This window comes from Salvia splendens, chromosome 17 (assembly GCF_004379255.2).
Source record: "Salvia splendens isolate huo1 chromosome 17, SspV2, whole genome shotgun sequence".
In the NCBI taxonomy this organism is placed as follows: domain Eukaryota; kingdom Viridiplantae; phylum Streptophyta; class Magnoliopsida; order Lamiales; family Lamiaceae; genus Salvia; species Salvia splendens.
The window spans coordinates 26,907,046-27,045,153 of NC_056048.1; the positions used below are offsets into that span (position 1 = coordinate 26,907,046).

Sequence of the window (138,108 nt, forward strand, 5' to 3'; positions counted from 1 at the left end):
TTCTTATCGGACTCTAAGTCCTTATTATCGGCCTCCAGCTTCACTAAACGAGCCAGAAGCTCGTCATTCTTCGTCTGATCGGCTATAGCTCTTTTCTCAGCTTCGTCTAAAGCCGAAGAGTACAGCCGTTTCCAGTGAAGTATCTCCAGCTCCTTGAGAGTTAAGAATACAAAGCAGCTACGTCAGTTCGGCATTTCAGCTTACCGAGCAGGTAGTAAACCACAACAGGAGTAAGAGAGTACGAAAGGCTATACGAAGACACAAGAGCAGAAAGAAGAATTTTTTCATTCATAAGAAAAAATTTTTCTATACAAGGAGGGCTTCAAGGCCATTTTACATAAAGGAAGAAACTAAACTAAGAGAAGGGAGACGAAATCATACTTCGCTAGCTTCGTCTCCGCCTTCTCGGTGAGGTTCAGCTTCCTTCTCCTTATCTGCTTCAGCTTCAGCCTCTGCCTCCTTGCTCTCCCCAGCCTGCTCGGCGCCACCGTAGCCGATCTGCTGCGCCTCCTGATCGGCTTCCTTCTCCGGATGCCCGGCTCGCTCGACTTCGGCCTCCCGCTCCAGCGGCTCGGCCTCACCCTCTCCGTTGTAAGTCGAAGCGGGTGAAACGGGTCCCACGGAGGCAAAGATAGCCTCCAGGTTCTCGTCCCGATCAGCTCGACAACTCCGGACTCGGTCTGCAGAAAGCAGGACCGAAGATGAAGCGAGCTCCTCAAGGAGCGGCAGATTCTGAAGCCGAGCTGCTATCTCTCGGCTGTACAGAGGCAGTACGACATCGGCCCCCTGCTCGCCCTTATCGGCAATTAGCCTTACCAGACTACCGACAAAAGCCGAGAACTGGCTACTCAAAAAGAGTTTCTCCGTGTAAACACGGAGAGCCTCCCCCTGGGCAACCACGGCGGCAGCATCACTCCGTTTCGTCTGCTCTCGCTGGATGACGAGCTGGTTTTTGGCAAACTGAGCTTCATCCTGGGCCGAAATCCTAGCGGCTCTGGCTTTCTCAAAGTTTGCCTCGGCCTGCTCGGCCCGGTGACAAGCAGCCGCCAATTTCCTCTGCATCTCAGCATAGTCGTTGGACGCTTTGGAGAGTTCGACGGCGACGAGCTTGGAGAGCATATCGTTCCTCTGAAAATGGACAAGGAAAAAAGTCAACAGAGGGCACCAAAAATACAGGACAGAAGCCAAGCCAAAGAATCAAGAAGACAATTCACCTCGGCGAAGTCCGTGGGCCATAAAAATGGCTCACAGATATGCTCCGAAGGAGGCGCCAAGACCACATCTTTCTCTGGCGCTCTCGGGGGCTTCTGGGTCCTCCCCTTCCTACTTGTCGAAGTCGACTCCGGCTTCTTTGGACCCGAAGAGGTCTTTTGCCTCTTCGGATTCTTCTCGGCATCAGGCGCCGAGCTGGTAGCCTTCTCTTTCTCCGGCTCCTCAAGCTCGGAGGACTTTCGGATAGCCTTATTCAGCATGAACACTGCCAAAAGGCAAGAAAACAAGGTTAGTTTTCTTCGTTAAAGCAGTAGAGCATAAAGATAAAGAGAAATCCTCACCCTCGGCCTCTTCGTCCGAAGACGAGATATTGAACACGAGGTCGCCCTTGACGAGCTCAGTTTCCGAATACTGTTTCCTAATCATAGGAATCTTATTGAGCTCGCCCTCGAGCTCGGCCAACGGTTCTAACCGAGGATGGGGAATCACGGACTTCGGCCTTCTCCAAGGAAAGCCCGGAGCCGAAGTCCTATTATAAAAAAAGAAACGGTTTTGCCATTTCGGCCACTTGGTTCGGCAGAAGGCCCTAAAAGGCTGTAAGGGGATCAAGTAGAACCAAGATCCCTTCCTTTTAAACTGGAAAAAATTAAGGATTGCCCTCAGAGACAGATCCTTATCTAGCCTACGCAGTTCGGCAGCAAAAGCCGATAAGTGCCTCCAAGAGTTCGGAGTCACCTGACCTAAAGGGAGTTGAAAAAAATCAAGAAGCTCTACAAAAGGTGGGGGAAGAGGAAAACGAAGCCCGCATTCTAAGCAGGCTTCGTAAACGGTGGCATAACCCTCCGGCGGGTCGTTAGCCCTATGATCATCGTCGGGAACCACCGCCTTCCCCCCAGGTAAAAAATATTTCTCGTGAAGGGATATCACAGTATCCTTACTCAAGATACTGTGAAAATACTCTACGGTCTTCTCCCCGGATTCTTTCCGGCTAGAAGACCCCTTATCCCCTTTCCTACCGCTACCCGACACCGAAGAAGAAGAAGACATTTTTCTTACTTTTTGAAAGTGAAGAAAGTCTGAAGAAGCTCTTGAAAGCGGAAGAAAATTTCTCGAGAAAGAGAGAGTATAGAAGACGCAACAGCAAAGGTGTTCAAATGAGGAAGAAAGAGCATATTTATCAGATTCGGCGAAGATTTCAAAATCGTTGCACCGTTTCGAATCCCACCTTTTCAGGATTCAACGGCCGGATTTTACTGTCGCATTTAATGCAGTCACATGCAAGGCACGTCCCCTGACGTCAGCCTCCCCCGTACCTTTATCCAGAATGCCGAAGTGACTCGCTTCGCCGAAGTGATTCACTTCGTCTTTCGGGGGGGGGTAGTGATGGGGTACGAACTAAACAAGCCCAAGGAAGAGTATGAGTTCGGCATTACCAAAGAGTTCGGAGGAGTTCGGCATTACCAAAGAGTTCGGCCTCAGCCTACAGCTCGGTAAAAGCCAACCAATCAAGCTCTGCTCTCAGGTCGGCATCAAGCTCTACTCTCAGATCGGCAACCAAAGCAGTTCGGTCTCAGTATTCGACCGAACAAGGAGTTAGTGGACCCATGCAGGATTTCCACAACTTCCAACACACCCACTACCACGTGGCGTCAACTCAGGCCACGATCTTAGGCCATGACCTACACGACATCCACGACCTAGGGTGATGATGTAAGCCACGATCTTAGTCCAATGTATAAATAGAACTTAGATCTGGTAGAAAAGGGTTAGAATCTCTCTAGAGAAATAATCATATAGCAAGTCTGTGTTGTAAGCTGTAATTGGCAGATCAAGCAATACAAACCTGCCCCCATTTCTCCCCGTGGACGTAGATTTACCTCAGTAAATCGAACCACGTAAAATTCTCTGTGTCGTAATTTATTTTTACGAGCATTTATCATCATCAAAAATTCGCGGAATCATCACTATGTCAATAATAATACAAAAGCCAGCTACGATACATAAACAGTGTGAAAATGAGAGGAGTGGTCATTTTTCTTTTTCTTCTTTTATACAGTTATACATACATATATGGGACCCTGATGTGCATGCATTAGTAGTTGTCATCTTGCGACGACTTGGACTTTATAATACTCTAATAAATTATGGGATTAAATTATTTTAAAACTATTTTAGAAAGAATGATTATAAATATAGTGGTGTATAAAATAATTACTATACGTCCGTCTGCCATTACTTGTCTCTAATTTCCTTTTTAGTCCGTCCGCCAATACTTATCACACTTATTTTTAATAACTTTTAGTAATTGATCTTACATTTCACTGACCTATTCTCGTTCATATTTTATTATTAAACTAATATATAAAAGTATGACTAATATTCAATTAATTTTTTCAATTCACTTTTCATTACATTTTCATTACATTTATTAAGCTTTTGATCAACTTGTGGTAGGTATGGGCGAAAGGAGGCAGTAAATGACGAGCAAAGATGAGTCAAAGAATTATAAAACGAAACCAGTGGATATGGAGTAATAGTTTATAGGTGTATCAAGATGTATAAAAGTCAACTAAAGAAGATTCCAAAAATGCATAGAACACGAACTCCATTTTTTGTTATACCGTAAATCATTGCAATGCGTGTTATTTTGTGTACGTCGTTTTTCAAGGATTTATAGAACCAGGAAAACTCATCCCAAAAGACTAGTTTATTAGAAGAGAACTCATTTAGTCTATATACCTCACGCCAATTGTTCTCACAATTAGAATCATGAAATATTTGAAGCTATAGAAAAAGTAAAAAGGTAAAGAAATTTGGTCAATGTAATTCCATTATTGAAAAAACAAAAAAAAAACAATACATTCAGTGGCGTGAGGTATAATTGAATTGAAAGATTGTTTTTTTTTTGTTTTTTATATTGTTTTTTTTAATCAAATCACCATGCCGATATAATTGAAAATCTTTCAACTAATAACACTTAAATATCGGCATGGAGATATAACTTTTTTTTGTCGTTATCTCAATTTTTTTAGCAAGTCACTTCATTGTATATAAAAATAGATGATATTTAAGTGTTATTAGTTGAAAGATTTTCATTGTATATAAAAATAGATGATATTTAAGTGTTATTAGTTGAATTTTTTACTACGAAGTACTATTTAAATAGAGGTTATTTTCTAATTGAGAACTTATTTCAGTTTTAAAATAGTTTTTAATATTTAAAATAAAAGAAAATGCATCATATAATTTATAGAATTTCAAATATGAACATAATTGAAAACTATAAACAATAAAGATTAGATTCAACTATACATGCTTTTATTGTGTAAAAAACAAATGAAAAAAATCAACTAATAAATTATAGTACTACTCTATGTTTAATCGTACATTAGATAGATATTATTAATAATAGTAAATGCTTAAATTCAGTAATATGTAATAGTAAAAGTTAAACAGTTAATAAATGCAAACAAAAATACAGACTAATAGCAATAAAAACAAAACAGTTAACAAATGAAAGGAAAAATAAAAGACTAAATAGCAAAAAATGCACTTAGGAGATTCAAACTTGGCTCTTACACTATAAAACAAGAGTATTTTACCACTAGGCTATTCAGCATTTTGGGGTATAGTTGTACCCCTTATCCTTAACTCCGTCCGCCACTGAATACATTGGTCTCATGGTCCTGGCCCTGGCGGCGGCGGAGGGAGTGGCGCGTCCTGACGAAACGTTTTGGCAGCGTACGGCGGCGGCGCCTGGAGCGAATCTTTAAGGCTTCTGTCATTCCTCACATAAGAATCATCTTGCATTGAGAGACCTGAAAAGTGGTGATGCATTAGCAGAAATCCGATGAAGATTACAAATTTCATAACTTTTTTTTCCAGAAAATTAAAGAATTTATGTCAATTTTATTACAGAAGCCAGCTTATTTATAAATCAGTGTGAAAATGAGAGGAGTGATCATTAATCTTTTAGTGTGTTTTTTTTTAAATAATTTGAGAGTCAGAAAGTCGAGCGTTATAGTATATTTATAACATATGGGAGCATGCATGTGATTAGGCATAAATAAATTCTGGGATTAGCTGTAATCTTGCGATGACTTTGATTTTATAATCACTCTGTATGGATCTGACATGAATAAATTATGGGATTAGCTTTGATTTTATAAAATTATTTAAAAAGTAGTAAGATTTTAATAGCAGTAAGGCCATCCGTAACATTTTCTCTTAGGGTGTCCACTATAAGGCGGACACGCCCAATAGCCCCGCCCCAATTTTTGTCCATAGCCCCAATTTTGTTGTCCATAGCCCCAAAATTTTGTGTCCGTCACTATGGTGGACACCTCCAATAGCCCCCAAATTTTATAATCAACTTTCATTTTATAATGTTTCAAGTAATTATGAACAAATTTATCGGGCTATACGTAATTAGAAGAAGCCGACTATACGAATTTAAAATAAAAATAAAAATAAAAATAAAATACAAATTAAAATTAAAATTAGAATTACACACTAAATTAAAATTAAAATTAAAATCACACACTACATTGAATCTAGTACAAATCACTACCAAGTTTACACAACGCCACCACCTCCCCTACGGGCCCACACTTCTTCAATCAAATCGGCCTGCAGTGTGTTATGTGATGTGGTCCTGCGCATATCAGCGAAGCGTTGGATCAAATATTCATTGCTCCATGGTACGCCCATCTGGATCGGCGCGGAGGCGACACAGTGACGTGTACTTGCGCCCTCTTCCGACGCCCATCGCTCTGCCGCAAATCCTTAATCTTCTATTATCATATTATGCAATATGATACAGGCTAACATAATATTCGCGACATCATCTTCGTGCCAAACTCGTGCCGGACACCGTATAATAGCCCACCGCGATTGGAGGACACCAAAAGCCCGCACAACGTCCTTCCTAGCACTCTCTTGTTTGCGCGCAAAATATTGTTTCTTCGGTCATACGGGTTGGCGGACAGTCTTCACGAATACGGGCCACCGCGGATATATTCCATCTGCCAAATAGTAGCCCCTACTGTTCTCGTACCGTTGGCTACAAAGCTGATTTCTGGCCCCTCCCCCCGGCACTCCTCGTTGAAGAGCGGCGACGACTGAAGAACATTGATGTCGTTGTTCGAACCTGCCATGCCGAAATACGCATGCCAGATCTTCAGACGTAGTCCGCAACGGCTTCCAGTATCATCGTTGGATGTTTGCATTTGAATCCAGTAGTGAACTGGCCTTTCCATGCCACGGGGAAGTTCCTCCACTCCCAATGCATGCAATCGATGCTTCCTAACATTCCTGGGAAGCCGTGCACCTACCCGTGCATATCCAGTAGGCGCTGACACTCATCCGGGTTGGGCTTCCGTAGAAACTCCCCACCGAAAATTTCCCGGATCCCCTTACAGAACTGCCTAAGCACCGTGAGGCTAGTCGTCTCACCCATCTGTAGGTATTCATCGAACATGTCCGCTGGTCCGGCGTAGGCAAGCTGTCGGATTGCAGCGGTGCACTTCTGTTGTGTGGACAGCCCGATCCGGCTAGCCGCATCACGCCGGAGGGTGAAGCACCGGTAACGCTCCGCCAAATTCGTCGCTATATAGTTGAACAGCCGCTGCGACATCCTGAATCTCCGGCGGAATATCTCGGGTGGATAACAGGGGTTATCCACGAAGTAATCATCCATTAGACGTTGGTGAGCACCGACGTGGTCTCGTGGGATTGTCTGCCGATGAGTAATGGTGCGAGGGATCGGATCCTCCGCATCCTCCGCCTCCTCCGCCAAACGGGCCGCTACCTCCTGGGTGGCCTGGTGTTGCACCTGTTGAATCAGAGCATTCCAGCTGTCTCTCCACAAATTGTTCATTTCCGACCCCAAATTGTAGTGAGAGAAATTTGTATAGATGTTGTGTTGGAATGGTGTGAAAATAATGAATGGAGTGGGGTGTATTTATAGGGGAATTGAAATGTAAAAAAAAAATTGAAAATCGGCATAGCCGCGTCGGTTGGCACCGCCACTATAGGCGCCGCGCCTATAGCCGCGTCCACCCCCCCATAGCCGCGTCCTCGCCCCGGAGTCGGCGAACGCGCGTCCGCCGCATACCGCCCCCGAAATGGTGTCCGCCCGCGGGGCGGACAACTCCGCCACTATAATGCGCCCGCCTACCGCCCCAACCCGCGGCTATAGCCGCGGGCGTCCCATAGTGGACACTCTTAACTATCTCATCCATTAACTATTCTTGGGCTCCACTGTACTTTTCACTCCATCTCTTAACTAAGAGACAGAACTTGCAACTCTCTATCTCTTAACCATCTCTTAACTTACTATTCATTCAATTTCATTTTTTATTTTTTTTCAACAAATTCGATTAATAAAAACACACTTTATTAAATAAAATAAAAATACAACTTAAAATCCTAAAAAATATATATAATTAAATTCGTGGAAAAATAAATAAATAAAACATAATTTAAAATACAATTTTATAGAAATTAAAAAAACTACTCTGTCGGCGAATCATCTCCCGAAGGCGGTGGCGGTGCACTCAAGCTACCCGGAGGCGGAATACCAATTTGTCTTGCCATATACTCAATTCCGGCAAGATGTGCTTGGTATTGTGGAGGCGTAATGCTGGAACTGTCCGCCATCGTGGCGGTCAAGTATATGGACAATAGGGTGTTTGAGCCCGAGCCCGCCTGGCTTGATTAGCCTCGGCCCTTCCTCCCTCTAGCCGCCTTCGCCGCCTTGGTCCCTTGCGGCCGACGGCGCACAAGGGAGGATCCCCCGGCATCGTCTACCGTGCCCTCAACCTCCTGCGAGGCAGCCTCTTGTGTGGCGCTGCCCGAACCGCCCCCACTAGACGAGTATTGGCCACCCGCCGTGTGCTTCGTGCGCTTCGAGGTCGAGCCCGAGTTGGACCGCACACCGCCGGCCCACCTTTCCTAGTCTTTGACGGCCTCCCAGACATCGACATGTCTGAATTCTTTGCCGGTGTCGTCGAAGTAGACTCGCAAAGCCGATCTCAGAATGTCGGCTCCCGTGGCTCCGCTGTGGTAATGAGCCGCTTCGTTCTTGTAGATGCCAAAGAATTTTTTGACATCCCTGTCGACTCGGTCAAAGTGAGTGTGCAGCATCTTCAATGTGCGGCGGCCCGACCCTCTTGGCTTGATCCCGTTGTAGGCCTCGGTGACCTTTTCCCAGAAGCACTTCCGGGATTGTTGATTCCCGACGATGGGATCGTACGAGACGTTGATCCAGGAGTTGTACACCGCCATCGTGTCCTTGCGGATGGGTTTCATCCGCCTCGTCCTCCTTCCGGATGAGGTTCATCAGGATAATCCTCCCGAATTTGGGATAATCCCTGCGAATACCTCGGGGCGGAGGGACGAGCGTATGCATCCACATCAAAATGGGGTGGTTGGTACCCCCTCGGCGTCGACGAGCCTTAGGTGCCCGGCGTAGACGAACCGGAACCGGAACCACCCAACACGTTGTACATGCCCCCCCCAGTCGCTAAACGCGTTGATGTCAAATCCGCCGGAGCCGCCACCGCCAGAGTTTCCGTCGCCGGACATTTTGTGATGAGGGTTAGATGACAATTGGAGAGGAAATGAAGATGATTTGGAGGATTTGATGTGTATTTGTGTGTGAAATGAGGATGAAATAGGAGTATTTATAGAGTAAAAAATAAAAATAAAAAAAAGGAAAACTGTCGAAAAACGGTAATATTACTGCTTTCAATTTTTTATTTATTATTATTTTTTGATTAAATTCAAATTTTTTAAAAAATGAGGAAAACTGTCGATAAGCCCACTCGCGGGCCGGCGAGTGGGCGTCACGCATGGCGCCGGAGCGCGCCACGTCGCGCAAGCGCGTGGCGAGACAGCCAGCGAGGTGTCTCGGTGGGACGGGAGTCTCGGTGAGATCGGGACGAGACGGAGCGCTGCAACGTGTCGCCGTCTCGTCTCGGCGGGACGAGATACGAGCCACCCGCTAGACGCGTTGCGGGTGGTCTAATATATACTATCTTCCTCTGTTAATATATGTTTAATATGTGCCACATTTTGTCTTGGTGCAAATTTTAATAAATGTAACTATAAGTTTAAAATACTTTAAAATACTAGTAAAAACTTAATCGTATTTTTATATATTAATTTTATAATATATAAATAGAATGAATTGATGGAATATGAAATTATCAAATTAAATATAATAAAAGAAATAAATGAGATATGTCATGCCAGAAGTAGCAAAATAAAAATATGGACTAAAAAAAATGCTACAGTCCACCAAAGATCAAAAGCATATAACTAAGAAAATTGTAAAGGCAAAAGGGTGACTCAATCACAAAAAGGACATTATAATGAGAGACACTTCTTTCAGTTAAAAACACTAGGCATTAATTCCCTCTTCGGAAATTATGACATTTGATATTATTTAATGTACAATAATTTCTATACATCCCAGAAAAACTATAATCGGCGATACCATTTGTTTCTAGTACATAAATTTTTATAAAAAATATAAAATGTCCAATCTTTGAATGCGATTTGAACTATTGATTTACATATTTGAAGTAACCAATCAGGAATAACAGACGAGAGAAACAGATAATTTTCGATTTGTTTATGTAGTGTTCAAATTTATCCGATTTTTATATAAATGTAAAACTAGTCTTTTGACGGGGAAGAGGGAGGCACTTCCTGGCGATATGACATGGAAGCGGCTGGCGCCGGTTGCCGGTTGCCGGTTGCCGTGGAGGCAAATCTTTAAGCCTTCTGTCATTCCTTACAAAAGGATTATCCTGCACTGAGAGATCCAAGAGATTATGCATTAGCAGGAATCCGATGAAGGTTACGAGTTTCATACTTTTTTCCATAAAATTAATTAACGAATTTATGTCGATGTTATATATATAAACAGTGTGAAAATGAGGAGTGATCTTATATATATAAGTCCAAAAGTTATAAATAAATGCTACTTATGTTTAATTACATGAAAACAAGAAATTGAGATTTCAACCACAACCCCATAATCTTAAATAGTACTAACATCAAGGCTCAAGCTACGTGACTACGTATGTTATTACTCCCTTATTTGGGAAACCACTTTAATTTTAGAGGATTTTGTTCATTATTTATACCTTGAGCTTGAATATTACTCACAGAGTATTGGTTTATTCATTAAAAAAATTCTAAACACACAAACTAAAATAAGTGCATAATGACTTAATTTATGTAATATAGGAATGTAATCATATGCAAACTCTATATATCGTACAAACTCCAAACTGTCAACAGAAAATGTATAATGACTTTATTTTGTAATCAAATGTCAACAGATGACTAAATAATATCAACAGAAAATATCAACATGGTGTCAACAGTCGACACCGTGTTGACATTGTGTTGAAATCAAAATCTAGAAATTTTATACTGTGTTGACATTGTGTTAGCACTGTGTTGAAAAGTTTGGAGTTTGTATAATATATGAGTGCATTTTATCACTACCCATATACTATATGTATAAACGCAAACATAGAGAAATAACAAAATTGGGCCATGAATAAGTGAAATGTTAATTTTAAGTTTTTAATACTACTCAACGTTAATTTATATAGCCTTATCTTGAAGAATCTTAACCTATCAGGCAAGGAGAGGGTGAGGGTGGCCTGGGTGGTGGCGGTGAAGACGGTGGCACGCCCTGGCAGTGCTCCCGGATAGTGACTGGCGGTTGAGGCCGCCTGATACGGACCCTGCACTAGAGCCCCAAGCACCGGATGAAGAGACAACACGAGAGGCGGAAGCGCCGGTGGAGAGGAACGTGCCTCCGTCAATCGCGACGACCAAGGGACGGAGGAACCGACGGCCACCAGACTTGTTCGGAGACTACGTCCCAAAGTAGCGTCATTTTTTATTTTATTTCCTTTTATTTATTTCTTATTTTTTTGGTAATTAGTTTATTTTTGTTAATTATTTATTTCGGGTTTTCTTTGTTGGTTCTTTCCCGAGATACGTTAGGATAAGGAGTCGAACCAACCCTAGGGTCCTTAGTCTATAAATAGGGCTATGTTCATTAATTCAATTATCAATAAAAACTTAAGCTATTTGCCCACAAAAGTCTCGTGCATATTATCCTGCCTAGCTCGCCGCTGCCCGACGGAGGAACCGCGCGCAGCCGCCGCTGGAAGAAGCCGCCGATCCTACTACAGGACGCCGGAAGAAGTACCGCTCGTCGAGCCAAATCAGCCGTCGATCGGGTTTAGGGACGTGAGACCCTTATCATCTGGTGCTTTCATTGAGAGTACCAAGTGATTCTGCATTAGCAAGAATCCCATCATGAACAACACTACACTATGTGTAGAAGGGAATTTCATTTTTTTTTCTGTCTATATTGGTATATTGTTATTACTAAAATATGTGTGCTTGTGACTTTGTGTCTATGAGATCTTATATAATGTACAATAATTGGTAATGTCTAATTAGAGGTGTGAAATGTCAAGCATTCATACATTGTAGTACTGTGGAGTTGGGTAAGACTCGAAATAGACTTCTAGGTCCTCCACATAGTTTAATATCTAGCGAAAGATTTATATGCATTCACATTGTTATATGTAATTTATATTAATGTTGATATAATAATAATAATAATAATAATAATAATAATAATAATAATAATAATAATAATAATAATAATAATAATAATAATAATAATAATTGAAGTGGTGAAAATATAACTAAAATTATTAATAGATAAATGTGAAAAAATCATCATGCAAAAAGTTAACTTGATGTTAAATCAATGTGTTGAAGAATACTTAAAATCGAATCAAATTTTGTTAGAAATGGAGAATTTAACTAAAAAAGATAGTGAATGGTTCATATTATTGAAATTCATGCCAAGTCAAAATAACTCTTTAAATGATGGATGAGAGTAAGTAATATTCTTTAAGTCCAGATTAAAATGTTCTTTTGATGAAACAGTAAATAAAAAAGAATAAAAATTACTCAATGTGATTCTGTTATTGAAAATACGTTGATCAGTACATGGTATAGGTGAAAAGAAATCACACACAAGCTTAACAAATTAGGCATGGCCGCGGCGGCGACGGAGTAACCGGCGGTGGAGAACGTGGCACGTCTTGACGATACGATTGATTAACATTCTATTTTATTCTGAAATTCGATGTTAATGACGACTTTAGATCGAACTTAAGCTACAAATATATCTCAATTATTTAGTTAATAGCCCAAGAAAGGCTAAAGATTACTATTGCGCTAAAGTTAATGAAATGTGAATATCACTTTTATATAGTACTATTATTTTTTTAATAAAATGTTAAAATAGTGATTTAGCGTGTGAGGGTTCACTTATTCAAAACTTTAAAAAATCTTAAATTGGTAAAATGGGATATTATATTAATTGCAGACGTAGCAAGGATCTAGGGAGTAACTAATATACTCCCACAATAATACTAAATTTGGTGAGTCAATTGGAATCAAGAATATATGAAACTATAGAAAAAGTTTTTAAAAAAATACTTCTATTAATTGAACAAATAATACATTGGTGTCGATGAGAAGAAATTACACACAAGTGATGGTCCGGGAAGCTTAACAATTCAGACAAGGGGACGGCGGTGACGGCGGCGCCCGCAGCGAATTTTTAAGCCTCCTGGCATTCCTCATAGAAGGATCACCATGCAAGGAGAGACCTAAGTGGTGATGCATTAGCAGCAATCCAATGAAGAAAACGAATTTCATACCCTTTTTTTAGAAAATAAGGAATCTATGTCAATGTTATTACAAAAGCCAGATTATATATAAACAGTGTGAAATTAATTAATTAATTAAATGAGAGGAGTGGTCTTTTTTTGTTTCTTTTTTTTTCTATAATAATATGAGAGTCAGAAAGTCAAGCATTATGTGTAAATGATGGGATTAAATAGCTGTAATCTTGCGATGACTTTGATTATATAATCACTCTGTCTGGTCTGACATGAATGAATTCTGGGATTTGCTTCTTTTTTTTTTGGTACGGTTTATTTAGGAGAGTAAAATTATATGTACACCATAGTTGCAACGAAGATGGTCTAATTTCATTTTCAATCCGTTTGCAAATATTCGTTTCATTTAATTTTTACTACGTAATTTTTACTACTCCATCTGTCCCAATTAAGATGCCCATTTTCTTTTTCGTACTTGTTTTAGAAAAATGACAATAATAGTTACAGTTGAGATAAATTAATAAAGTAAGAGAGAGAGTAACGTAGAAGAAAATCTCATATATATTATTCTCTCTCTTACTTTATTACTCTCTTTTTCACTTTAACTATTTATTATCATTTTTTCAAAACACGTGTGGAAAAAAAATGGGTCATCTTAAAGTATATTTTTTATGACAGACTCGCATTTTACTAATTTTTATTCTTAATTCTTTTTATAGATTTATTAAAACTCAAACCGAGTAAAACTAAGTATTGGCAGATCCAAGGAGTATTAATATAGAACAAAATAATTAGTTGATGGGATGCAAAGACGAGTGAAAGCGTTCTTGATTAAATAAATCAAAACCGAGGGAATATTATCTTTTAGATGAGTCCCAAGTTGTATATAAGTCGATAAAATTAGATTCCAAAAACTCATAGGAACACAATTTTTTATTATATCGTGTATCATGGCAATGCGTGTTATACTGCGTTCGTTTTCAACGACTTACATTGAATATTGTAGTACTAGTATTTTTTTATCCTCACATAAGTCTCATATATATAGAAACTTGCTTCATGAGATATATATAAAACCTTGAATATTGAGAGGCATTCTTGTTATGCTCGAAATGAGGGCTCGGCGGTAACAAACCGCTTCTTCCAACACACGCCATCGTTTAGCTCGTAACAATCTAATTAGTTCTCTCAGCGAAAAAAACATTAGGCATTTACGTGACAACTCCTACAATGATCTGAATCACCTAAAAATACATTCTCGAATAGTAAAATTTAGAAAAAGCCTTTATCAATCTTTTTTGTGCGTCCACCTCTTATTACACAACATATTTATTCCAACTATAGCAAGTTATTTTTGTCAAATAATTAAATTAAAAACTATAGAAACAAAAAAATTACTCAATGCAATTTTATTATTTTGGATTAAATACATTGATCAGTCATCATACATGGTATAGTTGAAAAGCAATAAACACAAGCTTAACATATTAGGCATGGCCGCCGCGGCGACGGAGTTGCCACCACCGGCGCCGGCGGCGGTGGAGAGAGTGGCGCGTCCTGGCGATATGATTTGGAGGCGGCTGGCGGCGGCGGCGCCCTCAGCAAAAATTTAAGCCTTCTATCATTCCTCACAAAAGGATTTTCCTGCATTGAGGGACAAAAATGGAAATGGATTAGAAGCAATCCGATGAAGAATGTGAGTTTCATATTTTTTCTAGAAAATTAAGGAATCTATGTCAATATTATTACAAAGTTGAGTTTATATAGAAACAATGTGAAAATGAGAGGAGTGATCCCTTTCCTTTTTTCTTTTTTATTATATACAAAAGTCAAGTACTATGCGTACATATATTGGACCCATGCATGTGATTAGGTAATGAATAAATTAATTCAGGGATTAGCTGTAATTTTGCGATTAATTTGATTATATAATTGTTTTAGAGATTACATTATAGTAAAAAAGTTGTTGATTAATATATTTATGCTGATTGCCAAAAAATTAAGCGAAGTCGGGTGAGATAATCTAAATAGAAATACAGAAAGTCAAATTTATGCATTATTGCAATGCGTGTTTTTTTGCGAATAGTAGTTTCGTTTTAAATGATTTTAGTATATTAAATTTTCCACCGAATAATGATATTTTTTCTTCCCACATAAGTCCAAAAATTATAAGATAAGCTTTCCACAATTCAACTATTCTCTTACGTAGCATAAAAATGGTAAACATTTTACGCGCAAAATTTTCTCAAAACGCTAAAAGAATATTAACGTATAATACTTAAAAACTAAAAATTCCTTTTAAAATCAAAACTGTGTGGAACATGTAGTATATCATGTAGGGATCGACTTTCAAAATGCATGGATTCAAAAATTGAAATATTCACTCACTATAACATTCAAATCGACCACAAATTTATTGAACAGGATGATGAATTCACAGTATATTTTTTATTTTCATGATCTAAAGGTTGAAAACAGTACGTTCTTAATCTTTAATAAGATGTGTTTTTATGTTTGCCAACCGTTACATATGTTTATACAATTATACTCTATTATATAGAAATCATGTAACACTTTTTTTTGCTATATCATCACGGTTTATAATTTTTTTTCTTTTATTGAAGTGAATAAAATAAAATGGTAGTACTATTATTTCGTTGAAATATGTTTTTTTGTTATCCATCAAACTAATGTTATTAGAGAAGCTTAATTTTAACTTTTAAAATTTTCTTTGCTTGAGCTTCAATACTAGTGTAGTACAAACGAATGATACATGATACTACACATATAATTGATTAAAAAAAAACAAAAAAAAACAATAATCCATACAATATAATCCAATGAAGGATTATAAATTATAGATTTATTCATAAAAAAAAGGTTAACATCCATAATATAATCCATGCAAATCCCAATTCTCCTAACAAACACACACAGCATTAATTTCTAAAACATTATTTTGGAGAAGCTTAACATATCCGGCATGGAGAGGGTGGTTGCCCGGGTGAGGGCGGCGAAGAAGGCGGCACGCCCTGGCGGTTCTCCCGGGCAGAGACAGGCGGAGGGGGCCGCCCCAGTGAGATCCGAAGCCTTCTATGGTTGCTCACATAAGGGTTGTGCATTGAGAGAACCAAGTGATTCTGCATTAGCAAGAATCCCATCAAGAACAACACTACACAATGTGTAAAGGAAAATTTCATTTTTTTCCTTCCTATATTGGTAAGTTGTTGCTACTAAATGAAGTGTGTTTGTGACATTGTGTTCTATGAGATCTTATATAATGTAGAGTAATTGATCATGGGTAATTAGAGGTGTGAAAAGTCAAACATTCATTCATAGATGAGATTGTGGAGTTAGGTAAAACTCCTAAATCCTAGTAGTAATAGACTATTATGTATGATTATGGAGAAAAAATAAAAATTATGGGGGTAGTGTTGGATTGGAGTTGACTAGGTCTTCCACTTCAATTTCGTTAGGAAATAAAATAAATAAATAAAGATTCTAAAGAAGAGTACATGTACAAGTTACAATCAATAAATATTCGAGTAGGTATAGAGTTGGGGTCAACTAAGGGAGTCATCATAAACTTTAATATTGTAATTAATAAAAAAATATAGAATTGTGTGTTGCGGCTAATATTGAATAAATACTTTATATGCATAAATTAAAAACACAACAAATGATTTTTTTTGTCAAGCTACTAGGCGTGCACTCGCCCAGCCGGGGCAAGTGCACGGGCTTTGTGCGTGTGAGCGCGTTGTAGGGCTCACCTTAGTGGTAGAAAAATTTGCAAGCTAATAATCATTATTACCATTGTGATTACTATTGAGTCGTCGGCGCAAAAGTTGTACTAATGTTTAATTAAATATGCCAATCAAAATCTGATTAAGTGCATATGGTAATGGTTTATCACTCTGCATTAAAAATTGTGGAATCTTCTCATTTAATCCTAAAATTATACTTGGACCAAGTCAAAATCAATATATTAATCTGCAAGCTCGTTTTAAAATTTACAGTAATATTTATAAATGTTAGTTTTTTCTTTGATAATTAATTATGGCATAATTTATTGAGAGGAAAATAGGATTAGTGAGCAAATGAGTATTTACAAGTTTAACTGCATGCATCTAATATGTAATCTTCATTTCTTGAATAATTGTACCATATATCTTAGTAGTAGTATAATGAAGGACCAAAGGAATATTTATCTAAGTATAGATAGTAGGAGACTAGGAGTGCTATATTTTACTGATAATTGTGGATTATAAAATGGATCAATTAATCAAATTGAATTTCTCACTAGGTAAGAATTTCACTTGATTAAGTCTCCTACCAATATATAATCCAATTGATTAGTAATGAAGCCAATAATTTCATTTCATGTTTGCCCTCAAAATTAAGTATGACAATAATTGAGTGTATTCTATATCAGACCTGGGTTATTGAAGCCCATATAAGGAATCCATGGCCCGTTTAAAGTGATATTTGGGCCTTTGGCCCAGCTAAATAAATACTCTCTTGCCACGAGAATTATAATAAATGGTATCTAATGAGTTTAATATAAATAAATTAGAGATAGTAATAATCAAGAATAACGTGGTTAATTCTTGCCAAAAAGAATAAACGAATTATTTATCTAATGACACCCTGAAAATGAATACGCTGAAAATGAATACGATGCAATTATTGCGGATTTGCAGAATGGAGGGAGCATTATTTAGGGTTGATTGTCTTTAAAATCATATAATTTGGTTAAAATTCTTATTTGTCACGTATATGTGTTAAAATTTGAATTACAGATCACAAAGTTTTACAAAATTAGTCTTCTTATTTGACCAAATTTACTCTATTTATTTTTATTTTTTTATATTTATAGTTTCTTACTCGAAACGATGTCGTTTAGACAACCACATCAATGTGTATTTATGTCACTCACTGGCCATTGATATCAATAAAATTTACATGTATACACCAACTTTGCTTCATGTATGTCTAGAAAAAGCTATATTGGGATAATTGACAATTTTAGAATTCTTATGTTTTGTCTATCAAATTTTAAAAGTTGAAGAAAGAAATTAAATTTGACCAATTTTAATTATTCATATTATGAAAATTAACCCTACTATTTATTAATTTTATTTTAGGTTATAGGGATATTGTTTTCTAAAACCATGAACTTTGGTCAAATTTTAGTATTTTTCACGAACTTTAAAAGTGGTCTAAAATATCACTAACTTTACATTTTGTTTGTTATTTCCTATAGCAGGTCAATCACCATATCCAACCAACTTCCGTGCATTTTTTATCCTACTTGAGACTACTAAATCAACGCGATTTTCTACGTAGCTTTTTATCCTACTTGTCACGAACTAAAAAAGTAATCAAAATATCATAAATATTTTATAGTTGCCCGCGTATAATAAGATTATTGCTGAAGATATCTTATTTGAGTTGTCATAGAAAATAACAACAAAATGTAAAGTTGGTGATATTTTAGATCAATTTTAAATTAGCAAAAAATACTAAAATTTGATCAAAATTCATAGTTTTAGGGATCAATAACTCTAGTTTTATATGACTGAATAAGCCATTGAAAATCTTTCTTGAAAAGCCCAATAATATGGGATCGTGTGCATTAAGTGTGATTACTACTCAATTTAGGCCTTTGCTTTTCAATTTTCATCTGATAACATGACTGTTGCGTAGGAGTATTATTTAACAAAAATATAGTCATGCAGTTACTGTGATGAACCATAAAAATGTACTTTTATAAACTTTAATATAAGAAAATAAATTTAATATTTTTTATTTATGTAATGCTTAACTCTCTTTATTTTACCACCCTTTTTTATTATGTTATCACTGCAATAAAGGGTATATATAGTAATCTTAAGGAAAAAAATATGGTTTTAAGGTGAATTAAATAGGTATTATTGTACTAAATTATCGAAAAAATATAGTTTTAAGGTGAATTAAATTTTTTACTACATTATTAAAAGATATGGATCTTTTTTATTTGAACCAGAATAATAGCAAATCGCTGTTAAATGCAAATGTTGCTTTTCAATATAATAAAGGAATCACAATATTAAAATCTACAATCGGACTTTATGGCAAATCAGAGTGTGAATATGTAGTCTTAGCTAGTGGTGTTTGATTAGGTATCGAGTGAGATGATGAATTTGTTACTGAATAATTGTTTGAGAAACATCCAACCATTATCGTATGTGCTCAATATAGGGGTGATGTTAGAAATGTAGTGTGATTTCCCCTCCTTAAAAAAAATGCAAATGTTGCTTCCAAAATTAAGGAATGTTTGAAGGCCATTTTTGAGATACTTTGTTGCTTACGAAACTGCATGTGTGTATGAAATTCTTGACATTTTTGTAAGTTATTATCTTTGGCGCTAATTTCTAAGAGAAAAATAATCTAGTTTGGGAAGAAACGTTATTACCTAGTTATGGACAATTAACTGAATTAAATGAAATTAAATGCTAAATAATAACCATATTAATATATACTAATGCAGTATAACAAACTCTATTTAACAATTTCAAAACTAAACTATTATAAAAAAATTAATTTGAAAAAAAAATTACAAAATCAAAATAGAAATCCTACTAGCAAATAAATGAAAATAAAAAATATAAATAGAAAGACAAACTAAGTACTCAATCAATGTAGTAGTACATACAATTTGGTAATTAAAAAAACTAAATAAATAGTGTTGATCAGAGTAGGGACTATTTTTCGCTATATCAACCCACTTAATTTTTTTAATTATAAAATCAATATATACTTATTTAGTACTTGTAATTACAGTTACATTTTACCTCAACAAAGTAATTAGTTGATCCATCTTAATTTTAACCCAAACAATTCTTCTCTGTTATTAAACACTTTCTTCTTCACCGACTCTCTGCATACTGTGAATCGCCATTTCTTCATCTCTCTCAATCTCCTTCTCCACCACAATCTCAAATTCCGACCTTTTACATGTCTTCTCTGTTAATCTAGATCCCGCTGAATTCAGCCAATGCTGCTCTCATGATCAGATTCGGATCCCACATTTTCGTCTCTCCCCATCCACCCCCTTTTCAGCCCTAATTGATCCAATCATTTCGAAAACTCCTCACTCCCCCAAATCAATTCTTAAATTATATACTTCAATCGTTAATTCCCCCATTGATTTGATAATTTCCCGATCCGATCATCAGAACAATGTCCGCGATGAAATCCACGGGCCGATTCTTCACGATCGGGCTGGTGACATCGTGGTACTCGTCCAACATTGGGGTTTTGCTGCTGAACAAGTACCTGCTGAGCAATTACGGCTTCAAGTACCCGATTTTCCTGACCATGTGCCACATGACGGCGTGCGCGCTGCTCAGCTACATCGCCATTGCGTGGATGAGGGTTGTGCCGATGCAGACCATAAGATCTAGGGTTCAGTTCATGAAGATCTCCGCCCTCAGCTTGATTTTCTGCACCTCTGTTGTCAGCGGCAACATTTCACTCAAGTACTTGCCGGTCAGCTTCAATCAGGCCATCGGCGCCACCACGCCATTCTTCACCGCCGTCTTCGCCTACTTGATGACTTTGAAGAGGGAAGCATGGTTGACTTACGTGACTCTGATTCCCGTGGTCACTGGAGTCGTCATCGCCAGTGGGGTATGTATTGATCGGTTTTCTCCTCTTTTCTGTTTGATTTGATTTGGAGCTTGCTCTTGAAGAAAATCTTTGATCGATTATATGAACTGCTTTGATTTCGTATTGGTGAGATCATTTTGTGATAGTGAATTGTGGGATTCATATAATGGAAAATGATTTTGTGGGGTTTATCGACTAATAGAAGGGGTTTAAATTGCAATTCGAATGATAATTGGGATTGAAAGATCTTGTGTTATTTTTAGCTTCAAAGGATATAGTCATTATTCGGATTAGTTAATCGAGTGCTATCTGATTTTGGTTCGACTTCTTGCTGTTAGGGTGAACCGAGTTTCCATTTGTTCGGGTTTCTCATGTGTATCGGAGCAACAGCTGCAAGGGCACTGAAATCAGTGGTTCAGGGGATTTTGCTTTCTTCTGAAGGGTAAGCTTCCTCTTGTTTGTTTACCTGTTAATGAAAGGGGAGAGATCCATGTAGTTTATGTGGATTTCTGAAAGATTTTCTTTTTCATTGAAGGGAAAAATTGAATTCCATGAACCTGCTATTGTACATGGCTCCTATAGCTGTTGTGTTACTGCTTCCTGCTACACTTTTTATGGAGGAAAATGTTGTTGGTATTACATTAGCATTAGCTAGAGAAGATGTCAAAATTATTTGGTTGATGTTGTTCAACTCTGCTCTGGCGTATTTCGTAAATTTGACCAACTTTCTGGTCACAAAACACACCAGTGCTCTAACTCTTCAGGTATTTTTTCTTCTTGTTCATATGCCATAGCTTTTATCTTATCAATTCTTAATAATTGATCAACTTTTGGTGAAAAGTAACAAACTTTTTTTATTCTTTTGCTTTTCACATCTGAAAGGCAGAAAGTGTAGATGAAGATTGTATCTTTACCTATATGTAGATAATTTGTTTGATAAATAAGCACATTCAATCTAAAAAGCGTTTCCTCGCGAATTATTGATAATTTGATATTATTTTCACGTGTGATAAAGTTTTAAAATTTTGACACTGTTGTTGAAATGCATATTTCTTGTTCATATTACCCAGTTGGTGTATTTCATTTTCTTAAAGATCAAGATACATGTATAGCTATTTGTGGAGGCTGTTTCAGTGGTTTCAAACAGCTTTTATCTTTTCCCTCATGTTTTCTGAGACATTTACTTTAGATTCATTTTGGGTAGAATCTTTTCCCTCATGTATTTCTGAGTGTGTGTGGAACATATCAAAAGCTCCTAGGTGTCTAATAGATGAAGGAATCCCCATATTGTTCCATCTAGCGGAAAGCCTTTCTAAAATCTTCCATTTCACCTAACACTATCGTTGGTTTGCTCGTACCTGGTTTTGTCTTGGATCAAATTATCTGTTGTTCGTGTATCATGAATCATGATCTTGTATTGCACAATACCATGGCTATGTGAAATAATTGTTCGCGGATCCTCCAGCTAAAACTGACCTGGTGTTTCCCTCGATGAATATCAGGTGCTTGGAAATGCAAAAGGGGCAGTAGCAGTGGTGGTCTCCATATTGATCTTCAAGAATCCCGTCTCCATAACAGGGATGCTTGGATACTCCCTTACCGTCATTGGTGTTGTCCTCTATAGTGAAGCTAAGAAGCGCAGCAAATGAAAGCGCGGCTATCAACAAAGACGTCATCCATATTGTAATTTGATAGACCTTGGCCCCGGGAAGACGTATTTTTGCCCAAAGAGCCAAGGAGGGAGTGCGAGAAGGGTTCGACTCGTACCAGCAGTAGTGGACTAGAAGTTTAAATAAGTGACTCAAATGTCTTAATTTTTCCCAATCTTGGCTTCTCAAAGTAAGCTCACTTTTACCTTAGTTCTCTTTTGGGAAAGATTTCATCCATTTACACAGCTTGTGATTATAATTTTTTACAATGTCAACTATAGACATACACAGAGTTTAACAATTTGTTATCATCCTTACTTCATCAAATGATATATGAAAAGAATACTTTAGCCGATTTTGTTTGTGTATTTTTTGTGCCTAATTAAAGAACGATGTCGTTTCTTTCAAGTGGCGATTCTCTATCAATTTTATTATTTTATTGTTCTTTTTGTGGTTTTGACTTTGATAAGTACTAAACTGCGAGGGATATAATTGAAGAAATTCCTATCAATTATTAAAAGAACTATTGTCCATTGATATTAGACCACCTTTTGTCTAACAAATTCCAAATTTAGGGTGAGTTTCGTAAAAAAATCCTGAAAATGGCAACTTTTATTTAAGTAGATTCTTTGAATGGACAAACGCCCATAGCATTAGCGTGTTTAAAAATTTTTGCTGTTCCAAGCATAATCAAGGCTCTTAGGAAACCATTTTTCCAAATTCACCACAAATTTGATTTTTTTTTTCCTTTTATGATCTATCCATTAACCTTTCCACTTGGCTCTACGCCACCTTTTATTTATCTAGTACTTCAGACGTTCGCGAATAGGAGTCTCATTTCTTTTCGGCATAGATTTTTAGAAATGTTAAGAAAAATAGGTGGGAGAAAGTTATTGGAATATGAGTCTCACTTGTATATATTAGTTTTAAATGATATGTGAGTGGAGTGAGTTAGTGGAATATTGGACCTCTTTACCATTTATAGTAATTATGAATCGGGACTCGTATTCACGGACGAATCAAAATGGAAAAAACGAGACTCCTATTCGCGGTTAGAGGGAGTATTTCTTAAGAGGTATTGACATGCACTTTGAAGATCCATTTCATTTTTTTGTTTTTTTTGACATGTGTTATACTCGAACGTCACATGAGGATCTATTGGCGGAAAGTTGAATGTCATCCAAAAAAGATTTCTATTTTTGTAAAGATTCAAAAAAGAATAATTCATTTCTATTATTTATACTACTATTTTAAAATTGATTTTGCATCCATAGAGATCAATGTTCATGCTGATCAATGTGGTATTTAACTATTTATAGGTGGGGATAAAGAAGTTGAGATATTAAAAATGAAGTAACGGCTAATTAAAGGTGGGAAATTTTTTAATACGATTCAAAAAAGAACAATTAATTTCTATTTTACATACTACTACTATTTTAAAATATATCTATAAATCATTCAACTATTAATCTTATTTGATTTTGCATCCATAGAGAATTCTGATCAATGTTCATGCTACCATTGAGGCCAACAAAATGATGTCGAGAGGGATCAAATGCATTATCCAAGTTGCTTTTCTTTTTGTCGAACTCGCATCCTTTTTCTATGTGAGTTTCGGAAATATCCTGGATAAGGATACTACCTCAAGGTACCCGCATAGAGGGCCCGTCCTTAAGGTCCCTCGATGATCCTTAGATATCTACAAAACGTCTCGGTACCTACTAGGCGTTCTGAGGATTAGCCGGGCCGTGTCACTTTGCCAAACTCAACGCACAATAAAAATGAGTTATTGTAGGGAAAAAACATAAAACAAGATTGGCAAATTGTTTGAATTTGAATGTCATTAAAAACAGTGAGGGGAGATACAACTTCCCCCAAATTGTCACCAGCAATGAATGCATTACACTCAGCAGTAGTGAAAGTTACCTCAAAGTTGCAGGAATCGAAATCAAACAGAAATATGTCGAAAAACACACCCACAAAGGCAAGCTCATGCCGATATAGTAAAAATACTGAAGGCGCCTCATGTTGAAGAGTCAGGAACAACAGCAGTCGGGCGTTTCATTGATGCAGACTTGAGCACATGGTTGTAGCTCCCCTTTTCTTTGAAGAGCTGCGAAAAATGGGGCTTGCAGTATAGGATGCCGTCTAGGGCAGCATAGTTTGATGGAGTTAGAGAGCATCCTCCGTGAGAACACTTGAAACAAGACTTGTGGTAGCTCAGGCTTTCAACAGTCACCTGTAAGAAATGGTGAAATGAGGTGCATTGTATTATAGTCCCTTGTCAGTGTTTGAACTAATAAAATACAAGAAAAAGCGAACATCTTTCTGTCAAAAACTGCACAGCAACGTATAATATAGGTCGTAAATGCACACAGGGAACGCCACATGCAACGTGAATATCTCAGGGCCTCAAAATGTTCACTAAGAGTAAAGGATTTAGCCAAATCAGAGCTTTGCAACAAATTTTTCAACTTCGGTTTGCCTCAAATGTCACTGTATCGGATGTTTAATCGGTATTCATACCTTTTCAAGTGGGTAAGCTGTTTTACCGCACGTTGCACATTTCTCTTGTGTCCCAGAGAACATGCCTGCAGCCTTGCTAGGTGATCTTGTCTGTAATTTCAGAAAAACGGAAAAAGAGTCGGACCGTTTCTTAAGAGCATGGTAAAAACGATATAGACCTAAATTTTGGAAATTTTACCATCTCAGGGGTTAACTTCTCAGCTGACTTTGCAGCTGTACAGAATCGTAACGGCACTGATTAAACAAATGAAAATGAAAAATCGTTAAAAGATAAAGAGGAGTTGCAGCCTTACGTGACTGAAAGTTCTTGGTGAAGCTGCCAGTCTCCTTGAAAAGTTGTTCATAGTGAGGCTTGCAATAGAGAACACCCTCCATCGACGAATAGCTGCTCAGCTGTGAAAAACGGTGGGAAATTCAGGATTCAGTATACATGACCCTTAGGTGAACGAAAGGATCATCATATTATTATCTTCATTAGAAAGCAATTGGTGCAACTTTCACACTTCAAATGCCCAAATTTACTCATTCAACAATTCGAGTTTCTCCCTAACTGATCACTAATATCTTGACATATACACCGATGATCCAAATGATATAGAAATCATTACTTGTAAAGATGAAAGGCGATCAATCGAACAATATGGCTCCTATATCACATGCATTTGCCAATTATGCATTGCATTTGCCAATTATGCATGATAAGAAGTTTAACATCTTCCCAGAGAGATTTTTACCATGAATCTTCATTCAAACATCATATAATTAATACCTTTAAAATGCTTAGGCACAGTTCATATGATGCATTTGTATTAACGAGTGAATTCTCTCTTCGGAACAACCAATTTATATATGCAGATGAGACCCAAACAAATAATAACAATTGCAAGAAATCACAATGAAACTCCCATATCCCAAAATCACATATAAATATGGTAGTAATCACATCATTTGCTACCAGATCATCCAAATACAAACTTGACAAAAGGCAAATCATGAAACATCAAGAATTAAAAGTCTAAACATAGAAATATGATGGATCTTGTATAACTTCTTCCAAAACCAAAACAGCATACAACAAATAATTGAAATCAAGCACCTTGATTTGATCTCAGAAAACACACAACAATGAGAGAGAAGCAACCTTGAGGGTTCCTTTGCAATGGGAACATTTGAAGCAAGATTTGTGATAACTAACACCATCAGCAGACAACAATTCCACCGGATAAACAGTCTTCTCACAGGCCTTGCATTTCTGCTGCGTCCCAGTGAAAGACATTGTTCTTCTATACCTCTTTCAACCAACCAAAAATCAATAGATCTGTAACAGTCACTGCAAAAAAACTCCAAATCAAGCAGTGATTTCCACTGTAATAGCTGATCTACAGCTTAAAGTGAAGGATTCACATCAAAATGGAGTCCTTGAGTGAATGTTAAAAACCCATCTGGTCAAAATTACATTACCTCGAAAGAAGAGGGAAAAAGCAATCAAGGTGCTTGACGAAAAGCCGTAAAGGTTCAAAATTGGTGGATGGGACTCCCCACCTCGAATCTCACTTTAGTTATGCGTTCTCGACAAGGGAGAGAGCACGAGAGATGATGAAGAATAATGATGATTGTTGATAGAGAGAGAGAGAGGTATATATGCGGAGTTTGACTCTTGTAATGAAGATATTCCTCCTGTCAACATGTTCTATTTTGTCCTGTTTTTTACGGTCAAGGGCATCCGCAGCTTGGTGATTTTGGTGCGTGCCGTGGGTGCGGAACCGAAGCGAACCGAACGTCGGGTTGCGATTAGGGCCACTAGGCTACGGGATGGGCGGGGTAGCTCGGGGGAGGTTGGCGAAGCGTTTTTATTTTTCTTCGTACTGAATTAAATAATGCATACTATTCTCATTTTTGCACGAAAACTAAGAAAGACGCCGGGTGAGATAATTGAAAGATAATAGTGAAAAATACGAAAAAGAAGAAAGATTAATTTTTGCTAAAAGGATAAGTATGTCATTTTTCTTTAGCGTCTCGATAAGGAATGCATACACCGCTTAACTTGGGATAGAGAAGGTATATAAATAGCAGTTCATTTAAACTCAAAATGAATTCGGAGAGGCTAAGGGGCAGATGGGATTGGGTGCTACGAAAGTTCGAGGTAATGGGCTTGAAAGCCATTGCCACCCGTATTTTTTCGCTTATATGACTTATAAATATGAATAGTGAATACGAGAAATTGATAAGAGATAATTAGACTATCATAAACTGTGAAAGAGATAAGGTGATCCATGATAGTTGAAAAGATTAGATAGATTAATAATATTATAGTACTGTGTTTTCGTCGATAGGAGCTACGGTATGGTGTAAAGCCCAACAAACAGTGGAAGAAATAGGGTGGAAAAGAGGTAAACGATGAAGTACAACATGGTTGGTAAAAATGTTTGGCGGTTTCGAAAATGAGTGCGAAACTATTATTGATATTTTTTAAAAAAATAAAGAAATAAAAAATTGACTACTAGATAAATTTGTGGATGTACTACTATGAGTGGTGTGGGGTCCAACTACTTGTTTTACTTGGTGGACTAAAAAGAGGTTGATTAAAGAGAATAAAATCTTACTAAGGAATATCATTAGAAGTTATTTAATGTTTGGAAGACATTCTTTCTTCTATTATTTGGATCCACTCATAAGCCACCACGCCTAATTAAAATTCTCTATTGATCAGTCTTATACGAGTAGTATATTAATAGTGGAGTAGTACTTCTCTATTTATGAAAGTGGGAGAATTAAATAGTTACGCATCTTGAATTCTCTACCTCCAGGTAAGAAAAATGTTTACTTATTAATTCATTGTAAATATAATTTACTATTCATTTTACACACTGTTCTTAATTTTCGTATTGAAAAAAAATACCTCTATTATCAAGGAACGGAGGAAAAGTTTAAAATTTGTACAAAAAGTTTAAAATTAAAACTTTCCATTAATTATTTTAAACACAATTATTTTATTACTCACAAAAATGAAAATACATAGAAAAAAAATCACAACTCTTCACCATCAAATTAGCGAATTGCATTTTATTGTCGAAGTTTTGTCGTGTAACAATGGAGAATACAACTAAAAAGATATTGAATCTTTTTTTAAAAAAATTAAATATTACGTATTCGCTGTTTGAAATTTAAATTAGTCATTTTGTAAAAATGTAATATGGACTTATTTTATATTGTGTTTTATAAAGAATACAATAAAAATAGAGTATATTGAGATATATATTTTTTAAAAACCACGATCAATTGCTGGAAGAATTGATATTGATTGTTATTTTTTTAGAGTGATTAATTGTATTAAATCTCTAATTATTCTTTTATTATGATGATAAGTTGGACAAATTATAAACTAACTAATGATATTTAAAATATTTAAGAGAATGTATTAATTTAAAACATTAGATCAATTTTTTATATGAAATATGTAAATTTAATACTTTATTTTATTAAATTGAAATAAATGTAAAATATTTTGATCAAATATGTAATTACCCACGTTTCATCGAACAAGAAACGTGCAAAGTGCAGACCAGTCTTCAATGGCGAATTTATCTTCTTCCCTTCTTCAAGATCTCATCAGGTAACTTCCATCTCTGTCTTCTTGAGGGTTCGGTGCGACACTTTTTTGCATCTAATTTCCCTAATTCTGCAGATTATCAGAACCTCTGAAAGAATCACTCCTCAAAACCCATTACGCTCCGCCAGAAACCTACGCCACTTTCTCCGTTAAATCGGAGCTCATATCTCTGTTGCCAGACGCAACAATCTCCGACGCCGCTCTTCCAACCAAAATCAAAGACTTCGCCTTGTGCTGCGCGGCTTTGGCTTCCGCTTCAAACTCCACCTCCCAACACCTCTTGTGGATCCCCAGCGCACTCTCAATCCGCGCCGCTTCCGCTTTGGAAGAATTCTCGACTGCTTACTACGGTGATCAGGATGACGCGCACGCCAAGTGTTCGACGAAAGGCGTCGCCGAACTGGAGTTGGATTTGCGTGGTGCGGCAGATAATGGAAAGAAGCTTTTGATCGTGCTCATGCCGGAGATCTTTCCATTGCTGAAGGATAGAATTAAGGAGAGTGCAATTGATGCTAAAGACGAGAATGATGGAGTTTCAGCGGCCAGCGCTCGGGCTCCAGTGGCCTCAGCTGTTTTGGCTGCCTATCAGCTGAGATGGATTGTTGAAAATGCCATTGTGTGTGTTGCATTTGTTGCTATTCTTTGTTACTGTGAAATTGAAGGAAAAAATGAAGTTTTTGATGTTTTTGTGCTTGTTAATTGTTATAGGTGGATGCTCCATATATAGGGAAGCTTTGCTTGTTGATGATCCCGTGTTTGTTGACAGCGCTTGATCACTGGTCTCCAGAAGTGAAAGTAAGTAATGTAGTGGATGTTTACTTCTTACTTTTCTTATATTGTTTCTTCATACATTGTTGTCTTCATACTAAGTCTGTAACCTGCTGTGTTGTTGCCTTTTATGCTTGCCAAGTACTTGTGGTTCCTCCTCGGGACTTTTTTGGATAGCTAATCGAACTTTGGGGGTACCTATATAATATTTGATTTATAAATTATCTCAATTTTGGAGCCAAGACTAAAATGAGTGAAGTTAAAAGAGAGTACCAGAAGTGATTGTATTTTTTCACTCTTTCAACCTTTAGTTTAGTTTCATGAAATGGTTTTGTACTTTAATCAAGCTTGGTTGTGGATCTCTGTGTAGTTCTTTAATCCTTTCCGGCATCGTTATACTTCCATACTTGACATTTCTGAAATATTTCATTGCTTCTTTAAACTGAGCCTTTGGGTTTTGCTCTTCAGGGCCAAGGCATGATAAGCTTTATACATCTTGCGAAAACAGCAAATGCTGCAGAGATTGGTGGATATGCGGATGTGGTTCTCGATGCTTGCTGTCAAAATATTGCTTCTGATGATGAGATATGGCACTATGTGGTGGAAATGTCGGTGCTTCTCATCGCTTTACTCCAGAAGAATAATCCTCGTAGTTCATGGTATTGATTTTATCGCCTGCTTATGTCCCTCGTTCTATCTATTTAGAGAATTCTTCGAACTATTCATTAGAAGAGAGATAGAAAAAAGTAAACAAAAAATTATGCCTTTATGGAAGGTCACCTTATCCTCCTTTTAACTGAGATGCAAGATTTAATTTGTGGATTTTTATTTTATCATCAAGCATAACCTTGTACGTTTAAAAGCTACCAGACCTATTGGCATATTTCTGCCGATTTCTTGTTCATTGACTTTGTTATTTTATCTAGGTGTGAGAAGCTGCTAGGTGAGATGTTAAGCCATTTAGAAAGGCAACCAAGAAATAAGCAGCGGCGTGTTGTGTGGCTAACACACAGCGAGCCTTTGCTCAACACTCTCGGACTCGTACTGCTAGCACATTTTAGACGTATTTTCCTGCTTTTCTTTAAGTGGATGCATGCTGATGATGACGAAACTGTTTTATTGGTAAGACTATCTTTTAATTATTTTATGTATTGTGAGAACCATTACTTTTTTATGCACTTCTTAAGACCCTTAACTTGAACCATTTATAACTCATCTGGGTATGCTTTTAACTCGTTGTTCTAAAACTATCATTGTTCCTCATATACACCTTCCTTACTTCAGGTTCTTGAACGTTTGATGGCTGTCGTGAGACTTACATGGATAAGGAATTCTCCACACATAGAAAGGTATTCTTTTGAGCTGTTCCTCGTAGCTGCAATATGAAAACTTCCTGAGCATCATGATCTGGAAGTTTCTATGTAGCTATTTACTTTTCATTTTCCAGACAGTTTATGTTTTTAGATCTTCAAGCCTCCCTGCTCTGATCTTATCAGTTTTAACTTAATAATGTTTATTATTGTCTCTCAGGTTGATTGACGAACTCGTAACTCTATATAAGGATGCAGCATTGAAAGTAGCTCGTGAAGATATTCGATCACTAACTCTTCAGATTCTAAAGCTGATCCAGACGTGAGTTTCATGCTGTTTATAGTGTGTAAAAATTATTTTCGGTTTCTTGTCATGTTTTCGTCCTACATGGATTTATATTCTGCATCTTTATCCTTCTGTTGATTTATAGGTCGAAAAGACCACAGTTCGATGCAACCTGGTTGAAGTATAAAGATGACCCAAACTTAGCACCTCTCGTGCCATCCTTAACCTAAAGAGATCGTCTATTGGTATACGCTCATGCCTTTCACTCCCTTGAGGTAAAATCAGAAAAAATACGATTTGTACATCTGGAGTTCAATGATCACATGCCCCATTGGTATACGCCCTGTGCATATACAGTGGCCTCAATTCAACTATGCCGAGAGAAAGGTAATTTGAGACGCCAATGCCACCCTTTCGGAAAGTTGCCACAGACTGTTGTTTGAGGCAAAGCTGAAGACTTTAGGCACATTACGATGGCTGCTGCACCCTCATTAGGCTTTTGCTGGTACGCAGGCGAAAGGCTCGTTGCTACTTTACCGAGTGTGAAGAAGACCAGAAGATCTTGATGCATATTCGGACTCTGCAGGCCTTGAAGATGAAAAAGAAGTTTCTTCCACAAGGAGAGCTTTTTATTTTATTTTTGGTTTTGGTGTTTCTACCATTTCAAGAACCAACTTTTGCAAATTGCAATACAACTTTTGTTGGAGAAATTTTTTTCATAATATATTTGGGTTTCAATATCTAAATTCTTTTAGCAGAAATTAGAAGATACATCCTTCGTCCATGATTAAATGACTGAATTGAACTTGACACGAGTTTTAAGAAATTTGACTTTATAAAGAAAAGTGGATGACAAAAAGTAATGGAATATGAAATTTGTTTTAGATAATAGTAAAAGTATATATATATTGAATCATTTCAAAGACTGGTACTCCATTTAGCTTAGAAAGAAAGAAAGAAACGGCTTGTTTCGTCCCAACTAAGTTGAGTCAACTTTTGAGCACAGAAGTTAAGAAATTGTGTTTAATAGTAGGAGAGGGGAATAAACTATAAAAGATAATGAGAGAATTAAGTAGATGAAATAAAATAAGAGTGATTGAATGTTTTTTTTAAATAGAAATGACTCAATTTAATTGGAACATCCCAAAAATGAATAGGACTCAGTTTAGTTGGGACCGAGGGAATACTAAAAAACCGTGATAGTATGAAGACTTTAGGAATAAGCAGCACGACAGGTGGAATATTCCCCTAGTGACAAATAATGTGAAAAGAGGTTGCAATAAAAATGTAAATAAAAATTATATGTGAACCACAATATTGATATTAGGGGATCTATATAATTTTTAGAATGGCAAAAGATGCTCCAATTTAGTGGATTTCACCCTCACACTAAACAATACCGTGATGTGATCAAATCTTAATGCAATATTAAACGCTTCAATTTTTTTGGGGTACTTATCAAACGGGTCCAGTGACTATCCCCACGCTAATTTGCAGACACCTCAATGTGTGAGACAGCTGACTCAAGGATTTAGAGCTGCTCTATACTCAAAGGCAAGAAATAATCCCCTAACTATTTGGTTAAAGATGAACAAGTCCTATGCCTTTAAGGACGCTAATTTACATAGAGAACCAACACTTTATAAAGTAATATTATTGTTAGTGTCCCAATTAAAATTATAAGACACAAGTAGAAGCGTCCTAAAAAAGGTAAAAGATTCAGATAATTTGCCCTCACATAGTGACAGCTTTCTTTTATGTCATAAATTATGATTAGTTTTAAAAAATTTCAAATGTTACTAATTAAGTACGTCTCAATATTTGTGTCATTTAAAGATAGTTTTTTTAGCTTACACTTTTATTTAGTCAATGTAATAATGGTAAAAGGTTAAACAAGTGCACTATTTTGACTTTCATTTTCTATTTACAGTGGGAAAGAAGTTGCAGGAGTTTATAAGGAAAACTTTCAGACACATTGTTCAATTCCATTTTCTTTTTAAAAATGTCTAAATTAGTAGCTTAAAACTCAGCTTTTATATGATGATGATGATACGATGATGGTAATTATGATAGATATAGACTTTTACATATGAGATACAACAAAATTAACCCACAAATCTAAATATATCATTTTTCTTTTTATAATAAAATGTTTTAAACTTTCTTCAATATTTCTTGTCTAAATAAGACATCTAAGATCTATTAATCACTTTATTCCGCTTTTGTTAAACTCCTAGATTTGTCAATTAATTAATCAAGAGAAAATAGTTTTTCTTAGTAGCAAGTAATCAATGTACAATCTTGTTTTTAAAAAAATTAAAATCAAAATATGCACTTTCTATACCAATCCGGCAATACCAATACCAATTTGGAAATTTCTTGTTACTTCACTTTGGAATTTGAGGACATGCATTATAAAAACGTTTTTGAAGTGTACTTGATAATATATTTACAAACCCAAATTAGCAATATTAATGATGTAGTTATTGTAAAAGTTGTTCTTCAAGACATCCACTTTTGCAGTATACTACTATATAATATGGGGTCAAATTTATTGATTTTAAAAAGTTAATAAATATTTATGTGTTTCGATTCAAAGAGATAGTTTTAATTGAAAAAAAACTATTTAATGCTGAGGCATATTTCAACCTTCCCAAAATTTTACTTCGCACTTGCTTACGCAAGAAGATGTACACTATCAGATGGTTTTTGATTAGCTATCTATAAAAAAATATTTGAAAGTAATTATTTTTTCAAAAACTCGAAACTAATTCAATGGTTGTGAAAATTTTTAAAGTTAATTAACTATAGTGAGAATTGAGAAGTTTAGACTAAGTCAAATAAACAGTGCATTAATATTCACAGAATTTAAATATCCGGGGATTTACTCAATTATAAATGGAAAGCACAAAATCTTATTATCTACATTTACCTTATATCATTCTCAAATTTGAAAATAATAAATAAACAGAGAAAACTGCATTATAGGTAAATTTTCCGTATTTAATATCATTGACCAATAAACTTAACATTACTCCTCGCCTCAAGTATAAAATATCATAAGCTTTCTTCAATTTTTCAAATCGAAAATATCAATCATTGAACAAAATGTCTCGTACATTTTCTTTCTTGATGCTCATTTAGTTTTGATTCTTATGATGACCTAATCTCTAGCTCGTGATTTAGATGAAGATCCATTGGATTCTAATACATATGAAAATAATGAAGACGAAGAGATGTTATCGAATATAGAGTTGCTCAAGCACAACCACCGCCACCGCCGAGGTCGTCACGCTCCCACTCCTCGAAGCCATAGCTCACCAAGAAACCATCGCCACCACGCTCCTCCTCCCCAACACCACAATCATGCTCTTCCGCCTCAGCATCGCCGCCATGCTCCTCCTCCCCAATGGCACAATCATGCTCCTTCGCCTCAGCTTCGCCGCCATGCTCCTCCTCCCCACCATCATGCTCCTCCACCGGAATATTTTTAAAAGTGTATCATTATTGAAGAAAACAAATTTAGTACTTTGCTTGTTATGTTAACTAGTGTAACAGTTGTGCTATGAACACATCTTTAAATTATTTATATATTCAATCCACATCTACATTACATTTTTCTAATGCCTAGTTATTAAAGAAATACCACTACAACAAAAAGAAAGGCTGAGGATATTTTTTATTGTTATTAAGGACGTTAATTTGTGTTTCTAATTATACAACCAACTCTTTATAAAGTGTCCTTATTGTTGGTATTCCAACTAAAATTATTTGACACAAAATGAAGCGTCCTAAAAAGCAAAAGATTAAGATAATTTGCCCTCGACTTAGGGACGCTTTCTTTTGCGTTCTAAATTATAGTTAGTTTTTAAAAAAATTAAACGCTTGTAATTGATCTCAATTTTTATAAAGTGTCCTTATTGTTGGTGTTTCAACTATACTATGCTTTTGAATTTTCAATCAATAATGTTGAGGAGGAAGAGCATGACTATGATCATGATGTCTTGGAGGATGAGCATGTTGAACATGCGTGTGGTCGTGATGAGGAGGATGAGCATGCCGACCATGCGTATAATCGTGATGAGGAGGATGGGCATGGTGGGCATGAGGAGATGGGGCATGGTAGTGAGGAGGATGAGCATGTTGGCAGTGGTGTTGGGGAGGAGGGAGTATAGTATTAATTTGAAAGAGAACATTTTTTCAAAGAAAAGGAGATAGCGACAATTTTTTGTTAGACAAACTAAAATGAAAAGTGTGACATCTATTATGAGACGAAGTGAGCCGTATTATCGGAGTATATGGCTTAACAAAAAGAAATGCTTGATAATTAATAATTAACTGAAATATTTTTTCTTGTTTTTTGAGACAACATAAATATTTTCTTCTTGGATTTAGTGTTTGAGTGGTGAAATTGAAAATATCTTAGACAATTTCTATTGCTCAACAGAACTTGACTTGATTGGCAATATTGAAACATAAAAAAGAAAATGAGGCATTTTCTTGAATTTGGACCTTTGTTTTTGTCTTGTTGAACGCTTGGCACATTTGCAAGTGGGAATAAATTCGGTGAATATTTAACTTGTTTTGAAATTTTGGTTGTGATCTCGTGTATTCTTTGGTAGGACATAAGAAAGTTGGAGTCAAATCTTAATCATCCACATTTCTTTTTTTGACAAAGCAGAATCATCAATCAATATGTTTAGAGCATCCACGTCCGTGCTCTTGCCAACGAGCACGGATATGGGCCCGGATTCATTTTTACGCCCTGCTCTTAGGCAAGAGCACAACACCCGCATCCGTGCTCTTCCGCAATAACAAGCTCAAGGGTCCCACCATTCCATTATTCAATTTAAATAAAAACATTTCCACAGTATTAAAATGCATTAAAAATAACCGGAATAATATTACAAATTACAAAAAAATTAAAAATTACATAATTAAAATCCTAAAAATTAAAATTTCATAATTAAAGTTTTTAAAATTAAAAATTACATAATTTAAATCCTAAAAATTAAAAATTACATAATTAAATTCATAAAATTAAAAAAACCCACTACTCGAGGCCGAATTTCGCCCAAATGTGTTTGATTAGGTCTTCTTGTAGCTCAAGGTGGGTTCGGGTATCGCGCATTGTGTGCATTGTTTCGATCCTCTCACCCACCGTCGTATGCACACCTCGGCGTGGGGGAGACCTCGCGGTTGAGCTTCCGGCTTCATCCTCGTCGTAAAAGCTAGCCGCTCTCGGTCCTTCGTCGCTTATAATCATGTTGTACAAGATAATACACGTGTACATGATGTCGTCAATATTTTTCACGTACCACAGCCGAGACGGGGTCTTCACAGTGTTGAATCGGGCTTGAAAGACCCCAAAAGCTCTTTCGACGTCTTTACGAGCGGACTCTTGACGCTGCGCAAAAAGAACCCGTCTCGGGTCTTGCGGGTTGCTGAGTGTCTTCACTAAAGTCAACCACCTTGGGTAGATACCATCAGCGAGATAGTAACCCATGTGGTATGTATTTCCGTTGACGGTGTAGTCGATCGCCGGTGCTATACCATTCAATACATCATTGAAGAGTGGTGAAGAATATAGCAAGTTCAAGTCGTAGTTAGATCCGACAACACCGAAATATGCATGTCAAATCCATAGGCGGTCGTCGGCGACCGCTTCAAGGATAAGTGTTGAGCCGCCGCCTTTGTGGCCGCTTAAGTGTTGCCCCCTCCAAGCAGTCGGGCAATTCTTCCACCTCCAATGCATGTAGTCAATGCTACCAAGCATACCGGGAAAACCATGGACTGTTTCGTGAAGACGAAGCAACTGTTGGCAAAAATCGGTGGTGGGTGCCCGAAGGAATTCATCCTGAAAGCTGAACGAACGCCCTCGCAAAAATTTTTAAGGCATAGAATTCCAGTGGACTCACCGACATGCAAATACTCGTCGAAGAGGTCAGCCGTTTGCCCAGTAGCAAGTTATCGGATGGCACACGTACACTTCTGCAACGCTGAGAGACTTTGCCGACCGGCTGCGTCTGTACTTGTTTGAAAGTATTCAACACGGGCGGACAATGTGTTGACAATAGGCACAAATAAGCGTTTTGACATGCGAAAACGGCGCCGAAAGTAATCTTCCGGAAACCGCGGCTGGTTGGAAAAATAGTCAGCAACGAGCCTTTCGTTGGCTCCCTCCCGGTCACGATGGATGTATCGGCGAGTTGATCTAGTTGGTTGAGGAGGAGGGGTGGGGGTATTCGCTGCGACATAAGCTTCATAGGCGGCACGATGTTGTTAATAGTATTCTTGTTCTTCGCGCTCCGCTTCCGCAATGAGATGGGTGAAATCCATTTAGGGGTTTGAGTGAGATAGGAAGATGTAAATATAAGTTGTATGAAAAAATATGAATGGAAGATGATTTGATGTGAAAAATAGATGATGAATGTGTGTATTGTGTGTATTTATAGATGATTTTGAGGATAATAAAAATAAAAACAATAAAAAAAAATCCAGAAAAACGGTAAAAAAAACCGGCCAGATTTTTGGGATTCTGAAAATATATTTTTAAATTTTTTGATATTATTTTTGATTTTTTTTAAAAAAAATGAATTTCCAACGGAAATGCCGTTGGCCAATCAGAAGGAGTCACGTCAGCTGCTCGCTGGCACGGACGTGCTTGATGCATCGAGCAGCGCCGCGCCAGCGGTAAGAGCGCAACGGCAGCCAGCGTTGCCGTGCCGCTGACACGGATGGACGGACAGCGTCCTGCTCACCGATGCGGATGCTCTTAATAACAGTTTAATTTGGATGTTGGTTAGAAACAATTATAGAATTTTTTTTATTCTATTTTTATACAAAAAACATACTCAGAAGTAAAAATTAACAAACAAGATAGAAACAGTTACAGAACAAAAAAAAGATGACAAGTCGAAAACCACTACATACAAAAAGCAGCAAACGAGCACAAGAAAATGGAAGTAAAGAGGCAATTAACATCCTGCCATTATTGGCTAATAAATCATCAATAGAGCTCCAAAATAAGTTCATGTTGACATATACTATTACCAAATATAGAACAAAGATGACCAATCACATGAAGCAATTAGAATGTGGAAGAAATCAAACATTTAGCTATTTACAATTTATACACAAATAACAACATCCTGTTTTAGCCCTACAGAAATCAGATTATTGAAGTCACTTCTACAAGGCAAAATTTATTAGTTAAAAATCTCTAGATCAAAGTTCAGAAAAAGTGGAAGAAGAAGACATGATCTATAGACAAGGCAATTAAAGAAAGAAAGAAAAAAGAGGAAGTGTGTATGCAAACAAAAGTAACAAGAAAGTATGATTCAAGGTGCCAAGGGCCTCACAGTTGATGGAAAATCTGTTCTCGGGCCGGCAAGGGACCAATACGCGAGTATGTGCGCTGGATGCTCCGCCACAATCGACCCTCCTTCCAGGTCCTGCTCCATGACTTGTCTCGATGGTATCAGCTCTATGTTCCAGTTCGGCCTCACCATTGCCAGCAGATCCCGGCCATTTGCTGATGCTCGATACCCCTGCACCCACAAGTACCTTAGAGAAGTCAGCTGGAGGGCTGCCATTGCCAGTGCACGCTCGCTGAAGCAACACCCTCTCATCTCCAGCTTCTGCAGGCTCGGGCACCCCTTTGAGAACTCCAACAGGCCTTCATCCGACTCTCCTACGTATCCCAGAAGCATCCATCTCACGTTGCGGCTGTACTGGCCTATGTACCTCAGACCCACGTCGCTCAGGCCACCATGCCGTAGATATAATGCAAACCTCCTCAGTTTATGGCACCCCATTAATAGAGACCGGACTCCATTGTCAAGAGGGAGATCGGTGATTCTTTCCTCTCTGTCCAGTAAGACCAACCGAAAGTCGCATAGGTTTTTCGAGTATGTTCCCATGCACTCCAGTGATGCATTTGTGATATCGGACACGTAAACAGCCAAGTACTCCAATTCTAGACATCCTTGTGCTAGAGCCATCAGTCCTCTCTGAGAGACCACACCTTCGACATCTTCCATGCCTTGTTCATCGGCTCCACGCTCTATCCTCAGTCTTTTCATTTTCTTGCAGAATTCACCCAGAATCTCCAATCCTCTGTCTCCAATGACGTTTCTTGTCTGTTCCATATTGTCATTAAGGTCAGTTTCATTTGCACAAGGAAAATAAATATTGCTACTTCAATCCATTGTATTTACTTAAAATATTATTGTCAGCGAGAATTGAGAAAAACAGAAGCATGATATCAAATTAGTGTAGTTAGATCTACTGCTCATATAAGTGAATCCATCTGCACAAGTCATGAACTTGCTCGAAAGACAACAACTACTCCCTCCATCCCACTCTAAGTGACACATTTTCCTTTGAGATGTCCCACTCTAAATGATACATTTCTAAATATAGAAATGTTACTCTCTTTGCTTTTTCCCTCTCTTACTTTATTCGCTCTACTTTACTCACAAAACAACACTACATAAAATCCCATGCCGAATTAGAAATGTTCCACTTAGAGTGGGACGGAGGAAGTATTAGAGTTCAGGTGAAAATAACAAAATGAAGATATTCACATAGAAATGTCGAAAAAACAAATGTCAGCAATGAAATAAAGCATTAAAAAGATCCATGCATATAGTACCAAGAAGCCACTGTGTGATTAAGACCATGATATTACAAGTACAATACCGATAGGCACTGTATTTTCAACAAAAAAATTGCATATAATCTAATGGGGCACTTCTTCAGACAGATATATCTAGCACATTAACATTTTATCAGGAATAAGGCATATATCTCAAATGGCAAACACAAGCATTAAAATTTACCTCAAGAATTTCCAGGTTAGGGCATTTTTGCAGTAACTGATAGTGGCCTTCAGTATCCAGCAGAGCATAAAGGAGATCCAACTTTTTAAGTCGGGAAGAGACGGGATATACAATGGGCAATTCTGTTTTCCCCAAGTAAGTAAGACCCAAGCGGCATAGCTTACTAGGGAATACAACGTTGGAATACCTTTCCAATTGCTCATTAAAAACACCTTCACCAACCTGTCCTGGGGGCTCACTAAAAGATCCCCCACAGAACTCTTCCAACGAAGCTGCTGCACGGAAGAAACCTATAAGGTCTGAGACATCGCAATCACTAATTTTCATTGAGGCCAACTTTGGGCATCTTCTTGCTATCTGTTCAAGATCTCTAGATCTGACTTTCACGAGATCAGTCATGTAGAAATTCAAACTTTCAAGAACTGTATTGTTCATTGCAAACTCATTCAGCCAATCTCCGTCTTTCTCAATTATTGAGCTCTCTTCCAAAAGCAAGTTTCTCAAATTCCTACACAGAAGAAAAAAATGTTTAGATTGAGCACACAGATTTTCAAATTCTCAAACTAGAGTTAGCACTTGCAATCCACAGTGCAGTAAAAATGATAACTTTATCCAACTTTTAATGTAATTTTCCTTAGTCTGAATTCATCAAGTGATATCAACTAATGAACCTAGCAGAAAGTCAACAAAATCTACCATTGTTAATATTTCTTTATTACATTGGAGCTAATAATTATATGAAATGCATACACATCATAAACAGTTCTTCCTTGACCATATAGCTCTACCAAAGAGACCTTTTACCATAAACATTCATATTTGTTGGGTCATATTTCATATCTACGCCACAGCACTTTGCAGAAAATAATTCCTTAGAAATTTTTAAGTCTAGTCATTCGATATTTCGATTCGACAAACATTGGTATGCATGAGTTTTGCACAGTTATAACCTCAAACAAAACTTTTTCATAAACGCTAACTGAAACCGAGCTTTCGGTTATAACCAGCCTATTCGGTTTTCGATTATCAGTTAATCGATAAACGTTTAACCGACTAACCACCACTATAATCATCATGATCAGCAAGCTTGCGATTATACCAGTGAACTACTACTATTTGGCGTAAAATCAAGATTTAAAATGAATCCGACGAGCTGACTTGGACATAAGAACTAAAAATCGTCGCCATATCTTATTGAAAACGAAAAGTCAAACTTATGCATCGGCAAAACAAATCTGATTTGCTTTCTCAAACAATTCAGATCCAGCAACTACCAGCTAGCATCACCTCAACAATATTAAATATCAGAAATTCATTATGTAACTGTTTTCTTCCAAAAAAAACACATGAAACTCTTCCCAGAGATCAGCGTACTTCAAAAAATAAATTAAAAAACGGAAATTAATAATATCAATTGATGAAGGCTTGAAACTGAAATAAAAAATCAATTCAAAATTAAATCAGATAAAAACAATTAGACAGAGTAAGGGGTTAGGGTTTGTACGTGCAGAATCGGCCTAAGAGCAAAAGCCCATCGGTTGAGAAACCGGAGCACTTATCCAGCCTCAAAACTTCGAGAACCTTCCCGTGCGACTTAGCGAGAAGTTCGAGATCTGAATCCTTCACAATCATACGCCGGAAGTGCAGCACCTTCATCCTCCCAAACGACCTGATAATCTCCTCCACCCAAGGCGTGACGAATCCGCCCCAATCCTCGGGAATCAGGTTGAACATAGCGGCGCGTGGCTTCCCCTTGAGCTTCAGCGACTCCAGGCGCGGGAAGCGCTGCGACAGCCGCTGCGGCGTGGCGGTGTAGCACAGTGCCATCGTCACGTGCTTGCGCGTGATGGCGTCGATCTCGTACCACCGCTTGCACACCAGCGACACCGCGTCCCGGTCGCGCGGGTCCTGCACGTACGGGATCACGCACTCCCCCACCGTGTGGTACGCGCCTCCGCAGGCGCTGAAACCGTTAGGTCTCTTAGATTCCCTCTCATCCATCGCTTGGAATCAGCTTCGCCTACATATTCAGCATATGAAATCAACGATTTGGCTGCGGAGAGCTGCCGGATTGACGAATTCGTCGATCGATCGGAGTGGAATGAATTGGATGAGCGACGGAGAGATCCTGGCGTGGATTTGTGGATTGATTGGAGAGTGATTCTGCTGTGGATGAATGGGAGATTAGGGCAATAGAACAGAGGGAGAAGGGAAGGTTTTCACTTGCTGAAGAAATTGGAGCTCGTGGGAGTAGGGTGGGTGGTGGTGGGGTGGAGAGGACAAAGGAGGCGACCAATTGGGGAAGAGGATGGCAGACTGACACCTATCTAGTTGTGTATATAAATATAGTAATGCATTTATAATATAAGTGTCATTTTTGAAATTATTTTTATACGGAGTATTAATTTTGTAGATATTAATTTTTCCGTATAACTGAACTTAAGAGCATCCGCGTCCACGCGTCCATGTCCATGTCCATGTCCATGCTGCATGCTAAAGGGTCTAATCATTCTATTATATAATTTAAATAAAAACATTTTAATAATATTAAAATAGATTAAAAATGTCGGAATACTATTACAAATTATAAAAAAATTAAAATTTACATAATTAAAATCCTAAAATTTAAAAATTACATAATTAAAATCCTAAAAATTTAAATAAAAACATTTTAATAATATTAAAATGCATTAAAAATAATGGAATACTATTACAAATTATAAAAAAATTAAAATTTACATAATTAAAATCCTAAAAATTAAAAATTATATAATTAAAATCCTAAAAATTTAAAATTACATAATTAAATTCATAAAATTAAAAAAACCCACTACTCGTAGCCGAATTTCACCCAACTGTGTTTGATTATGTCTTCTTGTAGCTCAATGTGGGTTCTGGTATCGCGCATTGTGTGTCTTGTTTTGATCCTCTCGCCCACCGTCGTATGCACACCTCAGCATGGGGGAGACCTCGCGGTTGAGCTTCCCGCTTCATCCTCGTCGTAAAAGTTAGCCGCCCTTGGTCCTTCGTCAGCTATAATCATGTTGTGCAAGATAATACACGTGTACATGATGTCGGCGATATTTTTGGGAATCTGAAAATATTTTTTTAAAAAATTTTGGTATTATATTCAATTTTTTTTAAAAAAAAGAAAGAAAAGAAAATCCAGCAGATAATCCGTTGGCGAATAGAAACGCGTCATGTCGCCTGCTCAGCGGCACGGACGTCGTCCGTCCCAGCGAGCACTGCGGCGGATGCTATAATTAATAAAAGTAAATTGACTATTGAATTGTGGAGGAGTAGTATGTAACTGTAAACTTAATGATATTAATCATGATTTTAATGGACCAGATAGTTATTTAAGTGGGCGTTAGCATTATGTATTTTGTTTTTATTTAACTATCTTAATATTGTCATTATTAATTTTATAAATATCAAAGATTGATTTGTGCATTTTCTTTATAACTAAATAAATTGATAATGTTGTATATGAAATAAATAATGTTAATATAGACTACACGAAAGACATATCCAGTGATAATGCTCAAATAATACTATATGTAACATAATTTTCTCACTATATTTGTACAAATAATGATATTACTTTTGACACAATATACGTACTTGGATATATATAGAGTTGTGATCAATGCCGAACTAATTTAAAAGACCGAACTAGATACCAAATTAGGGCCATTAGATCTAGTTTTTTTTATGTGATGTGATGTGATGTGTTGTGTAAATTATTGCAGTATTTATTACAAGCTCATTTTACTTTATTGTAGTAGGTTTATTACTTCATTGTGATACGTAATACCTTGAAACTACAGTACGTTTTTGCTTATTTCCAGTAGGTTTTGAAGAGATTCAACACATGCTTCATTCGAATTCATTGAACTAAGTTTTTACTTTATTCACTTAAAAAAATACAATTCATTCCAGTGAGTTTATTACTACATTCAAAAATATTATTACTTCATTGGATAATGTATTTACTTCATTTCAGTATGATTTTAAATGTTTCTACACATACTTCATTCAAATAGTTTATTACACCGTTCAATGTGCTTATTACACCATTCAATTAGGCTATCATTTAATTTTGTTGCCATAGCTGGAATTTCGGGACAATCACAGCATCGATGACGTCTACGTCCACGAAACAACATGTATGTACTGGAATGAAGTAATAATCATATTGGAATGAAGTAATATATTCTGGAATGAAGTTAAATCCTCATAACATTTTATAACTTATGAGCCCTAGGCTGAAGTAAAAGAGACTCGTGATGAAAGCGAAAATAATTTATACATTTGTGCATTTCACCCATAAAAAACTAGACCTAAAAATCCCTAACTTGATAAAGTTCTGCAGTTCGGCAATAAGGGGTGGGTTTGCTATAATGGGGCTCTTTTTTGATACTTTTACATAAAATTTTAAAAAATCCCAAACATAAATGTGTTCAGAAATTTCAAAATATATTTAAATAAAATTAGAAACAATTTCGAACATAATGGTAACTGTTTTGAGGGGAGACCTGTCAATTTTTGTTGTATCTAAAATGGGGAACTCAACCTAATGGGTGTGGGGTTAACTTTTTTTATACTCCACTTTACTAAATCATTGATAAAATTTCGGTAGGAGAATATTATATGGAGTATTTATTGATTCTGATAATTAATAAAAAAAAATACATGCATGGTCTTTTTGTTTTGTTTGATTTATCATGATAGTTTCTCATGTATTTCGATTTGATTGCTTTTATTTTAAGGTTCCAAATTGATAAAATTCTAGTAGAGCTCGAAATGTACAACATCCTTTTTAAGATTCTCAAACGATATAAAGTGGTTGTTACCAAATATTTGGACTATAGTAATATGATAATGCATGATCTATCCCTTCACATGGCACTCTATTAAATTCCAAAAAACTTTGACCATAAAAAAGTTAATAGTAATTTCTAATTATTACTCGAAGAAAAAATACTTAAATTTCCGTACATATTGTCCCATATAGCTATGACAAAATTCATTGCAAAACAAACCTTAAACAGTAAAAGTTGAATTATCTATTTATATACTCCCATCAATTTTGTCTATTTTACCTTTTTAATCGCCCTAATAATAATGAAAGTGAATCATCAAAATGAGCCTCAGTTAGATCAGGTATAGTACGAATAAAAATTCCAGTGATATAAGAAAAAACAGAAATTAATTGAAGGTGACTTGTCATTGTATACTAGTATGTTATAATATTTGTTACTAGAAGATCTTGCATCAATTTACAGCTTTTTGTGACTTGATTCAACATTCAAATTTTATATTTACAATCACATATTTTATGTTTTTATGGCCCACTTGTAGTTATTAATATTCAGCATGTAGGCCGATGTTGATTAAACTTTTGGCCAAACATAAACATCACTGTTAATTGTTGCAATAATTGTTTCTCAATGTTGTAGACTACATAAGAATTTCGTTTAATAATTTAGATATTTCTTGTTGACCATATCTAATTGTCGATATTAGGCCACCCGCAACGCGTTACCCGGGTGGCTCGAAGCCCGTTCCTCCGTGACGAGACGCGCGAGACACGTTGCAGCGTCCCGTCTCGTCCCCGGCCCGCCGAGATACCCGTCTCTCCTAGACGGCCCGCGCTACGTCTCGCCACGCGCGCGCGACGTGGCGCGCTCCGACGCCATGCGTGACACCCACTCGCCGCCCCACGAGTGGGTTTCGTCACGCGGACGAAATAAATCATTTTTTTAAAATTCGAATTTAATAAAAATTAAAAAATTAAAATTCAAAAAACGGTAATATTACCATTTGTCGATCGTTTTCCTATTTTTTTATTTTTTTATTTTTTACTCTATAAATACTCCTATTTCATCCTCATTTCACACACAAACACACATCTATTCTTCTCAAATCATCTCTCTTTCAACTCCAATTTTCATCTCAAATCAACTCTTTTATTCTTCCCCCAAAGTTAATCGATCTAATGGATCCATATGAGCAAATGTGTCGAATAATGGAAGAATCACTTGAACAAAATCGACGCCGGGAGGCGGAGGAAGCCGTGTCGCCCCAAAGACGCTCCTGGACTTACATCCATCGTAACCGGGAGAAAGCCGCCGTAAGGTTAGTCCGCCACTACTTTTGCGATAACCCGCATGCGGAAACCGCTATTTCTCCACATCGCAAATACATTGGCAGCCCGGGAAGAGTTCTTCCAAGAAAGGTTCGACGCCGTCGGCCATCACAGCCAAACGACGCTGTAGAAATGTACTGCAGCAATCCGTAAACTTACGACTGGACAAACGGCGGATGTGTTCGACGAATACCTCCACATTGGAGAAAGCACTGGGAGAATGTGCTTGATCAAATTCTGCAAAGGCGTCCGGGCAGCCTTCACCGACGAATTTCTCCGGAGGCCAAGCACGACAAATTGTCAGTTTCTGCTCCACCTTCATGAAGAAGTGCACGGATTCCCCGGGATGCTTGGCAGCATCGATTGCATGCACTGGCAATGGAAGAATTGCCCTGTGGCGTGGAGGGGGTCGTACACTAGCGGCCACAAAGGCACCCACCCCACCGTTATACTCGAGGATGTTGCCGACTACCGACAATGGATCTGACATGCGTACTTCGGGGTCCCGGGATCGAACAACGACATAAACGTGCTGCACCAATCCGACCTCTTCGCCGAAGTTTTGGATGGTAAAGCGTCAGCCATCAACTTCATCGCTAACAACCGTTGGTATAAAATGGGGTACTATCTTGCCAACGACATCTACCCGAAGTGGCCAACCTTCGTGAAGACGTGCAACAAGCCTCTGAACACAAAGCAGACTCTTTTTGCGCAGAAGCAGGAGGCTGCTCGCAAGGATGTGGAAAGGGCGTTCGGGGTTCTCCAAGCGCGCTTCAACATAATCAAAGCCCCGGCTCGTACGTGGTTCATGGAGAGTATGGTCGACATCACATATACGTGCATAATCTTGCACAACATGATTGTCTAAGACGAAGGACCTGAGGCGGGAAATTAGTTCGACCCTAAAGCCCCCGGAAGCTCTACCGCAAGTAGTCCGCCTCGCAGTGGAGTGCATCCGTCTATACAAGAATGGTTGTCTATTCGGGCAAGGACACGTGACTCTACCGCCCACGCCCAACTCCAAGATGATCTAATGGAGCACATTTGGGCAAAATTTGGCGGAGGAAATTATTAAATTATGTATTTTTAATTTTTTTAGGATTTTACAAATTTTATGTTGTAATTTTATTTTATTTAATGAAGTGTGCTTTTATTAATTGAATTTGTTGGAAATAAAAATAAAAAATGAAATTGAATGAATAGTAATTTAAGAGACGGTTAAGGGACGGATAAGAGATGGAGGGTTGCAGGTTCTGTTCCTTAGTTAAGAGATGAAGTAAAAAAGTACAGTGGAGCCTATGAATAGTAATTTAAGAGACGGTTAAGGGACGGATAAGAGACAGCATTGTAGATGGTCTTAGTCAATAGCAGATTCAATGAAAATAGGAGTATTTTTTTAATTATTAAAATGTTTAATCAACTTGCAGACGTGTGACATGGCAAGGCGTGCTCAATTACTTTCCAGTTTCTTGATCATGCAGTTACAGTTGTCCTAAGATGAAAAAGAGAAAAGATAAGAAACACGCTACTCACTAGAGCTGAATATTTTCCTTAAAACATTTTTTATTGGATTTTCCCCCTTAAGATTTATATATCTATAGGCTGCTAATTTTTTTAACCTAAATGAACTTGTTATAAGCAAGAAAAAAACAAATTGTGGATCCCAGATTTGTACCTTACTCCAAATGCTTATTATTTAATATAACATAGGAATATATTTCTTGTCTGCAAATCACACATATTGCATCACAGCAAATAATCTTTGGCAAGGTGGGCTCATTAATATTATTATTATATATATTTGAGACAAAATATTTCATACTATAGGCCTTGGAGAAATTGACTTTATGATCTTAATAATGCACTTAAATTAGTATTATCTAATTTACACTTTCTTTTCAAAGTAACTTTAGTTAGTTGCCTTGGCTCAATCAAACAATGACAGACACACACATATGTACATACATACATATACATATGTACATACATACATATATATATATATATATATATATATATATAGGGATGTATTCATTTCCTTTTTGCATATTTTCTCATTTTTCCTTCTTGATCTCAGCCCCACGATTTTGTCATCCGACGGTTAGATTAGTGCCACGTGTCATTTAATAATGCAGATTTTCCGTTGAATAATGCACACCGACTAATAATGCACCATTATAGTGTAATAATGCAGATTTTCCGTTGAATAATGCACACCGACTAATAATGCACCATTATAGTGTAATAATGCAGATTATCTGGACCGTTGATGAATGAGATCTAACAGCTCATATTAAGAAGAATAAAGGATCTAAGGGATGAATAGGAGAATAACGCTCTCATATATATATATATATATATATCCTATACATGGGTTTTGATCCATGCAAAAGCATTCTTAATACAAAAATGCAGAACCAATCATACAAAGGTAATTTTAGGTCATTGTAAGCTTATTTTTACGTCATTATAGTAAGGATGACATGAAATGATCTTAACATGACCTCAAATCCAAAGTTTATAATATGACCTAAAACTGCTTTACAATGACCCTCCGTGTTTTTGTTTAATTATTGACCATTGGATTGTCAAATCTCATGGTCAGGATTTGGTCTGGATTTTGTATTGAGATCAAGTTTTGTATTGATCATTTTCCTACATACATATGTATATATATATATAGGGATGTATTCATTTCCTTTTTGCATATTTTCTCATTTTTCCTTCTTGATCTCAGCCCCACGATTTTGTCATCCGATGGTTAGATTAGTGCCACGTGTCATTTAATAATGCAGATTTTCCGTTGAATAATGCACACCGACTAATAATGTTTTGATCCATGCAAAACCATTCTTAATACAAAAATGCAGAACCAAGCATACAAAAGTCATTTTTAGGTCATTGTAAGCTTATTTTTACGTCATTATAGTAAGGATGACATGAAATGATCTTAACATGACCTCAAACCAAAAGTTTATAATATGACCTAAAACTGCTTTACAATGACCCTCCGTGTTTTTGTTTAATTATTGACCATTGGATTGTCAAATCTCATGCTCAGGATTTGGTCTGGATTTTGTATTGAGATCAAGTTTTGTATTGATCATTTTCCTATATATATATATATATATATATATATATATATGATTGTGATCAAGATAGAACCATTCTTACGTAGAACCATTCTTAAACGTAGAACAAATGCCAAACGGAGGTCGTTAGATCTTTTAATCCAATGGTGTTGATTTGCACAGCAACTTCCCATTACAACCAAAACTATTATTAATGGGTGAATGCAGAGAAGTGAAAAAATAAAGCATGCATGGACTCTTCTTCGTTTCATTCATTCTTCCATCAACATGTGAGTTTTTTTCACATGTTGAGTCCGGAATGTCGTGAAAACATAGTCTAATATGTATGATTTTTAACAACATAGTCTATGTATATATATGTATATATAAAGGGATGTATTCATTTCCTTTTCCTATATTTCCTCCTTTTTCCTTCTTAATATCAGCCATTAGATTAGAGAAATGGACGGTCAAGATCAACATTGGGTAATTAATCCCGTGTTGCATTATTTGTCCTATTTTGTGCATTATGAGGGTACAATAGTAATCTAATAATGGCTGGAAACCGCTACGAATAATGCACCACATGGTCACGAGTAATGCATATAATTGCCTATATAATGCACAATATGTGAACTGCAATGCATACAAACAAGATGTGTTGTGTTATGATGTTTGACACACGTTTCTTGTTTCCCCTAAGAGTTTAATAAGCTTAGGGGCTAGGGTATAATACGTAGACATGTATGTAATCTTCACATGGTAACGAGTAATGGATATATTTGACTATATAATGCACAATTTGTGAACTGCAATGCATACGAACAAGATGTGCTGTGTTATGATGTTTGACACACGTTTCTTGTTTCCCCTAAGGGTTTAATAAGCTTAGGGGCTAGGGTATAGTACGTACGCATTAATAACAAATTATAAAACGATACGAATAATTCACCAAATTGTCACGAGTAATGGATGTTATTAACTATATAATGCACAATATGTGAACTGCAATGCATACGAATAAGATGTACCATGTTATGATGTTTGACACACGTTTCTTGTTTCCCCTAAGGGTTTAATAAGCTTAGGGGCTAGGGTATAGTACGTAGACATTACTAAATGCACGTATGTAATCTTCAATCTGTTGATTAACTCATATACACAATACCTCTAATAATGCATAATATACTGAGATAATGACAATTAACAGCTACATAATGCACTACCTAAACCAAACAATGCACATACGTATATTCCAATAACAACAATTTGTTAGTAATGTCTACGTACTATACCCTAGCCCCTAAGCTTATTAAACCCTTAGGGGAAACAAGAAACGTGTGTCACACATCATAACATGGTACATCTTATTCGTATGCATTGCAGTTCACATATTGTGCATTATATAGTTAATAACATCCATTACTCGTGACAATTTGGTGAATTATTCATATCGTTTTATAATTTGCTATTAATGCGTACGTACTATACCCTAGCCCCTAAGCTTATTAAACCCTTAGGGGAAACAAGAAACGTGTGTCAAACATCATAACACAGCACATCTTGTTCGTATGCATTGCAGTTTACAAATTGTGCATTATATAGTCAATTATATCCATTACTCGTTACCATGTGAAGATTACATACGTGTCTACGTACTATAACCTAGCCCCTAAGCTTATTAAACCCTTAGGGGAAACAAGAAACGTGTGTCCAAACATCATAACATGGTACATCTTATTCGTATGCATTGCAGTTCACATATTGTGCATTATATAGTCAATTATATGCCTTACTCGTGACCATGTGGTGCATTATTCGCAGATACCAAAATGTGGCAGTTACTTTTCCGTCAAATGTCAATAATAACCCTGTAATGCATACAACCACCTTCTATAATGCAACACGGAACCAGTTTTATAGAATCAATCTGATCCGTTGATGCCTTAGATCTAATGCGTAATATTAAGAAGGAAAAAGGATCTAAGATGTGAAAAGGAGAATAACGTTCCCCTATATATATATATATAGGAAAATGATCAATACAAAACTTGATCTCAATACAAAATCCAGACCAAATCCTGACCATGAGATTTGGCAATCCAATGGTCAATAATTAAACAAAAACACGGAGGGTCATTGTAAAGCAGTTTTAGGTCATATTATAAACTTTTGGTTTGAGGTCATGTTAAGATCATTTCATGTCATCCTTACTATAATGACGTAAAAATAAGCTTACAATGACCTAAAAATGACTTTTGTATGCTTGGTTCTGCATTTTTGTATTAAGAATGGTTTTGCATGGATCAAAACCCTATATATATATATATATATATATATATATGAATAAAAAACAAAAACAATAGTTGATGATCAACTAAGTTAGTAACAATATACTGTGTTATTTTGCCTGTCTTGAATTAACATTCTTATGATATCATCATTAGCTTTCTAACGATTGATGTCTTGTTTATCTAATTAAAACAATGTTTTTGTTAATTGAGTTAAACTTTTATTTCTCATAAAAAATATTTGCTTTTGTGCTTCAACCAGTTGTTCACTAATCCAGCTTTAAGCTTTATTATGTACAAAAAAAAATAATTAAAAAGAATTAGTACATCTTTTAGTATTGTGAGATGACTAAAGACTCATTTTGGTCCTTAACATATTGGGATTTTTTTTATTTTGGTCTAAAACATTATCTTTTGAATTATTCGGTCCCTCACAAATAAAAACGGGTCACATTTGGTCCATTTTGGACGGTTCCATAAAAAATTTGACGGTCAACGCGAATTAACTTAATTTTGACTGGATTAATAATTTTAACACAATAATGTATTCTACCTATTTGGTCCTAAACATATTGACTGGAAAAGGTGTTGAGCCCAACGCCTCTCTCACTTCCTTTAAGTCCATGCTCGACTCTGATTGCTTCCTCAACAATGCCATCACCGCCCCTAATTCGTTCAACCTCCCTGAATTCAGCTCCCTTTTATTCAATCCTTTGGATTCCTCTTCCTTCTGCTCTCCCTCCCAGCCCTTCCACCTCGATTCCTTGCAGCAGATGCCAGCATTTTGACCCCCTAAATCCGTAATGCCCTCTCTCTTCACCGCTAATTTGAGAATGGCGGCTTTGATTTGAGCTGCGACCAGAGCTACTTCCTCGCTCCGGACGCGGTTTCCGCGCCTATGATGATGGGTTTTAACGGATTTAATTCTCAATTTCAATCCAGCGTCGAGTTCTCGACGCGGATGCTTCCCTTTTCCGACGATAACGCCGCTACTGGAGGTGCTTCAAACGCAATCAATTTCGAGGGTTTCGACCCTAGCGGTGGAATGGGATTGAATCCTAACAGGACTAAGCTGCTGAGGCCTCTCGAGGTTCAGCCGCCGGTGGGAGCGCAACCGACTCTGTTTTAGAAGAGGGTGGTGCTGCGGCAGAGCTCGAGGCTGCAGAATTTGGGGGCTATGAGCTCGAAGAGTGACGAGGGCTCGGCAAGCATTGATGATGCAGGGGAGATAGAATTAGGGAGAAAAAGGAGCTTTGATGATGAAATGGAGGATATAGGCGCTGTCGCGCTGATATCTCCACCTTGAATTACGATTCCGATGACCTGTTATTTCGTTTCTTCTTCAGTCATTTTCTTATTGTATTAGATGGTGATTAATTAAATTAAGATTGTAATTAATGCATGAAATTGAATAAGAAAGAAAGAGAACAAAGACACTGTGGATTGGGGCCTTTTTTGGATGGAGGGGATGAGATGATGGATGAACAAAGACAAAATGTTTAGGACCAAATAGGTAGAATACACTATTGTGTTAAAATTGTTAATCCAGTCAAAATTAAGTTAATTGGCGTTGACCGTCAAATTATTGACGGAACCGTCCAAAATGGACCAAATGTGACCCGTTTTTATTTGTGAGGGACCGAATAATTCAAAAGATAATGTTTTGGATCAAAATAAAAAAAATTGCAATATGTTAAGGACCAAAATGGGCCTTTAGTCTCGTGAGATTAACGCATTTTTGTTTTCTAGCCATTTTGAGCTATTGGTTTAAAACTATATATAATTAGCTAAAATAAAAGTATAACTGAAGTTTTTCCTTAATTAATTATTAGTAGTAGTTTATTATTTAATGCTAAAAACTTGCTGGTTATTTTATTTTATTATAAATAATTAGCTTCGATTTAGTTATTGTTTATCTTTATAGATTTTATGTTTCTTCCTTTTTCGTTTGTTGTGCAGGAGTTAATATGGAGTATGTTGTATATTGCAAGATCGATAACTCTATCAAATGAGATCGGCATCGGCGGGTCATGACATTGTTGTGCGCATTTATTATTTGTTATCCTTTTTCTTTTGTTAGCTATTTGTGTTTTTTTTTTTGTGTGTGTCTTTCGTGTTTTGTTTTTTCTATTGTTGTTTAAATTGTCTTCATTCTTGGTGGATTATCTCCTAGCCAATTCCTGCCTCTGAGTATTTATGTATTGATTAAAAAAATTGCAATAAATGAAATAATGTTCAATAAATCTATATTATGTGCAGTTCTTACTTAAATGATTATAGCTATTGTTCTAAGTCAAAAGATGATTATATTAGGCATTTGACTTTTAAGCCCATAAAGTTTAGTTAAGCTATTATAAGCCATGTATAAAATTTGTGCATACGGCATATGATAATTTAAATTGTCTATGCAGCCTACACAATTTTCCCCTTTTCATATAAGATTAAAAAAACATCCAACTTATATTTTAGCATTAGTAGGATTAATAATTGTGCCTATGCGTATGTTTCGACTTTAATTAGTTTTTTTTAGACTTTAATTAGTTTTTTTTTATCCATATCATAATCCATCCGTCCCATAAAAAATAGTCTTCTTTTTTACTTTTTGATTCGTCCCACAAAATTTGTCTTCTTCCAATTTTCGATAAGTTTTTATTATCTCTTATATTGGATTTCATTTTCCACTAATAACACTTTAGCCAATTTTTCTTTTTATCTCTAATACTTTACCAATATCACATTAAAATTTGTGTCGTTCTCAAAGTCCATATTTTTATAGAAAGATCAATTGTGTCGAGTCTATCACAAATTTTAAAACTTGTTTATCTCAACTTTTAAATTTGTGTCAATTTTATAAATTAATTTTATGTATATAATTATTTATAAAAGTTAAAAATCAAATTGAAATATAATATTATTGTATTTTATTTTTCAGAGCAAAATAATAGGATATCTTTTGACACTAAATGTTACGGCTCAACCATTGAGGTGAAATCCCAAAGATAAAATTGATACTCCTACTAAGTTTGAAAAATGTTGGATAAAATTAATAAGTTATAAAAATTGAGATATAATTGATACGGCAAATTCTCCCATCAGTGCGCGCTGGTGTTACGCGCACTCATTAACTATCACTTATTGCAGGATTTATGATACTATTAATTAGGGTTATTAAATTCTAATTAAGTTGATTAAATGTTAATTAAATGTATTCACTACTACATGATTTTATTTTATTTTGCTCTTATGGATTGTGGAGTGCAGCTCATTTGATACAGTTGCAAGAGATTGAGATACAATTAACAAATATTAAAAATTGTGATAAAATGGCTAAAATCACTAAAAATCATATATGTGTGTCATTTACATATAAATATTCCAAGTGTTATTTTGACTTTGACTCAGAAGATTTGAAGGGGATCGAATACTTGTTCATGTATGTCTTTATGATAAAAAAAAAAGTAAAGATGATGTATCTAATCATGATTTAATAGAAAAATACTTTGAATTTGGAATTAGCATGAACAAATTTCAACCAAGTATTTTATGGATTGTGTAATACTATTATTGAGAGATGGGAATTTACGTTATCAAATGGTGTATAGCTTGTTACAAGTTCGAATTTCATCTTTACAAATAAAAATTTCTAAGTTCACTACAAAAAAAATTACCGACAAAGACGCTTTTTTATTCAATTAAGGACGCTATCTATCGTTGCTAAATATATCACCTACACTTTAAAAAGCGTCTTAATCCGTGGCGTGCCAAATTAGAATAAGGACGCAAAGAGGGACCGTCGGTGAATTAATCTTTGAAACGCTTTTAAAAATTGTCCCTATTAATCTTAAGACGCTTTTTAAAAAGCGTCCCTATATGCAACTTAGAGACACTATTGGAAAGCGCTTCGAAGTGCAATTCAGTGACACAATTAAAAAGCGTCCCAAAGTACAACTTTGAGACACAATATATTCAAATTAGGCAACAAGAAGAGTTCCAGCAGCCACACAAAATTCGTTTGAAATATTCTCCCACATCCATCACACCATCAACACATCAGCTAACAAGATAAGAAACTTTTTCAGTGAATCAATACACGATTCGTGTCATGCAGCATCTATAGGTGGCCAAAATTTCAGTGCTCTTTTTTACATGTAGCATTTGTACAATTAGAGTATGCAACACTAAATTCATACATAGTAGATAACAGACAACATATAAGGTAACCCCTGACTTTGTTATACTACTTGTTTTGATTCTAGAGGCCATTTAAGCAACAAAAGGCAACCTTCAACGCTCATTTTCATACCTACACAACCAGTGTATGAACATCTAATACTTATATTGCCATATGAAAAGCATCTATTTACCACAAGCAGAATCATCGACTAGCCCGTTCATAAACTGATCATTTATGGTATGAATTTGATTAGAATGCCTGTTGCAAGTACTTCTGACAAACGATCTTGGCAGATACTGCAGGATGCATAAAGGTTCATCAAAATAACATACTAAAATGCATAGAAAAAATTGCAAGAAAAAATTAGAAAGACTATGGTATAGTAAAATCTAACCTTGATTTATGTCTCACACCTGTATACAACCAAAGATTTTGAGCAACTTCAGCGACGAGCAGCTATCAACAATCAACCATAGACCCTCATTACTAATTTCGCTACACCAGGATAAATCTAAGGTTAACAACTTTCTTGAACATCTGGCGAGTGACAAGGCAGGATAGGGTTCGACCTAGCAAATTTAATGATTTGGCCACAAGCATCAAAGGAAAAATAAAAGAGAGGGTTGATTCGGGTTAAAGATACTTTTGGCATATTATCAGAAAAAGTTCCAACAATAACTCTCCAGAGCTTTCTAGAAATGCTGCCACAACTTCATCACTACATGGAAAAAATTAGCGATATCCAATTATAGTATGTTTTAATGTGCCTAATATACCAATATATACATTCTGCACAACTTTAATCCAGTGAAGCTGCACAGCTTTACACAAGTTTACCAATATATTTTTATCAATATATACATTCTGATATGTATGTACGTACAAGAACTTTAATCCAGTGACGCTGCACAACTTTACGCAAAACTACAAACCTGAATTCATTGCGACAAAGTTTGAGCTTCTGAATTGATCTACACCCATTGGCAAGATACTCCAACTCCAAATCTGTCAAGTTAAGCAGGTTTGAAATGTTTAGCGAACGCAAATCATCACAAGTTTTACCAATGATTTTGAGAGATTTCTCAATCAGTTCGCTGCCGTCAGTGTGAAATAAACAACTGTTAACACGAAATAGATAGGCAAGAGGCACTAACTATATCAACTCACTTGCAATTAGCAAAGTCGAGATCCTTGAGAACCTCAAGCAGAAGCAGCGACCAGCCCATTCACAAATTGATCATTAAGGTATGAATTTCAGCAACAGATATGACTTCCACACAAGTGAACTTCTTAAACGCAGGTAGAATCTGTATTGCGTCAATTTTATAAGCTTAAAGTGGTTAAACGAAGCAATGTACATACTTCATATACATGTTTATACTTTATAAATGTAACGTTCAAAAGTTCAAAGATATCTGCAACAAGAGAGTGGCTAAAGATATCGCAAGTATAAGAAGAATAACAATACCATAAAAAAGGAAAACATAGAAATCAATTGCTTGAAATGAATAATAACTCAGTAAAGAAAGTTTATCGTTCTGTATTTTACCATAATACTTCAAGCAGCAACACAGACATTCAAATGATCAAACTTGACTGCATATACAAGAGGATTGTCCACAACTGCATAAAAAAAACTGGTTTCAAAATGAAAAGCAACAAATGGATTAATCTCACGAGATTACATCATAGGTTGATATAAGAAATTTATCATAACTCAAAGTTACTACAAAAACTATCATTATGATTGGCTAAATCACCAAACTTGATATCTAAACAAATCAGCCTATTATTCACATTCACAAGTCTAATGATTTAAGAAAGCTAGTGTATAAATAATTACATAAGCTCCCTATCATGTCAAACAATGAAACAATAGAGCATATAACAATATTACCCAAGTCTTTCACAATATTAAGCCTACAAAATAGCTTACCTTTTAGAGCCGCAAAGTGCAACGCAGTGAATTCCTCAATATTTGAAACCAATTCTAGCACCATTTTTAATGAGAAACTCCACAATTTTGACATGTCTCCTTTTGCCAGAGGAATATCCATGAAGCAGCTTACATTGTTAGTATACAAGTTATGATTACATAACTTGAATAAAAAACTGCAAATCAAATAATTTAAGCATTATATTGAATTTATAGAAGTATTCCCAAAAATTTATACATATATAAAAGCATGCCCTAGCCCCTAGATCAAATCGACATTTTTTATTTGTTTTAGATTCAGGCGTAAACTGACAGGAGATGCGAGGAGGAGAAATCAGTAGTATTTATAGAACAGGGAAAGGCGACCTGATTGAACCTGATTTTATGAATTGAACCTAATTCATCTCATGAAATCAATTATAATTGAAACATGAGATTAAGCTCGATCTCCCGAATTGAATCGATTCATCTCAATCATTTTAACATTCATACTGACAAACACAACAAAAACGATCTCAACACACCAATGCAATCGAGAATGAAGAATTTCACCTCTTTCTCCTTAAGCTTAGTGAAGAAGCGTTTTGCTTAAGTGGTGAAGATGTTTGGATAACACAGGGAAGGCGATCGTTACCGGCGGTGGAGAACGGTGAAGGAACGGCAGCGGAGGGCGGTGGAGGAACGACGGCGGAGATAGGGTGTTGGGTGAAGGCAGAGGCGATTTCAAATGGAGTAACAGTTGTTGTGGGTTTTATTCCAAATGTCAACGTTAATATTGTTTTATTCCCATTTTTAATTGCTTTTGAAATTTTGGGACGCAATTCATTTCGCCTCTAATTTCAGTAATTTTGGGACTCAATTTGTAATAATTAAAGAAATTTTGGGACGCAATATGAATGTGTGTTTGATTTAAGTTATTCTGAGACATAATTTTTAATGTGTCTCTAATTTAAGGACATCTTTTTAGTTGCATCTCTAATTTTCAAATTTTTCCAACGCAACTAATTGCGTCTCTAATTTTCCGTCTTTAATAACTTGATTTGTTGTAGTGGTTGTTGCTATTATTTCGATTTGGGCGTCGCTATCTTTGGATATAAATTTATCATAAGAAATGAGGGATCATATTACCACGAGATATTTCTTATATTATCGTGTATTGGAATGAAAATAATGAATAAGAAAATGTGAAAATTCTTATTTTATAAAATATGATGGAAATAATTGAGAAAAATAATTCCATAGGTCAAATTCCAAAAAATAATATTTGGGGATCAATGTTATAATGTAAGAAATTATAGCAATATTTTGTGTCGTCCTCATATGCACCAAATTATAGCAATGTTACATGTCCTCTGACACGTCGTGTCAATAAAATTAATAAATTAAAATATTAAGATATAATTGATAAATTGATACATATTAAAAAATTGGAACAAATTTAATAAATTAAAAGATTGAGATATAGTTGATACAATTACTAAATTGTTTAATAAAATCATTTTAAAGATTGAGATAAAATTATACAACATTGAGCGAATTTAATAATTAATCTTACCTATATAGAGATATACATGAAATTATCCTAGGCGATTAATAAACTAATAGCTTAATAATAGTACCTTAGTCACGGTGTTGAATTGCAAATTCAAACATCAATTAATTAAGTTATTGAATGCAACTGCTGCACAAGGTCCAAACAAATTTCATTTTCCGACAGCTTAATTAATTTATAATGCGTATAAAGTAACGTATTAAATGATTCGACGATGTATTACTAACATTGACACTGAAATGTTATTATTGTCTTTCTTTCAATTAAGTAATTCGATGATATATTACAATTTATAGTTGGGTAAACAATTTTTCTTCGATCAAATGGTGTCTACACTGATATGAAGTATTTTCAATAATTGAATAAAAATACATTGAATGAGTGAGTGTAAACTATAAATAAAAAGAAATATAACTCTTGTTTTCATTGGGATTATCAATTTAAATTAATAGACTGTTTTAAATATAGTGAAAATGAAAGGTGATATAGAATTTCTAAATAAACTCCATAATTAGGCCATCCTAAAGGGACTTTTGTGATGTTGAACATTCAAGTAAGTTAATGCAATGATGAGAAATGTTGTCTTGGAAAGCTATAATGTCAACATTTTCAATTTTGAAAATTTATTATTTATAAAAAGAAATTATGTTATGATATTTTTAAATTTTAATATCTAGATCTAATAATTATTGATAAAGCTCATACAAATGGAAGTATAGACTTTAATCTTCGGCTTGGAGAGATGACTTTGATTCCTCTCCGTTTTACTGGTATGTGCTCTATTTTATGTTGTGTGGCTATTGTGGCTGTTCGACCAAACTCTGGTCTAGGTCAATGTTGTCTTGTTGTTGCCTTATTTATCTCTTGTTCTTTTGTTGATTTGTCGGAATGCAATATGCCTTGTTGTTTATCGTGATTGTGTGAAAACATGTTGTTCCCTTTGGGGGGGTTTGATCATTTTTTTATAAAAAATGTCACCAACATAATTTTATAGCTATAGTCAATTTTTTAAAAATGGAGCAACTATTCTACCAAGTGTATATAGTTCTTTTAATTTGGATGTACCAAGTTAAAGTACTAATATATAGAGATCCAGTACCTACGATGGTGCAATTGGAATAATGATAGATTAGAGTCACTAATATCATGAATTAAATGGAAACCCATTATTAACCATTTAAAAGAAATAAAACGACAACGATAATGAATTTTGGAATTTTTGAAAATTATTTTAATATGAAATTTTTTTCCATCATAGAACTCCTGAACAATTTCTAGGGCCCAATTAGAAATATTAGCTAGTGGGCCTTGTGAAGATTTTATGTTTGGTGGGCCTACATTATACTATTAATTTACATGAATACAATTACAGTGTTTTCATAAATAATTTTACCAAATGTAATTCGCATTAATATCAAAATTCCAGTTGTTTTTGTTTGCTGTCTAAATTCATTTTCTTTTAATTTGTTATTTTATGCATTTGTACAGACGTGAGAGCACTACCAGATATTGCAATCAGTGTGGGCACATCGTTATGACACATTTATCGTCTTAGTTTTGTTTTTTTATTTAAAAGACAACTGTATTTTAAATTAGATATAGCATATTTAAAAGTATTTTAGGGAAGTCTCTTCCAATATTATTGCGTCCACATAATATGCCACTGTTAAATTCGCGATTTTGATAATTCTATATGTTATGGAAATTAACATTATAATATAGTACTAACAAATTAACTATAATAAACATGTATTGATAAAAAAAATTAAATTCAAAATGGTATACATAAAGCTAATATTCAGTTGTTAGCTTAAAAATGAATCATAGGGTAAAAATTCTTGTATACTCTAATCATGTATATGATGATGGTAGAGAAATCATATGTGTACGTCACTCCATTGAATTAAATGATGATGTATATCATAATAAACGATATTGTTTGATTGAAAGTTGAAACATCATCTATATGTTACATGCACGCTAACATATTAATTTGCCATAGCATAGTTGAGAAAAAATTCTAAGTTTCACCGTGTTTTCGGACCCATTTTTTAAGTTAAGACACTTATCTACCCTATTCTCTCTCGTACTTTAACATTTATCCATTTTAACTATTTATTATCATTTTTACAAAACGAATGCTAAAAAATAACTGGGACTGCTAAAGCGGGACGGAAGGAGTATTAGACCATATTTCATGATTTTTTTATAATTTGTTCTTTTTAATAAAAATATTTTTAAGATTCCATTACTTGAGTATTCAAAGACATTTATCACAGAATTTCAGCTTTCAGCATATTTTTTTCATATTTCTCGTTTTTAAATCAATAATTCAAATTCTCAATAAGAAATCGATAATCCGTTGAAACAATAGAGAGTGTTTGCTTCTCGATCCATTGAAAATGATGATCAATAAAATTACAACACAGAAATAATTCAGAATTATAATAACAATTACAAATAATAAATTTGACATATAAATATAAAAATAATTTCATCCAAAATCATTTCAGAATAGAAATACTGACATATAAACAAAAGAAAGCGGTGGCGGTGATTCGGAAATATCAACAGCGGTGGAAGGATAGCGAACATCAACACGTCGGAGTGGTGCTGGCAGCGAGCGGCTGTCTCGATCTGGAGCAGCAGCGGCTGACCCGGCAGCGACGACGCCTACAGAACTTGGACAGCAGCGGCGCTGTGGCAGAGATGAGGGAAAGATAGGGTAGTGACGGCTACGGCGGCGCAACGGAGAGTAGCTAGAGCGACAGGCGACGGAGGCGGCGAGCTCACCGCCGTGATTTCTGTGGTGACGTCGCCGGAAAGGAGAGAGTAATGCAAGGTAGTCGCAATTTGGGGATTTTTCCTGATTCCGATTTGGGAGAGAGTATTGGGGCTTACCGATCAGGAGGTGGAAGAGGCGTGACGAGTTTGAGAGGGAGGCCGAGAACGGAGGGATCGAGAGAGAGAGAGAGGTGTTGCACTCAATTTGTGATAGATAGATGGAGATGCCAGATTTGGTGGAGAGAGATGAATTTGGGGAAAAAGAAATGAAGGGGCTCGTTGTTTTTCACTATACACTCCTTTTGCTTTTGGGCTGCTGTACCATTTCTTTGTTTGGGCTACTGTACTAATTTTTATTTGGGCCTGGAGTAATTATATTTGTGGGCTGCCGCTTAATTATTTGGTGTTGAGGGAATTCAATGGGAATGAAAAGAAAGGGGTCGAGACTCGAGAGGATGTGAAAGAAAGCCCAAATGGCCGACCGACGTCGCCGCGACGCCTTGGGCGGCCTCGGAAATAAATGAAAAAGAAGAGAAGCATGGACTCAAAGAAGGGATTTCTTCGCGAACAAATTTGAAGTCGAAGTAAGGAATTCAAATTCAGAAAAATTAAACGATCGAGGTGGACTTTCGAACTAAATACTTTCGAGAGCTTTAGTTTAAATATAGCGGTTTGAGCATCATTTTATGTGAAAGATAAAATGCTTTAGTTGGAAGTCGGCTGATTCAAATGCTCCCGATATGACGCGATCGAAAGATATAAGTATATTGCATATTGGGCATGGTAAATCAACTAAATTTCAATGATCAAGGTGGAAATAAGAATATGACTAGATAACTTGTTTCTTTTATCAAGAAATTCCATTTTTCCTATAGCAAAGTCTCGGCTAACAATTCTCGTGAATACAATATTTTTCAGTGATAATTCTCCTCTTCTAACTTCATGGATTATATAATTTTATCCCGAAAGACAATAATTTATTGAATATAATCAATTATTAAAGATTGAGCTATGCCCAAAATAGAACTAACTGTATTAGAAGATATGAGAGAGAAAAATCAAATGAACCCAACAACAAGCTTGTAGAGACAAAAAAAATTATAGTCTCTGAGTAAGTGGGCTTTGGATTAAGGCTAAGCCCAAAATGGGGAGGTAGCAAGTTTTTTTTATTTACTTATTGAAAGAATCCATAATAACTCTCTATATCTATAATGATCCGATTTGACACTGAAATTTTTGCAATATTGTACTCCCTCCGTCCCGTGCTACTCGCACGTTGGCTTTTCGGCACGGAGATTAAGGAATGAGTGATTAGCAAAATCAACAATTGCGGCGGTATGTGATAATTTTTACTAAAAATGGAAAGAGTGCAAATAACTTGGGACGCCCAGAAAGGAAATAAGTGCAAGTAACACGGGACGGAGGGAGTATTACAAGTCGAGACAATAGAGTAAAAAAAGTGACGTTCCTATTTTAAGAAATGTGTCATTTTAAAGTCTGACATCTAAAAAAGAAAATATGCCAATTTAAATAGGATGAAAGGAGTATCAACACAAAGGTGCCACACTAGGAGCAAAAATTTCTGTCCGTCATTAGGAGGTCCATTTGAATCCAGCACAAGTCTTAAGAAATACTACTATAAAGAAAAGTTGATGGAAAAATATAGTGTAATATGGAATTTATTCTTTTATATTAATTTTAATAAAGCGTGAGTAGATTGAATTAGTGAATTGTGAGATAGTACCTAAAATTCATAAAAAAAATGAACCGAAAACTTTTAACTGTAGATGGACTAAAAATAGTAAACCAAGACTCTGTTATCAAAATGACTACAATATTAAATTGAAACTCCTAATCACATGGATGGAGTACTATACTATTTCATTTGCCTACAATATAATGTTATTTTTACCGTTTCAAAATATTCATAATTTAAAGTTATATTTAACTTTTTTCAGCAATATTTTCTGTATATTTCATAAATTAGGAATAAGGTAATCTAATATAATCTCCTAAATAATGTCACAAAATTCTTATTGCACCAAATATACCTAAACAATAATTAAAACGGGGTCCACAATATTACCTTTTCTCCACAAAAACCAAAAAGGAAAAAAACTAAATAAAATAAAAAATCCCTCCTCTTTTCTTCACTCTACACAATCCTGCGCACTCCAAATTATCCCCGCGGCGCACGTTATCCTACTCCACCAAACCGCCTCCGCCATGGCCTCCGGCACCACCCACCGCCCGCAGCAGCCCAAGCTCTACGACCTCGACGTCACGATCGTCTCCGCCAAGCACCTTAAGAACGTCAATTGGAGGAACGGCGATCTCAAGCCCTACGTCATCCTCTGGGTCGACCCGGACCGCCGCCAGGCCACCAAACCCGACGACTCCGGATCCACCCGACCCGTCTGGAACCAGCGCTTCGTCCTCCCCCTCACTCTCCCCCTCCGCGACTACGCCCTCACACTCGAGGTCTTCCACTCCAAGCCATCCGAAACGCCCAAACCCTTGGTCGGCGCTCACCGCTTCGACCTCCGAGATCTCGCCGCCGAATCAGCTCAATCGTCGATTCAACTCAGGAATTTCGAGCTCCACCGCCCCTCCGGCCGCCCTCACGGCAAGATCCGAGTGAAGATCGGCTTGATCGAGCGCCCCGTGGAAAATTACCATCCTGCCCCCGCCCCTGCCTCCAATTATTACAATTTCTCCGCCCCTCCGCCGCCGATGCCCTACAGAGGATACTCTCCTTCTCCGTATTCCACTCTCCCGCCGCCGTCGTCGTCGTTTTCTCCGCCTCCGCAGCCTTATTACTCCTACTCTGATCCGCACTCGGGGTACTATTCGTCTTATTACTCGCCGCAGCCGCGTCCTTTTCTAGAGCGGCAGCCGAGCTATGGTGGATCGGTGGCATCGGGGCCGAGCGCTCCGGTGGACTACACGCCGTATGATTACCATAAACGGAGCGTGGGGAAGCCGGGGATGGGGATGGGGATGGGAATGGGAACGGGATTGGCAGTGGGAGCCGCGGCAGGAGCTCTCGGAGGGATGACATTGGAGGAGGGTATTAAATATGAGGAAGAGAAGATTGGGGAAAGGGTGGAGAATGATGTTTGTTCGGCTGCGAGGGATGATCATCGGTATGGGGATTATCGAAGTGATTATTAGTGTAAGGTTTGATTCGATTTAACTATTTGCTCCGAGTATGTCTTTGTGTTGGAGTTTATATATAAAGATTGGGGTTTTATGTGAATTGTGCCTCAATGGAGGATTTGAGCTGTGTGACATTTGTGTGCTGATATGTGTATATAAACTTGTGGTGTTGCGAGGAGTTAGTTATGCTCATTTTATAGAATCTGGTCTCGTTGGTTGTAGTTCTTGAATTTCTTCATTGCCTTGTCGATGAGATGGATATGCATTGCTTTCTCTTGCAGCTTCATAGGGTTCAGTTGTGCAGTTGGGATAATTTGTGATTATGCAGTTTTAAATCCTGAATACTGCTGTGTGTTTTATCTGTAAGCAACTTTACATTTGCTTTGCGTTTTATCTGATTCACTCTAACTTTTTGCTCGGAGTATGGCTTTGTGTTAAAGTTTATAGATAAAGATTGGCGCTTTCTTTGAATTGTGTTTTGATGGAGGATTTGAACTCTGAGAAGTGTCATGAGATTTTGTGCTGATATATGTATATAAACTTATGGTATTCGGAGGAGTAAACTCTTTTTCCACTACATTGTGCTCGATTTCTGGAATCCGGTCTAGTTCGGTTTTTTAGTTCTTGATCTTCTGCAGTGCCTTTGTGCTGAGATGGATATGCATTGCATTGTTATGCAGTTTTATAGGGGTTCAGTTGTGTAGTTGGGCTAATTTGTCATTGTGCAGTTTCGATCTGAATACCGGTGTGTTTCATCTGTAAGCAACATCACATTTGCTTGGTCTTTTGTGTTTTATGCTTGATCTCTGCTAGTTTATTTTGAGATAACAATCAGGAGATACAGCTTGTTATCAGTTTTATGCTCTTTTTCTGGGTTGGTCTTGCTGAAACATACTTATAAACATTTAACATTGCAATTATTGTGATTCTAAATTTATAAATCTTGATAGAAGTAGAGCCTTTTAAGCTGCATATTTAGGTTTCTTCCTATGGCTAATATGGATAGACTTGGAGGTGGGGTGGCCTTTAATCTAGTGAAGGTTACCTGTGGCTTGTGAACTTAATCAAGTTTAGAACGATGCCCTTAAGATGTTGGAACCTTTCTAAAATGCCGGGTGGAACACAATCTAGTAGATGGTTCAGATAAAGTAAGTAGCTCGCTCAGAGGGAGTTCCTCGGCTGGTACCAATAGTAGAGCGACTCACTAGTGGATTTAAGATAAGCAAAAGCTTTTCTTTCCCCAGACCGATGACGCGTGGTAGAAATACGACTCAGTTATTAGCAAATGTGCATGATAGTACATGGCAAGATTCATAGATCCTGATCAGCCTTTTGAGGGTTTGTTGAGGTGGTAGTATAATCAATTTTTGAGATTTCAGATGTTCCTGTGGTTTCAAGTATTCTGCTCTAGTAATCTGAATGATTTAGTCTTATTATTGGTGTTGAACACTGACTTACTTCATTGGAGTATTTACTGGTGGCTCTTTTCTAAATATCTATTCTTTGTGGTTGCTACATTATATTTGTTCTTACATATGTGCCAAAACTAAGAAAGCCCATAACAAAGAAACAAAACACCAATTGTATTAGGTTTATACATATGAAATTGTGATTTGCATTTGATTCGTTTTGTGAGATTTTTGTGCTCAACAAGTTTTATAAATGTAACGCTATAATAAAACTACAATTGACTCAAAGTCCACTTTTTTGCCAAATGACAAAAAGTACCCTTGGCTATTCCAAGAATTGAAGAATAGGATATGCATGATTAGCTACATGATTAGTTCGGTTATTAGAAATGTCAACTCGATCAAGCTAATCTAGCTTAGTTTGACCCTAGTCTCTAACCCGTGAGCGGTCCGGTCCATTCGAGTAATTAGCTCTAGTTAATATTTTTTTTAAAAAAAAGCTAATTTTGTTCCTATATATGATTGAACTCGTGATCTCCAAGTTTGTCACATTTAAGTCTTTACCATATGAGTTAACCTAAAATCAGAACACCTATTTTTATTTGCATCTTAAACAATTAGAGATGGAAAATTTAGTGAATTCGCCTTAGCCCCACCTATTTTTATTATTCTCAATTTCATGCACTTAAATGTTGTTCATAAACGTCATTCAATAATTTTTTTGATAGTTCCACGATGATATTAAAATTATAAATTGTCCTAGCTAGGTGACCACAAATTCAATTCATTGAATTTGGAAACCTAGTAGTCTAAACGTTTGCTCTAAAATGGGTAAAAATATGTACATAATTAATAAATTCAACCAATATTTGTAGACCCACGCAATCTCACATATAGAGTGGGAGCAAAAGTTTGTTTTGATATAAAATACTACTCGTATAAAACTCACTGTTCAAATTTATAACAAATTTGTCTACTTCTCCCACATCACTATTTATTGCAAATGATATTTGAACAAACAAACTGTTGAGAAAGGAAGAAGATTACAGAATCCTCCAAATTTGGAAACAAGAATAAGATCGGCATCAATCAATTAGTATTTATTGAAAAGTATATCTCCTATGATTATTTAAATCTTACCTTGTATAAATAGTGTAAAACTCTATTTAAAGAGTGGTAACCAAAGAGAATGATATAACACAGTTTACTACAATCATCTTTTCTATACCATTCGCTCCATCACTATGAGTAATACCAAATTCAAGATGGTATCAGAGCGTGGGTGAGACTCAGAGAAGTCTCATCACTGTCTCGAAACCAATCTCAAACCAAAAGGCCAAAACCCGGCAGACCCTGTTCAAATCAAAACCATGTCAGAATCCAATGACAACCGAAATCCAGAAGGAACCGAAAATGGGCAATTTGCTCGATTATTTGCTGAGTTCATGCGCACCAGCATCGCACAAAGCCAACAAATCACAACCACCACACCAAACCATCCAGAAACCCAAAGAATCGATACCTCACCATTGTTGATTGGAACCAAACTCAATGGAGAAAACTACTCACTCTGGGCCATCCACATGATGGCGGCAATCAGCGGGAGGGGTATGATATCTCACATTACTGGAGTCCCAACCCCTCCGGCAAGAACCGATCCCACCTTCAGTAGATGGCAGCAAGGAGACCACTGCGTATTCACGTGGTTGATCCAAAACTTGGAGCAGAAATTAGTAAATCGGGTATCTCAATACCCAACCGCCCGAGACGTATGGAAGAGCCTGGAGGTTACGTATGCAAGCGGCGGCGACAAAATCCAAGTGTATGATCTATACACAAGAGCAAACAGATTAAAACAGACAGATGAATCATTGGAGGATATATGGACTATCCTCAACGATTTATGGGTATCGATTGATCAGAAGCAACCCAATCGAATGCAATACCCAGAAGACATCAAGATTTACAACAATGAAAAAGAAGAACAGAGGCTGTATCAACTACTCGTGGCATTGAACGACAAGTATGAGGGAGTCAAGAAGGAAATACTCAGATTGGAGCCACTGCCGTCAGTAGAGGTGGCATACGGAATCCTCCGGCGAGAGGACACCAGAGCAAGCATCCTGAAGGCAGGGGATAACGGGGCTGCACAAGGAGTCGCGGCTGGACTCATTGCAAGGCAACCATGGATCAACCAATCCGCTCACCGCCCCTCCCCTCACCGAAGCGGCGGCAACGCCGACGGAAATTGGAACAAGAAAACGGAGGAGGAGAAGCTACGACTCACATGCACCCACTGTGGAAAGAAAAAGCACACTCGGGACACATGCTTCGAACTCCACGGCTATCCAGAATGGTGGGAGGAGTGGAAATCAAAGCCACCGCCTCGAGGGGGAAGAGGAATGGAAGCCGTGGCGAATGGAGGAGGGGAGCCGGTAGCCGCCGCCATCGGGGGTAACGCTGAGGCCACGACATCCCGAGGCAACAACCAGCCGGAGGAGATTACCCTCAGAACAGTCTCCTTCGCTCACGGTGGAATCGGAGAGGACACGGCGCAAATGGGAGGCGGAAATGGTAGAGGTACACTAGGGTTTGGGGATTTATCCCAAAGTCCTATTACTTTCGGGAAATTAATAAAAGCACCCCACCCCATTAAATATCCTCACCTTCAGCCCAAACAAATCATAAATTCCGAAAAGCACCCTACCAGTTTAAATATTCCCGAATCTGCCCCATTAGTTTGCAAAAATAAATTTCAACCACTTGAGAATTTATCCGATAATTTGCCCACATCATATGCTCTGTCCATTTCCTCCAGTACAAAAAATGACAAGTGGATTTTTGATTGTGGAGCCACGGATACTGTAACTTTTGATAAATCTGATATCTCTAGCATGCATATGGCACCAAAGAGTTATATTCAAAATGCGAACGGAGAGTTGACACCTGTAGTAGGAGCAGGAACTGTCAAAATTTCACCAAGTTTAACGTTATCTAATTGCCTATATGTTCCCTCTATGTCGCATAAACTGCTCTCGATTAGCCATGTGACTAAGGAACTGAATTGTACTCTCCTAATGCAACCGAATTTTTGCCTGTTGCAGGATATCAGGACAGGGAAAATTATTGGACGTGGCACTGAGTGAAATGGGCTGTATTATGTGGATGAGATAGATCAACATGGACATGCGATGGTGGATCATGGGACAGCCGACAGGGAAGCTTGGTTGTGGCATCGCCGCCTAGGACATCCTTCATCGGGTTATTTAAAGTTGCTTTTTCCTAAATTCAGTCGAGATTTGTACTGTGAAACCTGTGTTTTGGCCAAAAGCCACAGACAAACCTACAAATCAAATAACACTAGAGTTGATTCTTTGTTTGATCTAGTCCATTCTGATGTTTGGGGTCCCTCACCAGTTTTAGGGGGGCAGGGTTTCAAATATTTTCTTCTCTTTGTGGATGACTGTACTCGTATGACATGGGTATATTTTATGAAACACAAATCTGAAACCTTCCAGCATTTCACCCATTTCTACAACCTCGTCCAAACCCAATTTCAAAAAGCCATAAAAACCCTTCGATCAGATAATGGAGGAGAATTTGTGAACTCCGATATGAAACAGTTTTGCCACGACAAAGGCCTTGTACATCAAACTACCTGCCCCTACACACCAGAACAAAACGGAGTGTCAGAAAGGAAAAACCGAACCCTTTTGGAAATGGCCCGTGCTATGCTTATTGAATCCAACACCCCAAGAAAATTCTGGCCTGAAGCAGTAGCCGCATCAGCCTACCTCTCAAATAGATTGCCATCAACCTCACTAAACCTAAAAACACCGCTAGAGATCCTCTCGACACTAGCTCAAATTCCCTTACCTCTAACCCTTCGACCGCGGATATTTGGCTGCTCAGTTTTTGTCCACATTCCAAAACACGAAAGAACCAAACTATCCCCTTGTGCAGTAAAATGTGTGTTTGTAGGGTATGGAGTAAACCAAAAGGGATATAGGTGTTTTGATCCCAAATCTAATCGTCTGTTCACCACTATGAACTGTGATTTCCTTGAAACAGACTACTACTTTAGCCACCTTAGCGGTCAGGGGGAGAATGATACCAGGATCGACCCACTAAGTTGGCCATCAATACCACTACATCAAACACCATCAAACCTTACGGAAGGAGGAGAGGAGGCCGACAAGATCTCACATATACAGCCCCCAACGCTCAATACCACTGTCCAGGATACTCCCTCACTGATATCCACTGTAAGTCCTTCTGCTGTGATTACTACACCAGAAAATAGCCCACTTGATTCCACTAATAGTGTTACTGAAGAGAGTCAAGAGACAAGTGCAGATTCAGGCGATGAGAACCAAGGTGAACCAGAAATTTGCGATTTGTTGGAAGAACAGATCAGTGAAGGGATTGGGGGGTATAAATTACCTCCGAGAGTGAACAGAGGAGTTCCACCGAAGAGATACAGCCCCGATGTTCACACAAAGGCCAAATACTCAAGAGTCTTCTTGGCCAAGAATCACCTCTCAGAAATGGCTCAAGCATTTGAGGCAGCACTATACGAAGAAGAGGAAATTCCGTGTACAGTGGAGGAAGCTTGGAGACACAAACATTGGAGGGAAGCAATGCAGAAGGAAATGGGAGCACTAGAGAGAAATGGTACATGGGAAAAATGCATGATACCTGAGGGAAAGAAGGCAGTCGGATGCAAGTGGGTATTTACAATTAAACGCCGACCTGATGGCTCTATTGAAAGATATAAAGCACGGCTAGTAGCAAAGGGATACACGCAGACCTACGGAATAGACTACGATGAAACTTTTTCCCCGGTGGCAAAAATGAATACCATTCGGGTTCTACTTTCAGTAGCTGCAAACAGAGATTGGCCCTTACATCAGTTCGACGTTACGAATGCCTTTCTACACGGAGAGTTGAAGAGGGAAGTTTACATGGAGGCTCCCCCAGGTTTTTCTGATGACTACAGAAAAGGAGAAGGGTGTCGACTACGGAAAACCTTGTACGGTCTCAAACAGTCTCCTAGAGTCTGGTTTGGAAGATTCACCGAAGCTATGACAAAGTATGGGTTCAAACAAAGCAGCTCAGATCATACACTATTCTTGAAGAAGAGGGACGGTCGAATAACCTGTCTAATCATCTACGTAGATGATATGATAATCACTGGTGACGATAGATGATATGATAATCACTGGTGACGACCATGAAGAAATTGAGAGACTCAAGGAAGGCCTATCAGAAGAGTTCGTGTAGTATCCGAAAAAAAAAAATAGAATTTTATCTTTTTAAGTAAGGTTTGATTTTTTTTTTGTGAATATCTTGTTTAAGATATGGTTTGGAAAGTCTTATTTGGTTTATATTATTTTTGTGGTTATGTTTTTACCTAAGCAATGTGTAATTGGGATAATTAATTAATTTATGAATTAAATATCTTAATTAGCTAATTTTCTCTCCCTCTCCCTCTCTCTTTTTTCGAAACCTTCTCTCCCTCTCCCCACTATTTTCTCAACCTCCCCACTCCTCACAACCGATCCAAAATAGAAAACTATCTACTCTCTCAATCTCTCCCTCTCACCATCGCTCGTTCTCTCTTCTCTCTCGCAATTGTTCTCAACACCGGTAAGGTTTCTCTCTTTCTCCCTCTCGGTTCTCTTTTTCCACTCACTCCCTCTCACGATTTCTTGGATTCGTCAAGGTGTTACTCTCTCTCGTACCGAATTGGATGTCGGATGAGTTTATAATGTTTTTTGTAAGTAAACTGCGCAGTTCAGCGAGTTGTACGTTTCTGGGGGATGTGTTTATGTGCAAAGGGGGTGAATCTGGGTGCTTTGATATTGTGAGGTATGTGGGTGTGTTTGGCCAGGGGATGGTTCGGGGGAAACAGCGGTTGGTTCGGGTGGTTTGTGTGTGTTGGCCGAGAGTTTTAGGGTTTGGCCTAGGGGGGTGTTGTGGAGAGTTTTGAAGGCTTGATCTCATGTTTTCGGGTGTGTTTTGGGATGTAGAATGTGTGGTGTGAATGTCGTATAAGGTTTGAGAATCGTTGGTTGGGGGAAAGTAGGTGTGTGCACGTGACCGAGCCAGGTGCCGAGTCAGGTGCCGAGACAGGTGTCGAGTCAGTGCCGAGACAGGTGCCGAGCCAGGGCCGAGACAGTCGGCCGAGACACCGAGCCAGGCCGAGACACCGAGACAGCAACCGAGCCAGGCTCGGCCAGGACCGAGACAGCCGGCCGAGGTACCGAGCCAAGCCGAGACGCCGAGCCTTTCTCCGAACCTTTTCCGAGCCCAGTGAGCCGTTTGTGCAGTAAGGGTATGCCGGGGGTGTGAGAGTTGTGTGTGTGTCGTGTGCGAGTCGTGTGCGTGTCTTGGGTACGTGGTATGCGTGTCGGGTGCGTGCGTGGTGTGTTTCGGACATGTGATTTTGTGTGATTGACTTATAAGATGTTGTTAAGTGTGTGTACGTGTAACGTGCTAGATGTTGAAGTCATCCACGTAGGAATCAGCATTGTCGTTTAAACCTCGTCCTTCCTGACTCTAATTATGATATTTATTTATCTTTCAAAAGGGTGATCTTTTACGAGGAAATTGTGGTTGAAGAAGGGAACTATTTAAAAGCTAAGCAATTGAGGTGGGCTTTTCTACCCTACTATTTTGTGGGTTATCTTTAATACGGACTCTGTTCCGGAAATGTTTATGGAGGTGAACTGTTTGTCTTGCCAACCGTTTTGCTATGAAACCTATCTGAAGTGGTTTACCACATATGTTTAATCGAATTCGGGTCTGTAGGGCTGCGAACCCTCAGGCTAGTGTACACGAGATCGGGAGCCATCTGAGAGCAAGTTGGCCGGTCTAGTTGACCTGGGGTGTGGCCACGCCCCTTGTCACCCGTTGGATCAGATAGTGTATGATGGTGGGAATAAGGGTGGCAATATCTGAAAATGACTGCGCAGTCGAATTTATGAAATATGTTTTAGTGTACTTGGGTTATTTTCTTTACACTTAAAACCCCAAGGTTACACTGTTATGGCATGACAAACTAGGATTTTGGCGTGTGTCCACTGAGTGCATCAAGTACTCAGCCCTGCATGTTGTTTTCTTAATGTGCAGGTTGAGCGACGAGGGGGATGACGGATGTTGAGCAAGTAAAGCCAAAATTGTGTTTTTACTCTGCCTTTTGGATGGTGTCGTGTCGTCATACCCGGCATTATCTATCTCTTGGTCTTTTCCGCTGCTTTGTAATCCGATACAATGTTTTTATTTAAACTCTGATTACTTTAACTTTAGTAATGTCGTCACAGTAAAATGTTTTGAAGTGAACTTCCTTTTATTAAATGTTTTCGGGTCAAGTATTCTTGTTCTCCCCCTTTCTTCCCCGCTTCTTTATTCCTCCCCTAGTCGCGGTCCACCGTACTTCCTATCCTTAGGAAATGCGGGCGTGACAGAGTGGTATCAGAGCCTAGGTTTTCTTTCTGCTCTGGATCCAAGAGTCTTTTTCTGTTTTGAGTAAGTTTTCAAAAGTGTCATTGGCTCAACATCCGACTCGTCGCACTCAACCTGAAATGAGGTAATGAAAAAAAAAAAAAAAAATTTTGGATTTTTGGAAAGTTTAAGTAAATATTGATGCATGTGGAAGGGTACAAAGTGATGTGAAAAGTTGGAAATTATGAGAGTTATGAACTGTTATTGTGTGTTGAATTTATATGAAATCATGTGGCTGATGTGTGATGCTATGATGACGTGAATGTTGATGTGAGCTTTTACGTGAGAATGTGTTGGCCTTCTGAATGATTGAACTTAGGCGTAAGAGGTTTTCACTAGTGCTTCTTGGACCAATAGTAGATAAGGACTTATGGCCTTTGAACATCAGCGGGCTTGGAATTAGAACAGCGACACGTCTGCATACGCATATCTTTCTCTTCTTCGGTTATGCACTCTGTTTTTTTTGTTTTTACGCGAGGCGATTGTTCTTTTCCTAGATGGCGCGTATGATCCGAACCCCGCGACGGAGTGATCGTGATAGACTTAGGGCACAGAGGGTGCTCAGGGAGTATAGAGTGTACCGGAAGAAGGATCACATACCGTTGATTGAGTTCGTAGCGCACTTCGACACCCTCTGGAGGGCAGCTCAGGAGTTCGGAGTGACGGAGCATGACGGCATTGAGAAGCTAATAGAATTGCTCCCTGACAGCTGGAAGGAGTGGGCTGAAAGAACGGCGAGGAGGTACACGTGGCGTGAGCCCGTTACCGATGACATGGTGGGCGACATGGCTGGCTTTCGGAAGGCCGTGTATTGTGCACTGGTAGACTCTCGCGAGGAGCAGCCCCCACAGGATGTGCAAGAGAGGATCGTGTATCAGGACAAGTACGTGAGCATGTACGAGGGTGAGCAAGGGTTTGAACCCCCCTAAATTCGATGGACAAGGAGATCCATCAAAAGCTGAGGAGTGGATACGCGGCCTCGAGCGTATTTTCAGGGTCATGGAGTGTACAGATAGGGAGCGCATTGCTTGCGCCACCTTTCAACTATCAGGTGCTGCCGATTACTGGTGGGAGACTCGGCAAAGAACTATGAATCCTGCACGCCTGGAAGCGCTAACATGGGAGGAGTTTAAAATGGAGATTGATAACAAGTATGTCCCAAAGACGTACAGACGGGCCAAGGTGGTAGAATTCCACACGCTGAGCCAAGGCCGAATGACTGTAACTGAGTACGACCGAGCCCTCGCGCAGATGGCACGATATGCGCCCGAGTTGATGGACACCGACGAGAAATGGGCGGTGAAGTTCCGGGCCGGGCTCAGGGATGAGATAAAGGCCGCATTGGCTTGTCGAGGAGAACTCTCCTACTCGGAGATCTTGACTTGTGCACTGGACGTGGAAGATGCACTCCCTAAACCAAAAGTAGTGGCGACAACAAACGCGACACCCCTACAAGCTCAGTCAGGTCATCAAGAGAAGAGGAGGTGGGATGGTGATCAAACTCAGTATGGTGGCACAACTCATGAGGAACCCACCCTACAATGGCGGGAGACAGAATACCTATCACCCGAGGGCAAACTTTCCGCCGAGGAACCCTCAATGTGGAAGGTGCTTCAAGTACCACACCGGAGAGTGTCGAGACCCCAGATGTTTCAGCTGTGGTGGAAGTGGCCATTACTTCCGAAGTTGCCCAAATAAGAACATGGGAACGGGAACGAGCCAGAACCAGTTAGGCTTCCGTCCACAATCCCAGGCACTACCTGCACCTCAACCGCAACAACGCCGCCAAGGACTGCCGTCGCAAGCAAGGGCCTACGCCTTGAAGGGGAAACAGCCGGCAAGCGGGCAAGAAACCTTTGGACAAGGAAATTTGGCAGGTATGGGCACACTTCTCAACATGCCTATAGTTGTCTTGTTTGATACGGGTGCATCGCATTCCTTTATATCAACTGCTTGTGTGGATACTTTAGGATTACCTACTGTTAAGACCGAACCCACTATGAGTGTGACCTCACCGGTAGGCGGGACTATAGATATATCCCGATCTTGTGCGTGTGTGAACTTTGGAATAGGTGAACTCAGTTTGTTGGCTCATAATTTACAAGTAATGACGATAGGTAGCGTAGACATAATCTTGGGTATGGATTGGTTAGCGGAGAACCACGTTACCCTTCATTGTAGAGAAAGGGAAATTTCGTTTGAAACCCCAGGAAAAGAGCCGACGAGGTTTTACGGAATCTCAATGAACCGACGCAAGTCCATTGTCTCCGCGCTGCAAGCCACTACAATGATGAGGAAGGGATGTCCAGCGTACCTTGTTTATTTGAATGGGGAGGAGAAGAAAGACAGGAAGATAGAAGATGTGGCGATAGTGAGTGAATATCCCGATGTCTTCCCCGATGCTTTGCCGGGACCCCCACCCGACAGGCAAGTAGAATTCACGATCGATCTGGAGCCCGGATCGGCACCAATATCCAAAGCACCTTATAGAATGGCGCCAAAAGAGTTGGAGGAGCTTAAGGTGCAACTGCAAGAGCTACTGGAGTTGGGATTTATTAGACCTAGCGTGTCGCCATGGGGAGCACCAGTTTTGTTTGTAAAGAAGAAGGATGGATCGATGAGGATGTGCATCGACTATCGAGAGCTAAACAAACTGACGCTGAAGAACAAGTATCCACTACCAAGGATAGACGACTTGTTTGACCAACTTCGAGGGGCAGGAGTCTTCTCTAAGCTGGATTTGAGGTCTGGGTACCATCAGCTGAGGGTTCGGCGAGAAGATGTACCCAAGACGGCTTTCCGAACAAGATATGGTCTTTATGAGTTCGTTGTGATGCCTTTTGGACTGACGAACGCCCCGGCAGTGTTCATGGACCTTATGAATCGCGTGTTCCATCCATATTTGGATCGGTTTGTCCTAGTTTTCATCGATGATGTGCTCGTTTACTCGAAGAACGTGGAGGAGCACAAAGAGCACTTGAGAACCGTCCTAGCAACTCTAAGGGACGAGAAACTATATGCCAAGTTCAGTAAATGCGAGTTTTGGCTCAAGGAAGTGAATTTTCTTGGACATGTAGTAACCTCAGATGGAATCCGCGTAGACCCGGCCAAGGTGGAAGCGGTGCAGGAATGGAAGTCGCCTTCTACACAAAATGAAATTCGAAGCTTCTTAGGACTGGCGGGCTATTATCGAAGATTCATTGAGGGATTCTCGAAGATAGCAAGGCCAATGACACAACAACTGAAAAAGGGAGTCAAGATGATTTGGACACCAGAATGTGAGGCGAGCTTTCAGTTGTTGAAGGAGAAATTGACCACCGCACCAATTCTAGCTGTGCCGGAGTCAGGGACTGACTATGCGGTGTATACGGATGCGTCGAAGGTGGGACTTGGATGTGTGCTTATGCAGAAGGGGAAAGTGATTGCATATGCATCGAGACAATTGAAGCCCCATGAGCTGAACTATCCGACACATGACTTAGAACTGGCAGCCGTGGTACATGCACTGAAGATCTGGAGACATCATCTCTATGGAGTCCGTTGTGAGATATACACGGACCATAAGAGTCTAAAGTACTTCTTTGAGCAAAAGGAGTTGAACATGCGCCAGCGTAGGTGGCTCGAGTTGGTGAAGGACTACGATTGTGGTATAAATTACCACCCGGGAAAAGCAAACGTAGTGGCCGATGCTCTTAGTAGGAAGTCTCAATCTCAGCTGGCCACCTTTCTTACTATCAAGAGGAGTTTAATCCAAGAGTTCAGTAAGATGCAGTTGGAAGTAGTGAGAATGCCCGAGACTGTGGAAGGAATAATAGCCACGTTGGTGATGGAACCCGACTTAAGAGCCAGAATTGTGGAAGCTCAACGGCGAGATACGTTACTAGAAAAGATTCGCTCAGAAGTGAGGGCGGGTGAACTCGGAAACTTTCACGAGGCAGCGGATAATGGTCTCACATACAAGGGAAGGTTGTGTGTGCCTAAGGATGAAGGCCTGAGGATCAAAATCATGAGAGAAGCACATGAAACCCCATACGCTGCACACCCAGGAAGCACCAAGATGTATCAAGACATGAAGAGGCAATTTTGGTGGAACGGTATGAAAAAGCATGTTGCAGCATTTGTGGAGAGATGCCTAGCATGTCAACAAGTAAAGGCGCTACACCAACGGCCCTATGGGAGATTGCAACCCCTCGAGATTCCAGAATGGAAGTGGGAACATATTGCAATGGACTTTGTGACAGGACTGCCAAAATCCCAGCGAGGAAACACTGTGATTTGGGTGATTATAGATCGCCTCACCAAATCTGCTCATTTTGTACCGGTTCGTGCTACCTATGGATCCAACCAGTTGGCTAAGATATATGTGCGGGAGGTTATACGTCTGCATGGAGTACCAGCGACAATTACATCCGATCGCGATGCCAAATTTACTTCTAGATTTTGGACGAGCCTGCAGCGCGAGTTGGGGACTAAGTTGAATTTTAGTACTGCCTTCCACCCACAAACCGATGGGCAGTCAGAGAGAACGATTCAAGCCTTAGAGGATAGGCTGCGGGCCGTGGTGCTAGATCGAGGCTGGGGTTGGGAAGAAGTATTGCCATTGGTTGAGTTCGCTTACAATAATAGTTACCAAGCGACTATCAAGATGGCTCCATATGAGGCATTGTATGGAAAGAAGTGTAGATCGCCACTTTATTGGGATGAAGTGGGTGAGAGAAGAATTCTCGGACCAGACTCTGTAGAAGAGATGATAGAGATTGTTCGACAAATCCGTGGGAGGATCAAGGAGGCGCAGGATCGACAGAAATCATATGCTGATGTTCGGAGGACCGATTTACATTTCGAAGTCGGAGAAAAGGTCTTTCTGAAAGTTTCCCCTTCTAAAGGAATAATTCGTTTTGGAGTGAAAGGAAAGCTGAGACCCCGATTTATCGGTCCGTACGAGATTTTGGATAGAGTCGGCGCGGTAGCATACAGATTGGCCCTACCACCAAGCTTTGGGAATGTGCACAACGTCTTCCATGTGTCACAATTGAGGAAGTACGTGTTTGACCCCACCCACATAGTTCACCAAGAAGAGATGATGATCCTAAATCCCGACCTAAGTTATGAGGAGAAGCCCGAGGCCATTTTGGATCGAAGGGTGCAAGAATTGAGGAATAAGTCAATTGTTTCGGTGAAGGTACGGTGGAGGAATCATGGAGTCGAAGAAGCAACATGGGAATTAGAAGATAAGATGAGAGAGAAATTTCCGGAGCTGTTTGAGTGATCTAGGCAAATTTCGAGACGAAATTTTTTTTAAGGTGGGAGGAATGTAGTATCCGAAAAAAAAAAATAGAATTTTATCTTTTTAAGTAAGGTTTGATTTTTTTTTGTGAATATCTTGTTTAAGATATGGTTTGGAAAGTCTTATTTGGTTTATATTATTTTTGTGGTTATGTTTTTACCTAAGCAATGTGTAATTGGGATAATTAATTAATTTATGAATTAAATATCTTAATTAGCTAATTTTCTCTCCCTCTCCCTCTCTCTTTTTTCGAAACCTTCTCTCCCTCTCCCCACTATTTTCTCAACCTCCCCACTCCTCACAACCGATCCAAAATAGAAAACTATCTACTCTCTCAATCTCTCCCTCTCACCATCGCTCGTTCTCTCTTCTCTCTCACAATTGTTCTCAACACCGGTAAGGTTTCTCTCTTTCTCCCTCTCGGTTCTCTTTTTCCACTCACTCCCTCTCATCGATTTCTTGGATTCGTCAAGGTGTTACTCTCTCTCGTACCGAATTGGATGTCGGATGAGTTTATAATGTTTTTTGTAAGTAAACTGCGCAGTTCAGCGAGTTGTACGTTTCTGGGGGATGTGTTTATGTGCAAAGGGGGTGAATCTGGGTGCTTTGATATTGTGAGGTATGTGGGTGTGTTTGGCCAAGGGATGGTTCGGGGGAAACAGCGGTTGGTTCGGGTGGTTTGTGTGTGTTGGCCGAGAGTTTTAGGGTTTGGCCTAGGGGGGTGTTGTGGAGAGTTTTGAAGGCTTGATCTCATGTTTTCGGGTGTGTTTTGGGATGTAGAATGTGTGGTGTGAATGTCGTATAAGGTTTGAGAATCGTTGGTTGGGGGAAAGTAGGTGTGTGCACGTGACCGAGCCAGGTGCCGAGTCAGGTGCCGAGACAGGTGTCGAGTCAGTGCCGAGACAGGTGCCGAGCCAGGGCCGAGACAGTCGGCCGAGACACCGAGCCAGGCCGAGACGCCGAGACAGCAACCGAGCCAGGCTCGGCCAGGACCGAGACAGCCGGCCGAGGTACCGAGCCAGGCCGAGACGCCGAGCCTTTCTCCGAACCTTTTCCGAGCCCAGTGAGCCGTTTGTGCAGTAAGGGTATGCCGGGGGTGTGAGAGTTGTGTGTGTGTCGTGTGCGAGTCGTGTGCGTGTCTTGGGTACGTGGTATGCGTGTCGGGTGCGTGCGTGGTGTGTTTCGGACATGTGATTTTGTGTGATTGACTTATAAGATGTTGTTAAGTGTGTGTACGTGTAACGTGCTAGATGTTGAAGTCATCCACGTAGGAATCAGCATTGTCGTTTAAACCTCGTCCTTCCTGACTCTAATTATGATATTTATTTATCTTTCAAAAGGGTGATCTTTTACGAGGAAATTGTGGTTGAAGAAGGGAACTATTTAAAAGCTAAGCAATTGAGGTGGGCTTTTCTACCCTACTATTTGTGGGTTATCTTTAATACGGACTCTGTTCCGGAAATGTTTATGGAGGTGAACTGTTTGTCTTGCCAACCGTTTTGCTATGAAACCTATCTGAAGTGGTTTACCACATATGTTTAATCGAATTCGGGTCTGTAGGGCTGCGAACCCTCAGGCTAGTGTACACGAGATCGGGAGCCATCTGAGAGCAAGTTGGCCGGTCTAGTTGACCTGGGGTGTGGCCACGCCCCTTGTCACCCGTTGGATCAGATAGTGTATGATGGTGGGAATAAGGGTGGCAATATCTGAAAATGACTGCGCAGTCGAATTTATGAAATATGTTTTAGTGTACTTGGGTTATTTTCTTTACACTTAAAACCCCAAGGTTACACTGTTATGGCATGACAAACTAGGATTTTGGCGTGTGTCCACTGAGTGCATCAAGTACTCAGCCCTGCATGTTGTTTTCTTAATGTGCAGGTTGAGCGACGAGGGGGATGACGGATGTTGAGCAAGTAAAGCCAAAATTGTGTTTTTACTCTGCCTTTTGGATGGTGTCGTGTCGTCATACCCGGCATTATCTATCTCTTGGTCTTTTCCGCTGCTTTGTAATCCGATACAATGTTTTTATTTAAACTCTGATTACTTTAACTTTAGTAATGTCGTCACAGTAAAATGTTTTGAAGTGAACTTCCTTTTATTAAATGTTTTCGGGTCAAGTATTCTTGTTCTCCCCCTTTCTTCCCCGCTTCTTTATTCCTCCCCTAGTCGCGGTCCACCGTACTTCCTATCCTTAGGAAATGCGGGCGTGACAGTTCGAGATGAAGAACTTGGGAAATCTCAAGTATTTCTTGGGGATAGAAGTATTGAGATCAGAAAAAGGTATCTTCTTAAGACAGAAGAAGTACATTCTGGATATTCTTGCTGAAACGGGACTACTAGACTGCAAACCAGTCGATACACCAATTCTGGTTAATCACGGATTACAGATTGTGGAAGGGGCAGAACTGGCAAACCAAGGCAAATATCAACGCCTAGTGGGAAAGCTCATATATCTGTCTCACACAAGACCAGATATTGCTTACGCAGTAGGCATTGTAAGTCAATTTATGCACCGACCGCAGAAGGATCATTATGAAGCTGCGTGACATGGAGTACTGTTCAAAAGAAGTAAACATAAGGGGATCTATGGATACACAGATGCAGACTGGGCAAGCAATCCGATTGACCGGAAATCAACAGGAGGATACTTCACCTTGGTCGAAGGAAATCTGGTCACTTGGAGAAGCAAGAAACAAAAAGTAGTGGCCTTATCAAGTGCAGAAGCGGAGTTCAGGGGTATCAAAAGTGGGTTGATGGAAATATTGTGGTTGAGAAGATTAATGAAAGAGATCGGGCTACCACACGAAAAAAGTCAATTGTTTTGCGATAACAAAGCTGCAATCAGTATATCTGAAAATCCAGTGCAACACGACAGGACCAAACATGTAGAAGTCGACAGACACTTTATCAAGGAGAATATTGAGAATGGAGCTGTTGAACTCCCATTTGTACGATCCGAAGATCAATTGGCTGACATCCTTACCAAAGCAGTCAACTCAAAGAGTCTATCCAATGTTTTGAGCAAGTTGAGCTTTGGAGATCCCACCACTCAACTTGAGGGGGAGTGTTGAGAAAGGAAGAAGATTACAGAATCCTCCAAATTTGGAAACAAGAATAAGATCGGCATCAATCAATTAGTATTTATTGAAAAGTATATCTCCTATGATTATGTAAATCTTACCTTGTATAAATAGTGTAAAACTCTATTTAAAGAGTGGTAACCAAAGAGAATGATATAACACAGTTTACTACAATCATCTTTTCTATACCATTCGCTCCATCACTATGAGTAATACCAAATTCAAGACAAACACCCACCACTCATTATGTTTTTATTGGATTTTTTAAATATAAAATAAATAATTCTTCACCCAATATTTCCACGGCAATCTCTATCTCATGTAAGTTGTGTATCACATTTTTTGGTTTGGTGAAAGTCATTTTGGCCATCATATATGATTAGCCGCAACGATGGTATGTTTATAATTTAATATATTAAATAATAAATTGATTTAAATATGAGATAGAAAAATGCTAGAAAGAGAAATTTATCTTTAAAATATTAAAAAGATAAATAATTTATGACCCATCATAATATAACCACATTAAAATAGTTTCCTGTTATATTTGATAGTGGCTTCTTTGTGTTAGAATAAATTATTGGATGATTACATAATCTTTTATCCCTCAAAATATGAAAGAAGATTCCTTTTTGTTTTTAGAAATTATAATTTATAAATAGTTCTTGAGTTCAGATTTCATTCGTGAGAATCCGCCGAAATAAGTGTAGTTCATTCTCTCTTTTTCTTCTTCTCTTTAGTCCCCTAAAATTAAGCATGGCTTGAAAATTCCAATAATTGGAAACTTTTTAGTATAGAGATTGGATTGGATTTAATATATACGGAGTAAATAATAAAGCTAATAGCTACTATTATACTTGATCAAATTAAACAGCATACCTTCTAAAACTAAAAGAAGAAATAAAATATACAAATTGATTAATACAAAAAGGGATATCAATCGAGTCCGAAACTAACAGATTGATAAAATTAGATCAAGAATAAAAAAATTAGGAATGAAAAATTCCAGCACAATTAATCTGGACAAAAGTTCTAAAACCTAATTGAGATTTAATTATTTACTTTTATAAGGATAATATTTTATTTGATTTTTTATTTAATAAGGAATGAATTATATTTTCATAATATAATATTACAAAATCTGAAACAACGTAATTCGACATATAAAAAAAGTATATCATGCCATTTTTTACTGATCTAAAAAGAAAATTAGGCCCTCTTGACGATTTTTTGGCAATATACGTCTCTCTTGTCCCTAAATCCGCCACATGGCAGGTCAAATCTCCTTTTTTCAAAATAAATAAATAAATTTTGATGTGGGTAAGTTATGTTTCATTGCCTTTGGGTTGTCTTTGAATGTTTTTCTTAAAAATAACATTTTATTTCCTCATTATTTTTAACTCTATTATTTATTTTTGTATAGTCAACCTAATGTAGGGACTACCATTATCAACAAAAGTTTGTTTATGTTTGTTTTAAGCAAGTAGACGATGAACTTTATGTCGTCTTCAATTACTGTCTATAATCACTTTAGAATTTTATTTATTTTCCCTTCAATTTTGGATAGATGTGTATAATTAACATTCTTGAAACAAAACATCATGTTGTACTATGCAATGTATTTCCCCCACAAAAGTCGTCAACAAATGCATTATTTTATTTTTATTTTTATTTGTCTCCTTACATATATTAAATGGAGTATAATACTATTCAAAGTCCATTTGATCATGCAAGCCTTATCTTTGATTTTATATGTGCCCCGTTGACTCAAGAGTCTTGAAACAGATCCCACTAAGAATGTTATTTTTTTCATTCATGAATCTGATATATTCTGTATTTTATGTAATAGTGTAATAAGTGTGTTCCACTGAACAATTAATTAGTAGTAGTATAATTTTGTGAAGAATTAATTGGAATGTTGTGTGCGTGTATATCTTATGAAAAATGGGAAAATAGGAAGAGGAGATGTTTGTGAACTTTTCCATTAATTAATCAAAATCAACTGCCTCATTTTTTATAAAATAAAAATACTTAAAGCCAAAGATTGACAAGCACAACATAATCTCCAATACATAAAATAGTTCGTGTTGGAAATATTGCAGTCTTTACACGGGCAAACTCTTGCTATCATAAAAGAACAACAAACTAGAAGGTAAATAAAAAAAAAGTAAATACAATAAAAGAACAAGATGCAAACTATGATATTCTTCAAGTAGAGTCGAGGTATCCCTCTCTCCGCACGACGAGATACACATCTGCTAGTGCTCACGGATTGACGCAACGTCCCCAAAGATGAAACGACTTTCCTCCTACCGAGTTGAAGCACCTCAAACTCGAAGGCACCGGCAAACTTGAATTGGAGGCGAGAATCGAGCAATGCAATGCTCCTAAGTGCGAACTAGAATTCTTGAGAGCTGGAGAGAAGAGAGAATGATTTGTTGGTGTGTTCTTCCACTCTAAGATCAAGCCTATTTATAGGCTAGAGAAAGCACTTGAAAGGCCTTACAATCAAGTTATCTCTTTATGTATTTGAGGGTTACCTAAGATGAAAGGTCTTAGGTCTTTGCCACATCAAAGGTCTCCCGCATTTTCCACATGTTTCTAATAGTTCGTGATATAAATAACAAAAAATAATGAAAAATAGCAATAAAAAGAAATTGTTCTATCCAAATGAGCCATATTATGTCCCAGTCGGCAACCACTAGGAAATATTAATAACGATGAGGATTTCAGCAATTTAATCCCAAAAAAACATATTACACCCAAATAAAATATGTCCAATTTAACGCATAAAAAGCCTAAAACTACCCATTTTTAAATCCATAATAGTTAAGGTAGATTGTCCCTAAGCAGACAGGATCGAATGCTGGCAGCCGCAGTGTGGGAGTTTCACCACTGTGGTGGCTCCTTGTGTGCTGGTTACCAGTGTAAGTTCCTCCCACCTAATGGGTCGCTGAGGTACCGTGTTTGAACCCCTCCATAGCGATGTCGGGCCGGGTTATGGGGGCGCCTGGGGTGAGCGAATCACCTTTTGTCCCTAAGTTAAGGCTTGACTTTTTCTTTGAGAAGAAAACCTGTGACACTCTTCAATAATGTTCGTACATGCATGTACTTATCTCAATTCAAACAAATTATCACCATCTTTCTTTTACTTCTCAAATTTGACTTTTTTTTCTGTTAAATTATTGGAGAATATATTCTTGGAATTTTGATTTATAAGCATTAGAATTTAGAATATATTGGACTCGTCGGAATTTTGTTTAAATATTAGCCATTATATATACTAAATATATCTCGTATTCATTTTAACATTTTTAAATAGTACTATATATAAATAAAAAAGGGTAATAGTATTATGTAATGGACTACTATTATAAGAGAATGATGCATTCATACATCCCTCCACTATTCAATTATTTGAAGAATATACTAATTTGAATTTTGTTTTCTGACAGATTGATTCAATAAATAAACTGGTAACAACTGATTAACTACTATAACTTCTTACTTCTGTTGACAAAATAAGAATTATAAAAGTTATTAGTTGGTAATTGGTATGCAGTTGACTTCTAGTGGAACAATTAGTTATAAATATACTAATTAATTAATTGGTAGTATATTACTAAGCCAATTTTCCAATTAAAATACATATGTTCGGAATATTATTCAGCTACATGTGTACGGTTCATGCATTTAGATAATGTAAATGAGTGGAAGTCTCTCTCTTCATTTATTGACCATGAAAATGTGGATGAATATTGAGATTAAATACATGTGGACTACGTTATATCGAATGAGGAATGTGAATGTTTTGGTCCCATTATATGATATCTATGCATATATAGTCGATTAAATGTAATGCATTCACACTCAAATAAACATAATGTAACCGAAATATTATATATAGTAGTAGCTGAATCAATATATAAAAATAAGAGTTGCATTGAATCCATGAAATATTACATATGTTACATAGATAATATTCGATTATTGGATTGGGAATATGATACCATGAATGTGTACTAAGAGTTGTAATTTCTTGACTTTTACGTCAAAAAGATTGGGCTACACAGGCCTAGTTCTGATATGTTTAGAACTTTTTATTTGGCTCTATTTGTTTTAAACATGGCAAGTATTATGACACAATTTTTTTTACACAGTTAGCTTTAATAGGTAAGTGATAAAATGCAAACGGTATATATTGTACAAATTCTAAAATGTGATCTGCATCGTTAAAAATATTAACAGATGACAAAATAATAGCAACAAAAAATGTCAACGTAACACAGTGTTAACACAATTTCAACACAACATCAACCAATAACACCGTGTTGACATTTTTTATTGCTGTTATTTTGTCATCGGTTGACATTTTCTAAAACGGTCAAGATCATAGTTTGAAGTTTGTACAATATACTCCCCCCGTCCCATAAAAATATGTGCACTTTCCATTTTCGTATGTCCCACAAAAATATGTGCATTCCGTTTTTAGAAAGTTATACTCCCTCCGTCCCCTAATAGGAGTCGTTGTTTGATTGGGCACGAATTTAAGAAATGTAAAGAAAAGTTGATTGAAAAAGTTAGTGGAATGTAGGACCCACTTTTTATATTGATTTTATAATAAAATGTGAGTGGAGTGAGTTAGTGGAATGTGAGACCTACTACCATTTATGGTAAAAATGAAGAGTGACTCTTAATGGGGGACGGCCCAAAAAGGAAATTAGCGACTCTTATTCGGGGACGGAGGGAGTATCAATTTAATAATGTATGTCTCACTATCGACTAACAATACTTTAACTACCATTCTCCTTCTCTTTCTTACTTGACCATACCTTTTTCATCAATCTCTTACTTTACCAATTTTATCTTAATTCCCGTGCCAATCTCATTGCCTATATTTTTATGAGAATGAGGGAGTATAAAGTTTGCATTTGATCACACTCCTAACTTGAATACATAACTTGAATACAGTCTATATATAGTACTATTACTTATAAAGTATTATTGTGATATTTTAAAGTAAACATTAATACATTATGGGGTATTCGATTTACAAGATTGTATCCGTGATTAAAGTTATAGTGTGTTTAGTTCATGAGATTCAATCTCACAACTCAATCCTAGATGAATAATTATGGGATAATTAGTCTTAGTTAACCCCCTATGACTAAAATAATCTCATAATTTAATCCTAGAATATATCTTAGTATTATTTTATCTTGGCAACCGAACACCACCTATATACATAACCATGTATGATCATAGTAAAAAAATCAATTATAATCGTTCACTTAATCAAGTCTATACTATTTTTTTGTTCATAAAATTAGGATGGGATATGGCTAGATACATTTAGGATGGGGTCTTACTATTTGATATTTACAGTTATTTTGTGTCAATATTTTTTCAAAGATAAAGCAATTTGATTCATAGGGGTGCGATAAAATATTAACTTTTCTTAAATTGCTAACTTGTTAACTCATCAATGTAATTAAAAATATTAACACGGTCATATTAAAATGTCAACACATATTTGTGTTGACATTTAAATATCAATTTCAACATAATGTATTAAAATATCAACTTAAATTTATGTTGACATTTCAATATCATCATGTTGACATTTTTAATACATTATATTGATGAATTAGCAACTTAGGAAAAGTTAGCAACGGATCACACCCCTGGATTCTATATGCATGCATGTATAAAATTGTGAAATAAAAATATGAGATAAAACTGCAAGTTGAAGAGCAAATGTCAGCAATCAAATTGACGCAATAAACATGCCTACTCATTGATACTATTTACATATTTACATGCTTAATTAAATACCATGTCTTATCCCAATAATTCATTTGGGTTCATTGTATCAATTAACCCTTTCAAAGCAAATATATTAATTATATGGTGGGGATTGTACTCAGACATTTTACAGTTATATATTTATGGGTCGAAAAATAATAAATTAGATTTTCAATCAATTGAAGGTCTAAGAACTTGGACTCCAAAAATTAATAATGTCCGACCTCTTAATTATAATGGTATCTGTAAATACCTTTTTAAATGACGAAAAGTTCAAAGGAGAAATTGACTGATTGTCACTACTTAAATAAAACAAATACTGGTATTTGACTATTAAATTTAAAATAAATGTTGTTAAACAACATTTTTATGTTGACTGATCTCTCTCTCTCTCTCACACACACACATACACGGGGATCCGACGTGGCATATAACAAATTAATATTGCACCACACCCAAATGATCTTTTCTTTTCTATATATATAATGTGGAATATCCATGCATGGGAAGATTTACTCTTTTTAAATTTAATTATTTTGGGAAATTTGAAGAGTATTAATTCAAACCTTAATTCAATATTGGAAAATTAATAGGCGGTCAATTCGAAAACAAAATTAATTTTGTGATATGATATAATTTACGAATTTGTTGGCCTTATGTTAAAAATCATGATGGTTAGCGTTGAAGTTGGAACTTGGAGCCTTATATGCTGCCACTGCCAAAAAAAAAATAGCTGCTTCCCAAAGTGCCATCAATCTATAATTTCCATTGATCTTATCCATTCCAAGATAAATCGAAAGTATTGTAAATAAACTATAATGACAAGTGTTTAAAAATTAAAAGATGCACAATTTTGACAAGTGTATGATGCGTTTGTAAAATCATCTCTATAAATCGAAAGTTTTATAAAAAACTATTATGAAATATGGTTAAAGTTATAAGAGTGAATGGGTCATACTTATTGAGATATTTACATATTGTATCATATTATTTTATAGCAAGATATGCAGATGGCGAGTAAACATTGAAAACGAAAGATCCTAAAAGAGAAAAGGAGATAGCAAGATATACTCAAAATATGTAATTAAAGAGCATAAAACTAAAACCGCCAAAAAAGAAAAAAGAAAAAAGAAAAAAGGAGATAAGAAGATATACTCAAATTGTGCAAATGGCGAACATAAACTGAAAAACGGCATATGCACTTTAAGGAAAAACAAAAAAACAAAGCACCAAATCAAACCACCTAGTGGAACCTATATATCATAGTAGTACTAATAATCATTTTATCATTCCAAGAAATTACAAGATAATTGAGCCTATTATTTTCTTTTTTATTTTTTTATTTTTTTTCTTACTTTATATTTTTTTAATTAAGGCATTAAACCTCTTTTTAAGTGTAATTTATATTCTACTAATTCATTTTTCTTTTTTTTTATAAAATTAAATAAATTTTCAAAATCCTTGTCGAATCAAATCAAATGAGTAATTATATTCACTTGCAATTATAATTACTCCAAATTACTCCCTCCATCCATGAAATATTATCTAGTTTTGTCATTTTTATCTGTCCGTAAAAAGTTGTTCACTTTGTTTTTTTTCTATTTTTGGTAATTAGACTTCACTTTCCACTAACTCTTTACACTCAGATTCTATTATAAAATTAATACTACAAATACGGAACCCTTATTGTACTAACCTTTTCAACTCACTTTTATTCACATTTCTTAAAATTCATACCGAATCAAACTTGGACAATATTACATTAACAGATAGAGTATCAGTTTAGTACTACTACTTTTTTTGTCCCATAAAAAAATGTCTTATTTTCTTTTTCCTTATCTCTTACATTGACATAAATATATTTATTGTTTTATTTTTCAACACACAAAATAACATCTATTGCTTTGAAACACGTGGCTTCAACCCGCCAACAATTGAATCACTCACTATCTTCACACGACACAAATCCTGATCCAATCAATCCCTATAAATACCCCATCCTCCTCTCCAACTCACTCCCATTCCCTTCTCTTCTCTCCCATTATCTCTTTTACTTTAAAACGTCCAATTCAACCATGAAGATAAAAGTCTCCCACTCCTTCCCTATCAAATCCAAATGCACCGTCACCCCAGACCAAAACTCAATCCTCAAACCCCTCAAACTCTCCGTCTCCGATCTCCCCATGCTCTCCTGCCACTACATCCAGAAAGGCGTCCTCCTCCCTCCGCCGCCGCTCCCTCTCCTCCCCCTCCTCCAACGCGCCCTCTCCCGCTCCCTCTCCCTCTTCCCCCCCCTCGCCGGCCGCCTCTCCACCGACCCCGCCGGCCACGTCCACATCCACTGCAACGACGCCGGCGCCGACCTCATCCACGCCGACGCCTCACACCTCCACGTCACCGATTTACTCAACTCCACTAACGGCGACGTTCCTCACGCCGTCAAAGGATTGTTCGCATTTGACGGCGCCGTTAGTTACAACGGACATTTCCGTCCAATTCTCGCCGTCCAGGTCACCGAGCTGGCTGACGGAATCTTCATCGCGTGCTCCGTCAGTCACGCCGTGGTGGACGGAACCTCCTTCTGGAATTTCTTCAATACGTTTGCGGAGGTGTGCAGAGGCGCGGAGAGGATTTCGAAATCGCCGGATTTTAGGCGCGAGTCGGTTTTGATCTCCGATGCGGTGCTCCGGCTGCCGGAGGGAGGTTTTGCGGTTGATTTCGGTAACGATCCGATTCGAGAGAGGATTTTCAGTTTCAGCGGAGAATCAATTTTGAAATTGAAATCGACTGTGAATAATCAAGTTAACATGGCCGAGATGATGGGGAAGCAATCCAACGATAAGCTGATTACGAATAAGGCGGCGATTGCTGAGATCTCATCGTTTCAATCGCTGTGCGCGCTGCTGTGGGGGGCGATCACGCGAGCGCGAAATCTGCCGGCGGATAAAACGACGACGTTTCGGATGGCGGTGAATTGCAGGCATCGGCTGGATCCGAAGTTGGAGGAGTTCTACTTCGGGAACGCGATCCAGAGCGCGGCGACGGCGGCATTGGCGGGGGAGGTGGAGGGGAAGGGGGTGAGGTGGTGCGCGGAGAGGCTGAACGGAACGGTGGCGGGGCACGGGGTGAGGGAGTATGTGGAGGAGTGGGAGAGGGAGCCGAGGTGTTTTCCGCTGGGGAATGCGGGCGGGGGGATGGTGGTGATGGGTAGCTCGCCGAGGTTTCCGATGTACGAGAATGATTTCGGGTGGGGGAGGCCGGTGGCGGTGAGGAGTGGGCGGAATAACAAGTTTGATGGGAAGATATCCGCGTTTCCGGGGCGGGAAGGGGGCGGGTCGGTGGATTTGGAGGTGGTTTTGGCGCCCGGGGCTATGGCGGGTCTGGAGTCCGACCCGGAGTTCATGCAGTATGTAACTCTTTGTTAGTCGGGTTGAATCGGGTTGGGTTGGAGATTGAAAAATGATTTCGTGAGGAATGGGAATTTTGAATGATTTCGTGAGGAATTGGAAGAAATAAATTATTAAAGCAATCTATCTACATTGGTATGATGAATGTGTTTACTTACTAATTTTAGCACATCAGTTTGTTAGTTATTTTTAGAGTAGTTGAAAAATGGTCATTTATTTCTAAAGTAGCTATCTATTTTCATGAGAGAATTGAGCATGCATTGTCGTGGTGCTTGTTAAGAATGCAAGGGATTCATGACCATATGAAATCACAAACAGCCATGCAATTGCTATGAAATCAATTTTCTTCTTTGCACCTTTGTATTGTTTTTTCTATCCCATAATTTCTATATCTCCATCAACTTAGATACGAAATCCTCAAATCAATGTGTAATTGTTGCCATATTTAAGTTTTAGCGCCTATATCTAAGTGTATAATACCACTGGATTCACGGATTCAGACAGGGACGAAGCCAGAAATTTTTTGTTGGGGGGTCCAAAGCTTAGATATTTTTTAGTGTCGGCATTGCCGAAATTTTTTGTAGTATAGGCAATGAGGAATTGCAAAATATATAGATGAATAATGAGAGGAAAAAATAGAGAATGAATAATAGAAATTAGAAATATAATCTCTATTATAGTTAAAATGTAAGGTACAAGTAAATTACTTCGTAATATAAGACTAAAGGTTAGATATATGCAAATAAAATAACAATGGGAGTAAACTATTGGACATAAAAGTGTAAGAAAATAATATAAGAATTTTTTTTGGATTTATAGGCTGAAAGATTTGAACTTGGAAACATAGAAATATAAGAAATTAAAACAATTCTTGGAAGTAAAAGTGTTTGAAAAAAAGAATTGATTTGTAGGCTGAATGGATTGAACTTTGGGAACTTAAAACAACCTCCTATAAGTGTAAGAAAATAAAGCAAAGGAAAAAAAAGTTGGATTTTTAGGCTTAAGGGGAGTCGAACTTGATATAAGGGAGCATAAAAATGTAAGAAAATTAAACAAAGGACAAAAATGATGGATTTGGAGACTGTAGGATTTGAACTCGGGTGAATAACCACAGTGACTTGAGCTGATATCAACTGCACTATTCGCAAACTGTGTTTTTACAATAGCATATATATACTAATAATTTCTTTAGCTGGGGGATCCAGTGCCCCCCAGGCCCCATAGTGGCTTCGTCCCTGGATTCAGGTATATGTCACTGAAATTTGTAGTTCTATTTAGTTACTTTAATTTTTATTAAATTACTCCATCCGTTCCTTAAATTGTCACATTTTAATCGGAAAGAAATGTAATGGAAAGTGAGTTGAAAAAGTTAGTGGAATGTGAGTTCTACTTTTTAACACTTGTATTAGTTTTATATTAAAATGTGAGTAAGAATGAGTTAGTAGAATATGAGGGTTAATACCAAAAATAGTAAACAGTAAAATGTGACAAATTTTGTGGTACGGATAAAAATAGAAATATATGACAAATTTTCAGGAATGTAGGGAGTAGATGATTATAACATTTTTTAATATTCGTAAATTAATAATAATAAAAAGAATAGGTCTGTGGTTGGATCATTCTATGCATGGAATATCAAAATAAACGCAATCATTTCTTCATCAATTTAATGAAAAAACATAGGCTTATGGTTGGATTCTTATCTACGTGAAATATCAAAATCAACACAATCGGTTCTTCAAATTGTGGATTCCATTGCTAGTTCATAACGGCTTTGCTTTGAATCTTTGATAATTATGTCTTCTTCCAATTCCTCTTTAATTTGGGGTACTAGCAAAAAAAAATTCAATGAGAAAATAAATAGCTCTCTTACGTTATTTTTATGCAACTCGTCTCTAACACTTATTGGGACAAATAAATAAATCCCCAACGTCCATAAATTAAAATCTCTTCCTCCAATAGCCTAGAAGTATTTTTGTTACTTAACCCATTACTCCATGAATAGTATAAATATGAATGAAATTAATATAAAATTTAGCAAGTGGAATTAAATACAATGATTGTGTCTCAGAACACATCATATCCAAATTATATTTTATCACTCAGACATAGTAGTATTTAATTAGTACTTTAATTGATGGCTCAAACAATTTCATGTCAAATTGCAAATATTTATATTAAAGCCTTCCCCCACCAATATCTTCCATATCTAATTTTGCAAATTGACAATTATTCAATATCACTTTTTCAATGGTCAACAATAATTCTGTACACCACTTGATCCACACAATTAAACCATAGATATTTATTTATGTATTTTTTGCATGGCCCAAATATTCACGTAAATGTGTACAACCCTAGCTTTGCAACTGAGTAAAATCACATAATCACAGAAAATTGTAACTGAATTTCAACAATGTATTCAACATAGAATCACAATCACAAAGAATACAGAATTATCTTTCTTTGGGAAGAGAGAGTCCTATTCAATTCCAGCACATAAAGGTAAAATTGCCAGATGATTACCAGCTCGGCACGATAGCCAAGTCCCGAGCTCTGCTTTGCTATGGAAGAACTCGAAGAGGGGCATCGAGACTCGACTGGATTGTAAGAGCACTGCCATTCCAAACTTTGCTTTTAGCTTCAAGATTCACACCGATTAGTGCTATCCTGGAAATTTGCTTTTAGCTTCAAGCAGTTGCAACAATTGGCTTTGAATCTTCTGTTTTTTCATGCTCTTTGTTCACCATCTGCAACCATATTTCCAAACTGTCAGAGCCACAAATTAAGTCCAACGCAAAATCAAGCCAGCAAGTCGTTCTGGTTTCAAAATATGCCCAATTTTTAGTTCGTGGGAGCAACCGAAGAAGTAGAAACAAATGCTAGCATCCAACATAAAGAATATACTACTAACATGTCTCTGTTCCATGCTTGAGATGAATCTTTTAACATGATATGTCTTTAATGAGGTCATGAACAACAAAAACCAGAACTAACCAGCATACAGAAACATCTGTAATCAATCAGCCTGAAAGAAAAGATAACAGTATTAGAAAGAGATCTTACTCACTGAAAAGACTGTGTACACTTAGGTCATTTTCCTTTAGTTTTGGACCAGTGCTATACCAGCCCACAACATGCTCCTTGGCTGACAATGACATGAGGTAAATGTGTTAACTTAGATGCAAAACTTTGAAATATATTCAGCCAGGAAGAAAGGGTCATGGAAAAATAACAAACCATTTATTCTTCTGGACATGGAAAACATTGATTCATGGTAGTTATGATCAAGAAAGCAGATGCTATGGTCCCTTTCATCTTCTTCAAAAGGCTCTGCTCAAATCAGGTCAATATGTTACAGAAATTATAAGAAAAACCTCAGCACGAATGCTTCTGAAATAGTGAAAGTATATCTAGAGATATTGAAGCCTTTTATGTATAATACCCACAATTGAAGACAAAAAGAACTCACTGAAGTACTCACGAACAAAATCATCTTTACGGAGACAAGAAAAACAGTTGTATCAAACTGAAAGACGCTTATCAACGATTCTAAAACAATTCACAGCGCTAATGTCAAAGTAGACATGAAAAATTCTACTAGTTCTTAACTAAAAGCTCCCACTAAAGTTGCAAAAGAAGGCCTAATACTTTAGTAATGAGAAAAATATGACTGTAACTTTGTAACAGTTAGAGGATAATCAAATTCCTAGAATACAAAGCCTTCATGACTTATAAATTATAATTTACAATTATGGAAAATTAAGGAGTAACTATTGTTATCCTACACTTGAGACCTATCTATATCCATATTTAGCTCAAAATAAGTTTTTATTACTGTTGCATACAACTCCACAGGTAAATAAACAAAACATGAAAAGAATCATCAAATGCAACACTTGAATTCGCAAAACTCATCGGATCACAACAAATTCAGTAGTACAGCCAATCAAATCCAGAAATTAAGCAAATAAGGTACACTATAGGTGTAAAAGTTATCGGAGAAAAAAAAGAAAAAAATTGAAATTGAAGAAGCGGGAAACGTTGAGATCTGGAATAACATAACAACCTGCGTAGCTGTTAGTAACGTCGACGGTTGCCTTGAAGGAAGTTCCAAGGAGAACGCGCTTCCTGGTGTCACGCGCCACCCGATTGTAGTGGTCGACGATGCTGAGCAGCACCAGAGGATGCACCACGACCTTCTCGAGAGTATCTGCTGCGACTTGATCACGTCCATTTCAGCTCAATTTCGACGCTTTTGCCTCGATTGCTTCTCCTCCTTGTGGTAGCTCGGTTTCAATTTCTTGAGCGTTACGAAAATTCAGATTCTTATTCGCGCTGGTTTTCGCTGGTGTATTTTTGTTTTTGTATACGTAGGTAGTATTGGGCCGGGTTGACCCGCCATATACATATTACTCTCTTCATTGATATGGAGTATATTCATTAATTAATCCGTTTTGAAATAGTACTACATGCAAAGAAAAAGGGATGACAAATTTATTCCAATCCTCATTTTATATACAATCACCGTTCCTGAAAAGTATAAACTATATTTAATAAAAGTTATACGGATTCGATGAGCATCCATTAGATGATCGACCAATGAATTGGAGTAAGCCATGTGAGAGTTGTTGAGGTCACACCAGCAAGAGGACATAGAAACGATACCAGCAGCCAGCATCGTGTACATAGAAAGAGCTACAAACTGTAGAAACCTCTGTTACAATGATACTAGTATATCTTCTGGAAAATTTTGTAATGCATTTTTGTAGAAATTCAACACCTCACAGTGATGATAGCACATCTTCAATATATATATATATATATATATATATATATATTTTGTTTGCTCAACATGTTTTACACCTACAATCCAACAATCCTTACATAAACACCCATTTCTTTCCCTAATCCCATGAAAGGTTAGCATTTTCTGACATCTTACTGAATAGTAAATCTCACAGCAAATAGATCAAAGCATAACCAAAACAAAAATATTCAAGTGCAAACAAGTCACAACATCCCATCATGCATAATACAGTCGTATATCATTCTGAATTCGAACAGCATACAGTGATGAATTGAAGAAGCTTGGGACATAAGCTAAAGGTAATCTACCTCCTCATCGTCCGCCCTTGTCAAATTGAATACGCGATCTGGTAGATCCATCTGACCCATCTCGCATGGACCCAGCACTTGCCTTCAAGGTACCACCGCTCCCAATTTTGTCGATGGCTTTCTTACCAGTCTTGACCTCCGTCAAGAACTGGTCCAGACCGAAGGGATCTTCTTCCGGCTGCTCCTTGTCAAACTCCATAGGCCTGTCTCTTGGGCCAGACCTCTCGGATGTACCAGTGAACGCCCTGTCAACCTTGAATCGCTCAGTCTTCTTTATCTTATCGAGCTGCTCATCAGCACCACCATACATCTCATCATCGTCATTCTTATTAGGTCTATACAGAGTAGTCATAGCAGATTGAGCAGTAAACAGGCCCTTGTCGTATATGTTGTAAGCGTCGTCTGTGGCAAAACCAGAATCCATCCCTTTCTCCTGGTTGAACAGCCTCTGATCATACATAACTTCACCCCCTCTTGCTCCAGTGTTGGCCATCCCAAGAGCCACTTTCTCACTGATATCACGGTCTCTATCCTGGGTGATCTTGCTTTTCTTCCCCATGGAAGCATCTTTTGCCTCGAGTCGTCTTTCCCTCTCCCTCTCTCTCTTCCGCTCCGCACGAATTTTTTCCCTTCCCAATCTTTCCTCTTTCTCTTCTCTTGTTTCCTTGGGGCCATCTCTAACCCTTTCATCTCTAACTCTCTCATCCCTAATTCTCTCATCCCTACCCCTTTCGTATTCCACACTCATATCACCATCATTAGCAGTTCTCTCAGAAGGCATTGATATGCCACCTGCTAAAGCAACACCAGTTCTCTCGGACCTTGCCTTCTGTGCCAACACCCGTAGCTCATTCTCTTTCTTCTCCTTTTCCTTCATCATCATCTCCTTTTGAACCTTCGATCGAACTGCAACAGCCTCTCTGGCTTTCTGTTCTGCAACATACAGAGCCTCGGATAACTTAGCAAAGTTATCGTTAATCTGAACCTCCTGCAGCCCTCGACCATCAGCAGCCAGCCGCTTGTCGAGAGGAATTGTATAACCTTTAGGGTTCTTCCAGTTAGATATGCAAGGTGGGATTTTCCAGTCCTGCTGGTCCTTCACAGTCACAGGTCGAGGCGGAGAATGCATGACCGGGACCGGTGGAGAGCCCGAAGCTTTTGGAACCCTCTTGTGCTTGAACTTCGGAGGCTCTAAAGGGTCTACTGGCATCTCCACCATCCGAATGATTCTCTCTTTAGCACCTGAGTTAAAAGCCGCAGACTGCTGAGACGGCTTGTACTTGATGAACTTTGAATCCGTGGACGTCTTAGGAACATTTTTAGGCTGCGCAGCACTCAGCCTAACATTAACAATCTGCTCCAACGCAGCCTTGGTTTGCTGGGTTGTCTCATCGATCTCCTTCTGCTTCTCATCGACATCCACGTCATCCTCCTTCGCATCATCCTTGGCAAAGACTGGAACAAGATCCGAGTGCTGCGAATACACTATCTTCTTCGCATTCTCATCCTGCCTCACAATCGTATCATACCTCAAATTCCCACGCTCGTCCACAGTGAGAGGCAAAGTCTTGGCACCAGGCTTACTCCTACTCCTCCCCATCCCAAGTGGATACTGCGCATAATGAATCTCCGGAAACGCCCCTCCATCCCCAAAATCCTCGGGCTTCGACGGCTTAAACCCCGCCCGTTTCAAATAAGGAGGCACTGGTTTAGCCCTCACAGCCACATTCTCCTCCTCCACCTCAGATAAACTATACCGGCTTTTAAACCATGGATCGTTAGAGTGATCGTAGTTACTATTGACCGCAGATTTCGCCTTCGGCAGAATATCTGTCAACGCCGCCATCTTAACTCCGATATCAGTAACAATAAAAATTAAGCCTCTTCCAATTTCTGCAATCAATCAGATCCGGAAACCCTAAATTAAAAATTGAAGCAGGGAAAAAATAATTTCACACGGAATATAGAACCATACGTGCTACAAAAGCTTAAATCAAGTTCCTCATCATGTTCTCACATCAAACCTAACGGATCTAAGATTAGAATTATTCACAAACGGATCTAACACGATAAATCACAAAAATTCAGAGATTGTTACAAAGGACAGGAAATCTCACCTCCGATTAGAAGAGCACAGCTAAACTACGGTGCTTCGCAGTTGGATTGAAATCGAAATTAGGGTCGGCGATGATTTAAAGTAAAAGTAGCGTTTGACTTGTTAATGAAATACGCTTATCTGATGTTTTTTTTTTGGAAGAACGCTTATCTGAGGTTAGTCGGTTTAATTTATCAGGTCTTGGGTCGACCCGAAATTTTATTTCAGCCCATTAATGTGAGCCATCGTATTTTGGCCATTTGATCGAGGCGTGTTATATTGCTAATTTATTTTTAAATTATTAATTATAATTAAATGATATATATTAGATCTTTAAATAGATGCCAAGATTAACTCTGAGTAACAAAACATTATATAAAAATTATTAATAAGAATATTAATATGAATTAACATCAAATTAGTTATAAATAACTTTTGAAAACTATCATAACACTTTAAATGCATATGATTATCACAATTGAAATTATTTTTGCACACAATATATACTCCCCCGTGCCAAGTTATTTGAGTTGTATTCCATTTTGGGTTGTCCCAAATTACTTGAGTCGTTTCTCTTTTTGACTAAAAACAAAACATTTAATCACACTTACTTTATTCTTTCTTTTACTTTACCCTCTTCTTTCATCTCTCTTACTTTACTCTCTTTTCTACTTTATTTAACTCAATAAATACAACTTTCTTAAATCACGTGCCAAAAAGAAATGCCTCAAGTAACGTGGGATGGAGGAAGTACCAAATTAAAGATAATTTTATACTAGATCTCATTTGCATGTGTTCAATAGATTAAAACCACACCACAATCAAATCTATACAGTGGACTTGATTTGCATCTTTGCGTGTATGTGTGTTTGGGGTTGGGGGCAGTTGAACTAAAATATGAAAGTAGAGTTAGGGATTTAACATATTAACTATTTTTTATATAAATTTTAAATACAACATATATATCGAATTTTTGGCAAATATCATAAATGTGGTATATTGCGGTATACCGCAGTATAGGAAAATCTATACCTTTACCGTACCGAAATCTATCGGTAAGGTATGATACCGTACCGCAACTTGCGGTATACCGCAAATTCGATATTTTCGATATTTTTTCGGTACAATAAGTGTAGTATTTCGGTATATTTAGTAGCCCTAGTTGAATCGGTCACTAAAAAAGGTTCGAGTCTTCCATGGGGGGCGGCTTTTAAATTTAAATTCATTTAGTCGTCCAAAATTATATACTCAAATTGATAGGGTTAGAGCATCCACAATGGTCTAGGACCTCCCATAGCCCTCACATAGCCTTCCCACTACCACATCATCCAGCACTAAAATCTTCCTGCCACATCATCTGGACATGCAACTGGACATCAAATAGCCCTCACATAGCCTATCCACATCACTAATAACAATTATATAAATTTAATTTACAATTGTAGCAACATACGTAATTTAATTTACGAGATAAATACAGGAAAATTGAATAATACTATTAAAATTTCAAAAAGTACAATAATTTAAAAAAATACATTTAAAAAAATTACAAAAATTTAAATAAAAACTAATGTCTTCCAATCCTCCGCGCCCACAACACTTCAATTAAATCCTTTTGGAGTCGAATATGAGCCTCCGTCTGACGCATGTCGGCATGTGCTTGGAGGAGGGCTTCTTCATCGTGAGGTACCCCACCTCGTACGTTGGCTGCGGCGACGCCGTGGCTTGGACCGGCTTCATCATCGTCATTGGCCCAATTAGTCAGTTATACACCTTCATCTTCGACAATCATGTTGTGCATGATAATACAGACGTACATTATATCAGCAATGCAGTCGACATGCCACAAACGCGTTGGTCCCTTAACTGCAGCCCATCGCGCCTGAAGCACACCAAATGCGCACTCCACGTCCTTTCGCGCCGACTCCTGCCGCGTCGCAAAGTAGGCCTTCTTCGCATCTGATGCGCACCGGATCGTCTTCACAAAGACGGGCCACCTAGGGTATATCACATCCGCTAAGTAGTAGCCCATATCATGCTGGTTGTCGTCGGCGACAAAACTGATGGCCGGACCGACGCCATGGCACTGCTCGTTGAAAAGGGGCGACGAGTTGAGGACGTTTAGGTCGTTGTTCGAACCGGCTATCCCAAAATACGCATGCCAAATCCACAGCCGGTAATCAGCTACGGCCTGGAGGATCATCGTGGGATTCTTTCCCTTGTAGCCGGTCGTGTAGAACCCCTTCCAGGCAGCGGGACAGTTCTTCCACTCCCAATGCATACAATCTATGCTGCCTAACATTCCCGGGAACCCATGCTGCTCCCCGTGCATACGCAGATCCTGGCAATCTTCGGGGGTAGGCTTTCGGAGATACTGATCACCGAATACTTCTATCACGCCCTGACAGAAATACTTCATACATTCGAGGGCAGTCGTCTCACCGATGTGGAGGTATTCGTCCCACATGTCTGCCGAAGTGCCGTAGGCCAACTGCCTGATTGCCGCAATGCACTTTTGAATAGGGGTGTGGCCGGGTTTGCCAGCCGCATCGTGCCTGAAGCGGAAATACAGATATCGCTGCTCCTAACCGTTAACAATACGCATAAACAAGTCCCGCCTCATCCTAAAACGACGCCTGAAATGGTTGGCGTTAAAACGCGGCTCCTCTGCGAAGTAATCTGTGAACAGGCGCTGATGTGCAGCTACATGATCACGATCAACCACTTGTCGACGGCGGACAACTGGTCGTGGGCGAGGTACCGGCGGCTGCATATAACTCTGCATCCATCGATCAACCTCACGACTCGTATAGGCATCTAGCTCTTCGTTCAGCATACGCTCGTACTCATCAGCATCCTCATCACTACCACCACCACTACCACCGGCATTACTCATTTCTTAAATTGATCTTGTACAGAAAGAAAGATAGAGAGAGTACTCGTTAAAACAAGTGGTGCGAATGAAAATGACGTCCAAAGCGCGTATATATAGTGTTTTCGAAAAAAAAATTTAAATTCTGACGCCGATTCGGGGCCTACAATGGCGCCGTGGGGATCGGCGTTAGAACCGGCGTCACCACACGAATCGGCATGGGTACGCCGAAATTGACGCCGATTTCGCCGACGCCGATCGCAATGGTTCGGCGTCAGAACCGACATCGGCGAAAAATCGGCGTCGCAGTTTTGACGCCTCCATTGCTGATGCTCTAAAGGAGCCTACAGAATCTACCATACCAGTGCTAATTGACTGTCTCCCTAAATCATCTACTACTTTCACAGAACTGACAATCCCAATTATTATGTTGATGGTTCCCCCATTTGAATGTTGCAGCAGGTCTCGTTTTTGATGTTGTGTTGATAAAAATAATGTATTCAAGCAATGGGATGGTTCTCTCTCTATTTACAAAGTTGCAACTCATTTTATCTCTCATTTCCAACACTCATTTCCATGTTCTTTCTTTCCCTTCACACATTACAACACTTTATTCATACAGATTCGATGATAATAATACTCAAATTCAATCAACTTCTCTTTTCTTTTGTATACATTTTCAAGGGCAGATAAAACAGACATGACACAGAACTAGAACAAAAAAATTCCTGAGCCTTTTTTCCAATCAACCATATTTTGAAACATTAATGAAGAATCACATCATATATCACAACCAAAATCCTACACACACTCACAAGAGGAAAAAGCACTAAGTGATAAAATTAGAAAATCACCAACACGTACATTTGAATTATAATAAAAACTTGGTGGAAAAAAACACAGTTCTCATAGAGCAATAACCCAGTATAAAGTGGTACTAATGGTTACACTCTGTAGCTTTAATTTGTAAAAGCATCAACTAATTGAAATGGAAAACATTAAGTGCACAGAAAAGCTCAATGCAATAAAAAATGGCTAATACACTAAATTATATCAATATAGATTGCTGTTCCATAATAACTTTTACCAGGGACAAACAAAGGTGAAGCAAATAGGTAGTTTGTTCCAAAAAAAGAGATTCTCAACAAAGCAAATCATACATGAAAAGAAAGGTCGTACATCTCGAAAAGAAAAAAACTACATGACAGAGATACTGTCATGGTGTACCGAGAAACTAAAATGGTGATCCATCAAAGGATCTGTGCAGCAGTATTGAGCTTTTCGGCTAAGCTAAGTTGTGTTCTCGTAATGCTAGACAAATAAAGCAACAGAAGTTGGTCCTGCAAGAAGAAAAGGACATGGTTGAAGATTAATTCGGCAAGAAAAGAACACCTCACACACTTACTACGACTGCAAAGGCATTAAACCTAGCGGAAACTGCAGAATTTACTAAACACCTTGAAGCATAACAAATGGTTTGTTTAATTATAAAGAATTTCGACAGCTCACGACCTTTAGCAGTATATTTGTTCTTGTCTTAAATATGCTTATCATAATTGTTGGTTTAGTTTAAACCACCACCATTCAGCGGGTAGGATTTCATACCTGCAGACTGTCGTTCACTAGCTTGTCAAAAGCATTTGGAGATAGTTTGGGAAGAGCTGCTACCGTATCAGATAAAAATCTTCCAATTTTATTGTCAGGGGCAATGCGTCCTTCCTGAAACAGTTAAAAATTTGATGTCAAGATCACAAGCAAGGATGCAAACAAGATAATCAAAAGCACAGAAACAGCTTTCTCACCACGACATCATCCACATATTTGTACACATCATCAATTAGAGCAAGCAACCGTTCCATGGTGGCTTCCATTCCCTCAAGATCATTAGGAAGCTTGTCAACAATTGTTGGCTTAAGGACATCAACTGCACAAGTAAATCCAAATAAGATATTAAAAAGGTAAAATATGTGAAAAACTGATTTTCTCTTAAGTGATACTCCCTCCGTCCGCCATTAGGAGTCTCATTACTTAGCGGCACGAGTTTGAATAAATGTTAAGAAAAGTGGGTGGAATAAAGTTAGTGGAATATGAGTCCCACTTGTATATAATAGTTTTAAATGAAATGTGAGTGAAATAAGTCAGTGGAAGGTGGGACCCTATTGCCATTTATGGTAAAAGTGAACCGAGACTCATATTAGCGGACGGACTAATATAGAAAAACGGGACTCTTATTCACGGACGGAGGGAGTATTTAATAGGGACACTGTTGACAAGTAAAAACAAGGATCCTTCTAACATAGGCACTAAAAAGCTAATTACATGTCATTAAAAATATGTAAAATTGAATAGGACTCCATTTAACAGGTGCTAGTTGATGAAAGTTCATTGGAAAAAAGTCCGGAAGGTACAGAAACAGCCCAGTCCTGAAGAGTGGCTTAGACCTCAAATCAGATAGAAAGAACATGAAAGACAAAAGGCAATTAGATAAATAAAATGGAACATATCAAACATCATGCTGAAAATACAAACTTGACAGTCCAGAAAGTTATTGTTGAGCCTACCCTCCCCCCTGGTGCCCAAGATTAAAACCATAATGTCAACTGTTTCCCAATACAATGCTATTTGCTAGTTAGAAGGTTTAAATGCATTGATATAACCATTTGTCCCTACATAGCCACTGATATCATGTAAAGCACGCACCCAGGGAAATATTTGAATGATGGACTAAGAGTTCAGTTAGTAAACGATAAAAGACCCTTAAACAGCACATCTTATTAAACCCATAGATTAAGGTTGATTCTTACACCCAATCTGCTCTGCCTCAACCATGCGTAGATCGAGTGGAATTTCTTGAAATTGTGCAGCAAGTTGTTGGTCTCCAAGAGACAGGCCCACAGAGACAAAAGCCTTAATTGAAGCATTTCCAGTTCTAAATTCAGTATCAACGGTCAAATGGATAGGGTTGTTAACTTCTCTAGAGTAGAACTCGTGGATCAATGCACTGCCGCCAATTACTCCACCAGTTGAAAACCTATCCATACAAGAATGTAACAAAATTCCATAATCAGTTTCCAAAACTAAGAAATTAAATTGTTAAACTGAGATCAAGTCATCAAGCAATCCATGCAATCTCATTAATCATGTTGTTCCTCAGTTGACGTAAACACTGAAATGAATATTAACCAAAATAAAACCAACACCTATCAACACTAAATTAGTATATTACACAAGGCAAACAGAATTCTATTATCAGGAAAATTGAAAATGAAATCTTAATTTTCTCGTCAAAATTCATAAAAATATAAACCAAGAGTTGAATACTTCAGGGGACATATTTCTATCTATCTTGCTCTTCCACATTGTTTAGGTAATTATTTCTTACAAAGCTACGACTATTAAGAGAAGATGGCTACCAAAGATACAACATATATGTTGACAAGATGACATTAATAACAAAATACATACTAAGTCCTACTAAGCATATAAAGAAATCAAGAAGACATCACTCAAACAACTATGGCTCTAATGTCTGATAAGAACAGGTTATAGGAGTAAACAAGCTAGTGAACTCGAATTGTAACTAACATATTACCATCCAACAATGGCTTCCTTTGGGTTCACCTTCTGGTGGGACGTCAACATATTCTGATGATAATCAATATCAAGCGCAACCTAAAATCACACAGAAATAAACTCATCAATCCATACAAACATAATAAACAAAGGAAAAGAAACTCCAAACTGAGCTAAACGAATCACATAACTCGATTCCCGATAAATCGCGCCAGAAGGCTTCGTAAAAAAAATCTCTCAATTAAAAAAAATTTACACAAAAACAAACGCAATTGAAGATAGAGCATAATTAGAATAACCTTCAATTAATCTCAAATTTTCGTGAAAAAGGTGAAAAGTAGAAATGTTGAATAACCTGATCGGATGACTCATTGTGAGGAACGGCGTAGGAGTTGCGAATGTCGACGGTGCCGTCGGGCAAAACGGAGCCGAGGAGCGTGCCGATGACGCGCTCGGCTTGGTCAGGCCGCCTCACGTAACAGTCGCAAATGTTGAATATAACAAGCGGATGAACCTTTGCCGACACGCTTGCCGGTGATGGCACATACTGCAGCACCGTTTGTCCGCTAGATCCCATCGTTCCGACGGTGCAGTGCAGCTGGATGATTGCAGAGAGAGAAAAGAGGGATTCTAGGGTTTTAGGGTTGAGCTAAAATTGAGAGAAATGAGGCAAAATTGAGGATGGATTAAACGGACCCTAAGCGGGCCAATAGTATGGGCCTCAATTAAGCCTGTTTCGTTTTCCGAGGCCCAAATGCACCATAAATTCGGATGTAATAAATTGTTTTATTTTTTAATTAAGCATCATTTAGATTATGTTTTCTTTTGGAACTAGAAATATTTGCTATTTTGCCCATCTACACATAGTTGTAAACTTATTTTATTCGTTTTAGCCCCTGAATTTTCTTATTTTCTTCACTTTTTTACATCTAAAAGTTGACAAATGTGATTTATGAAATATGCAGCTCAAATTAGAAATCTTGATAATACTTTTAATTTGCCGTAAAAAAATAAAAAAAAATGTTTAAATCTCACCATGGGAGTGGACTTTTTTTTATCAATTTTCATTATAATACTACAATTTAAAGTATTCATTATAGATCGTGCATGAAGTTTGGTTGATGATATAAAAAAATTTGTCCAACTTTTTACATAAGCCTTTTAGCCAGAACAATTGTCAAATCACTATCTTTGGCCTAAAATATTTGTTGCTTTATAGAGAAATAATTGTAAAATCACCCAACCTTTTATTTTCTGTTGAAACGAGAACTGTTATTATTTTAATTAATACTCGATATTGTAGCATGAGCATGACACATTAAATCAATTAATTGTTTATGAAACTCCAAAAAATAGATGCTAGGACATCGACAAGTTAAATAAAATAAAAAACTCTATATTTTTAATAAATTGATCCTTTTTTGTGTCTCAAACTTTCAATTTGTAATTAAAAATGTCATTAGTTTAATTTTTTTCTTCACAAAACCGTCAATTTTACAAGAAAAGTACTTAGTACTCCCTACGTCCTATTCAAGATGGTCACCTTTCATTTTTTGTTTGTCCCAATCAAGATGGTCATTTCCCGATTTTGGAAACAACTCCCTCTCTCCTCATTAAAATATTCAACTACATTTTTCATCTCTACTTTATTCCACCTAACAACAGCTCCTAAAATCTCGTACCACTCAAGAATGTGGTCATCTTGAATGAGAGAGAGTATTATATCTAGCTTAACATGATCTCACCATATGCTTACTTAATTAATAGTACCCACTTAATAACCACGACATAAAAATTAAATAACAATACAGAAGAGACAAAACAAAATATCACCAAATCTCGTGAAGGAATTTTCATTAAAATAATTAAAATTCCCTTTCCAAATCACATAGGTTGGCAACTTTTTGCCTTGGCCTATACACATACGGCCTCTTGTTACAAACCACGTACTCCCTCCGTCCCAATTTAAGAGTAAGATTTAGTTATGACATAAACTTTAAGAAATTGTTGGAGTGTATAATAATTGAAGTGAGGCAGTGGTTGTTGGAATGAGTAATAATTGAAGTGAGGTAGTGGAAAATGGGACACTTTTGACTTTTTATATGTTTAAAATTTTGTTTTGTTTTATTTTTATGTAAATAATGGTATTTGGGTGTAAATTTGATGAATAATGGGGATAAATTTTATGTCCAAATATGGTAGATTCTAAATGTGATTCTTAAACTGGGACGAACTTAAATGACAAAATGTGACTCTTAAACTGAGACGGAGGGAGTAATTTACAATACAAAAAGCTGGCAAAACAAACAGAAACCAAATAAAAATAACAAAAAAAACAAGAGAAGATAATTTGAGAGAAATACAATTATTTTTCTACAAATTGGATGATTTCCATCACTTCTTGAAAGGAATGGCCCTAATCACCACCTGATGGTAGAGAGCTGCCAACGCCGCTCCGATGAAAGGTCCGACCCAGAATATCCACTGCACGCACAACATTTTTTTGATCCGTTATTATTTTTTGGACCGTTTCACTACAGGTGGTGAAACACAATTTTCTTGATTTTTATGACCTAAAATAATGAACGCTGCTAAAAAGGGACGAGGAGCATACATGATCGTCCCAGGCGTGGCTCTTGTTGTAGATGATGGCGGCTCCGAGACTCCGGGCAGGGTTGATTCCGGTTCCGGTGACGGGAATTGTCGCCAAGTGCACCAAGAACACGGCAAACCCAATAGGCAATGGTGCCAATATCTAGAACAACAACATTGTCAATAAGTTTGTTAGTTGCCTATTCAAACTCATGAATTAAATGGAGTATTATTGTTTTTTAGTTAATTAAATTGAATTCATGGATTTAGTCTTTTTAATTAATTATATAGACTTACGGGGACATGTGAGTCTCTGGCGCTGCGCTTGGCGTCAGTGGCAGAGAAGACGGTGTAAACAAGCACGAAAGTGCCGATGATCTCTGCACCGAGACCACTGCCCTTAGTGTAGCCATGTGCGACCACGTTGGCACCGCCGCCCTTGCTCATGTAGAGGCTCTTCCCGAACCCCTTCACGACGCCAGCGCCGCAGATGGCTCCCAAGCACTGCATCACCATGTAGAAAACAGCGCGGTTCAGCGACAGCTTCCTCGCCAAGAACAACCCGAACGTCACCGCCGGATTAATGTGTCCACCTGCAAACAACGATCGCTTGTGTTTCACTCTTTGTATAATTATTGACCCGTTTTATAGTGCTTGGCAACGCCCTTAGACCAAGTGACGAATTGGCTAGACAATTATCGTGTTTTATTTATGATTTATGATTTCTCTGTGCTTAATGGTTACTATGTGATGTTGCACTAACATAATGTTATTTCAAATGATAAAATAGATAGATGAAAAATAGAATAAGACAGAGTTTTTAAGGATAAGGTGGTAAAACAAATTAAAAATTTAGCAAAATTGATTGTTTAATTATTTTTTATGTCCACGGACGGCATCAATTCTAAAGCAAAAATTGGTACACTATGAGTGAAATAATTGGATACGTTAAAAGAGATTTTAAAAAGGAAATATGGATAAAATGAGGGAAAAAGTTTGATTAATAAATTGGAAGTGACTTTTAACTTTTTAGTATGAGATTAATTTTGGTAGATATATGAAAATAGAAAAATGACTAATTTTCATAGACCGAAATATACACAATATCACTTAAAATAAATGTCTCTCAAAAGGGACAAACCTGAAATTCCCGCGGTGCAGTAGACGAGGGCGAAGATCATGCCACCGAAGGCCCAGGCGATGCCCTGGATGCCGACGGTGGAACATTTGGAGTCAGATTTGCTGACTCCCATCACTGTGAGGACGGTGATGTATAGGAAAAGGAAAGTGGCGATGAACTCGGCTATCCCGGCCCTATAGAAAGACCACGAGGCGAACTCAGCAGCATCGATGAGGGGGGCGGGCGGGGGCTCCTTGTAGTCCTTGTCCTGGCTCTGAGCCGCCGTGCCGATCGGCTGGTGCTCGGGGAACTTGTTGGCTCCCACCCTCACATCCTCCTCTTTGTTCTCCATTTTTTTTCTAAAACCAAAGAGAAATAGTACTAAATTTGAGTGGAGATGGTTGTGTTGAATTAGAGGCGAAGTGATGGGGTAATGTTGGGAGAATTTATATGGGGAAATTGTTGAGGAAGTGGGCCAATGATGAGGTATTTTTAGAGTATGATATAGCCGACCAATAATAATTTGTGGGGTTTATTTTTTTGTGGGTTTTTTATTTTTTTTGCGCAAGTGTAATTCGTTGGAATGGGGAAAACGACGTTGTATTTGGTCGGCAGCCACTCTGGCTAGTGGGGTTCAAATTTTGTGAAGAAATGATTCATTTTCTACAAAGAAATTGGAACCATGCACCGCCCACCACCCTCTTGTATATAATGATTAATGAGTGGCTCAAAATAAATTTCTTGAAAATACAATTAATATGGGAAGATTATAATATCGATTAATCAAATGAAGTGATTTACTAAGTTATAACTATATTACTATAAATTAATAAATAAGGGGCCGTTCGATCCATCTATAAAAGTGAAGACTTATTGTTCAGATATATTATTCAAAAATTGAAGTTATAATTAAATTAGAGACTTGTTCTTTATTAAGAGATTATTAAGTGAAACATATAAATATGTTGATGGTATTACATTCTGAATGTAACAAACGACAATGTAGTTTTCGTTTTCCCAATTGGAAGATGATCAACTCTACTTCAGATTCGTCAGTATGAAATAAATACGTTATTCAACATGTGTTGTATGTGGATAATAAGTTTGTGATGCCAACAATCAACTCATTCCAATCTTCAAAAAAAATAATTGTAGAAAAGCAAAGAAATATAACATTGAGAAAAGGAGGTGACATGAATAAAAAAGAATGTTATAGAATAGAGCATAGTATAAAAATGATGAGTTATTAGAAAATATTATGGGGGTAAAGGTTGAAAACGTTCAACTCAATGAGCCATGTGTTGCACATTAGAATACGACATGAGCAATAGTTTGATTTAGTGTTGCTAGTTTTGTTTTGATTTACTTGGAGTCATATCGAAGTGTCTTGTTATTTTGATTGTGTTTGATTTGTAATTTCTTCTTGATGTTTATTGTTTCTTCTTTGCTGTTAGATTTGCCCATTCTAGTTCGTAAATTCATAGCTTGAGCGACTATGTTTCTTACATCGAAAAATAACGTGTTGTACATTAGACCTCGTAGGACGGCCTTACACGGCTAGCTCTTTGATGCTTGAAAATTGAAATCATTTCTTTGTTGTCGAGTTGGATTCGTATAATTTTGTTAAATGGCATAACATGGAGATTATATAAAATCATAATCTACAATTCTTTATTTTCCTTGGTAGAAAGGCAAAACATGAGTTGGTCATTCCAATTTATGGTTGCTACAAATTTCATTCACAGACACAAGAATGAGAGTAAAAATTTGTGGCCAAGCTTAGTTTGACGGCTGCAGATGGAATATTTAAAGTACTATATTGTCAAAAATGTCATTTGACTAAAATATTGCTAATGGATGGATAAACTAAAAAAGAAGAAAAATGAACATGTAACAATAGACAATCCCACGATAGGCTCTCAATCAAATAAATTCCAAACCCGTTATAAGATTATTACTTAAAATGATACACTTTACAATACAAGTGGGCAAAGCAAACTTAAATCAAATACCAAAAACATTGGAGAATAAAAATAAACCCCAAGTATTATGAGATTACACAAATTGAAAAATGAAATCAAAGTCTTCACTTGGACTTGAACGGAATTGCTCTGATCACCACTTGATGGTAGAGAGCCGCAAGCGCCGCCCCGATGAATGGCCCGACCCAGAACACCCACTGCATCGCACGGAAAAAAAATCTAGTTAAATATTAATTTTTTTCTAAATTAAACCTTACTACACATTTTATTGAGATACGGAAGCTCACGTGGTCATCCCACGCGTGGCTCTTGTTGTATATGATGGCCGCCCCGAGACTCCTGGCCGGGTTGATACCGGTCCCGGTGATCGGGATCGTGGCCAAGTGCACCAAGAACACCGCGAACCCAATAGGCAACGGAGCCAATATCTAGAAAAAAAAACATTTCATTAGTTAACTAACAGTTCATAAACTTAAATGTCTTATTAACTAAGTCGCGCTTCAAAAATACTTTTTAATAAAAAATTAATAGTAATAATTTCTCATTTATCTTACTGGGACATGAGAGTCTCTGGCGCTGCGCTTGGCGTCAGTGGCAGAGAAGACGGTGTAAACTAGCACGAAAGTGCCAACAATCTCCGCGCCAAGGCCACTCCCCTTTGTGTAGCCGTGCGCGACGACATTCGCGCCGCCGCCCTTGCTCATGTAGAGGCTCTTCCCGAACCCCTTCACGACCCCGGCGCCGCAGATGGCGCCGAGGCACTGCATCACCATGTAGAACACCGCCCGGTTCAGCGACAGCTTTCTCGCTAGGAAAAGCCCGAACGTCACAGCCGGGTTGATGTGGCCGCCGGAGATCCCGGCGGTGCAGTAGACGAGGGCGAAGATCATGCCGCCGAAGGCCCAGGCGATGCCCTGGATGCCGACGGTGGCGCATTTGGAGTCGGATTTGCTGACGCCCATCACCGTGAGGACGGTGATGTAGAGGAAGAGGAAGGTGGCGATGAACTCGGCGATGCCGGCGCGGTAGAACGACCACGAGGCGAATTCGGCGGCGTCGATGAGGGGGGCCGGAGGGGGCTCCTTGTAGTCCTTGTCCTGGCTCTGCGCCGCCGTGCCGATCGGCTGGTGCTCGTGGAATTTGTTGGCTCCGACGCGGACGTCCTCCTCTTTGTTCTCCATTGATGCAAATTAGAGAGAGATTGAAGGTTTTTGTGGGATTTTGGTTGTGTTTTAGTGATGGGATAATGTGAGGGATATTGAGGGATTATTTATAGGGAAAGAAAGTGATAAGGGAGTTGGATTTAGGTTCCTGTCAATTTTAGCACGAGACCATTAAACTTGATTTGTTTGTTTTTTTTCGATCACAGCTGTACTGAACCAACCATGACAGAATTCGGCTAATCCTGCTCGACCCGGTTTGTGGATTAAAGCGAAAGTCTCTTGGCAGGGGGCAGGGTTTGAAGTCGTGAGCTCAAGGTCACCGCAACTTCACGCTGTCAACTGCGCTACAACTCTTTAGTAACTTGGTTTGTTTTTTCGACACTAGAACTTGATTTATTTTATTAACATGGTTACATAAAAAAAGTAAAAAAACAAAACAAATTAGTGATACAATTATCTAGAAGAGTGAGATTCTCATGTAGAAAATTATTTCACATATTTGATGAAACATGAAACTGGATGGAGAGTACTTCATTAACAATTTTTATCGATATTAGAACTTGGCTTATTATAATCGACACAACTATATAAAATGAGTAAGATCTTTTTTTAACGCGATTATCTAGAAAAAGTAAGATTTTGGTGTAAAAATTTGAGCCTAAGTAAATTTATTAGGGGTTCAAAATTAATTATTTTATTATAAATTTATTATGCATATTGGTTGTTTGAGGTGACATATTATTATAAATGGAGTATATGAAAATGAAATTAGTAATGGAAGAATGATAAGAAAACGTGGAATTTGGGCATATGAGTGCATATGGATGGGTTCATTTTTCAATATGATAGAGCCGACTTCTGAATAATTTGTGTGGTGTTTATTTTTATTTTGTATTTTTAAAATAATCTTATTGGATAGGAGAAAACGACGCTGTGTGTTTTGTCGGCGAGAAATTGGGGAAGTCTGGCGAATTGAGGTCCTCAAATTTATTGTTTGATGATAATTGATAATGACGCCCACCACACTCTAGCTAGGTTTAATTTGACAAATGAATAGTAAATCAACTTGGAGTGAATTATTTATCTACATTAAATGGAGTACTTTTCTAATTTCAACTATTTTTATGAGTATATTTCAACTCTTTGTTACAATCGGACAGAGACAATGGTGCAATGGCCAATACTTTGGATATCAGACAAATAATTTTTCACCTATAAAGCTAAAAAGGGCTAAATTTAACGGTAGAGAACTTAAGTTAACCTCAACCCCGAATAATTGAGATGGTGTTGTCATCGTATAGTGTGGTAGACGATAGCTCCAAATACTAAATTTTATTGGGATCAATTTTGTTATCCTTATGGGCCAGTAGGTCCGATATATCAGTTCTTCAACTCCACTTGGATCAACCATTATTTTTAGGGTAGAGTCTAGTTTTTTGGAGCGGCATGTAAGAGAAATTCGAGCAACCCCATTTCTCATGCTTTTCATCACAATTCATATTAATATTATTATAGGTTGGAGTTGGAGTTGGAGCAAGATGATATTTTTCCGTGTTTTTCATTTTAAAAAGCATATAATTTTAAACAAAATTCTATTTTCCTATCAATTTTAGCCTTATTGTTATAATTTAAGCTCAAATTGGATGAAAAGATAAAGAGGATTAATTGTTTTGATTCTTGTAAATAAAACAGTTAGGTCAATAAAATAACTTAAGAGTAAAACAACAATTGTAATGTTTTTTCAAAATTTTATGTATCATTGAACATAACAAATTGGCAATTAAAAAGGCAAAAGATTCTGAAATCAAAAGGAACAGCGGATCAATCCTAGCTGTGCAATCAACTTCGATACGAGTTTACGTTACAACATGAAAATTTTAATACACATAAATAATTGTGTTTCTTAATAAACACATAAAACAATATATTTTGACAGCAATCTTAATATACACACAAAATATCATGTTAGACTCCCATACATATCATACTATTAGTATTAGTCATTACTCATAAGTCATACCCAATTAGTGGCAGGTTAGAGACGGATACAAAAATTTATTTTGATAGGCTATATATTACTCCCTCCGTCCCATAATTAGATGTCACATTTTTCTTTTTAGCTTATCCCACAAAAAATGTCACATTCTCTTTTTTTAAAAAGTTATCACTCACATTAATATAAATATACTATTTTCTTTCTCCACTAAATACACAAAACAACGTCTCATAAGATCCTGTGACATTATCCATCTATTATGAGACGGGGGAGTATCATTTTCTATACGAAAGAAATACTCAGAGGCAAAAATTGATGATCAATACAAAAGCAATTGAGAATAAAAAAAACAATAAAAAAATCAACAAAATTAACGGTTAAAAAAATGAAAAATTTCTATCAAATTCACTAACAAAAATAGTTTGTGAACACAAGTAAATAGAAGCACTTTAACACCAAGCAAAATATGTAAGATAAGTATAATTGGCAATAAATGTGTTAGGTAAAGAAAAATTGACATGTGATATAATGGTTTGGCGTTTAAAATTTGAAACATTGAAAAAAGCACGATAAAACAGAGCGGGGCGGTCGCCGAATTCACTGTGGTTTACCACGTTTCATTTTGTCTTTTTCATGTCCAAATCTTTTATTTAAAACAAACACTGAGCTCTCTGGAAATCTTAGAGCATCTCCAATGGCGGACGTCCGGTCGGACATCCGGTCGGACGTCGCGACGGGTGACCGGGACGTCCGCCATTGTGGCGTTTAGGGTCGGATACGGACGTCCCGTGAGGACGTCGGGTGTCCTCGGACGTCCCGGCGACGGGCGGGCGGACGTCCGCCATTGTGGCGTCCAGTCGGACGTCCCGTTTTTTAAATTTTTTTTTTTAAAACTCTATATATACGGCTCGTTGAATTTTATTTCATTCGCACCACTTGTGTTAACAAGTTTCTCTCTCTACATCTCTAATTTCTCTCTCTACATCTCTAATTTTATTTCCGTAAATGTAAATTGTTTTATTTGTGAATATATGATTTTTTTTTATTGCGGGATGTCCTAGTGGGAAGGGCGGACATAGGAGGGGATGTCCTAGTGACGTGGCAGTGGGATGGGAAGTCCTAGTGACGTGGCAGGAGGTGTTTTTGGGATATCCTAGTGGATGTCCTAGTGGGATGTCCGCCCACTGGAGATGCTCTTATACTAGTAGTTCATTGTATAAAATAATATTTGTAACTACTGATGCTTTTATTTATGTGCAAATATTTAAATTTTGAAAATAAGTAGTCAGTTCAGTGTCAGATAAAGGATATACTTAAATTATTCTAATAATCAATGAGAACAGTCTTAATCAAAACTGCACATATAAAAACAATGAATAAAAACTTTATTTATTATACAAATTCTAAACTTTTTAACACAGTGTCAATACTATGTCAATGCAATATCAACACATTATAAAATTTCAAGATTTTGATTTCAACACAATGTCAATACAATGTCAACACAATTTCAACACAACATCAACCGTTGATATTGACATTTTTTGTTGATATTATTTTATTATCTATTGATAGTTTGGAGTTTGTGTAATATTTAGAGTTTTTATTTGATGATGATTTCTATTCGTCCTTGACCAAATATATATCACTTTGATTATTGATTTTGAATATGAAACGACTTTAAATAAATAGGTCATTATTTTATTTTTCTGGATGCCAATAACCCAGTGAGAAGTTAATCGCTGAGTCCACCGGTGAAACACTGGAGTATAAGTCAAATAATGGCTTTCGTATGATTTATTACCCAAAAGGTCCATTCACTATTATTATTTTTAAATAAGAAGTGCAAATGACATTGCATAATACTCCCTCTATCCATGAACAGGAGTCCCGTTTTTCCATTTTAATCCGTTCGTGAATAGGTGTCCCGGTTCACTTTTACTAATAAATGGTAATAGGGTCCACCTTCCACTACTCATTCCACCCACATTTCATTTATAACTAATACACCTTCCGTCCACGAATATGAGTCCCGTAATAGGGTCTCACCTTCCACTAACTCATTTCACTCACATTTCATTTAAAACTAATATATACAAGTGGTACTCTTATTTCACTAACTTTTTTTCACATACTTTTCATAACATTTCTTAAAACTCGTGCCGCTCATAAATGGGACTCCTAATGGCGGACGGAGGGAATATATACAAGTGGAACTCCTATTCCACTAACTTTTTCCATCCACTTTACTTAACATTTCTTAAAACTCATGTCGCCAATAAATGACACTACTATTGACGGATGGAGGGAGTACATCAAAATTTATAAATTTGTCCAAATATATGTTTGATGTTTGCTTATTATTTAGTACAAGAGTAATGGCCAAAATTGGTCCTGAACATATGGTTATTTTACGTTTTTGGTCCTAAACATTATCTTTTGGATTTTTTGGTCCTGAACATATGAAAATTTGATCATTTTGGTCCTGGACTAACTGTTCCGTTAAAAACTAACGGTCAACGTAAAATTACCATATGTTCAAGACCAATTTTGACATTTACTCTTAAATCCTAACTGATTAGTTGAAGTAATGTATGTATTTTGACATGAATGTGGAGTGGAATCATGATGTAAAAGCTTTATTTGACATCAATAGATTTAGTAATGTTTGAATTTCTTGGTAGTAATGTATGTATTTTGAATGTGGAGTGAAGTAATGTATGGATTTTTTAACGTAATAGTTAGTCCAGGACCAAAATGATCAAATTTTCATATGTTTAGAACCAAAAAATCCAAAAGATAATGTTTAGGACAAAAAACATAAAATGACCATATGTTCAGGACCAATTTAGGCCTTTATTCTTAGTACAACTAATCAAATTTTCCTACTCTGTCATTGGTGAGCTGCCACGTCAGCTCACATGCTTATATTGATTAAAAAAATATAGTCTATTATGTATACTTGCTAAAAATATATTTAATGTGTTTTTTTAAGAATATATTTAATGTGTTTTGTAGCAGAGAGTCTCTCGTCAACATGGAACATAATATATCAATGGGGTTTTATGAATTTATGAGACAACTCAATAGGTTTTAGTAAAATCATATAGGTTCGTTGTAAATCATACTAGTATTTTTTAATAAAATAAACCTATGCAGCCCCAACCACGTTGTATCTAGCTATGAAAGAATATTTTTATAAATCTTACTTCTAATTAGTAATTAAAAAGAATGATAATAAATTAGTTATCTTATTTAATACTCCATTAAAATATTTTTACATTATTATGCTTTCTACTTATTTACTTATTTAGAGATATGATATGATTACAATGAAGGATATAATCGCATGATAAAATTTATACTCCTACTTTTTAGCTGAATTAAATATTACTAAATCACTAGAAAATGAACTTGTTAATTTATTTGAACCGAAATCATGGCAAGTTATTATTATGGCTGAATTGCACCACTCATCTTTTAAAAACTCAGATGAGAAATGTATAATATAGTGGGAGGAGAGTCATAATTCAATCATGGAAGTAAAATTGGTCTTTATGAAAACATCAATGATCACATATAACCTTCAAATTAATTCATTTTCTATAATTGTCTATTTTGTTTATAATCGTGCAATATATGTATGCTCCAATAAAATGACCGTTATTAATTATTACTATAACGTTACATTGTTTAAAACAGATTACATTTTTTTCTTTATGAAAATGACTTCGATATTTCAATGACCGTTGGAATAATACGTAAATTGTTGGTAAACACATGAAAATCCAAATAAATGAGTTGTCATAGAACTATAGTTGTTGGAGACATAGTTGTAAACCGTTGTGGTTTAATGTAAAGGATAAGGTTCCAAATTGTGGTCTATATAATTTAATATTGTCATGGTAATGTAACGTCCATTTTTTGTTTCTCTGTTTGGTTTTTGTGTCAAATCTTCTCTCATTCATCATTTTTTATTGGCTCTGACCATTTTCTTGAATCGGAAAAAATCAAATTCACTTATATAAGAGGTTTATAGTCCAAAGTTTGAGTTTTTTTAAAAAAATAACTTGAATATTTATTTATTCATTTAAAAATCTTGAATGCTTCAGAAATCGCGCTGATTTAGCTTTCCGATATTAAATTATTGGCCGTGAGCTAAAATCGCGCTTTTATGCATGTTTTAAGGTTTTAAAAAATAAGCGAAAGTACACAAGTTTTTTTTAAAAAAATATTCCTAAATCCAAGCCATAAACTATATTTAACGTAATATAGACTGGCTAGCTTAATTAATAAGTTGACAACATTATCATATTTTAGCATTGTGCATTATTATATTAGTAATGCTTTAGTAATGACATCATATGATTATATGAACAACTATACTCAATGCTTAAAATTAAATTATCATATTGAATGTGGTTTAGGAGTGCTAGAAAAAAAATATACTAGTATTTTCTTACTATTTTTATATGATCGAAAACACTCATACAGCACATACTTATAGTATTATATATTTACACACAAACATATAAAAATATTTATATTCAAAACATAATAATTGGTCGTCGTTGTCAATTCTAAATAATGTTACTACTATATTCAAGTAGCAAGTGAAGGAATTATAATGAGTGGCGGTTGGTAATGGTGACAGCATTAACCTAATCTTTGCCATTGATTGTCCAAATTTTGCAAGTTATTCCACTCTGGCAGCCTTTGTAATAAGCAATGATTTAAGCACTTCGATTATTATTATTATTATTATTATTATTATTATTATTATTATTATTTCCATTAATCATATATCATAATTGGTCGGTTTAGTTCGGTTTAATTAATTATTGACGTGGTAGACTATGGGAATACCACATAATAACTGTACAATATTTTGTGGTGGAGAGAAATCCGAGCCAGCCTAACAATAACATAGTTAAATGTGGCGATGTTTATATTTTAGTATGAACTGGAAATCTGATATTATACTACTAATTATATTACTAGTATGTAACTTTGTCTTCTAATTTCTTAACTTTCCTTTTCTCATTCTCTTATGCTAAATTTAATAACCTTAATAGAAATCAAACAAGTTTAAGTGCACTATCTCAATGTGACAATGTCATCCTAACTTAGTTTGACTGGTAGAATCGGGTGGGGTCGAGGATTAACCGACTTCATCACTAGTTCATGAGAGCTGGAAAACTTCATTAAATTTGACCTTTGGAGTTCTCATTGATCTCAGTGTGGCAGCTCCACTCCAATCCTTTGTGGAGTTAAGGTTCACTTTCGTTCTTCGTGTGTCATTCATGGTCAGTGATAGCCGTCACATCGTTATTCCTTTGACGTCGGGAATGACCTTTCTTCGTAGTGTCGTTACTCATAGACACGCGGCTAATCTAAAAAAGTGAAAATCGCATTCAATAGGGAAGACATTTTGGGTTATAGTGTAGTAGGTTTAATGAATCTTGAAATAGATCCCATTTTTCAACCTAAGAATTAGGTGTCTTTATCCAACACCTCAATCCTCACTTCACTTTTGTGAGCTCTTATTTTGTGGCTTGTTTTGATTTTCCTTCAATTTTTGTTGATAGAGTCGGTAGCTATTGTTTCTTGCAGTCATTTTTCTGTTTGTCTTTTATTTTTGCTTTGATCAGTGCCCTTTGTGATTTGTGTGAAATGGTATCTTGTTCTAAAATACAAGATTGCTCATATATAGCTTGCACATAAGTAATGGATCAATTTTCCAATATGGTAACCACAATCTATATTTTAAGTAACAAACCGTGTCCTCCTTCATTCAAAATGGATCAATTTAAAATAAATAAACACACTGAATATTATTTATTCGAAATGTAAATTTTTAAATCAACCTTTGGTTTTTTGTTGACACACAAATTATTTGTCAAAAAAGAGGCATAAATGATAATCACATTCCAAATAATTTGCATTTCATAAGCAAAAACTGCAAGGTTGCCTGTGCTAGGGCCTAGGAGTGGCTTGGGCCAATATGACAAACTGATTTCCAAAATATTCAATAAAAAATGTTTTAAAAATTAAAATATGAATGGGCTTAAAATTATTAAACTCGAGGGCCGACTGACTGGCCTTGTCATAACAGGCCTAAAACTGAATCTCTATTAGTTAAAATGGGCTGAATATATAATCCAAATTTACAGTCTTCACATCTTTAGTTTGTTCAAGTGAAATTAGCTCATTGTTTTAATATTGTAGTTCATTTTTCGTTGCATTTATCATTACTACACCTATTCTATCTTCAGTTTCTATATCTAAATAGACAACCATTGTAATAATTTTTTTTTATAGATTTAAACTGATTCAAGTATTCAAAGTGAATTAGTAAAATACAGTATTACTATTTGTGTTTGAGAAATCGATAGTACTATACAATTCTCTTGATGGTACTAATATATTGACATTTTAAACATGTATAAGACTATGTTTGAACGTGTCAAACGTAATTTGGATAGGAGAAGACAATACTTTTGTGCTTCATGAGAAAATGAGTATGGTTGATGCCCATTTTCCTCTTTACTTTTTTCACAAAGACAAATGAATAATCTTCAGTATAGTAATAGAGATGGGTCGAGCTCAAGAAGTACAAATGATGAGTGATTTTTTGATAAAACTATTCTACGAGGAAAGTAGTAATTAAAATTACTTAACGCCAACATATTTTTTCAAATATAACTATAGACTATTGTCACATTAAAATAATGTAATGGATGGTTGCTTACGTACATGCAACTTACTAGAGAAATCCATTCTCCATCTAAATCGGATGAGAATCGCTATGAATCATAGTACTATTATATTAGTAATTCATAAAATAATTAATTTTTCATATACCAAAAATTTGACTAAAGAAAAAATAAATCATAGCCAGGCTGCAAACAAGAATAATGTTTTATCAGTAAAATCCATCTCCTATTTGACTAAGCCCGCCACCGCGTCACGAAACACTCCGCCGCCGCCACTCCGGACTACACCTCATGGCTCCACCGCTCCCCGAGAAACGTCTTCGCCGCGTCCAAGCTCGGGAAATACGTCGGCTCCATAAATATCAGGCTCAACAGATCGCCGGATTCAACATTCCCCTTCGCTTCCAAGCTCCCCATCACCACCGCCAGCAACTGCTTGTAACCGAAGTAAAACCTCTTCACCGCTGCCTCCACCGCCTGCATCGCCTGCAGCAGGTGAATTTTCGCGAAATCCTCCTTTCTCCGGTAAAGCTCCATCGCCGCGTTCTGAATCCTCGGTCCGCCGGTCGGATCCACCTCCACCTCCAACACCGCCGGCACTGTGTGCTTCAGATCCTTGGACGATTTCGTGATCTCGACGAGCTCGCGCGATCTGAAGCAGAACAGCTTCGAATCGGAACTCGCCTTGATCATGAGCTGATTTTTCAGCTGCAGGAAATCGTCCGGATCCATCAGCAGATGCAGATCTTCGATCTGATTCAAAATCGACCACACCTTCTCCAGCAACCAGCAATACCTCGCCGCTCTCTCACACCGCCGCAAATCGATTTCCTCTCCGATCCTCGCAATTAGCTCCCTCGCGACTCGGATCCACGACTCCAGAACCTGATGCGTCGAGTAAACCGTCCGATTTTCAAAATTCTTCGACTCGACGTCGTCGTTTAAGCACCTCTTCAGCGCGTGCACCGCCGCCGGCTTGCAGATCAGGTCGTAATTGAGGCTCGGCTTCCCGCTCAGGTTCGGCTCCCCCAAACCTAGCGTGTACGGCAACCCCTGCATCTGGCACTCGATCGAGTACTGAATCCTCCGCGCGACGTCTTCGTATTTCTGCCATGAGGCGAGCCGCGGCAGGAGGCCCTCCTCGCTGACGTGGCTCACCACCACCGTGTCGTCCGCCATCTTCCACACCTCCGCCGAGCTATTCGTCGGCGCCAGAGCGCCGGATTCGCTCGACAGATCCACGATCGGAATAGTAGCTCGCGTCTCGCAGTCGTCCTCATCGTCCTCGCATAGCTCAGCGATGATCTCGATCTGCCTCATCGCGAGAGCTTCGATCCTCCTCCGCCACTCCCGCCGGTTCACGTACGGCCGCGCGTCGGATAAAACCGTGGAAATGAACCGGAAGGTGATCTCGAGGCCAGTAAAAGCCGGTTTAAACACCGATTCACTTTTCCATTCAGGAAACTCGGTTGCATCCCATAGCTTCCGCAGCTCCGGTAGGCGGAGATACTGCTCGTACGCCGAGCACGACGAGTCCGACGCCGCCGCCAGCTCAGCGTTGCGGAGCTTCGGCGGAGGAATCGTGATATGTAGCTTGTTGGATAATCTTGGCGATTTGTTGGAGATCTCAGGGCCGATCATCTTTGTTTGCCAATCGAAATCCACCATTTTACATGTGAATTATCAGTTTAATTTTGATTTTTGAATTTGAATTTGAATTGGGGGAAATGAGGGAGGAAGGGGTATATATAGCGGAGTCGGGATATGGGAGACAATAACAGGGGAAAGGCGTGTGGAAGGGGAGAGGGAAGAAATTGTAAAGGCGCGGCGATTTTAATTAATTATTTTAAAATGAGAATTATTTTTATTTTAAAATAAAAAGGAAAACCTTATCCATATACAGATATACTTACGCAGTGGTTTGGGGGATTATTAACCTACTACGCGTCGCTGCTATTCCAACCAATATCTTACTGCCGCGTGTTGGAGTATGTGCTTAGGATGAATACCACTACATTCTATATTATTACCACTACAATTAATCTTCATCTTCCTAATTATTACCCTTTTCCTCTTTTATTATCCCATTTTGCTTTATATTAGAAAAACAAAAACATATTATTACCTTCTGTTCTATTTTATTCTTTTTCACTACCTTTTTATTCTCTCTCATATTTTACCTTATTTTCATCACTTAACTCATTAAATATAATTTTCTTAAATTTTATATACTACTACAAAAACTCAAGTAATATGAGATGGGGAAAGTTTCTAGTAGTTGTTAAATGTTCGATTTTGTCCAGTATTTTATAATTTTATTGTAAATATTTAATATTGTTACGGTTCACAAAAAATAGTTATACGTTTCTATTTTTTCCATGCACTAAAATCTTTGTCTATCTTTTTCTAATAAATTTCAACTATGTCTTTTATCTTTCTTATTTTATTAATTTTATATTGATCTATTTATTGTTGTCGCAAAGACTATTTTTATAGACCGGTGTAATATTAAGATAACTATAAAAAGCATTCAAAGTTTCTATGTTATCTTAATAGAATTAATATTCATTCAAAATTTTGATAAGAAAAATTTAATACTAAAATGTTTTAATTAAAGAATTGGTCCAATTTGCATACTAAGATTATTCCATAAATGCTTCTCTCCTAGTCTAGTCATAGTATCCTTCATTTGTTGATCTAATCTATGTCATTTTCATTTAGGCATTTTTTCAAGGATATTAAATGGATATGTGGACATCATTTTCAACTAAAATACAAATTTTTTAAGGAAAAATTATTTGGAAATATAATTACATTTACAATGGAAATATATCCAGAATTTAACGAATGAAATTATTGAAAGAGATTGATATGATATGACCAAATTGTAATATCCATATTATAAATAAATAAAATAACAAGAAAAAGTTGAAGCTGCCACTTTTTGCATCCATTCATAAAAATTTCACTCATTTTTTTCAATTTATTTAAAAAATAAAAATTTGTATAGTAGTAATAATACCTTATTACTATAATTTAGTAACTTACCGTACATTTCACATATTTAAAACAAGACTCTTATTTCAATTACATACTACAATCATTATATTAAAACTTGTATCAAATTAATATAATTTGATAATTTTTTGTAAACTGTAGGAATATAAGTTTGACAAATCACAAACTTATCCGAATGGATAGGCATGTTTCTTTAATTTTTTTTATTAATTAGAATCGATTTGAAGATTTTAATGACAATATAAATAATATTGAATGAGTAATTGAAGTTAATTGCAGGGATAAATAGAGAAGTGTGATGGATTATAAAATTAACAAGACAGACAATATGAATATTTAATGAATTCCTAATCTGATTGGCCAGCAGCACTTAATGAGTATAAAGAGAATATGCTTCGAAATTTTTAAACAAAGAGGTAGATGATGAGACAAAGATTTGTGTAATTAAGTATTAGAATAAAATAGGATATGCTCTTACAAAAAGAGATTTTTGTCCTAAATGTTGTATACTTGTATTACGAATAACTTTTTGTCCTAATCGTTGTTATAATAACGTAATCAATGTGGCCAAATTTAATATATCTTCATTTTTATTTTTTTCCCATTTGGAACAATGTAAATGCTTTCTCTCTTGTATTTAGTTTTGGGCTTGTTGAGGAAGGATATTCTATCCTCATTAGTTGTGTTACAAGGATCAACAAAGTTTTATCAATGAAATGCATAATTTATAAGCAAACTATTGTTACAAGGCAATTCGTTGGTAGTATATATATTAATTTCCATAACCAATTGTTTGGTAGAAGCAAACAATTATGTTTATTTGATGGAGCTACATAGCTTGTTGATATATATCTTGATGATACTAATATGAAATCTTTGGTTTGATATCGTCACCATACGTAGATACACATAGTATTAAAAAGATTAAATAATTTATAAGTTTGTCCTATTATATTCGTGATTATTTCCTAACACAATTGGTGACTTACGTAATATTTACGGATATAGCGTTTTGATTTTCGCTAACATGTTATACAACATTTATTCCATAAAAATAATCAATTTCCATTTCGGTAAAGTTCTCCCAAACTCGTTATGTACATCAATTCATTTATATCTTGAACACTTTACTCACTATTAAACACTAATAAAAATATGAGTTCTACTATCCACTAACATTATTTTAATTACCTTTTTGTTCTTCTCTTACTTTATCAGTTATGCGTTAAATTTAGTCAGTTATGCGTTAAATTTAGTGTAATAATGGAGTGCTCATTTCAGTTGGAAGAAGAAGGCAGAAGAAGGTAAGCTCGGCTAGAAGGGAGTTCGGTAAGCTCGGCTAGAAGGGAGTTCGGTAAGCTCGGCTAGAAGGGAGTTCGGTAAGCTCGGCTTTGAGCTGGAACTAGCCGAGAAGGGAGTTCGGTTGTGAACCGAGAAGAGAGTTCGGTCTTGAGCCGAGAAGGGAGTTCGGCCTTAAGCCGAGAAGGAAGAAGCAACCTAGCCGAACTAGCCGTTGGAGCAGCAGTTAGTTAGCTGAGATGTAGCGGTTATTCTTCTTGCTTTCTTGATTCTTCTTGTAGTTAGTTAGTAGCAGTTGCTACTTGTTTGTAGAGCTTTAAATAGCTCATAAACCGTGTATGTAGTTTAGAGTAGAGCAGTAGGAGTTTAATCAATAAAGAGTTTTCCAGTTTCTCTCCAAGATTATCATCTTCAATACTCAAAGTGTGAGTGTGTGTGTTTCTGCATTGTGTGATCTCATACAACAGTGAGTGTGTGTGTGATCTTCTTGAGTGTGTGAAAGCCTTGTGTGTGCGAATCCCAACAAGTGGCGCCGTCTGTGGGAAGGGATATTGAAGCTGATTTGCAGAGGATCAAACGGTTTCAGAGATGGCAGCAAGGCTTGATGCAGAAAAGTTCACAGGCAAGAATGATTATAGCCTGTGGAAGATGAAGATGAAGGCGGTTTTGATTCAACAAGGCTTGGCCGCAGTTCTTGCAAAACCAGAGGAGAAAGGAAAGGCTCCAGTGCTTGATGATAAAGCTCAGGCAAAGATGGAGGAGATGCAGCTCAAGGCACATTCTGCAGTGATTCTGTGCCTTGGAGATAAGGTCTTGAGGGATGTTCAAGAAGCCAAGACTGCGGTGGAGATCTTGGACAAGTTGGATGAAGTTTACTTGGCCAAATCCTTGGCTAACCGGCTGTATCTCAAGAAGAGGCTGTATGCCTATAGTTTTTCTGGAGATAGGTCCATCATTGAGCAGCTAGAGGAGTTCAACAAGATCATTGATGACCTGGGATCTGTTGATGTCAAGATTTCAGATGAGGATAAGGCCATTCTCACATTGAATGCCTTGCCTAGCTCGTATGACCAGTTAAGTGATGCAATTATCTATGGAAGAGATAAACCTATCACCTATGCAGAAGTCTATTCAGCCTTGATGGCCAAAGAACTCCAGAAGACAGCCAACAGAGGCTCTGCAAGCTCCGATGTTCAAGCTGCAGAGGCCTTGAATGTGAAGAAGTTCAAGAAGCAGAACTTCAAGAAGAAGTATGAGGGCCCTAAACCCTCAAGTTCTGATGCTCAGAAGGAAACCAGAGCTTGCTATTGGTGCAAGAAACCTGGACATTTGAAGAAAGATTGTCATGCATGGAAGAGAAAGATAGCCTTTGAGGGACACAACCAATCTGATTGTGTGGAGAGTGCTGATCCCCCGGCTCAACTCATGAATATCAGTGACAGTGGGGTCAGTCATAGGTGGATTATGGACTCAGGGTGCAGCTTCCATATGTGCCCAAATAGGAGCTGGTTTCATGACCTTCAAGAAGCAGCCGGCACTGTGGTGCTGGGTAATAATCACATTTGTCAGATCAGAGGAATAGGGAAGGTAAAGCTAAGCCTACAAGATGGCTCTATAAAGATCCTAACTGGGGTGAGGTATATTCCAGAAGTGAAGAGGAATCTCATCTCATTGGGAATGCTGGAGCAGAGAGGGTTCACCATATTGATGAGTCAAGGAAAATTGTTTGTTAAATCTGGAGATGCAGTGATGATGGAGGCTGACAGAGAGCATATTCTCTACTATCTGAAGGCTAAGGCTGTTGATGGAGAAAGCAATGCAGTGTCAGATGATTCCATAATGCTATGGCACAAGAGATTGGGCCACCCAGCTGAAGGAAGCTTGAAAGAACTCATCAAGAAGGGTCTGATCTCTGGAGATTTCAACAAGATGAACCCCTGTGAGCAGTGTATACTTGGAAAAGCAAAGAAGGCACCCTATCCTACAGGTATTCACTCTTCTACAGCCCCTTTAGACTACATACATAGTGATCTTTGGGGGCCTTCACCGGTGTGTTCAATTGGTGGAGGAAAGTATTATCTAGCTATCATTGATGACTATACAAGGAAGTTGTGGGTATATATTCTTAAAGAAAAATCTGAAACACTCACAAAGTTCAAGATATGGTGTAAGGAGGTTGAGCTAGAGAAGGGTAGAAGTGTTAAATGCTTAAGAACAGACAATGGCCTAGAGTTCTTGTCTGCTGAGTTTGATCTGTTCTGTAAAGAGAAGGGTATGAAGAGGCACCGTACTGTTCCTGGTAATCCTCAGCAAAATGGTGTTGTGGAGAGGATGAATAGGACAATCCAAGAGAGGGTGAGGTGCCTACTTCTTGGTTCTGGTTTGAGCAGCAGGTTCTGGGGTGAGGCTGTGTATACAGCAGCCTATCTCATCAATAAATGCCCATCTACTGCCCTGAAATCTGAAACTCCTGATTACATGTGGTATGGAGCTCATAGTGACTACTCAAAATACAAGGTGTTTGGGTGTGTGGCCTATGCTCATGCTAGGCAAAGCAAGCTTGAAGCTAGGGCTCTGAAATGTATTATGTTGGGGTATCAGAGGGGTGTTAAGGGGTATAGGCTCTGGTGTATTGAGCCCGGTAAGCAGAAGGTCTTGGTGAGTAGGGATGTGGTGTTCTTGGAGGATCAGATGCCATACCTGAAAGATAAGCTGGACTCCAGTGAAGATGAGGGTGATTTCTTCAAGGTGGAGCCTGTGGGGGTTGGCCTAGGAGCAGGTGGAGTTACTGACTCAGGGAGTGAGTCTGATTCAGATAAAGAAGAGGCTCCAACTCAGGGCAACCAGGCTGGTGAGTCTATATCAGACTCTATCAGAGACTATCAGCTTGCAAGGGACAGAGTTAGAAGAGAAACAAGGCCACCAACAAAGTTCTCTGATGTTGTGTATTATGCTTTGTGTGCAGCTGAAAGAATTGATGGTGCAGATCCACTCACATATAAAGAAGCTATGCAGAGTAAAGATAGAGAAAGATGGATTGAAGCCATGAATGAGGAAATAGAGTCTTTACTCAAGAACAAAACATGGATTTTGGTGGACAAATCCAAGCTGAGTACAGATGGTAAGGAAAGGAGGCTGGTAAGCTGTAAGTGGTTGTTTAAAAGAAAGATTGAGACCACTGATAAGGATAGAGTCAGGTTCAAGGCAAGGCTGGTGGCTAGAGGCTTTACACAGCAGGAGGGAATCGATTTCAATGAAGTGTTTGCACCTGTTGTGAAGCACACTTCAATTAGGATCCTATTGGCTGTGGTGAATCAGCTTGACTGGGAGCTACAACAGCTTGATGTGAAGACAGCCTTCCTCAATGGAGATCTAGAGGAAACTATCTTCATGGAACAGCCAGAGGGCTATGTGAAGATTGGAGAAGAAGGCAAGGTGTGCCTGTTACAGAAAAGTCTTTATGGACTTAAGCAAAGTCCTAGACAGTGGAATAAGAAGTTTGATGCACAGATGAAGAAGATTGGCTTCTCCAAGTCAGAATATGATGATTGTATTTACATCAAGAAGGCAGGCAAAACTCCCATTGCCTACCTATTACTCTATGTGGATGATATGCTACTTGCAGGGCCTTCTATGACAGAAATTCAGAAAGTTAAACAAGATCTGAAGTCAAGCTTTGAAATGAAGGATCTAGGAGAGTCAAGGAAGATCCTAGGCATACACATTCAGAGAGACAGAGGCTGCAAGAAGCTGTGGATGCTTCAAACTGACTATATTGAGAAAGTTTTGCAGAGATTCAAAATGGAAAATGCAAAAGCTGCATCAACTCCTCTGTCCCAGAGTTTTAAGCTTTCAAAGGAGCAGGCCCCTAAATCTAAGCAAGAGGCTGAGGAGATGGAGTCTATTCCTTATGCTAGTGTGGTTGGAAGTGTTATGTATACTATGATCTGTACCAGACCAGATCTGGCACATGCTATCTCAGTGACTAGCAGATACATGGCTGACCCGGGGAAGGAGCATTGGAATGCTCTTAAGTGGATATTGAGGTACATGAAGTCAACCAGTGGCTGGGGAATTGTCTTCAATGGCTGGGAAGGTGAATCTGAGGAGGTTGTGCAGGGCTATTGTGATGCAGACTATGCTGCAAACCTGGACAACAGAAAGTCCCAAACAGGTTATCTTTTCACCATGTTTGGAACTGTAATCAGCTGGAAATCAGGTTTGCAAAGTGTTGTTGCTCTCTCAACAACAGAATCAGAGTATATAGCTCTCACTGCAGCTGTACAGGAGAGTTTTTGGATTCAGGGAGTGATTTCTGACTTTGGTTTTGACCAAAAGACAATGGTGATTCATTGTGACAGCAGCTCAGCTATGTGCTTGGCTAAACATCCGGGTTTTCATGAAAGGAGCAAGCACATAGACATAAAGTTGCATTTTATTAGAGACGAGATTGAAAAGGGGAGAGTGAAGGTGATTAAGATTAACACCTTGCACAATCCGGCTGACATGCTAACAAAGTCTCTAGGTAGAGACAAGTTTGATCATTGCAAGAAGTTGATCAATGTTTGTGCAAGAACTGAGATGAGCCCTCAGGTGGAGAATTGTAATAATGGAGTGCTCATTTCAGTTGGAAGAAGAAGGCAGAAGAAGGTAAGCTCGGCTAGAAGGGAGTTCGGTAAGCTCGGCTAGAAGGGAGTTCGGTAAGCTCGGCTAGAAGGGAGTTCGGTAAGCTCGGCTTTGAGCTGGAACTAGCCGAGAAGGGAGTTCGGTTGTGAACCGAGAAGAGAGTTCGGTCTTGAGCCGAGAAGGGAGTTCGGCCTTAAGCCGAGAAGGAAGAAGCAACCTAGCCGAACTAGCCGTTGGAGCAGCAGTTAGTTAGCTGAGATGTAGCGGTTATTCTTCTTGCTTTCTTGATTCTTCTTGTAGTTAGTTAGTAGCAGTTGCTACTTGTTTGTAGAGCTTTAAATAGCTCATAAACCGTGTATGTAGTTTAGAGTAGAGCAGTAGGAGTTTAATCAATAAAGAGTTTTCCAGTTTCTCTCCAAGATTATCATCTTCAATACTCAAAGTGTGAGTGTGTGTGTTTCTGCATTGTGTGATCTCATACAACAGTGAGTGTGTGTGTGATCTTCTTGAGTGTGTGAAAGCCTTGTGTGTGCGAATCCCAACATTTAGTGTAGCCTCAAATTTTATTTTTATAGGACGGGGGAGTATTATTTTAAAATTTTGATATTTCTACTCTGAACTAAATGAACTACTTGTGTTAGTCTGATAATCACCATTTTTGTGGCTCGAGTATTTGCACTACAAAAAAAAACTATCACAATTAGTTCACTCATTAATTCATTTGCAATTTAGTCGTGAATTAAAAGATAATGGAAATGGAATTAATTAGAGTATGTATATGAAATTTAATCGAGGGCAGAAGCGTCAATACGCACGGTTAGTGGAAATGTTTCCGTTAATTAGTTTGGGATAAGATTAGACCAAAAACACGCATGGTTTCCAAGTTTGGCGGCCGAAACTATTGTCTGATTAAACGGTCTTCACATTTCATTTCCGCGTTTAACGCTGCTGAATAATTGCGCCTTAATTTGACTTTGGTCTTTAGGGGGTCCACAATAAGGCAGACACCCCAATAGCTCCGCCCCATTTTTTGTCCATAGCTTCAGTTTTTTTATCCATAGCTTCAAAATTTTGTTTCCGCCCACTATGGTGGACACTTCCAATAGCCTCCAAATTTTATAATCAATTTTCATTTTAAAATGTTTTTAATTTCAATCAGGTATAATTAAAATTATCGAAATGTAAATAATTAGAAAACGAGGTAATTGGGGCCGAATATTCGTTGTATTGCAAAAGGGTAAAATTATACAACGAAAATTAAAAAAAATACAACTAAAAATTCACACGACGCCGCCACCTCCCCTACGTGCCCACAATTCTTCAATCAAATCGGCCTGGAGTGTGGTATGTGATGTTGTCCTGCGCATATCACCGAAACGTTGGATCAAATATTCATTGCTCCGTGGTACGCCCATCTGGATCGGCGCGGAGGCAACACCGTGACTTGTACTTGCGCCCTCTTTATGCAATATGATACATGCTAACATAATATTCGCGACATCCTGAATCTCCGGCGGAATATCTCGGGTGGATAACGGGGGCTATCCACAAAGTAATCAGCCATTAGACGCTGGTGCGCACCGACGTGGTCTCGTGGGATGGTCCGCCGATGAGTAATCGCACGAGGGATCGCAGCCTCCGCCTCCTCCGCCAAGCGCGCCGCATATTCTTGGGCGGCCTGATGTTGCACCTGTTGAATCAGAGCATTCCAAGTGTCTCTCCACAAATTGTTCATTTCTGACCACAAATTCTAGTGAGAGAAATTTTAAGTGATGAAGAGTTGGAATGGTGTGAAAATAATGAATGGAATAGGGTGTATTTATAGGTGAATTAAATTGAATTAAAAAAAAATCGCCGCCAATAGCCGCGTCGGGCACCGATCAACTATAGGCGCCCGCGCTATCCGCCGCGTCCGCCCCAGAGTCGGCGCATGCCCGTCCGCCGCCTACCGCCCCATCTCCTCGTCCGCCCCGGGGGCGGACAACTCTTCCACTATGGATAGCCCCGAGATAGCCGCGCCTAACCATTGTGGACACTCTTATACATATCCATAGATAAAATATAATGAGAACCTAATATAGATAATGCAACCTGGTCTTAAAGCACTTTTTATTTATTTCTTATTCCTTTTTTTTATTATGAGATCCTTTTTTATTATCAATTTTGTTGGATTTCTTCGCCAATTTTGAGCTCGAGCCTTTTGACCCTCATTAAAAACATACGATTAGTTTTGAAGAAGTTGACGAATTGATCCTAAGGTCATTGGTAACTCAGGTTACAAATGGGCTCGGACTGCAAAATGGTCGATGCAGTATGGTCTGACCTCTTGCGTACAATATATTGCTTTAATATTCCATTTGGACCAAAGAACTTATTTCCTTATTAATTAGAGAGTATTTTTTAGGATATGCATTAATGATTAAAGAATATCTTTTTCACTACAAATCATTGGAGTAATATTAGATGATAATCTTAAATAGCTTTAACAACATTTTATGGTGCTAACGGACTGCGGGGCTTTATATATTTGTAACCTAACATTATTTTTATTTTACGTACACAATTTGGATTGGTTCAAGTAACGATAAATTGTATGCATAATAGCACATAAGTATATCTAATCAACTAATTAATGTAATATCTAGTTCCTAATCTACATAATTAATCTTTTGACTAAGTGGTATCAACAACCATGTTTATTGTCTAGAATAACAACCATGTTTATTGTCTAGAATGGTCTAAAATTTCATCATCGACAGCCTATAAATAAATAAATACTATCAAAATAAAACAGAACAATCTACTCCATGTATCCTCTAGGTAAATAATGAACGTTAACTGTTGGATTTATTCAATTGAATAAAAGCTTATATGCCTATTTAATTACTATACTTATTAAGTTAATTGAATATTGAATAGTGCATACTATTCTATATAGACTCTTCTATATATTATTCTGCCTCTTATTTTACCATTTCTTCATTTTAATTATTTATTATTATTTTTACAAACGAATGCTCAAAAGTAACTGGGACTGCTAAAGCGGGACGGGGGAGTATTACATATTAATAACGTGAAGTAAAAAAAAATTAAATGCAAGGATAATTGATATGATATATGCTAGCCATTGACTGAAAATGGACCAGCAGTCGCTATAGAAACACAATTTTTACGAAGATAATGGATTATTTAGTGGAACAAATGGAGTAATAAAATAACTTTACTTTATTATTCGTATTTTTGGGGAACACAACTCGTGTTTATATACATTTTCTCCCATTATGATTCACACTTAGAAAAAAGGATGACAGCCCATTGTGTATATCACCCTTTATTCCATCCCATAATTGGTTATATAAATTAAAAAATGTTGCATTTAGTGTAAAGCGCCCAACCACTCTAAACATACTTCATCATTCCCAAAAATATTGCACATGTTTTTATTTTACATTATTTTAGAAATGGGCAAATTTGAAAAAATAAATTACTATGACTATTGGTTAAATTTTATTTTTTCTTGTAATTTTAAAGGGTAATTAAAAAACTTGGAAATTTGGATTTCTTTTCAATTATATTCCATAAAAAAATAATGTAGACGCCTGCGTGTCATATATTAATGTAATTTTTCAACTAAATGATGTCGTTTGGTTTATGGATAGATGACATTTAACTCATTGATTTTTCATAAACCGTACGACTACGTCGTATAGTTTCTCGGCTTCCATATCAAATACGTACAATTCAACTAATTTTTTCGCCATTGAATAATTTAAAATAGATGCAAATTTCATGATTTTATAGGACTAAAATTTAAAATTATAAGATTAACCAGAATTCGACCAAATGTAATAACTTTACCAACAAATTACTCCCTCCGTCCCACAATAATTGTCACTCTTTTCCATTTCAGCCCGTCCCACAATAATTGTTACACTTCATTTTTACCATAAATGATAAGTAGATCTCACATTCCACCAACTCACTTCACTCACATTTTATTATAAACCAATATAAAAAGTGAGTCTCATATTCCACTAATTTCTCCAATCAACTTTTCTTTACATTTCTTAAAATCGATGCCCACAATAAAAGTAACAATTATTGAGTATCATTTAGTGCACTTCCTAATTTTCTTTTGTCTGAACAACTTCTATATATACTTCATTGTCATTTTACTCATTTATCTAAAAAAAAGCCATAGATAGTTAACCGTTATATATTTTTATAATAAAATGAAGTTAGTATTTTTCACTCACAGAACACTTTAGAGCATCCACAATAGCGCCTAGCGCACCGCCTAGCCGAGCGCCGACGCTAGGCGGTGCGCTAGGCGAACTATTTCAGCCGCCTAGCCGATTTCGCGGAAAAAAACCGCCTAGCGCTCGGCGGTTCCGCGGCGCTAGGCGCTATTGCAGCGTCCGGATCGCCTAGCGCACCGCCTAACGCGAATTTTTAATTTTTTTTTTGTTTCTGAAATACTATATATACGCGACTTGCCCGTCATTTTCATTCGCACCACTTGTATTAACGAGTGGGCGCGGAGGACTGCACGACGTTAGTTTTTTTTTTTAATTATGTAATTTTTTTAATTAATGTACTTTTTAAATTTTATTAATATTAGTGAATTTTCTCATTTTTGTGGCGTAAATTTAATTCCGTATATTGTGTGATTGTTAATTATTTCATTTTGTATATATTTGTTAATAGTGATGTGGATAGTATTATTAATGTTTCCCGTATATCTCTCGTAAATTAAATTCCGTATATTGTGTGATTGTTAATTATGTCATTTTATATAATTGTTATTAGTAATGTGGCTATTGATGTGGCTGTGCTATTTATGATGTGGCTAGGCTATGGCTGAGCTATTTATGATGTGGCAGGAGGATTTTTAGTGCTGATAATGTGGCAGTGGCTAGGCTATGACTGGGCTATTGCTGGGCTATTCCTATTGTGGATGGCCTTACAAACTTATATTAACATCTTTATTACACACACCTATATTTTAATGCCGTCCACAACCACTAACATATTACGTGGCAGATCACGTGACAGTCATGGAAGGGCCACGTGGATTTATTGGTGACGTGGGCCCAGTGTCGTGGCGGAAGATGGTTGGGTCAGCGGTGCACAATCAATCAATGACAGATATAATCAATCGTCTTAGATTTTGCCCTTATTTGGCTTGCAAGCTCAGACAAAGACAGCAGTCGCGTGAAATGCCTTCATAAAACAGTTGTAATGTTGATGAAAAGGTCTTTCTAATTTTTGCTTTTATACATACCACAACTTCCTAATAACCCCATCTCCTTAAATTAGAAATCGAGATTACAATAAATTAAAATAATCCAATTTCCACTCAATTCTCTCGATGTGATTTGCAAATTATTGTATACAATTGCTATCACAATATATAAATAAATTAAATTTTTTCTAGAAACTTTTACGTATCTATTTGGATTTTGATTTTTCTCAATTGTGTAAAACGTTATTTTCTTCTTTCCGAATAAGTGCTCCATTCCTAATTTTGAGAATAAAATCGTACCATCCTCCCCAATTTATCCTTCTTTACCACTTTTTATAATTGTATACTATTACTCTTTTTGTTCACAAAATAAAACCTCATTTCGTCATATCATAATGTCCATTCATATTCTACTACAGTATTAGACCAATATAATGATACTCGCATTATATTAAGTCTTTTCACCATTTTTTCTTTATGTTTCTTCAACGTTCGAACTCATATACTACGTCAGACTTAGAGTTTAAATCGCAGACAAAAGAACAGAGATGGTATTTTATAGTATTTTAGTATATGGGCTAGAAAAAAGTACTTATCATTTAATTAGATGGATAAGTCAAATTGAATATTATAAATATTATTCAGTTAATTAAATTCATTCTAATGACAACTTGACACAAAATTAATTTTGACTTATGAATTTATTCCTTTTTCGGTGACAAATTTAATTTGGGAAAATCTTAACTCAATTCAATCTAGAACAATTTGAGCACAATTTAATCCTCAACAATCAAAATCTCCACGTATTTGAATGGATATGTATTGATGAATAGATAATTTCATTTCACAAACATAGGATTAGGTTGGAATGTCATAGGCGGTTGACTTTGAAGGCGAGTCAAAGTTAGATTTACGTGGTTGGTTTCCTAGAGTGCAACCATACCATGTGTTGTCCCGATTATACCCTTCATTTTCTCGACAATTTTTTTCTATTAATTCTTTTTAGGGTCACCATTTTTCTCTTGCCTAGACACAACATGTCAAACAGTGGCGGATCCAGGATCCGAAAATGGAGGGGGCGGAATATATAGTAATAGTTTGGTTTAGTGCGGACATGACTATTTTTTTTGTTATTCGGGGCGACGCCGGAGGCAAACGGAGGGGGCGGACATGGTAAAATTACATCCCGATAAGGGAAAAATAGTCGCACGGAGGGGGCGACCGCCCCCTCCCCCCTAGATCCGCCACTGATGTCAAATGATATTCAACGATTAAGCCGCAATTATTGAAATTAAAATTCAAATGTTGATTTTGTAATAATTCAAAAATCTCTTTGTGTTTTCTAAATCAAAGATACTATTTAGATTGGTATTGACTATGTAATAGTGTATCTAAATAAACAATGATCTTGAATTCTGCAATTAGTGTCGTTTGCCATTTATATTTTTACTTTAAAAAGTGTTATTATATATAAATATTAATAGTAAGTAGTCAAATTCATGGACATAATCTTTCAGACATAACAATAAAGTCTCAACTTTAACATTCTTTGCCATTTAGACATATCAATTTTCTTTGCACAAGAATGGAATTGAGAGTTAAATGAGGGTGTTTGAATGAAATGATTTAGTAAAGTAAAAGCCAATTCGCCTATCAAACACTAAGCTTTACCACATAGACATAGTCATCGTTTGGGACAAAATGATATAAAGATAGCTTGAGAACATTATCCAATGAGTTTCTCCAAACTTTACTTATCTTGATTCTTTTCTTGTTTGGTTTTATATACTTTTTTGGCCTCCATTTCTATGTGTTTGGATTAAAAACACATCTCCAACTAAGTTTTTTCTATTGTTCAACAATTCTTGATTTCTTGTAGGAAGGAATATGTTATCTACAAGTATATAAAGCTAAGTTTATAGCCCACTTGTAAAAGAATTCTTGTTCGTTGTGACTTTGGAATTTCAAATTAACACTCTACTCCAACTTTAACACATAATAACTGAATTTTCAAATTATTTAGAGGCCTAGTGATATCATGCACTTTTCTATCTCAATCTTTTATGTTTTGTTCCCAATTATGTACTGATTTTAATGTTCTACCAATTTTATCTTGATGTTTTTATGTGTATCAGTTCTATTTATGAGAACAAAGGGAAGTTCTTTAAATTCGAAACTAATCGAGGCCAATGGATATATCATGCACTTTATCTTATCATTTTTTTTATGTTTCTTTCTCAATTATGTACTGATTTTATCTTGATGTTTTTGGTGTGTGTCAATTCTATTTATGAGAATAAAGGGAAGTCTTCTAAATTCTAAACTCATCGAGGTCTTATCATAGATTTTTTTATATCATAAAAATATATACTAATGTTCTCGAGTTTACTGCATCCAACTTAAAAGCCAAACAAATACTAGTAGTAACTAATAATTAGAAAATCCAAAAGGTTTGCCCTAATCCTTTTTAAGAGGTAACTTGTAGTGCTTCTATAAACCCACTTGGCTACAACAATCTTGAGTATGGGATAAATATCATTCATTTAAGCCCTATAATTTTGTCTAAAAATTAAATAATTTAATAAATAAAAATATAAATACATGAATGGTACGTACATAATATTTCTAAATTTTGATTTCAACTTGATCAATTTTATTCAAATCATTTTATTATAATTTTCTTATACTATATTGCATCAATTATACTTTAAAAGGTATAATAAAAAAAATTCTTAGACAAATCTAATATAGAGATAAAATCCAATGTTTTTAAGCAAATCTTTACATCAATTGCACCAGAATCTTCATGAATTCATATTTAAACGTATATCTTCGTGAATTCATATACTTTTCCTAAATTTGGAAATATATGATGCAAGGATAAATATGCAATATATTATTTCATTTTTCATTAACTAAAATTCAATAATATATACATAAAAAAATCTATGCTTTCTAATATTAGAAGCAAGTGTCAATTCATATTGTAGTTTAAAGTGGGGTGAGAATCACTCGGCGTGAACTACTTTATTCATTTTGTTACTATTTTGAGTTGGATAATAATGGGTCTTATAAGGATATAATTTTCATGATATTTTAAGTCTAATACAATGAATGGGAATCTTGATAGGATACAAATGGATGGATAGCATATGGATTGGTGATGTTCTCAATTCTCAGTGGCGTTGAGAGGTATAGAGTTATATTTAATTCATAAATGCCTACTATGTGAATTTCTCCAATCATGAAAAGTTTCACTCCCCACGCAAGTTGTCATTGCCTGATTAATGGGGATATGGGTACCAAAAACTATTAAAATACTCCACTTTTTTTGTAAAAATATAATACTCTTTCCTCCCATAAAATATTTGCATATCTTGGTGTTATGTGACTAATGACAAATTTTATAAATGTAACTCCCGAATTTGATAAGGATATTGTTACTGTCAGAAAGCATATTTGGCGATTGTCATTGAAAATGGATAG

At 37.3% G+C, this 138,108-nt stretch overlaps 13 protein-coding genes and 1 long non-coding RNA gene across 20 annotated transcripts; 5 read left to right on the forward strand and 9 right to left on the reverse strand.

Annotated features, from left to right (window-relative positions):
- Positions 1–19,815: 19,815 nt before the first annotated feature.
- LOC121775238 (probable sugar phosphate/phosphate translocator At3g11320) lies at positions 19,816–22,604 on the forward strand. The gene is made up of 4 exons (XM_042172281.1): positions 19,816–20,621; positions 20,939–21,042; positions 21,136–21,364; positions 22,103–22,604. Exons 1-4 carry the CDS (start codon positions 20,172–20,174, stop codon positions 22,247–22,249), a joined length of 930 nt encoding a protein of 309 aa, XP_042028215.1. The 5' UTR covers positions 19,816–20,171; the 3' UTR covers positions 22,250–22,604.
- Positions 22,605–24,072: 1,468 nt separating this feature from the next.
- LOC121775084 (LIM domain-containing protein WLIM2b-like) lies at positions 24,073–26,431 on the reverse strand. 2 transcript variants are annotated; one of them, XM_042172054.1, is made up of 6 exons: positions 26,237–26,431; positions 25,917–26,093; positions 25,069–25,168; positions 24,954–24,988; positions 24,776–24,865; positions 24,073–24,488 (listed from the first exon to the last, which is right to left on the reverse strand). In XM_042172054.1, exons 2-6 carry the CDS (start codon positions 26,049–26,051, stop codon positions 24,273–24,275), a joined length of 576 nt encoding a protein of 191 aa, XP_042027988.1. In that variant the 5' UTR covers positions 26,052–26,093; positions 26,237–26,431; the 3' UTR covers positions 24,073–24,272. The 2 variants fall into 2 exon arrangements, with proteins under 2 accessions (XP_042027988.1, XP_042027987.1); XM_042172053.1 differs by having other exon boundaries at positions 25,917–26,105.
- A 1,827-nt stretch (positions 26,432–28,258) lies between these two features.
- Positions 28,259–31,495, forward strand: LOC121775569 (uncharacterized protein At2g39910-like). Its single transcript, XM_042172656.1, has 8 exons — positions 28,259–28,388; positions 28,461–29,001; positions 29,094–29,180; positions 29,622–29,812; positions 30,080–30,275; positions 30,438–30,502; positions 30,684–30,785; positions 30,895–31,495. The coding sequence occupies exons 1-8, from the start codon at positions 28,348–28,350 to the stop codon at positions 30,977–30,979; spliced, it is 1,308 nt and encodes a 435-aa protein (XP_042028590.1). The 5' UTR covers positions 28,259–28,347; the 3' UTR covers positions 30,980–31,495.
- A 6,344-nt stretch (positions 31,496–37,839) lies between these two features.
- LOC121775100 (coronatine-insensitive protein 1-like) lies at positions 37,840–41,908 on the reverse strand. Its single transcript, XM_042172070.1, has 3 exons — positions 41,097–41,908; positions 39,593–40,100; positions 37,840–38,890 (listed from the first exon to the last, which is right to left on the reverse strand). Exons 1-3 carry the CDS (start codon positions 41,591–41,593, stop codon positions 38,090–38,092), a joined length of 1,806 nt encoding a protein of 601 aa, XP_042028004.1. The 5' UTR covers positions 41,594–41,908; the 3' UTR covers positions 37,840–38,089.
- Positions 41,909–55,160: 13,252 nt separating this feature from the next.
- On the reverse strand, positions 55,161–57,983 carry LOC121773238. 6 transcript variants are annotated; one of them, XR_006044731.1, is made up of 7 exons: positions 57,768–57,983; positions 57,216–57,391; positions 56,829–56,902; positions 56,447–56,586; positions 56,212–56,284; positions 55,674–55,997; positions 55,161–55,575 (listed from the first exon to the last, which is right to left on the reverse strand). It is a non-coding gene; the product is annotated as an uncharacterized LOC121773238 (long non-coding RNA). The 6 variants fall into 6 exon arrangements; XR_006044733.1 differs by having other exon boundaries at positions 55,674–55,774; positions 57,768–57,982; XR_006044732.1 differs by having other exon boundaries at positions 55,674–55,848; positions 57,768–57,982.
- Positions 57,984–63,685: 5,702 nt separating this feature from the next.
- Positions 63,686–64,931, forward strand: LOC121773468 (protein SRC2 homolog). The gene has a single exon (XM_042170335.1). The coding sequence runs from the start codon at positions 63,778–63,780 to the stop codon at positions 64,723–64,725; it is 948 nt and encodes a 315-aa protein (XP_042026269.1). The 5' UTR covers positions 63,686–63,777; the 3' UTR covers positions 64,726–64,931.
- A 2,558-nt stretch (positions 64,932–67,489) lies between these two features.
- Positions 67,490–69,265, forward strand: LOC121774557. The gene has a single exon (XM_042171407.1). It carries the CDS (start codon positions 67,490–67,492, stop codon positions 69,263–69,265), a length of 1,776 nt encoding a protein of 591 aa, XP_042027341.1.
- Positions 69,266–89,838: 20,573 nt separating this feature from the next.
- Positions 89,839–91,598, forward strand: LOC121773467 (uncharacterized acetyltransferase At3g50280-like). The gene has a single exon (XM_042170334.1). The coding sequence runs from the start codon at positions 89,876–89,878 to the stop codon at positions 91,223–91,225; it is 1,350 nt and encodes a 449-aa protein (XP_042026268.1). The 5' UTR covers positions 89,839–89,875; the 3' UTR covers positions 91,226–91,598.
- A 2,019-nt stretch (positions 91,599–93,617) lies between these two features.
- LOC121774558 (26S proteasome non-ATPase regulatory subunit 7 homolog B-like) lies at positions 93,618–95,888 on the reverse strand. The gene is made up of 5 exons (XM_042171408.1): positions 95,777–95,888; positions 95,277–95,420; positions 94,448–94,540; positions 94,274–94,355; positions 93,618–93,957 (listed from the first exon to the last, which is right to left on the reverse strand). Exons 1-5 carry the CDS (start codon positions 95,886–95,888, stop codon positions 93,951–93,953), a joined length of 438 nt encoding a protein of 145 aa, XP_042027342.1. The 3' UTR covers positions 93,618–93,950.
- Positions 95,889–96,187: 299 nt separating this feature from the next.
- On the reverse strand, positions 96,188–98,590 carry LOC121775510 (SNW/SKI-interacting protein A-like). Its single transcript, XM_042172590.1, has 2 exons — positions 98,443–98,590; positions 96,188–98,218 (listed from the first exon to the last, which is right to left on the reverse strand). The coding sequence occupies exon 2, from the start codon at positions 98,169–98,171 to the stop codon at positions 96,330–96,332; it is 1,842 nt and encodes a 613-aa protein (XP_042028524.1). The 5' UTR covers positions 98,172–98,218; positions 98,443–98,590; the 3' UTR covers positions 96,188–96,329.
- Positions 98,591–102,312: 3,722 nt separating this feature from the next.
- On the reverse strand, positions 102,313–105,508 carry LOC121775352 (eukaryotic translation initiation factor 3 subunit F-like). The gene is made up of 6 exons (XM_042172429.1): positions 105,221–105,508; positions 104,885–104,964; positions 104,097–104,323; positions 103,095–103,216; positions 102,898–103,011; positions 102,313–102,632 (listed from the first exon to the last, which is right to left on the reverse strand). Exons 1-6 carry the CDS (start codon positions 105,440–105,442, stop codon positions 102,543–102,545), a joined length of 855 nt encoding a protein of 284 aa, XP_042028363.1. The 5' UTR covers positions 105,443–105,508; the 3' UTR covers positions 102,313–102,542.
- A 1,591-nt stretch (positions 105,509–107,099) lies between these two features.
- Positions 107,100–108,992, reverse strand: LOC121774931 (probable aquaporin PIP1-4). The gene is made up of 4 exons (XM_042171844.1): positions 108,599–108,992; positions 107,755–108,050; positions 107,480–107,620; positions 107,100–107,349 (listed from the first exon to the last, which is right to left on the reverse strand). Exons 1-4 carry the CDS (start codon positions 108,927–108,929, stop codon positions 107,260–107,262), a joined length of 858 nt encoding a protein of 285 aa, XP_042027778.1. The 5' UTR covers positions 108,930–108,992; the 3' UTR covers positions 107,100–107,259.
- A 1,513-nt stretch (positions 108,993–110,505) lies between these two features.
- Positions 110,506–111,817, reverse strand: LOC121774950 (probable aquaporin PIP1-4). The gene is made up of 3 exons (XM_042171868.1): positions 111,114–111,817; positions 110,847–110,987; positions 110,506–110,756 (listed from the first exon to the last, which is right to left on the reverse strand). The coding sequence occupies exons 1-3, from the start codon at positions 111,738–111,740 to the stop codon at positions 110,664–110,666; spliced, it is 861 nt and encodes a 286-aa protein (XP_042027802.1). The 5' UTR covers positions 111,741–111,817; the 3' UTR covers positions 110,506–110,663.
- An 8,704-nt stretch (positions 111,818–120,521) lies between these two features.
- On the reverse strand, positions 120,522–122,159 carry LOC121774920 (nematode resistance protein-like HSPRO2). The gene has a single exon (XM_042171825.1). The coding sequence runs from the start codon at positions 122,100–122,102 to the stop codon at positions 120,717–120,719; it is 1,386 nt and encodes a 461-aa protein (XP_042027759.1). The 5' UTR covers positions 122,103–122,159; the 3' UTR covers positions 120,522–120,716.
- Positions 122,160–138,108: the final 15,949 nt, after the last annotated feature.

Bases quoted from the DNA above. Each gene is read 5' to 3' on its own strand.
- LOC121775238 (XM_042172281.1), top strand. From the start codon at position 20,172: ATGTCCGCGATGAAATCCACGGGCCGATTCTTCACGATCGGGCTGGTG. The intron at 20,622-20,938 runs GTATGTATTGAT...TCTTGCTGTTAG, and splicing joins GAGTCGTCATCGCCAGTGGG to GGTGAACCGAGTTTCCATTT. The intron at 21,365-22,102 runs GTATTTTTTCTT...GATGAATATCAG, and splicing joins CCAGTGCTCTAACTCTTCAG to GTGCTTGGAAATGCAAAAGG.
- LOC121775084 (XM_042172054.1), bottom strand. From the start codon at position 26,051: ATGTCTTTCACTGGGACGCAGCAGAAATGCAAGGCCTGTGAGAAGACT. The intron at 25,169-25,916 runs GTTGCTTCTCTC...CGTTTTTCACAG, and splicing joins ATTGCAAAGGAACCCTCAAG to CTGAGCAGCTATTCGTCGAT. The intron at 24,989-25,068 runs GTAAGGCTGCAA...GATTCTGTACAG, and splicing joins CACCAAGAACTTTCAGTCAC to CTGCAAAGTCAGCTGAGAAG.
- LOC121775569 (XM_042172656.1), top strand. From the start codon at position 28,348: ATGGCGAATTTATCTTCTTCCCTTCTTCAAGATCTCATCAG. The intron at 29,181-29,621 runs GTAAGTAATGTA...TTTGCTCTTCAG, and splicing joins ACTGGTCTCCAGAAGTGAAA to GGCCAAGGCATGATAAGCTT. The intron at 30,786-30,894 runs GTGAGTTTCATG...GTTGATTTATAG, and splicing joins ATTCTAAAGCTGATCCAGAC to GTCGAAAAGACCACAGTTCG.
- LOC121775100 (XM_042172070.1), bottom strand. From the start codon at position 41,593: ATGGATGAGAGGGAATCTAAGAGACCTAACGGTTTCAGCGCCTGCGGA. The intron at 40,101-41,096 runs GTACAAACCCTA...TCTTCTGTGTAG, and splicing joins CTCTTAGGCCGATTCTGCAC to GAATTTGAGAAACTTGCTTT. The intron at 38,891-39,592 runs GTAAATTTTAAT...AATATGGAACAG, and splicing joins CTAACCTGGAAATTCTTGAG to ACAAGAAACGTCATTGGAGA.
- LOC121773468 (XM_042170335.1), top strand. From the start codon at position 63,778: ATGGCCTCCGGCACCACCCACCGCCCGCAGCAGCCCAAGCTCTACGAC.
- LOC121774557 (XM_042171407.1), top strand. From the start codon at position 67,490: ATGTCAGAATCCAATGACAACCGAAATCCAGAAGGAACCGAAAATGGG.
- LOC121773467 (XM_042170334.1), top strand. From the start codon at position 89,876: ATGAAGATAAAAGTCTCCCACTCCTTCCCTATCAAATCCAAATGCACC.
- LOC121774558 (XM_042171408.1), bottom strand. From the start codon at position 95,888: ATGCTGGCTGCTGGTATCGTTTCTATGTCCTCTTGCTGGTGTGACCTC. The intron at 95,421-95,776 runs GTATAACTTTTA...AAGTCGCAGCAG, and splicing joins AATGGATGCTCATCGAATCC to ATACTCTCGAGAAGGTCGTG. The intron at 94,541-95,276 runs GTTGTTATGTTA...TGATTTGAGCAG, and splicing joins CGTTACTAACAGCTACGCAG to AGCCTTTTGAAGAAGATGAA.
- LOC121775510 (XM_042172590.1), bottom strand. From the start codon at position 98,171: ATGGCGGCGTTGACAGATATTCTGCCGAAGGCGAAATCTGCGGTCAAT.
- LOC121775352 (XM_042172429.1), bottom strand. From the start codon at position 105,442: ATGGGATCTAGCGGACAAACGGTGCTGCAGTATGTGCCATCACCGGCA. The intron at 104,324-104,884 runs GTAATATGTTAG...TTGTATGGATAG, and splicing joins AAGGAAGCCATTGTTGGATG to GTTTTCAACTGGTGGAGTAA. The intron at 103,217-104,096 runs GTAAGAATCAAC...TTACTTGTGCAG, and splicing joins TGAGGCAGAGCAGATTGGGT to TTGATGTCCTTAAGCCAACA.
- LOC121774931 (XM_042171844.1), bottom strand. From the start codon at position 108,929: ATGGAGAACAAAGAGGAGGATGTGAGGGTGGGAGCCAACAAGTTCCCC. The intron at 107,621-107,754 runs GTAAGTCTATAT...TTGTTGTTCTAG, and splicing joins CCAGAGACTCACATGTCCCC to ATATTGGCACCATTGCCTAT. The intron at 107,350-107,479 runs GTATGCTCCTCG...TTGTGCGTGCAG, and splicing joins GCCACGCCTGGGACGATCAT to TGGATATTCTGGGTCGGACC.
- LOC121774950 (XM_042171868.1), bottom strand. From the start codon at position 111,740: ATGGAGAACAAAGAGGAGGACGTCCGCGTCGGAGCCAACAAATTCCAC. The intron at 110,988-111,113 runs GTAAGATAAATG...TTTTTTTTCTAG, and splicing joins CCAGAGACTCTCATGTCCCA to ATATTGGCTCCGTTGCCTAT. The intron at 110,757-110,846 runs GTGAGCTTCCGT...CGTGCGATGCAG, and splicing joins GCCACGCGTGGGATGACCAC to TGGGTGTTCTGGGTCGGGCC.
- LOC121774920 (XM_042171825.1), bottom strand. From the start codon at position 122,102: ATGGTGGATTTCGATTGGCAAACAAAGATGATCGGCCCTGAGATCTCC.